Consider the following 144,179-nt stretch of genomic DNA (forward strand, 5'->3'; position numbering starts at 1 on the left):
GATTAGCATAGGGATAAGGCTTAAGACAATATTCTCTGGGTTGAAAATGTCACAGACATGTAAAAACAGCTCCCTGGTTGTCTTTCTCCACCTATATTGGAAACTTCCTCAAATGATGATAAGATCTCTCTACCACTGTAAAATATTAAAGTTATGGAATTTTTTCACCTTTTTTCCCAACTCCCAAACTCATAATCAAGTATCTTGTCATCAGCTGGTCTTCATTAGCAATTTGCCATGACCCATTCGATTCTGATGCTCAGGACAGGACTGAAAGACCAGGGCATGCTTTATTTTCCATCCCATTAAAGTAGCTAACAAATTGGGCATGAAGAGAAATGATGGCAATGTGATGAAAATAGGAACAAGGTAATTAAAATGAGATAATTTAATAGTGTATACCTTAGGTGAGAGGAGAATGAACTTGGAAAATGTAACTCATTAAACCACAGCAGAAGCAAAGGAAGCAATAAAATCCTGCAAATGCTACATAACCCTGGAGATCTCTCAGCACAGCCAAGTAGCAGACCTCTTGATGAAAAGTGATTTTTATAGACCTCATGAACAGGACACATAAGCAGAAAAGCAATTATATTACTGACTCATCAAGGGGGGGAGTAGAGGGAGTTGGAAGAGGGAATAGGAGGGTAAAATGGTGGTGGAGGCAGACTTGACTTGGGGCAGTAAACACACAATATGATACCCAGATGACGTATTATAGAATTGCATACCTGAAACCTCTATAATTTTATTCACTAATGTCACTCCGATAAAGTTAATAAAAAGGAAAAAATAAAAGTGACAGAAAATCTCAAAGTAAATAGTAATAATAATAACTACAATAACAATAATACTGACCCATTGTACTGGAAGAAACATCGATAGCTGAAAATAAATGACATGACTAAAGGAATATGTGAAAATGTGTACTGAGGTATTTTTCATGAAGCAAAAGAAAGAGGAGCATCTAAGTAACCTATGAGCAAGAGCAAGAAGATGGGTATGTTAACTATTGACTACAGTCTACTTATAAGGCCTAGTTTTAAGGAACAGAATTTCAGGTTAGGGACAGTTTCTTGGTTAGCACAGACCTTAAAGTGCTAACTACACAATTTGTTTAGTTTCTCATTTTGTTTTTTGTTTTTTTTTCTTCTATAGGTCATTGTGACTATAAAAACAAAAACCAAAAGATCTCAGGCGTAAGACGTTTAACTCCAGACTTGTGGTCATTCTGTACATGTAAGACACTATACCCTCAGTGTGTGGGGATTTCACTGGTCAACTTACTGCACATTTCAGAGGATTTTTAGGAGATTTCTTTTGTACCCATGTTGCATGAAGCAAAAAAATTCAGAAGAGGTTAAATTTCACTAGTAACACAGTTGCAAAGTGGACTGGCCTAAATGAATTGAATATCGCATTTATAGATGTTTATAAATTGAGTTTCATTTTCTGACCCAGAGTTACATGCATACAATTAATGGCTAATGAATACTGGAAAAATAGAGGTACTTCTAGACTGAATTTAATATAGACAAGAGGATTATTTATGAATGAGTCAATTATATAAAATATGATATAACCAAAATACTTAAATAGATTACAATTGTATAATTAAACCTATAGTTTGAATTTGTGTGCACTTAATACATATAGTAAGTGTTAATGGCGGTTGAGGCCAAGTCTTCATTCATACACATTTTGATTTTGTAAGATTGGAATTAATGAGGTTTTATTATACAGGACACAAGTATTAGAACTTTCTGATATTACAAGAAAAGACCTAGCTACAACATAAGATTATGTACCCTAAAAATTCCTGGAGGTGGGAATTAGGAGAAAGAACAGAACAGAGCATTAAATAATACCTAAGTCAAAGGTTTGGGAAAGAAAATTCCTCTAAGTGCTAGATACTAAGCTATTTACTCTGCATGTTATGCATTCAACTATATGTTCAGTGAATAAAAATGAATGAAGGAAGGAGTAGACACCCAAAGACTAAATAAACTCTGGGTTACAGCAAACAAAACTCTCTAAACATAGTAACACGGTGGATTTCCACTCCAAAGACACATCACATGACAACTCCGAACAGTGAGTTACTGCATTTTGTCACATGACTGGGTTGTGCGGGGGTGACTAAAATCTCTGTGGGTACACATGTCATTTGACAAAGTCCTCTTTGCTGATTTTTAGACAATAGTGGGCTCTGGATTTAGATGTACCGCTCTCAGCTGAAGTAACTCTGAAATGCCACTACATTGTATCTTTTTTATGTCAAAATTAAAGAACATGACACCTTAATTTGGCTTTAAGTGATATCACATAGTCCATGCTCTTTATATTCTTCTCACCACTCTGAACACATCTGAAGCCCTTTCCAGCCAAATCCCTTGTCCAAAGAGCTGGACTGTGAAATCGTGCTTCACTTTACTTTTCCAAGTTGGCCTATTATTTGTACCTCCTCTCCCTTCATCCACATTCCTACTGTTATTTCCTATCTAATCTGGTCTTTCTCTTAGCTCTTCAAAATTTAACAAACCGAAAACTTAATTCCCCCTAGTATAGGTGTGCAAAAGTACTCATGATTAATTAAATTTACCTCCCACACCTACTAAACAATTTTTCATGCTTAAATCTGAATGTTCAGATTCAAATACAATTAAATGAGCACAAATGATGTGGGGCAATTGATGGTATTGAGGCATTATCTTCCTATTTTGGATGAAATAACTTGCTCCAGAGCATATGCTTCAGAGACTGGATTCGAAACCATGATTTGTGACTACAAGGTAATGTAGTATTATTGTCTAACTCAATCTAGCAGAATTCGAAAGAAGCAGGCACGGACAGATAGTTCATGCTTGTTCCCAGAGCCCTTGCACTGCCCCGTACGGCAGCCACCAGGCACAAGTGGGAACTGAGCTTTTGAGACCTGGCCGGTGCAGATTAGATGAGCTGTAAAGTGCACATTGGATTTCCAAGGCATAATAGTTTTTAAAACAATGCAAAATATTTCATTAACGTTTTGTATGCTTTTTATATGTTGAAATGATGTTTTGGATATACAGGGTCAAGTGAAATATAATATTAAAATTATTCTCATTTGTTCCTTTTTACTTTTTGACATAGGAACTTACATGCATGGCTCACACTATGTTGCCATAGGACATCTCTCCCCTAGACCCTGCTGTTCAGACGGGGTCTAGGTGGAATATGTCACAGTTCTCTAAGCACCGACAATATGCCTTCATTTGAGGGCTTACTTAATGCTTACAAAATACTGATTTCAGTAAATAATCAGATATTTCTTTTCTATTACTATACCTGCTTTTTCTGTATTGAAATGATAATGGCTACGAAAACTGCCTGTGTGGCTGTACTATTAAGAGTTTAAAAATATAAATGGCTCAGACACCAAAGACAATAGGAAACAATGGCCAGGTGAACGATAGGACATATGAATTCCATGTATATAATATTTCCCTTCTTGGAATAGAAAAATCTGAGATTAAAGCAATGGTATGAGAAAGCCCAGCAACGCTATGAGGGTCTAATTGCTAGCCAGCTCTCCTTTGGGAGCAGAGTGAAGGAAAGTTATTGTTCAACGGTGCAGGCAGGCAGACCGTTGCTTTTGTCTGTTTTGCAGTTTGCAATTTGAGTGAGAAGGGAAACCAAGCAATATTGTTTTCTGGATTTTTTTTTTGTTCTTATTACCAATAGTTCTCATTCTGGTTCACAACCAGCCACTACTCATGGAGGAATTCAGATTGAGTTTGTTGGTTCTCAAAGCAAAGTATCATGCTAATGAATTGCTGTAAAAAGAAAGCTGGTCTAATTATAGCCAAATGGTGCAAAATAATCTTACTTATGATTGCCTCTGATTAGGTGTAGGCTGCTGTGTTCACTGCAGGGGACTGCAGATTATCATTGCAATGGGAGGTGCCCGCCAACTGCCAGGAGGGGAAGGACTTAGAGAAAACAAAAAAGTTGCAGTGACTTTGTATCCTTTGCTCTTAAAGTTATGTCTTAAATTTTCCCATACTCATTAGCTTGACATTGGCATTGTTCAGTTAATACTTACGAATGACTTGATCCCAGGTTTAATGAATAAATATTAATCAACTGATAAATATTCACCCATGGACTACCATAGTATTATAGTTAGGCTCATGGGCATAAAAGGAATACCAATTTGTTTAAGTTTCTACAGACAAAAGATTATTTACTTTAAATCTAAGTGGAATCCCACAGAATTCTAAGGTCAGGAATCACCAAATACAGGCCTCAGTTTGCTGGGACTGGCTCTAGAGAACTTACTAGACTTCCAAAACCTTCCTTCTAGTGTCCAGCCATTGCTTCCCAGGTACTCCGAATGGGACTGCTTCCAACTCTTCACTCCACTGCCTTCTTCTGGGGATTTCTAGTTTCCTCCCTCTCCATGCCCTGTTCTTCCACTAGAGCTTATACTACTTGGTCAAGTTCTCCCCAGCCAGAGTCTTATTTGATGATCTTTCTGATACAGGTTTCATTGCTTCCTGGCAATTCTTTCTGTTTTCTGGCTCAGATTTGAGAGGAAGTTTCATTAACTGAAGTTATGTTTTTAAGTCAGTCTACCTTTGTAATCAGGTGGCTATGCCCTGCAACTGTTGTTAGAAGCATTTCCCTAACAAATGGTGAGGGAGCCAGACATCATAACTGACACTTCCTAGTATATATTCTCATAGTAATGAAAACTTTATTGAGAATGTACTATGTGTAGGTACTATTCTAGGGACTGGAAATACACAATTGAGAAAGACAGACATAGTCCCCAAAATGGTCAGCAGCCACTGTAATGATATGATCCCATAATCTTAACTTACACAGTTGAGTTTAATAATTATGATATGTTTATTTACTTTAATTCAATTTATATGTAAATATATCTTCTTTGCAAATATAAATTTATATGCTAATAAAATTAAGAGAAGGCACTCAAATTGCTTAATCATTAAGAAAATGTACATTAAAACAGATGCCACTACACATACACTAGAATTTTTTTAAATATCAAGTTTTGGCAGTGTAAACTGGTATAACCTCTTTAAAAAACTGATTGGCAGTACCTACTTATATTGAACACACACATATACTATACTGCATGGCTCAGCAATTCCAGTCCCAGGTATACAAGGTCTGTTTGGAAAAAGTCCAACCATTGTTAGCACAGTGAGAATGATTTGCATTACATCAATGTAACCTGGCAGCCAAGGACAGTGGACTGGAATGGGCATGTGTGAACAATGATGACTTTACTGTAATAGTCAGCAAGGGCTGTAGGTACTTTTGAGTGAGCATGTATACTGTGTGACCACTGCATTCAAAACGACTGAGTGAGTAGAGCAACGAATCTGCATCATATTTTGAGTTAAGCTTGCACATTTCTTGGAGAAAACTATCCAGATAATTCAGAAGGCCACAGCTATGGGCAGCTGGTGACTGGCAGCTTTATCATGACAATGAGCCAGCTCATGCATCACGTCTCTTGCAGGTTTTTGGAGAAACATCAAATCACCCAGGAGACTCAGACCACCTATAGCCCAGATTTGGCATTGTGAGACTTTTGGCTTTTCCCAAAACTCAAATCACCTTTGAAAGGGAAGAGATTTCAGACTGTTGATGAGATTCAGGAAAACATGATGGGGCAGCTGATGGGAATTGGGAGAACTGTGTATGGTCCCAAGGTACCTACTTTGAAGGGGACTGAGGTGTTAGTGTCCTATGTATAATGTTTCTTTTACCTTGCAACTTATTCAATAAATGTCTCTATATTTCATAGTACATGGCTGGATACTTTCTGAACAGACCTTGTATATCTAATAAAATAGTGCATATGTACATATATGCACTAAAAGACATGCACTAGAATGATCCAGTAGCTCAAACTGGAAACTGTCCAAATTCTCTTCAACATTAGAATAAATAAATATATTATAGTATACTCACATTGCAATATGACAGCAGAAGTCAGCAGACTACAGCCTGCTTGCCAAGTCAAGTTTAATGCCTATTTAGTTACTAGCCCTTGAGCTAAGAATAGATTTTATATTTTTAAAGGGTTGTAAAATCAACAGCAAAGAATATGTATCAGAGACCAAATGTGACCTACAAAGCCTAAACTATTTAGTGTGTGGTCTGTTTTAGAAAGTATGCTGACCTTGACCACAGCAAAGAGAATGAATAAACCACAACAAAGACCAGTAATATGGATGAACTCACAAGCAACATGCTGAGCAAAAGGAGTTACAACCACAGAGTACCTGCCATATAAAAAAAGGTGAAACCAACCTGTGATCTGAGAAGTCAGGTTAGTGGTTACACTTGACCAGAGTAGAAACTGGAAGCGAGGATTAAGTAATGCTTTTGAAAAGCTGCTTGTTTCACAGGTGTGTTCAGGTTGTAGAAATTTGAAAGCTGTATGTACCATTATGAAATGTGCAAACATAATTACTTGAACAAGTTTTATCTGACAGGGTATAGAAAAATGCACTTAAACTATTTCTTCCTCTCAGGCCATGTAAAAATCTTGGGAGGGTGGTGCGGAGCTTCTGTGGTACCCAGAAAATTGAAGGAAGACTTTCCATCTTTGGGTTATTATGATTACCAGTGATGTCTTCATTTTCTGAATCACGTGTTCCTTTCAGGCACAGCTCCCTGAACACAAAACTAACTTTCTTTCTTTCTTTCTTTCTTTCTTTCTTTCTTTCTTTCTTTCTTTCTTTCTTTCTTTCTTTCTTTCTTTCTTTCTTTCGCATGCTCTCTCTCTCCCTTCCTTCCTTCCTTCCTTCCTTCCTTCCTTCCTTCCTTCCTTCCTTCCTTCCTTCCTTCCTTCCTTCCTTCCTCTCTTTCTCTTTCTCTCTTTCTTCTTTCTTATTTTTACCTGATATTCAGGCCTCTGTAACTTAGGTATTTGATTCTTTATGCTTGATTGTGTTTTTTCTTTCTTATCTTGTATCCAAGCCACTAGGGAATTCTGTGGGCTCTACCTCCAACCCAGATCTGCAGTCTTTAGAGAGAGGGGAAGGGAGGGAGAGAGAAAGGGAGCAAAACATGCATGTGCAAGAGAAATATCATTTGGTTGCCTCTTGTGTGCCCCCAACCAGGGACCTGGCCTGTAACCTATGCATGTGCCCTGACTGGGAATCAAACTTGGGACCTTTTGGTTTTCAGGACCATGCCCAACCCACTGAGACACACTGGTCAGGGCAACATTAAATATTTCTTAAGTCCACATTATGCTGTCATATAAAATATATCAATTTTCTGAACTTGTCTTCTAAAGTTATATTTAAACAATCATTCACTTATATAAATAAAGCATAAATGCACCCAACAATGGGAATGCAATGCAAGACTTACTGTGGAGAAGTGAATATCCACATGAAACTTAGGTTCAATATTTAAAATGTTTGTTTTTTACTAAGGTTAAGAATAAGACTGTGTTACTACAAGGAGATGATTTTTAAATTATATTTAAAAATATATTTGGTTCTATGATTATTACCACAAACAGAAATCTTATTTGTTAATGGAAATGATACAAACATATTTTGGTTTTAGTTGACTTGGTGAGAAAGTTTATCCTTCCATGGAGAGAAGAACAAATGGATGGTAAGTCAAAAGTTTTAGAATGCAAAGCAAGCTAATTAAAATGTCAAAATCACTTAGAAGAAACAATATTAGTGGTTACTCAAAAATTATAACATCCTGGAATGCTCTTTCTCTCTCTTGAGCCTGCCTACACCTTTGCCCACCCCCTTTTTTCCCCAGGGCGTGCTCTTCTCTCTGGAGCAGGTCTATGCCTTATCTCTCTCTGCTTCCTCCAGGCGCATATTCTTTGCCTTTCATTTTCCTAAACTCCAAGAGCCCTCATTTTGCATGTAGAACTTGTTTCCTGAGCTCAGGAGCAGTCCAGCTGGCTCACTTCTTCTAGGGGTTCACTTCTCCCTCTGTGGCTTTCTAAATAAATTTTGCTTGATATATATCTATATATCTATGTATATAGATATATATATACACACACACATATATGTATGTATATGTATATACACACACATATATACACATACACATCTATATCTATTTATATCTATATACCTATCTACAGATATAGATATACCTATAGATACACCTATCTATATCTGTATCTCTCTCTGTATATAACATACTTTATCAAGGGTTGTTTTATTGAAAATTTTAATGACAAAATATTTTCTTCAGCCAATACATCTGGGAAAACAACTGACAATACACAAAATAAATTATTTTTAGTAAAGTTTGACAACTTTTTTACTTAAATAATTGACCACATAATGTTATTGACATGTAAGTGAGTAATTAGTCTTTTACTCCAAAATGTTTGATAAGAGGCTCAGATTCTACTTACAATTATTTTTTTTGTAACTGAGTACCCAGAAAACATTCCTATATACAGCAGCTGAAAAACTAATGGGGGGTGGGGGAGATGGGAGGCTTGATCTGCTTTTAAACAAATCATGCTTCAAGTATAGGCTTAGTAATCACATTGACCATGGACAAATTACTTAACTTACCCAACACTTAGTTTTCTCACCTGTAAAATGAGGACAATAATAGTGTTCACTGCATAGGATCATTGTGAGGATTAAGAGAAATAATATGAACATATAGTTGAGTGTCTGACACATAGTACAAATTCAGTAAATGCTAATTATTGTTTTTATTGCTGTTGTTATTATTATAGATTTTTCTAAATGAGCTTTGTGAATATAGCTTTACAAATTATAGTATTGATCTCTTTTTGCATTCAGTTATAAAACTTCAAATTTATTTTTTATTATAGTCTTCATATTAAATGCAGTCCTATATTATTAATATCACCTTAAATCTCAAATTTATTATCTAATTTTTCTTCTATCCTTCCTAGCCTCATATTATTTGCAGTTCTAATTGTCATGTCTTCTAAACCTTTACCTAACTTATGTTTGAAATGAGAGTAAATAAGCAAGCAAAATAGGATAATATTCAGATACCTAAATTTCAATCTTTGAGTTTGATTGATAGTAAGCCAAAAATTAGCACTCTTTGGGCAATCATTCCATCTGGTAGAAATCTTTAAACATTCTTTCATAGTGTCAAAATTGCATTTATCAAGTTATACTTTGAACAACAGTGATTTTTCTAAATTTCTTGATTGCTCTACTAGACTGTAGCCTCCTTGTTATTAGGGACCATGACTTAATCTATTTTCATCATGTATTTATTTAACCTACAGCATGTAGCGAAGTACCTTATATATGTACTTGCTCAGTAGATGCTTTACTCACAGTTAAAAGGATGAACACATGGTTTATGGCTTAGATGAACATATCTTTGACTTAAAAATATCATGACTCAATTGCAAAAAAAAAGTTTACTTTCTTTAATCCAACAGCCAGTTTCTAGAAGGGAACTGACCCTCTTTTGAAATCAACACAGTGACAGTGATCATAAAAAGATCATCTTCGCCTCTATTTCATTTTCCAAGTATTACATGTCTCTTCTTTATAATCCTTCTTGCCTTCTTCCATCTTAGATTCCCCTGCTGTGAAGCTTAATTAAACCATGTTTGCAAAGCATATTGAATCGTTCAGGATAAAGATGTTACAGACTTATGGTGTATATACGGTGATATGCTGTTTCTGCTCCCTCCTTGGTCTTGTCTATAAATCCCATGTTACTCCAAAGTGGTAGCAGCAAAGCAATATCTAATCTGAAGTGATATAAAAATATAACACATTTCCACTGAGTGTTCCTAGAAGGCTTTAAGAATGTGTTTTCTTTTAAAACATACCCCTTGTAGTTTTTCTTCTGAAAGAGCAAAGCAGAAGTTGGAAACCAATTCCCATCCTGCAAAAAATTAACTTTGTTTCACTGAACTGCAGTGGACAAATTGAATGACCGTGGACCGTCACCTTACAGTTTAAACTCCAGTTCCCTCACTTGAAAAATATGGAGTCAGAATAGGTGATCTCTCACCTTTGAAATATGCCAAAAAGTCAAGCAAAGAAGGCAGGTGATTTCTTATGCACAGATTTATATACACCATTGTATATGACATTACAATTATAATTCTAGTCCTCAGTTATTAGGATGACAAATGAATTCATTATTTAAACATATATGATTTGGAGAAAGATTGCAAAATTTAACTGATTGTCTTAAATGTTAACTGCCTGAATGTCCTCCCCCTTACTCTTCCAATCAGACACATCTTGGCTACCCCCAAAAGTCCAGCACTTGGGCCATTCTATATTGTTTTAATTTTAGTCTCTACATGTTTTCATCCTCAATCTAAATTGTGAGTTCTTTAAAAAAGGATTCATGTCTTATACTTCTTGTTAACTTTGAAAGGACCCACCAATCTAGGCATCAGAGACCTTGAGAATGCAATGATCAAGGAGCTTTTATGAATCTCTAATCACTATGTCAGTTGCATCGCCATTGCAGTTAAATATGAGCAACTTTCCATGTCCGTGTAATACATCATAATGAGACTCAATATGGGTCCAGAGCCCAACTCTGCCACTTACTTAAGGTCTTTACCTCTAAGTTTCAAATATGTAAAATGGGGAATTGTCACCTGTCTTTCAGAAGTGTTACAAGGATTAAGTGAAATAATGCAAGCAAAGCAGACGCATAATAGGTATTTGATAAATGGTAGCTATCAGTATCATGATTAGAGTGAACACGGTAGTCATACCTTTCCTTTTGTACATTTACAAAACTAATCAGCACTCTTTGACGTCTCTGTGCAAACAGATCTCCTGAGGAGCTCCTTAAACATTCAGCTTCTTAGGACAGCCCTAGAGAGCCTGACTCTGGCGATCCCAGAAACTTACTTTGAGAAATGCTGGCTCACAATTGAATTGTTCATAAATCATTCATATTCTTAAAATACTTCAGACATGCATTCCTCAGAGTCCCAAAGTTGTCAAGCATTTGACTCTTTACTAAGTATAAAAATATTAAAATACTTTTATGCCTGCTATCTTGGAAGTTAGGTGGCTCGTTGAAGCAACCTGAAAGCTATTAGCTTGAAAAACAGGGATGAAAAATTACCTGGTGTAATTTTTCTGACTGAGGAAAATAATTGCTTTCTCACATCCTGAAAATTACACAAACTTTTTTTACTCCTCATATTATAACTGTCATTTCCAATTTTCGAGTATGGTTAAGGCCTCAGGTTACCCACATATACTTTGAAGTTCATCGTTTCAGACAATTATTTTGGGGGCAAGGTCTATACCTGATCTCATTTTGTTCTTCTGCTGATTGGCAGCATCACTATACAATTGATATTAAAACTGGTAGCAGTAAATTGCTTCAACCAATACTTTTTGACATATTGTTCCTTAGCTCAACACTCAAGCACTCCAGAATTTTGAGAGCAAACCATAATGGTTATGGGCACCAGGGCAAACACATGTTAGGACTATAGAGACAAACAGATTATAACCAACACAGATTTCCAAATTATTTAAACCTTATATATAAAATTATTTTAAACCTTAGTCTGTAAACATTTTTAGTATTTAAATTTTTGTCTTTTCTCCCAAAAATGTAAGCCATTATGATGAATGCTAATTGGGGGCAACAAATTTGACTTTGTTCTTCCCAGAATCGAAATAATTTCCTTTTGTATTAGTTAAGATATAAGATTGATCACTATGAGAGACAGCAGAATAACGGTGGTTTAAAAAAGATGAAGTACATTCTTTTCACATAAAAGTCTGAGTCAGTCACCCATTGCTGGTAAGAGGCTTTACAATCAATAGAAATCCAAACACCTTCCATCTTGTTGCTCTGTCATCCTCACACAGAACTTAGATTTCACTGTCCAAAAGGGATGGATATTCTGGCTCCTGCCAATGCAGCCTCATTATGGCCCACGGGAAGGGGTCATTCAAGGGGTAGGCATGGTTCTTCCATTGAAGTGTTCAAACCAGAAACAACACCTAAAAATCCAGTCACATTCCAATGGGCAGAACTTAGTTGCATGACCACATTCTCACAAGAGGTTGTGAAAAATATACTGATGCATCTTTGGATGCATTGAGATAGACCCAGCTATAAATTCCATAAGTAAGTGAAGAGTGGATATTGGAAGTCATCTAGCTTCCTCTTGATGTTTAAGTGGACTTAGTGCACAGTGAATGAGATTGAGTCAGTGCACTAAATGGGGACCTCAGGGTACTCCATTGTCTGGTGACGTTGTATGGAAAGCAGAAATTGTGCTAAGAAAGGCAAAGTTGAAGACTAGAGACAAAATGTGCTTATGTTACATCTTATATTTGCCACGGGTCAGCGTGATGACTTAATGGTCTAAAAATGTTCAGATATCTTTCTAAGCATCTAACTTGCTAGTGAGTTAAGGGAATCTAGCATTTTTTAAAAACATACCACAATATATTAGGTGAAGAAACTTGGGCCATGTTTAAGGAAACCAGTATAAAGCTGACATCAAGTGTTTAATTTTGTCACCAAATCTGTACAAACTCCTGGAAATGCTAAAATTTGAAAATATATATTTACTTGTAATAGATCCTGTGATCATTCCTTGGAAGTATAAAAACTACCATTTATTCCCTGTATAGCTGCTTAGTATTTCATTGTGTGAATGTACAACTGTTATTCAACTAGTTCCCTATCGGTGATAATTTAGTTGTGTATATCTGCTATTACCAATAGTGCTACAAAAATGGCTTTGTGTGGTTATTAATTTTTTTATGATATTGGCAACATATCTTTGGGATAGAGTCTTGGAAGTGGCATTCTATACCTTTAGGATGGAGTGAAGAGGTAGTGTGGGGTCATTGCCATAATAAAATTCACCATATTTTTGGGTACCTGAAGTCAGGAGAAAGAAGGAATCATTTGATATAGGTGAAACACTTTAAAAAATATCTAAGCATAACTTTCACTTTAGAAAAAGTGGCATAACTAATGCAAGACCTTTAAGCTAGAGGGAAATTCTATCCTAGTCAATGGATAAGGAAAATCACCCTATGTATGGTTTTATACTCTTGCATATGAAAAAAGAGAGAGAGAGAGAGAGAGAAACATTGATGTGAGAGACAAACACTGATTGGTTACCCCCACACAGGCACCCTAGGTATGTGCCCTGATCTGGAATCAAACCCACAATATTTTGGTGTATGGGGTAATTGTCCAACCAATTGAGCCACCCTGACAGTAGAAACTTTTGTTTTTAAAATTATTCCCCAATTTTTTTATCTTCTGTTTCAAGTTTCCACAGGAAACTTATTGATGTCAAATGTTGATCTATAATGATTAATAGAATTTTATCTTTAATGTAAGAGATGCATTTTTCATCTTGATATCTATAGTGCGTAGCTTATTCCATGGCATAAAGTAGCTGAACATAAATAATTGTGAAATGAATGAATGAATAATGAATGAACGAAGGTCTGATAGGTAAGCAGACTATCTGGAAAATCTAGCACTAAGCAACCAGAGAATGTTTATGCAAGTCTATGTCATTAAGAAGCAAACAGAAATCTCAGGAAGCAGGTAATTGCATAAATCAAAAAATAAACAGCAAGAAGATGCAGAGACAGAATATCAGGAACAAGATTCAGTCTTCAAAGAAGACAGTAGCTCATAACTAAATGTCAACCTTCAGAGTGTCCAGGAGGTGATGCAGCCTGTCACAGTGTCCATTTAATCCTTTTGATAGCTGTATAATACAGGTACTATTTGCTTCATTTAGTGGATAAGAAAAATAAGTCCTAGGAGAGTAAGGAAAATGACCAAGTTTGTGCAGTAAATAGTAATCAGAGAACTGGAAGGCAGGTCACCCAGTGATCTAGCTATAACTAATAGAAGTATAAACTCTTAGAAGTGTTAGGCCAGAGTAACTCAAGAAACCAGACAGATACAGCAAGCTAAGGAGCAAGGTTTGTTAGCGGGGAATAAGAGGGAAAGTAGAGGCAAGCTAGGGAGGTTGGGGAGCCAACCAAAGGAGGTTAAGACTAGCTCGGTTATTCTTAGGGCAGGGTTTTTAAGCACAAAAACCCACGAAGGGTAACTGGTTGGGGTGTCAGAGTCTGATTGACTAGAGCTGGTTACTGGGTGCCATTTCTGCTGACCATTGTTCTTGATGCATCTTGTCAAGCTCAAGTTAAAGCTCCATCCTATTATGCCAGATAGGCTGACCTCAGACCCCGGTCTTAGCTGGACATGTTTGTCCTGGGTAGGGTCAGCAGGCAGTTTCCCGGGCTACAGTTTCCCACAGTACGTTTTTTCCCACCTGGCGATTTTCCATTCGTCCTAGGCCTACCTAGGTCTGTCAAGACCAACTCAAAGGGTTCCCATTTTGAGCATTCAGGCACCAGAGTTGCTCTCAGGCACCTGGTACCTCCAGTGTCACTAGAGAAAGCCAGTCCTCATGTGAAGGACTCCTGTCAAGGCAGACACATGTAAGTAGACTAGCTCTCCCTGGAGCACAGAAGTAAGAATTTGGGGCCACAGTGTCTGTTTCAGTATTCAAAGTCTTACAGTTTCTTTGAAACAAGGGAAGGAATGCCCCAACAGTGTGACAAATGATTGATTTCTGACCAATAATATTTCTCAAAACAATAAATAAATAAAGAACATCGCTATTTTTTCTTTTCCTCTCCTAAACTTTTGTTCTGTATTACTGAACATAATTTGCTAAATTACAATGTAAGTGAACTCTCTCTTTGTAAATCAGTGTGCTCCCTCTTTAGGATTCAAAATCACAGTGCTGCTTTGAGGCATCCAGTGCTGTTCTGCTTCCATGGTAGCAATTTCTCTAAATCTTTGCCTTGTGGCCTCAGCGAATGCATTTGGCAGGAGGAGCAGGCCGACAGGAAAAGGCAGCGCTTCTGTGAACACAAGTGCCTTGGGAAATCAGCAGTCATGTGAAAAGAAATACATAAAAGCTGCCCAGCACAGTATCTGTGTTTAATGGGACTTCATTAAAAGTATATATTTCTTAAAGTTTGCCTCAGCCTGGCAGTGGGTTTCTGCAAGATGAAGTCTGAGAGCACTTAAAAGTTTTCCTTGCCTTACTTCTGTTCTTTTCAATTCACTCGCAACAAGCTTCGCTGTAGAGAAGGAGAATTACTGCTTGTTCAGATGACCTTTGTGCCAGAATTTATACCATTTTCATTTTTTGCTTATAAAATACTCAGCTTTTTATTTATAAAAACAAACTGGTACAGTCATTTAGCCATCATCCCAGATTCAACAATTTGCTATGAGCTCTTGGCCAAGCCTGTTCCATTATTCCCTGATCATTTTTGTCTCTTCCTGAATCGTTTTAAAGCACATTCATGGGTATTTAATTATGTAACTTTAAAATCAAGAACAAAGGGGAAGCCTGATGTTTGAAATGAGAAGTTCACTCAGAAGGAGAGAGGGCTGAGCAGGAGGTGCCTTTGGGGGCTCTGCACCCAAAGAGGTGTGTGTGCCAGAGTGTTCCATCACACAGCCTTCACTAGTGCCTGGGCTCAGGGGAGGGTCCTGATTTCAAGCAAAGTCTGGCACAGAGCTGGCTATTAATGAATAATATCTCATGAATGAGTATCACACCGGTGGGAGCAAAATTTCAGAACTCAGGAAATAGAACCAGAGTTCCAAGGATGGGATCAAAAACAAGAAAGAGAAGAGTTTTTAAATATGGCAAACATTGACCTCAATAAGACAAGAATTTTGTAGGATAGAGGAAAAATATTTCACAGATAGGATGAAGTCAGTATGAGGACTTACAATGCTAGAAAGATGAGCTTTCACTTTAAGCAACAGGCAATGGAGAGCTAGCGAAGGCTGTCAATGAAGTGATATCAAAGTTGTTCTTTAAGGTTACCCAGCAGAATGATTTCGATGGGAGGACTGTATAGGGGTAGCAACAGTTCAGGAGTCTAGCTTAGTAGAACAATGTAGTAGTTAAGAACACGTGCCTCTAAGACAGATGGGGAATGTTATTCTCAATGTGAGATTTATTATTTGGGAGGTCCCAGGTGAGTAACTTTTTTCCTAAAGCATCATTTTTTTTCTCATCGGCATAGGTATAATTTATGAACTCATTCAATATTTTTGAGTCTGCCCTTTTGTCACTCTCTGTTCTAGAAGCTGAGGCTACAAGTATACAATAGGAAGGCTCACTAGCGTGAAACTCTCTGAAGAGTGACATTGAAGTCAAGTACTAAAAAGGGGGTGTTACAAACAGTAAGAAGATAAGCATTCTATGAAGAGAAAATAATTAGTATAAACACCTTGAGGCAAGAATGCGTTGGGCATATTCAAGGAACTGAAAGAAGGTCAGAATGCCCTTGTGATGAGGGGGAGAGTGATATGGAGGGAGGGAGGCAAATTGCCAGGCAAGGGCCAAATCATGGAGAGATTATAACATGTTTTAAAAATGTCTGTCACGTGTAAAGTGTGATACTGTTGCTATGGTTATTGTTAACGAATCAGCCTACATTAACAAAATGTCTGATATATGCCAGTCATGGGAATAAGTGTTATTTATTTTTATTTTTTATCTATCTATCTATCTATCTAATTTTACCCAGAATCCTAGATTATTAATTCTGGACAGAACCTCCAAAGTCACTTCATGGAAGGCCTCTGAACACTGGACAAAGGTTAGACAGATGCACAAACACCGGTGGAGCTTATTAAATACATAAATTCCAGGCCTCCACACTTGGTCATTTGGATTCTTCATGCCTGCAGTGGCCTCTGGGAACCTCTATTTTCATAAACTTTCTAACAGATTGTAATATACGGCAAGTTTGGGAACCATGGCTCAGCATCTTTTTTACAGGTAGGGAAACTGAAGGCTAAGATTGCAAAGCAGGTAAGTGACAGGTCAGGACCATTACCTGCATGTTCTCCTCCCAAGCTCAGGACCCGGATCCTGACAGATGCTGACACACTGCTGCACGGGGAGCAGGCTGAAGGTTTACATGCCTTTTTGTGTGTGTTCTCCCTGGGTAGCTATACCGAGAACAGCCATGGCAAAGAGAAGTTGGTCTAGGCAACACACTGACCATGGTGGCAAAGTAGATAGTCTGGTTCTAGCCAATAATCAGATGAGCTCTGTAATAATTGTGTCAGAAAGATGGTTTGTAAAATAGAGAGTACAAATAACAATGAGGTGAGCTGATGGCTGCTACAATAATCCAGACCTGTAAGTATGGTGGTAAAGGTAACGTGAAGTGGTAGGCAGAAATTTGGGAAAAAAGTTTGGAGGGAAAAATAGCAGGGACATTTTGACTCAGTATCAGCATGAGTACCAGATTGACAAAGTCTGTGCATGAAAACAGTGTCAGGTAATGGGCATTGTACTAATCTTTTCTGTCTTAGTGAGGTGATTCCAAACCCTGTCTGTGCATCAGAATCCATACCCTAGATTTCTACTTTTTAAAAGCTCTTGAAATGCCTAGGTTTGAGCAGACAAGAGCTCACTCAAGATTCTACACTCCCACTATAGGTAGATACACCCCCCTACACACATACACGCAGCTGTGTAGTAGGATAAGGAGGACAAAAATGGACTCTAGTGGGTTGCCATTAAAGATAATAGTAGCTATTTCACCAACTGCAGTCAGCATGACTAGTGATTTCAAAGAAAACAGTGGGAAAGCAGTCACCATGCCACTGGACCTTAATGTCAGAAAGTGGATGCTACATTAAATATATCATCCTTCTCCAAAGGGGGAGGCACTTCCGTAAACTACTTATAACAGGGTAGGCCATGGTATTGCACATAAAGACACTCTTCTCCTCCACTCTTACTGAATACATAGTAGCAGGAAGGTATGTAACAGCAGCAGGATACCACTGACTGGCAAGCACGCCTAACGATGACAGCTCGATACGTACCCAGGCTCACTGTATACATTCTTTTCCTGCTCTGCTACACAAATGAAATTATTGTAACTGGGAGAAACAGGTATAGAGAAGAATTATGACCCTCTAGACACTCTTAGTTTTTAATTTAGAAGTAGAGAAAGTTTAGGCAAAGATGGTGCTGTCTAAGGCACCTCTAGGACATCATACAATTGAGATGGAACACTTTGACCTTCTCCTAGACAAATGATGGGCTCCTCCAAATGTTGCTCATGATCCAAGGCTTGATTCCAGTATAAAATATCAGGAAGATGCTTCTAGAAACAATGTGTAACGTGAATCTTCCCTAAAAGCAGATTTTAAGACTGGAAAGTGGGAAGTCTTAAGTGGCTAAAACTTTTACACGTACCCAGTTATCTCTAATAATGACAATGCCCAAAGGCTGAGAAAGTGAGACACCATTGTCCTAATCAGCATCATAGCTGCCACCCACACAGAGGCTTCCCTTTGAGTTCCAGCTTTGTGAAGTCTTCCCAAACAGCTGCTGTTAGCCGGGTTCTCACAGACCCCGGGGGGATGAGCAGTTTTGGAAGGGTGGGGTGAGATACACAGAGTATTTGCTTTGGCCTCACTCTTGGAGTTTCTGTTTTGCTTAAATCAAAATGTTCAAGGTAATGAAAAACTCACAAACTGCTACAGAATCAGAGAAGGAATATTGCTGGCATTTCTAACAGGTTGAATAGACATATATAACTATACCAAATATCAGAATGAGGAAACTTTTTGTTGCACTATTTAACATAAAGGTAGATGAAAAGGATATATTAAGAAAAGAATCAATGTTCTATATTTCAGGTGGATTTTACAAATCTTACTTCTTGCATGAACATTTTAAATACAGAATTCTAGAAGGTAAATCACAAAATGATTTTCCACCTAATTCCTATTTATAATTTAAAATTTTAGTAATTTTTTTTAAATTAAGGTAATTTGCCATATTTTAAAAAATGACTACTGGTATTGGGTTTCATGTCTTTACAAAGAATTCTTGGGCTGTGTATTTAATTTAATCTAGTTTCTATAAAGGATACACCTAAATTAAAATGAGCAAAGAATAAATAATTGGCACTTATGAAATGCCAAGATTATTTAAATAGACTTTATTTTTTTATTCTAAATTTCTTTACCTTTTATCTCCTTAAGGCAAAATTAATGCAATTATCTTTCAAAATCATTTAAATTTCATACGTTTCATGAATTTTACAGATAACCTCAAACCATTATCTCTCCCAGTGTAACCTGGGAAAATCTACATTACCTTTGCCTGGGGACTTGGTGAAACTTGCAAATGTCCAGACCAAGTTTGTAAATCAGAATTCCAGAGAGTGGAGCCCAGGAATTTGCATATTAGACATTCCTTCAAGTGCTTAAAAAAGACCTGATACTCAGGACTGAGAGCCATTAGGCTTTCTAAAAGTAAACCACACCACAGTTGACTTGCAGAATTACAAACAACACTCAGATCCAGGATTACCAAGTAACACAGAGCTAAGTGATGGTGAAAAATTTACAGCTTCAAAGGATTTTTCTCAATTTTATTCAGCCTGCACCATATTTCTTCAGTATTGTGCTAGTCAGTAAATTTTAAAAAATTAGATTCAAAGTGCTTGAATTCATGGTAAAGGAAATCAAAAGATCTATTTCAGATGTTTGGGATCTAAGAGCTCACTAAACCTCTCCTTCCTTTTTTTATTTTTTTAAAGATTTTATTTACTTATTTTTAAAGCAAGGGGATTATAATATTAATATTACATATGTTAATATGTTACTCTCAAAACAATGGCATGCGTTATATGATGTTATTGTTATTATTAATTTCTATTTTATAGCCAAGGAAACAGAGACACAGAAAGGTTAAACACTCAAAGTCTCATAGCTACTAAGTAGTGTAACTCAATTTGTGGCTTTGTAGACTACAGTCTAAATAGACTATATTTATATTGACAATACACAATGTGTATATTCTTATTGTGTCCCTCACTGCAAACAATGCTATGATAAACAGAACTGGAAATAAATATTTAACCACATCTCTCACTATGTCCTTTAGAATAGACTCATAAAGAAGGAGTAAAGAAGGTCTAAGATAAAAAAATATGATTTCTTAAAGAAGGTTTGAGACATAATGTTCCATTTCTTTTTTGAAACAGTCCTATTGATACATAGCAGTATTTCATCCTAACCAAGATAACTTTTTAATTTTGTTAATTTTTGAAATATTAAAAATAAGAACAATTTTTATGTTTAATATGTTCCTATGTTTATTACATTTGTGTCTATGTTTCCTTCTTATTTTTCATGATTTTTCACAATATTTAGTGTGCTAAGATTTGAATGAAATTTTTATGTATCAAATGAGAAGTGTGTTCTGAATATTCTCTTTGCTCTAATTTTCTTTGCTGATTTATCTTTACTTTTTCTGTGGACATTGATTTTAAGGTCAAATCAATTTTTTTATTTGCATTTTATTTCTCACACATCTAGTCAGAAGTTCCTTGCTCAGCCAGTATAGATCAGATGTATTTATATTTTACTTAAGTATTTTATAGTTTTGATCTTACAAACATAAAATTAAATTAATCTTATTGCATGCTGACTTGAGGAGCTAATTGGGCTTTTTACTAAACAGTAAAGCAACTACCCTGGTATCATAAACTTTATACTCTTTTTTCCTAGTGAATCAGATGAACACCTTATCTTAAATTATTTTATACACTCTTTTCTCTGCTGTATTCATCTATTATTTAAGCGAAACAATGCAGTGTGAAATAATGTGGGTTCAGATTGGGTATTGCCACTGTCAAGTGACCTTGACTAGTCATTGACATCTTTGAACCTCACTTCCTCATCTGCATATGGTTGTTCTAAACATTAAATGAAAAAAAAAGCATATAAAGCACTTTGTTTAACACATGGTACATAATAAGCCCTTAGAAATAACTAGTTTTTATTGTTTGTTTTACTATGCCAGGTCCACAGTTTAAATTATTAAAGTTTCCTAATTTCATTTCCCCACTTGCAGTAGACCTACCTAAAAACCATGTGGCCCAGGCAACTGAGTTTTGGTAAATACATAACATTTCCAAAATGGCTTCTCACAGGAAAGGGAGACTGCACTATTTCCCCCTTTCACCTATACTCTTTATTTCAGAATGAAATCTGGAAAATGCGGCTGGACATGCAGTAGCCCTCTTGAACCATGAGGTGAGAATGGATGTTAAGAGCTAGGACACCGGAACAATAAACTAGGTTCTTATGATCCTGCAGCTGCCCAAACTGTTTCTCTTCGCTTCTTTAACTCACTACACTAGTGTTTCTATTACTCATTGAATATGTCATTTTTTATTTTTAAATACATGTTATTGATTATGCTATTACAGTTGTCCAATTTTCCCCCCTTTATTCCCCTCTGCCCTGCAACCCCTTCCCACCTGCATGCCCCCCACCTTAGTTCATGTACATATAAGTTCTTTGGCTTCTCCATTTCCTATAATATTCTTAACCTCCCTCTGTCTATTTTGTACCTACCATTTATGCTTCTTTTAATAACTTTTCCCCCATTCTCTCCTCTCCCCATTGATGTTGACAGCCCTCCATGTGATCTCCATTTCTGTGTTTCTATTCCTCTTCTAGTTGTTTGCTTATTTTGCTTTTGTTTTTGTTTTAGGGTCTGTTGTTGATAGTTGTGACTTCATTGTCACTTTACTGTTCATAGTTTTGATTATCTTCTTTTTCTTAGATAAGTCCCTTTAGCATTTCATACAATAAGGGCTTGGTGATGATGAACTCCTTTAACTTGACCTTCTCTGGGAAGCACTTTATCTGCCCTTCCATTCTAAATGACAGCTTTGCTGGGTAGAGTAATGGTGGATGTAGGTTCTTGCCTTTCATGACTTTGAATACTTCTTTCCAGCCTCTTCTTGCCTGTAAGGTTCCTTCTGAGAAATCAACTGACAGTCTTATGGGAACTCTTTTGTAGGTAACTGTCTTCCTTTCTCTTGCTGCTTTAAAGATTCTCTCCTTCTTTTTAATCTTGGGTAATGTAATTACAATGGGCCTTGGTGTGTGCTTTCTTGAGTTCAACTTCTTTGGGACTCTCTGAGCTTCCTGGACTTTCTGGAAATCTATTTCCTTTGCCAGACTGGGTAGTTCTCCTTCATTATGTTTTCAAATAAGTTTTCAATTTCTTGCTCTTCCTCTTTTCCTTCTGGCACCCCTGTGATTTGGATGTTGGAATGTTTAAAGTTGTCCTGGAGGTCCCTAAGCCTCTCTTAATTTTTTTTGAATTCTTTTTTTCTTCGTTCTGTTGTGGTTGAATGTTTATTTCTTCCTTCTGCTCCAAATCATTGATTTGAGTCCCCATTCCCCATACATTTCTCCTCATTTCACTTTTCATAGCCTTCACTTTTTCCTCCATTTTGTGACTATACTCAGTCAATTCTGTGAGCATCCTAATTGCCAGTGTTTTGAACTCTGCATCTGATAGGTTGGCTCTATCTTCATCATTTAGTTATATTTTTAGAGCTTTGATTTGTTCTTTCATTTGGGCCATATTATTTTGTCTAGGCTCAGCTGTTACATTGTAAGAGGTGGGAGCCTTAAGTATCTGCCAGGTCAGGGCAACCCACCTCACTGCATGGTGGTGTTCCATATGGGTGAGGAGTCTGAGAGAGAACAATGCCACTTGCTCGACTCTTGGCTGGCTTTCAGTCACTTCCCCTGCTACCCACAAGCAAACTGGCCTTTTCTGGTGCTGATTTCTTGGTGGGTGGTTTTGTGTACATTCTAGGACCTTGTGAGTCTCTCCAGTGAACTCTCCTGTGAGGCTGGGAGTTTCTCCCGCTGCTGCCGCAACCCCCACAGGTGTTTCCAGTCAGAGGTTTTGGGGCTTTATTTCCCCACACTGGGACCCTGGGTTGTGCGGTCTGTTTTGCTTCCCAGTTTATCCACGTGAACATGTGGGACTGCCTGGACTGCCAGCCATCGCCTTGCTTGTTCTGGTCCTCTCCTCTCTGGCTGCCTGTCTCCTCCCCTCCTACCCATCTGGATGAATGTTTCTCCTTTAACTCCTTGGTTGTCAGGCTTCTATACAGTTCCATTTTCTGGCAGTTCTGGTAATTTTCTGTTTTAAAATTTTTTGTTGTCCTTCTTTTGGCTGTGTGAGGAGGCAAAGTGTATCTACATATGCCTCCATCATGGCTGGAAGTGAATATGTCTTTTTTCAATGTTATGTTTGATTGTCCTGGTGAAGATAGTATCCTCATTTGTATACTTATGTGTGTTTTTTTTGCATTAAGAGTCAAAAATGATCTCCCTATTCTCTATCATTTCTAATCTAGAAAACCAATATTTGAACCTTTTAAACTGTAATCAATTAATGCATTACTAATTGGTGCCATTTTAAAAAATGAATAAAATCTTAACCATCATACAGATAAAAAACTGTCTTTTTGAAACTTCCCTAATTGTACTTCATATGAACTAAAGAATTAAAAGTAAATATATTTTTCAACATTGCTTCAAGGCTAAACCACACAAAATAGATTAACTGTCAATGAGGAGAGCAAAAGCAGGCAATTCAGTTTCCCAAAAGAGATTTGGAAATGAATTGTCTGTTTGGCATTTTGCATCGATCACTTAGCCACAATAATTAACAATCCTCTTATTTATATTACATTGAAAAATTGAAGTTCAGAATTACACGATCATTTATTTTTCATAATATTAATTACCACTCATTTTAAATTGCCTTTATTTTGTCTTCTAATGAAATCAGAAGTTTCAATTTCACCAAGTTAATCTATTACTTTGCCTTCAAGACATGGATTATAAAGTTCCAAAAAGGCAAGGAACTAATCAGATTGTTCCTTTACTTTAAAACTGAGTGGCGTATGTTAGTCCTGCTATGTCTATTACACTTGAGCTCATGCTCAAGGATGAACACCGAGAGAGGATATGGGGATACGGTTAGAGATGAAGCACCTGAGGCAATGTCCCTCCAAAGAACCCATTTGAGGAGCCCTGCTCTATTATGCTTCTAATATTCTGTATCAAAAAGGATATCCATCATTTCTATCTTACCCTCTGGCCCCAGAGTATGTCCTGCTAGATAACAATGGGTAAAATAAATTGTTTAATTTCAGAGGGTATACCATCCTGCTTTAGCAGGCTCTAGACTGGCTCAATGAAAACGTCCTCTTTTCAAAAAATATATATTTTATTGATTAAGGTATTACAGTTGTCCCATTTTTTTCTTGCCTTTATTCCCCTCCACCCTGTAACCCCCATCCCACCAGCATTTCCCTCCTTAGTTCATGTCCATGGGTCGTACATATAAGTTCTTTAGCTTCTCCATTTCCTATACTATTATTAACCTCCCCATGTCTATTTTGTTCCTATTATGTTTCTTATTCCCTGTAATTTTCCCCATTCTTCTCCCTCCCCATCCCCACCGATAACAATCCATATGATTTCCATTTCTGTGATTCTATTCCTGTTCTAGTTGTTTGCTTAGTTTGTTTTTGTTTGTGTTTGTTAGGATCAGTTGTTGATACTTATGAGTTTATTGTCATTTTACTGTTGATAGTTTTGATCATCTTCTCTTTCTTAGATAAGTCCCTTTAACATGTCATGTAATAAGGGCTTAGTGATGATGAACTCCTTTAACTTTACCTTATTTGGGAAGCACTTTATCTGCCTTTCCATTTTAAATGGATAGAGTAATCGTGGATGTATGGCCTTGCCTTTCACAACTTTAAATAGTACTTTCCAAATCATAGGGGTGCCAGAAGGAGAAGAGGAAGAACAAGAAATTGAAAGCTTATTTGAAAAAATAATGAAGGAGAACTTTCTCTATCTGGCAAAGGAAATAGCCTTCCAGGAAGTCCAGGAAACTCAGAGAGTCCCAAAGAAGTTGGACTCAAGGAAGCACACACCAAGGCACATCATAATTACATAACCCAAGATTAAAGAGAAGGAGAGAATCTTAAAAGCAGCAAGAGAAAAGAAGATAGGTACCTACAAAACAGTTCCCATAAGACTATCAGTTGATGTCTCAAAAGAAACCTTTCAGGCAAGAAAAAGTCCTCTTTAATAATTTACATCAAGTTGATTCTATGACAAAGCACATTCTGTGGGCTTTTTCCAATCAGAAATATCTGGATTTTACTAGAAATTTAAAAGTCTCTACATTTATCTTTTTTATACCTCACAAAATTTAAGAGTATTGACAATTTGGGGTTCTAAGATTTGTAGTTGAGTGATAGATTGTTGAAACTATTGTGAAAAATCTCAAAGCAAACATAATTGCTCTAGGAGTTTATTCATTTGCTTATTAGGTAGATACTATGTACTAGGTAGTGCAAATAAAACACAATCTACATTCTGTTCTCAAACAATCTAGTCTGACAGGGAAGACCAATATGAGAATAATCATCACAATCCCTGGAACACGTGGGAAGCCAAGACTAACTTTGCTTAAGTATCAGGGAAAGCTTCACAAGAAAGTAATATGTGAGAAAGAGTCTACGTGAAGGGGAAAAACCAAGAGATCTCTTGGTTCTTCAAGTAATTTCTAAACTCATAAAACTCTAGTATATTCCAAAGAATGTCTGGTTGGCTTCTGAGAAGAAAAGGAAAGAAATGAACATGTTTATAAGTTTGATGCCAAGATAGGAGTTACTTGCTAAGAACTATGTATGCATTAACACATGTAATCTGAGTAAAAAACATGAGACACGCAAGTGACCATATACAAATTAAAAATTGTTAAATTATTTTTCTGAGGAAAACGTGACTTAATAGTCTTGATAAAAAAACAAACATATTTTTGTTACCTGTAATAGGAATTCTCAGAACTCTCTTATAGTAGTAAAGTGTAGGGTCATGAAAAATACTCACCATGTGTGGAAAAATGAATATATGTTTCAATATATTATTTAATGTGTATATATATATATTGCCCTTGCAATTTTACAAACCAGTATTACCTCATGTTATATTGATTCTTTGGACATCTTTTCTCAGAATAAACCTAACATCTAAATATGAGTATAATTAAGCTAGTGGTTTGCTTTATTTAGGTACCTAATTGTTTTGATATTGGATAAATTATAAACACTAAAGATGTAAGGAAAAACTTAAATGGCACAGGTGCCTAGTTCTCTTCAGAACAGAGTCTTACAGGTGTGTGTGTGTTATAATAGGTACTGCCTTTCTTTCTGTTTCAACCATTTGAAGTATTTAGCAAGCATAGCTAGAAGGAAGCTTACATCATCCCATTCAGCCTCTCATTTTAGAGTTGAGAAAGCTGACAGCCAGAGAGGTTATTTGCTAATGAAGTTAATTAATAACTCCCCTAGAAAAAGAAATTCCTTCTTCTACAATATCCAGCTCATTAGGAATCATTCCTAACTCTGTAAACTCTTGAATAATTTGACTAGAACTCCTAGTGACAAAGGAAACTAAAAAATCTACAGATTTGAACTCATATATCTTATGCACGAGAAAGATCTTGTTTTATTTTTTGCTTTAAATGATGTTTTAACATTGGCATTTGCTTTACAAATTGAGCATCCTGCCACTGGTGTAACAAACTGTTAGAAGAGCCTATTGTGTGCCAGCTTTATAATATAAATGTTTGTGTAATTTAACAACTGTGTATCATGGAGTATTTGCAGCAAGCTTTTAATCTCTTTTACCTGTTCCACTTTTTTGTAAGCTTCTAGCTTATGGTCTCTCATAAGAAATCTGTGTACCACCAAATTTCCCACCTAAGCACTTAACGAGTAGGCTCAGCATCTTTATAATTGTTGTTCATTATTTATGAAAATTACTTGTTTGATGTTTAATATTTATCTCACTGGTAGACTATAAGCTCAATCAGGAAAATCAAAGATTACTTTATTATATCTTGCACCCAATCCTGGCACATAATTACATATCAAGAAATATTTTTGGACAAGTGAATGGAATACAGACTAGTTTCAATATTAGCTTTAGAGAAAAGATATAAAAATAGAAAAGCTGTACTATGTCACTGGTCAAATGCCTAAAGTGTTTTCCAAAGGCACATGTGCCATATCTTAAAATACCACATTTAAAAAAGTTATCTATCACTAAACTTTCTTGAAGACAGGGGAATAATGAAAACTTCATTGAACTTAATTCTTTAATAGTATTTGCCTGAGTTTGAGTCCATGTTTCTCAAGATAGTACTTTTTTTTTAACCAGGTTTACTAGATCAAATTTAAGAATAAAATTGGAGAGCAACCAAAAAAGGGGGGAAACTTGAAATTTTGTTACTGTAACACAAGATGATAGAAATAACAATAAAATATTAGTTTTGCTTTTATTCTGGGAAAAAAAAACCACTGTCACTCTATGGTCCAAAATAACACTTATCTACCTACCAAAACTTTCTCATTTCAAGTATTCTCTATATAATTTGTTAGTAACCCTGTATTTCCAGTTCTTTAGGCTAGAAGCTTCAGAACCATTCTGAATCCATTCATTATCTCACACCAAACATATACTCTATTAAGAAATACAATTGCCTATACTTTGAAAAATATATCCAGAGGTTATCTTGGTGGACAAAAAGAAGTCACATATTAATCAACTTTCCCAAGTTTCCTTCCAAAACAATACCAAATAACTTCAAAAGTACAATAATTCTATGCAAAACGCCCCAAAACAAAACTCTTCACGTGACTTGAAAACGGAGAGCACTGAAACTTCAAAATAACTGTGAGTAGACAGAGAAAAGTTAACGGAGGCCAGAACTCTAACTCTCTCACATTCCTGCCCACTCCTGCTCAGACATAAACCTTTTCAGTGAGCAAGGGCAGAAAGAGGACTGTCAAGAGAACAAAGGAGGGTTGCTAGTGAAGTATGAGAGTTGGGATGGCCATTAAAAAAATTAAATTCACGCAAGATCTGAATTATAAAATAAAGGTAACTAAGTAGATCATGGTACTCATCACCAGGAAGGGATTTTAAAGTACACATGATTTAAAGGCCCATGGGATCTACAAAGGTCCAGGTATGCCATTAAAGTACATTTAAAGATTGTGCATCATTTTAAAAATACAGGTATGATATAGATAAAAAAATAGTCTTTCCAAAGCATGGTTTCTAGGAGATAAAAAGACAAAAAGGAAAAAGTACCTTCTGGAAATCTGATGATAAATGGGGAGTGGGATATGGAAATAATTTTGAAGGTCTGCAAGATAAAATAAAAACACAAAATTGAAAAGTTCACAACTTCTCCCACCAACAAAACAAAATTAACAAACAAAGCCTATGAATCTACAAATATGTAATAGAATCAATAACATGTAGGGGAGAAGTGACCACTCTTCCTTATAATAGCATTCTCATTAATAATTGTAGAAAAGATATAGAAAATCATAATTAGATAATTATATACTAGTAATTGTTGCAGACAAAATCCACTGATAGATACTAAAATTAGTGGAGAGATGTTTGAGAAGAAACAGATTTGCATAGTATAAAAATATTGCTTTTACAATGTAGAAATCTAGAAGACACCATAACCAAGTGATTAAAGTCAACATAACCAGTAATAAGACATGTCAACATCATGAGCCCCTTGCACTAAGTATGTCATGTTTATGGTATTATGTAAATAAGTGTATTAACTCATTTCAACATGAGAAAACATCAAATTAAAATTAAAATGCATTTGACCAAATAACTGATTGGTATTCTTTATTCATTCACTAATATTAGAAGCAGAAACTTGAAGAGTATGATTTTTCATTAACTCTACCAGATACATCCTTATAAAGTAGATATTTAGATCCTGAGAGTAGCACAAATGTAGTTCCTTTTTTTTAAAAAAGTAAATATATCCAATTATATTTTTTTATGCAACAACTATTGAGGGCTCCTGGAGAACACATTTTTCCTCACCTTAGGATTTTATTTTATTATTTTTAGAGAAAGAGAGAAAGAAAGAGAGAAACATCGACATGAGAAAGAAATATCAATTGTTTGCCTTCTTACATATGCCCTGACCAGGGATTGAACCTGAGACCTAGGCATGTGCTCCAACTAGGAATTGAACCACAACCTTTCGGTCTATGGGATGATGGGATGACACTCCAACCCACTGAGCCACACCTGCCAGGGCCTGGGGAATAGTGTGATAACCCCTTTAGTAAACTGGGATCTGTGTCATGTTACTAAATTGAGTCTCTTACAGCTAAGCAGCCATGATCAATGTCAAGGCATAAATCTGACAACCTAATACAATTTTAGAATATGAGAGTACAGTTCATCTTTAGATATATATCACTAAATTTTATTGGACCTTTGTTTACATCAAGGACCAATAAGGTAATAAAAAATTACTCTTGATGTCCTTACATCAAGAGTAATTTTTGATGTTTAGGCTTTTTATTTTCTGAACTTTGTTATTTTCCCCAGCGGATCCATGAAGATCATCATCCTTTCCATAATCACTTGTAGACTTTTAATTGATTCTATTACGCTTCTCAAGGGAGTTAGAAACAATAGACATTATGTGCCTTTAACGGACACAAGTCTTTTGTTTTTGCAACATCATCAACAGTAACTGCTGAATGCTTTAAATCAGTGGACTCATTTTTATGAGACTGCTTTTCTGCCCCCTTTCTATACTTTCATTTTTTCTTGTCTTTTTTTTTTTAATAATGAAAAGGAGGCAACGGGTGTCGGTATTGTTGCTGATTGACAAGTCCTTTCTAGCACACAAGCAAGCTTCTTAGCAGCCTTGTGTTTTGTTTTCTAATTTGTGGTTTGTTGCCCCCTTTAACCTTATCAAAGCAGTTAAATTTCTTCAAACTGTCAACCAGAGCCCTGTCGGCATCTCAGGGACGGCCACTGCTGACATGACTTGGCAAGACTCAATTGATCTTTCATCCCTGGGGACATTCCACACAGCCAGCCCCTTCACCACCACCAGGAGCTTGATTTAAAGTTCAGCCCTTTCTACCTCCTGCGAGGAAGGCAAGCTGTGCTTCTGCAGAGCAGAATTTAAAAATACTTCTGTTTCTGTGTACAACACGTCAGCTTTTCTGTGGGCCTTGTCGGTGCCTAGGGGAGTGAAGTTCCAGGAAAGTAACTGAGTGAGATGGAAGTAAATCCAATGTATTGTGTGTTTAGTAGATTAAATGACAATGAGACCAAGCCCACCATTGCCAATTCAAACGGCACCCTTCTCTCTCCATCTCTGAGTTTTTCTTGAAACTTGTTATTCTCTGGCCCATATTCTATCATGCTTACAGGCCTATAAGGATAGGTTTCTAGAATAAATTCTTCAAAACAGAACTAGTTGCCTCATACAGCTTCTTTACTGTCATAACCAGAAAATTTTACTAGTCTCTAGGATGTCTGGATTTGAGAATAGTTTTCCATTTTAGTAAGCAACCACACTGAACAGTAATTACAAGCCTTCTCCATAATGTACTATATCCCTGAGTTACTTTTGTATCTTACTATTATGGAATTCTTTACAGAAGAAATCTTGTGCTAGAAAATTTTACATAGAGTAAAATTGTTATTGGTTTGATAATAGTTCTGCATAAAAATCTGCTTTTGAACTTAACTGCACTAAATAATCTGTAGGGTAAAATAGGCTCTTGGGCTACCATGAGCTCTTTGAATAAAAATCTGAACTTCCTTGAGTTCAATCATCATTTATTGAACATCTTCTGTGAGCTAGGCATTGGGCTTACTGTTTGAATCATAAAGATAAATAAGGTGGTTCTTGCTTTCGAAGAGCTCACAGTGCAGTCCAGGGAGCTAGGTAATCACTAACAAAATGCCATGTGCTAATTGCTCTGTGTATGCAATGGGGATGATGCATTTTCCATGAGTAAGGAGCCATAAATCCTCACACTCCGAGAAGGAAACAACTCGAAACTTTATTACTGCTGTGATGTAGCTATTACATGAAACTCTAAATTGGTGGAATAAATGACACAGGATTCAAGTAATTTATCTAAAACCTAGAGGTTCTTGGCTGACCAAGTTGTGCATAATATTCCCACACAGAGAATGTGATATCCAGGAGCTTAGACGGGAGACTAGAGAGTGCCAGTGGTAACACAGTGACCGAGAGGCTGCTTCCGACTCAGTCCTACCCCAACTCCTGCTCTTTTATCAGCATACCACAAATGCACATTTCCACTCAAAAAGCACCTCCTCACTGTTCTGACTTCTCCCTTCCTTCAGTAACAAAATTTTATTTCCTCTTTCATCCCCTCTTCTTCTCTCCCTATCTCTGTCTTGACATACACACACAGACAGACACACAAACACATTGTATTAATATACATTATATATACATACTCTTGTAGGATTTTACTCTCCAATTACCTAATAGGTTTACATATAGAGCACCCTACAGTTACTGACAACTTTCAGCTTTCTGTCTCTCAATCTTATTTAATTTCATAGATCCATCAAAGTTAATGACCTTCAAAATTGTGATGCTCAGCCATTGGTTTAATGTTCACAGGTCAAGAACATACAGGCATATCTCGTAAGATAGTGATTAAAATGATCTTCAATACCTTATTTGTTCATAATATTATCATTGAAGACAACTGGATTTCATAAATCATAGGAAAAATTCAAGATACTTCACTTTATAAAGAGACCATACATTTTTAAAAAATCTAGGATATTAGGTACTACAGGAGTCTATGAAATTGCCAACTGGTAGAATTTTAAGTACTGTCTTCATTGCCAGTTATATATCCCTTTGGGAATATCCCTTCATTTTCACTTCACAATCAAACTGTAATTACTATGCTTTCTCTGTAATCATTTAAAATACATTTCTAGCTATATCATTTGGTGCTTTTTTTCATTTTAGAATTTGCCAGAATGTTCCATGTGCCTTTTATTTTCTCAGTAGAATTTTTAAAGCTATTTTCAGAAACTATGTTTTGTTATGTGACATTTATAGGAATTTTTCATGATCACATGGTCAATTTTAAACCAAGAGCTAGTCACTCAGTAACTCTCATTTACACATTTCACAGCATTCAACATCACTTCCTTGAAGGTTTTGCAACAATTTCAGAATTACCATTTATTTTCTTGATGTGCCCTCTGAAAGGGATCATGAGGGACCTTAGGGCTTTCATGTAAAATTTGAACTGAAGCGGTGATGGAGTCCAGCAGTTACCTCCCATAGTGATAGCTCTGATTCACTGGGACCAACCAAAAGGGCAGAGATCAACAGGCTCCCCATATTTGGGATTTGGGAATCGAGTGAGGAAGAATACATTTCATTATACTTAGTGCCTTAGATGTCAATGACATGGCTGAAGAAATGGGAAGGACCAAGGGTGTAGGCAGACATACCACTGAGGAGCCTATGAAAGTTGTCTGTTTACAAATGATGAGGGCCTTGGCAACAAAAATAAAGAGAGATGATTTTTTGCCAAGTATTGAGAAGAATGACAAGTCAGGACATTTCAATACCTCTTCACAAGGGCACCTCCTACTGACTCTGTTGTGATCATCACCTCAGAGAGAACACATTTCCTCTGAAGTGGCCCTTTTACAACAGCCTCCTACTTGGCCATTCTGCCTTTAGTCTTCCCACACTGTCACATGCTGGAATAATCCATAAATTGAAAATAAAGTGCTTTTGTAGTAGCTCTGTTCATAACACTAATTAGAGTGGGAATAAGAGCTGTGTGTCTCTTCATCATCTTCAGCCAATGAACTTGGAATGTTTAGGATTAGACAACTAAAAACTAAACAGGAGGAAAGGTTATGTTAAATTGATAGGTCAGTAATCATTATACATCATACAGTTCTCAAAGTATTTTCACATTTGATTTTTACAACACTTGGTAAAGAAATTCATTTTCAATGATGGATATGAGACTCTCATATGACAGATTTAATTATCTTGCTGAAAATCATAGAACTATTAAATGTTAGTAACTTTCAGCAGAGTACAATATAGAAAGTTCCAATTATTAAATAGTTCCTTCTTTTATCCAAACTCTTATTTCCCAAATTAGAGACAATAAATTATGAGATCTAAATATGCTGGAATTGATGAGAATAATAAATAGAGATTATAGGAATTTCTAAGTTTTTACACTATGAACTCGATTTATGGTTTTCAACTTTTGTCTATTACATGCCATAAAAGTTCATAGAGCACAATCTAAAAGAAGTTTTTAATATTCATTGTTATCAAGAATCAGTACAAAACAGTGGAGTTTCCATCCTTTAAGTTTACGTGACATCTGGACTAGCTGGTGTGATGTCATAAACAGCCCGGTAGCTTTCCTCTCATCGCTGCCTACAAATCTCAGTTCTGTTCCTGGGAAATAGGCCTAGCTCTCAAAGGCAGGAGATCAAACTACTAGAGAAAAGACTGACAATATCAATTCTTCTCTCTCAAGCCATGTCCAAATAGTAACAATCTTGTTCTCATTACTCAGACCTTGAACTTCAGCTTCTCTTCCCTGCCTTGCTTCCCTGCAGATGCACACACAAATGCACACACTTCCAGAATCTAGGGCCTCTGGCTCAATTTTAGACCCTTCTACTCAAAAAACTGCTGCACCACAGTGTGAATTTCACTGGACTTGACATTGGAAGACCCACAATTAACTCCTAGTCCTTCCTCAGATAATAAGCACAATCTTTAGCTAATATTTGTTGAGACTTACTTAATTACACACATTATTCTTAGTACTCTACATGAACTAACTCATTTATTTCTCGTAGCATCAATATCAGCTAAGTATTATTATTATTATCATCCCCATTTTACCTCTGCAGAGCTCAAGACACTGGCGGACTGGGATACTTGCGTAAGCTGGTTAGTAGCAGAGTTAGGACCATTGGCAATTTACTAATTCTATCTGAACTCACTTCTTTATCAATGAAATGTGGATAATAACACACCCCTCACAGAGCTGTACCTGGACTATAAAAGAAAATGTATGTTAAAATACTTATTAAGCTGTGAAAACCTCTGTAAGTCCAAATAGTGTTGTTACTGACTGATGTCTTGATACCACACTTAATCAGATTCTAAATAATGTCTGGCCCCAATCCATGGCTTTCTCAGACTTTCTAGCTCCTTTCATTCTGAGCATCCACTTCCATTTGTAGCCTGCAGTTACATATTCATTGACATTACCAATAAGAACCTCCAACCACTAAATCAAATAGACAATTTTCCCCAACTGTATCTAGTCAGCCAATGTGGGTGTGCTGAGTTTATACATTCCTTAAATGAGAACTGTCTACATGGCTCCAGACTATAAATTCATGATATAGACAATCACAAAAGCAATTATGTAACATCTAATATCCCCACAAGTATGAGAATTTATATTAAAAATGTATTCCACAGAGGATAGAACCATCCCATAACTAATTAAAGAAAAAGCAGGAAACAGTAATCAAAGGCAGGTGAAGTGTGGCCAGCATAGTGTCATTTGACCATGTGGTTTGTGTCTCTTATGTGCCTCTAATGACATGCTGTTCTCACATTGAAAAAAAACACTGGATCCATAAATTGATCTATGGGGCCAGGGGAACATTGTTTGTCTCAGTGTCTCTATTCTATGTTAGCCAGAGTGTCCTTCTGATCCAGCCTTCCTTTACATTTTTAGTAAATACTTGTTTGCAAACTGTGTTTTAAAACCTTTTGCTCTACTCTGGACCAATATAGTTTAAATAACAAATTGAGGGTGAGTGGAATCTTTCCTTTCCTGTATAAAAGAAAAGGAAGTCCATTATCTCTTTTCTTTTACTTTTTTATTGCTGTTCCATTACAGCTGTCCCCATCTCTCTCCCCACGCCCTACCCTCCCCCACCTCCCACATTCAATCCTCCCCCTTATTTTCTTTGTCCATGGGTCCTTTATACATGGTCCTTGACTTGACCCTTCCCCTTCTTCCCCTGTTGCATCAAGGCTGCTATAGTGCCGTTGCCCTCCTTTATAAGCTGCCCATAAGATTATATTGGAGTATCTGGAGTAGCCATATTAGCAACAGGCAGAATGGGCCTGCTGGCTCTGCTTTTGGGCCACAGTCTCCCTTCATGAGGTGAGACCCAAAGGAGAAAGACAGCAAGGCTTATAAAGCATCTTACAGGCTTCTTTTCAAGTCTGCCTGTCTATATTCTTTCACTGTTAAATTATACACCATCATATACATGAAGAAGTAGGCCCCAAAGGATTGATTTCTCCAAGGAGCGTAGTTGAAAACAGAACCCAAATTTCCTGACTTTGATCCATAGTTCCTCAGAGTGAACCAACACTAATGAAACTTAATCAGCAAATATTTACTGATCTTTTTTTGTGTGCTAGTGAGTGTAAGACTTGCTCTTTGATCAAAAGGACCTCATACTCTATTTTTGAAACTAGATTTATATGTGTAAAAATTTTACACACATGTATATGCAAGTTACTGAAAAACTAAAGTATAAAGTTATCATAGTGCATATGAAATGAATTTGCAAGTTTTAGAGGTATATATGATAAGTTTAATGTATTTGGATGAGGTTATGACTTCTGGGTAGGAACAACATCGAAAGTTTGATCAATTGTGCAGTTTATACATTTTTATATTTATACATGGGTCAAATAGGTATGAGCAGAGAAGAAGAAGGAAGGAAGGAAGATAGGAGGGAAGGAAAGAAGAAAGAAAAACAGTGGGAGGAACTGAGGGAAGAAAAAGCCATAATAATGGAGCAAAGTGAATAAATATATAACTGTGAAAAAGCTTAAGTATAATCACTCTTAGAATTTATTAAATACCATTACCTGATCACTGTTCACCCTTTAGCACACTAGAGTCAGTTGTGTGACACACCCATTCACACTTTCACTAACATATAGTCATACTGAGTGGATCCATTTTCCTTTGACAAAGCTTATAAGCCTTCAGATTTTTATCAGATTTCACATTTTTGTCAGGCCCATAAATTTTTTTTTCATCATGCAAATGGCAATCACTCCAATGGCAGGCTTATCCCACCAGCTCTCTAGATAACCACAGGCATGTCTGAACCCACAGCGTATAAACAATAGCAGCCTTCCTTCTCTAATTATTTTTCCAAGTGTGTGTCTGTGTATATTTATGTGTATAACATACATCAACATAGCACATGGAAATACACCACGAATGTTCTGTGAGTAAATAAACCCAAAGCTCAATTGTCATATTTGCAAAAGCCATTAATATCTCAAGCCAACTGGTGAATTGATTATAATTCTATGGAAAATATAAGATGTATTGTTAAATTTTTACATTGACAATTATTTTTTTCTCAGCAACATTTGCTAACTGGTATTCTTTTGTAATGTACATGGGCAAGTGTTAGAGTGAGTATATACTCTATCATCCAAATCACAGCAGTTTTGGGGTTAAGAAGAATGAGATTAAATAATTACATGGGGACAACAAGCATAAACCAGGTCTGTCACAAGTAAACAGGGCACTATATGTGGTCACTCAAGCTAGTGACCATAATGTTAGAAAGTTTATGTTGCCAGTGTGAACATTAGTATAATATAAAGTGGTGAGTAAATAAGGGGAGATGCATATGTGGCAGATATTAATGGAAATGCTTCATTTTTTATTTCATAATTGCTGCCTATGGGGGTTTTATGAAATAATCATTATTCTGTATCAAAAATGAACACCAGGATCTCTCACTGTTTTTTTTTTCTGGTTTTTCCCTCTGCATCTATTCACACATCCCATCACATATGGAATGAATTGCATAAATCTGATACAGCATTTGTAGCTAACTTTCTAAACTCTGAAGAAAATGTGCAGCTATGATCAGCATTTATCAAACTGGTCAAGGGAAGCAATTGCTAAAATAGTTCCATTCAAGACTACCAAGTACAATCTATTAAAAGCTGTTGTAAATGCTTCAATGCCCAGTAATAGATAACTATTCCATGCTTAATTAAAATTTTAATTGTTTTAAGTTTATAGTTTATAATCCAGATTATGGAATATATGGTAGACTCAGAGTTGTGAAGCTATGAAAACATCTTGTTACTCTTTATAAGTATTTAATAGAGAGAAGCCAGACTTTGCTGGTCATAGGCTTTGTAAATTGTCATGGTAACAATTAGCATGCTTACTCTATTGACGAATATAAATGAGAATTTGGGGACTTCTGCATTGATCTAGTATACAATTTAAAGGTTCAGGGAAATGTTGGAGAAGAAGAAAGCTAGAGGAAAGGCCATGATAAAGCAAATATCGAGTACTAGAGTATTATGAAGCAGCAAGAAGGGAGTAAAAGCAGAGTAGCTTGGCAGAGAAAGAGTTCAAAATATAGAGTAAGGCCAGGTCATGAAAGGTGTTTAGATCATGGAAGTGTTAGGTGGGCTAAGGCAATCAAAATAATGGCTCCCTAGATGTTCATATCTAAATCCCTAAGGCATGTAAGTTTGTTCCCATTTTGTTAAATGGGAAAAAAAGGACTTTGTAGACATGATTAAACAAAAGGTCTTAAAATAGGGAGATTATCATGGATTATCTGGATGTGTTTACTTCAATTACATTGGAACCTAGCTGGTGTGGCTCAGTGGATTGAGAGTCTGCCTACAAACCAAAAAATTGCTGGTTCAATTCCTGGTCATGGCACATGCCTGCATTGGGGGTTGTGTGAGATGCAACCAGTCAATGTCTCTCTCTCACATTGATCTTTCTCTCCATCTCCTCTGTCCCTTCTCTCTAAAAAATAAATAAATAGATAAAAATCTTTTTTTAAGGTCTTAAAATCAAAGAATTTATTCATGTATGGTCAGTTGAAGAGCTTTGGGTCAAAATGATGCCACATAGCTGGCTTTGAAGATGGAAGATAAGGGTCATGAGTCAAGGGATGTGGGTGGCTTTGAGAAGCTGGAAAAGACGAGATGGATTGTCTCGTAGAGGCTCCTGAGAGAAATGCAGCCCTACTAGCACCTAGATCATAGTCCAGTGGACTTGTGTTAGATTTCTGCCTTAAAGAAATATAAGGTAATGAATTTGTGTTGTTTTAAGGCACTATGGTCATGTTAATTTTCATAGTAGCAATATAAAACCAATATAAAGATTCTGAATGGAGTGATGATATGATGATATCTGTGATCCACGTCTCAAGTGATTCCTCTGGCAACCATGTGGGGAATATATAATATTATCAGGGGGCAAGCTAGCAGCAGGAAGACTAGTTAAGATGGTAGGTTAACACCAACCATAGTTGCTTGGGCTAGGGTAACCAAATGATAAGAAATGGTAATATTTGGATAAAATTTGAGTGTAAAATAAGCATAAAGGTAGTTTCTAAAGCCATAGTACTAGATTAAACCATCCTACAGCAACAGTCTAATATGGTAGCGACTAGTTACACATGGCTATAAATTAAAATAAAGTAAAATTCAGTAGAATTACACTTTCAACTTTTCAGTTATACTAGTCACATTTCAAGTTTGCAATTGTCACATGTGGCTAGTAGCTACATTACTGAACAGCACAGACAAAGAATGTTTTCATCCTCACAGGAAATTCTTTGGGACATGACTGATGGTAGTGAGACATGATGGAGAAGAAATAAACAAAAAGGATCAAGAACAGATCCCTGGGTTGGTCTAACTCTCAGAGTCAGGGATAGACTAAAAAGAAAGTCATCAAAAGAGACTAAGAGTGGTTAGTATTTACCTTTTCCAAGACTCAAAGATATCAAAACACAAATTAGAGACTACACATAATAAAAAACTTAATTCTATGTGTGATTAACATAATTGTTGTTTCTACAAAGGTTTAGCAGTTGAGTCAACTAGTAAGCTGGAGATATTAAGTTTCCCTGAGATTCCAGTTGTCATTAAGTCCCTTCTAAAATGGACCTTTGGCTCTGATAGACAGTCAGGAAAGGAGGGGGGCCATGGAGAAGGGTGTGGCATGCACATGAGTAAAGTATGGCTGCCTTTGCAGATTTGTGTCAGACCATCTTTGAAAAAGACAGGGAGAGGAAATGGGAAGAGGGGCTGATAAAAAAGGAAAACAAAGTTAACTTGAGCAATAAAACCAACACATTATTTTTTTCTGACCATTCCCAAATTCACAAGAAGCTTAACATTTTCTCTTTATTTTTCTTTTTGTTTGATAACTAATGATTTATGTTATTAATAAATGATAGTGGCTGTGGATTTTTCAAATATCTCTTGTTCTCAGCTGCAGTAGTGTGTTCAGTGTCTCAGAAGCAGTTGACCTCTGATGCCACATTATTTGATGGTTTTGATGTGTTCTTTAAGGCCAGAAAAAATCAAGAATCTTACACCGACTCAGACCTTAGGTGAGAGACAAACGGAACTCTGAGACTGGGAAAGAACTTTAAGAGCTGGAGATTCTGAGAGGGGAAGCAAGTAGCACAGGTAAGGGGAAGGTCTCCATTATTTTGATTGTTATAATACAGTATATATAACAGTTATCTAGCAAGTATTTCCCAACTTGAGTCAGCTCTTTGATTTTTTTTGTTTTTGTTTTTTGTTAGGGAGTAATGAGCAAAAATTGACTTGAGTTCAGCTTTCCTTAATTACTGCCTGGGGAACACCAAATGAAGGAAATTGAGAAAAAGAATTGAATAAAATTAACTAAGAAATATAATATTGCTGAAAGAAGAGAGAAAAGAATAAGCCAGATACGAGTTTCATTCATTCAACACATTTATTGAGCACTTACTGTTTGTCAATCTCTGTCCTTAGTTTAAAGAGTGAAATGAATGCAAGACATAGAGTTTTTGCCCATGGAACTTACATTTTACTCTACACAGGCAATTTTTTAACTTCTTAGTTTTTTTTGTGTTTTTTAAAATAATTTTTTATTTTTCAATTACAGTTGATATATAATATTAATTTCAAGTGTATGATATACTGATTAGACATTTATATAACTTGTGAAGTGATCACCCAATAATAAGTCTGATACCTATCTGACACCATACATAGCTATTACAATATTATTGACTATGTTCCCCATCCTTAGAGAGTGTACCTTATATTCTTTTTTTTTTTAATATTTTATTTATTTATTTTTAGAGAGAGGGAAGGGAGGGGGGAGAGAGAGAGAGAGAGAGAGAGAGAGAGAGGAACATCAATGTGCAGTTGCTGGGGGTTATGGCCTGCAACCCAGGCATGTACCCTGGCTGGGAATCGAACCTGGGACACTTTGGTTCCCAGCCCGAGTTCAATCCACTGAGCTACGCCAGCCCGGGGTACCTTATATTCTTCTGGCAGTTTTTATTACTGACAATATGGACATCTTAATCTCCTTCCCTTTTTTACCTATGGCCCCAACTTCCCTCCCATATGGCATAAAGGATTTAATGGTACAAATTCTGGGTTTTTAATTCATCTAGAGGATTTTTCTCTTGCAATTTTAAAACAACCGATATCTAAGACCAAAGATTCAATACTTTACTTGTCATGATCTCTAAATTTGCACATGATAATTTTTATAAACTTTTGTTAATATATTATTGGATTAAATCCCAGGGATACAGATAACTCTTTGTATCTTTAACTAGTTTAGCCTCCACCTCTGTGGTAGTACATATGGAAAGTTCTATCATGGTCAGAACAGAGAAACCAATATCAAAGAGCTTTTTCCTTATTTTTTTTTCTAGGAGTTTTATGATTTCAGTTCTTATGTTTAAGACTTTTATCCATTTACAGTTCATTTTTATGAGTGATGTAAAATAAAGGTCTAATTTCATTCTGCTAAGTGTGGTTATCCAATTTTCCCAACACTATTTTTGAAGAGACTATTCTTTCCCCATTGATTATTCTTGGCTTTCTTGCCAAATATTAGTTAATTATATATGCGTGAGCTTATTTCTAGGCTCTTGATTCTTTTTCATTTATCTGTGTGTCTATTTTTATGCCAGCAGCATCCTGGTTGGATAACTATAGGTTTATAGTATAGTTTAAAATCACAAAGTGTGATGTTTCCTTTATTCTTTTTTCTATTTCTGTGAAGTATGCCATGGTAAATTTGATAATGATTGTGTTTAATTTCTAGATAGCTTTGGATAGTATGGACCTTTTTAACACTATTAATTCTTCTGATTCATGAACATATATATCTTTCCATTTATTTGTATCTTATTCAATGTCTGTCATGTTTGGAGTGTAGAGCGCTTTACCTGCCTTGGCTAAATTTATTACCAAGTATTATATTGTTTGTGATGGTACTATAAGTGTGATTATTTTCTTTTTTTTCTTTATTTTTCAGATAGTCCATTGTTAGTATATGGAAACACAACTGTTTTTATATGTCGATTTTAGGTACTGCAAATTTACTTAATTTGTTTATTGTATTCAATACTTTTTTATTGGAGTCTCTAGGGTTTGCTACATATATAAGACCATGTCATCTACAAACAGAGACAATTTTGCTTCTTTATGACCAATAATGTCATACCTTTTACTTCTTTTTTGTACCTAATTGTACTAAGACTTCCAGCCCACAGTCTGGGTTTTATGACTAGGTAGGCCATTCACTATGTTCTACTAATGGGTGAGGTCACTGGCTAGGCTCTGCCCAGAGAGCCTAGCCAGTGACCTGGGCAGGGTCCCCAGGTGTACCCTGCAGTTGGATGGAGTCACTCTCTAGGCTTCATGATTGGGTGGGGCCTCAGGCTTTGTTTAGCAGCTGGATAGGGCTGTAGGGTGGGCTGTGCTGCTAGGCAGGTTGAAGACTAGGTTCTGTGCTTGGGTGGTACTGTAGGCTGGGCTAAGATGCTGTCCAGTGTCTCTCTTTAGGCTCCCTTGCATAAGGTGGCCAGAGGCTCAACAGCTGGGCAAAGCTGCTGGTTTGGCTCTCAGCCTGAGCAAACTTGTAGGACAGGTCCATATTCTCTGGCTAGGTTTCTTGGTGGGATGAGACTGGAGATTATGCTCAGCAGTTGAGCAGAACTGTGATCTTTCTCACCTGCCCAAATAGGCTGTAGAGTGTGTTCGTTGGCTGCCAAGTATCTGTGGCCATGCTGCTATTGGGGCAGGTCTAGTGGTTATGTGCAGCAGTTGGGTGAGGGTTTGAGTTTGCTTCCTGGACTAGATAGGCCATAGAATGGGCTCCATGGCTGGTATGGCCTATTAGTCGGGATCCTATACTGGGTAGAACTGCCCACCAAGCTCACTGGCTAGATGAGGCCATCAGCTCAGCTTTAAAAATGGGAAGAGCCACTGGCTGAGACATCTACTGAGGCACAGCTGCAAGCAGCAGTTCAGGCTGCCCAGATCTGACCTCTGGTTGCCGTAACCACTGCCCCCTTCTTCATTTTTATCTGATCCCCAGTTGTTAAGCTCTACAGATATAGCATTGATCCCCATGATACAAGACCCAAGCAGGCCTTCTGAAAAGTGTCCTATAACACAAGGAAAGCTGGATATCCACCTTCCCTCCCTTTGCCCCCAGGAGAAGCCACATGCCCTGAGGCACCCCCTTGTTGATGTGTTGTAGTGGCCTGGGGGAGGGCAATGGGGTTGATGTAAAACTACTCTTCTTACCTTTCTAATGTAGTTCTTCATGGTCTGTTTATCAGGTATGTGTTTCTGTCTTACCCCTGGGTTCTGGGATTCTCACAATGTTATCTCGTCTATGAATAATTGCTCATTGTTCTTGTAAGGGGGGACTGAAGTCTGGAATCAATCTATGTTGCTATCTTGATGACTTCACTCTGTTCTGAGTACTAACATGAATGTTTCACTAAAGCCTCTATTGAGTAACCGGTACATAATATCCATTATTATTCTTATATGTGAATTCTTTTTCTGGTTTCACTGTGGAACCAAAGCTTCTGAAATAGCTTCTGTTCCACTCTATTTTCTCCACTCATTCTGATGAAGATACAACATCCTATTAGAATTTTGACATATTTTGTGATTTTGTTTTTCTATGCTATTAATCAAGAAGTTAAAACATTATAAATGTTGTAGTTATGAAGTTATAATTATAAAGTTTAAATAGTCCTAAAAATCTATACTAAAGCATATTTATATTCTCCTTTGGCAAGCAAATAAAGCAGAAAGGCATGTTGTTTTTTTTTTTTACTGGCTTTTCTCCTGGGTGTTCTGGAAGGTATTCTTTCCAACTCTTGTTTTTATTTCTCTACTTCACTATGATTCTCTCCCTCCTGCCAACCTCTGCACCTGATAAACAGACCCACAAGTACTTGCACAGTGAAGCAATGCTCATGCACACACTGAGTAGAATGTGAGCAGAGACAAGAAACAAGTTCATAGCAAAGGGATGAAACTGAGAACCTAAGCAAACCTGTGTTCCAGTCAAGCTTGTTGAATGCAAGCAACAGAAACTTACTCAAATTAGCTCCAATGGAAATTGGCAAGGGAAACTTCTTGTAGTTTCAGAAAGTAAGGAAGAGTTAAAACAAGCAAACAAACAAACAAAAAATCCACAAATGTCAAAGGGACACAAGAAAAGCTCCCCACTGGCCAGAGGTGAAAAAATATTGATCAATAAATAATGTAGCATTGATTATAAACTAAAATATAAAATAAATATGCATAACTTTCTATATATCCATTATATGGCTATAAATAAGTGATTGAATACATAAATATTTGGGAGAGGAGAGACAAGTCTGCTCTGCAGAAGAATTCCAATAATATATGTAGATATTCTGTTTCCAAGGAGAAAGAGCATAACCCGCCATTTCTTAGCTATGGGCAGCACATAGTGACTTCCTTCTAAACCATACAATATGAAAAGAGTAGACAATAGATTAAATTTATAGTGGAGAAACCAGACAAACCCAGGTGATCAAGTTCAACATCACCAATGATGGGCCACCTTGATAGCATGTGCCTTTGATGTGATGTGATGACAATGGCACTTTATCTCTGCGATCTTCCTGTCAACATACATGACCCTGGTGTAATCATTAGAAAAACAACCCACAGACAATTCCTAATTAGGACACATTCTACAAGGCAGCTGCCCAGCACTCTTCAACACTGTTAGGGGCATCCAAAACAAGAATGATGAAAAACTGTAACAACCAAGAGGAGATGTGATGATTTAAGTAACATGGTGTCCTAAATGTCTGTCCTGGAACAGAAAAAAGACATGAGGTTGAAAACTAAAGAAATCTGAATAAAGTATGTACTTTACTTAATAATATGCATCAATATTGGTTCATTAATTATAACAGATATATTATACATAAGGTGTTAATAATAGGGAAAATTGAGTGCAGGATTTCTAGGAGCTGTGTACCCTCTTCATGTTTTCTGTACAGGTAGAACTATTATAAAAAATAAGTTCATTAAAATAAAAAAGTTGAGGGAGCACAGTCTGGCTGGTTACTGAAAGTGAAAGGGAATCTCCCAGAATCTGCTGCAGGACTCATGGTCATAACCACAAAAATCAGAGTGGGGATGAGAGAGGAAGAAGGTCTCCCTTTCTGTCTTCCAGAAGCTACAAGATCACTTATCTGTGTCCTCTGGCTGAACTGGCTTCTCTTTTGTGACATGCTTCATCTAACTAGGAACTAACTATGCATGGTCCACATGGCTACCATCCCTGACATTTCAATCATTGTATCAGCTTCAGTAAGTGCCTCAGCCACCTTATCTCAAATTCCTTTATTCAGATTAGATATAGAATGTGATTAGCTTCTAGCCAGCCTGTAGTTTTTCTGTCCTTGAAACAGGTAGGCAGCCTGAATCCAAATGGTCATGTTGGCAGAAGGAAGTGAGGGACCACGTGGTAGCTCTTTCTAGAACCCTCAAGAGAAAAATTTGAAAAGACAGCTGGTGGGGATGGGGGAGGATAGTGGAATAGGTTTAGCACATATGACACAAACAAAATATAAATGTATATTTATGCTATAAATAGATTATAAAGTATGTAAGTTTTATATATAATAAATATAAATTATAAAGCCTAACATAAATGTAAAGCTATGGCATAAATTATTCTGTTATAGATCGTCACAATAGAGTGACATAATACCAAACACAAAATCTTGGTGTCATCAGATAGAAAACATGAATTTAACTCAGGGTTCAGCAGATGTGGGCTGGGCTGAGCAGATCTAGCCATGCAGGTGTGGTCCTCAGTGGAGTATTGCCACAATCATGATGTCTAGGGGTACAAGCTGTCAGCTGGGACAGTAAGGACATCTAGGCCACATGTCTCGTATTCTCCATCAGGCTAGCCGAGACATGTTCTCACAGCAAAGTCAGAGGAAGAAAAGAGGAGATGGTGATGGCCTGTACTTTTACAAGCCTCTACATGCATCACAACTGGGAATATACAGTGGACAAATCAAATCACCTGGCTCCACTGGGAACCAAGAATACTAAGGACTGCTAAGTAACATTGCAGAGGCTGTGGCTAAGGGGCGGTGACAGGGGGTGAAGAATTGGGATTATTAATACAATCAATGTACCACATAAATAAAATATTAAGGTAATCAGATGGTGGGATTCATTTGTGAAGCCCACCCAGGGGAAGGAATTTTGAATAAATGTTTAAGCCAAATTATAGGAGAGCACGTATAGATATAGTCATCATGCAGTCTGATTTAAAGGTATTTCTACTTTTGCTATTATGGATAAAGGGATCAAAAGAAGACAGGATGTAGCTTCTTCTATGTCCTGGAGTGAAATTATGATTCAGTTATTAACGCTGCTGCTCAGTAGCCCACAAGAAGTAATGCCGCATCCTTCCATTTGGCCTTATCTGTTGTGACATGGCTCCAGGGAGCTGATGCATGTGAAATTCATTTCATGTCTCATTCACAGAATGCCTGAGTTTTTAAAAAAGATTTTATTTCTTTATTTTTAGAAATAAACAGAGAAGGGAAAGGAGGGAGAAAGAGAGGGAAAGAAACATCAATGTGTGGTTGCCTCTCATGCATCCCCTACTGGGGACCTGGCCTACAACCCAGGCATGTGCCTTTACTGGGAATGGAACCAGCGACCCTTTGGTTCAAAGGCTGGCACTCAAGCCACTGAGCCACACCAGCCAGGGTGGAATGCCTGCCTGAGTTTTGAAAATACCTCTATGATGTTTTGGGTTTCAGTTACCTAGTGTGTGATCTCACAAACTCATGGTCTTCAAAAGAAAGAACATTAATTTCTCAGAAGCTTGAGGTTCTTTGTTATGAAAACCCAGGAGGACACACAGGAGCACATGGGTCACGTTTGGTAAAATGTCATGTATTTTATGGGCAATAGAACTGTACATTATGCAAACTCAAAGTTGAATAGATGGCACCAGGTTCCGATAAAATGTATCAAAACCATCCTATTTATAATATATTAGCAAAGAGATCACAGACTTCCCATATCTCAGGTTTCTTAAAATACTTTGTATAAATAAAGAAGATGACATTTGAGGCCAAGGCAGCAACTAGATAAATAAATATGCAACTAAGAACAAATAACATTTAGACTCTAACAAGAAAAATATACAATAAAATTACATCTTTCTTCCATTAAATAAGAAGAGATAAGAATACACAAAAGAGATGATCAGATATTTAACATCATTTTGTTACTTCTGCAGTATATTTCCAATGTTGTAATTTATCAGGTCTACTCCTTTCCATGCTTGCCATAAGCCACCTGAATTAAATCTGATTTTTTGTTGTTTCTTGTCCAAAATTAATTGAGAATAGGGCAATGTTGCAAATGCTTGGCATTTTCCTCATGCTCATGGCAGATATCACAGGTCTATTTGGGGGCTATTCCTAGTAGAGGCTAGATCAGGTCTCAAAATCCACCTCAATTTATTCCCTTGGTTAACTCCATTATGAGATTAGAATTAGCAACAAGGGAAACCATCTCTGAGGCATTCACACTTCCTCCTTCTCTACATGTTTACATTTAGCCAATTCCTACTCATCCCTCAAATTTCAGATCACTCATTTCTCCAGGAAGCCTTCCCAGAGAGATCATTCTAACTTTGGTACATCGGTGTCCTCATAATACCCAGGCAAACCTTGACAAAAGAGCTATTTGCATCATATCATCTTCTACATTCAGTTCTCTATCCCACTCACTAGTCTCTGAAAGAAACATAACTAAGAAGAGAGAACAACTCAATTGTGATTTGTCTGGGAGTGGCAGCCGAATCTCACAGTGCAGCGCTCAGAACGTGGCGCCCACACTTGAGGTGACTGTGTCCACACCTGCGCGGTGAGAGAATAACTAGAAAGTGAATGAACTTGGAAGGAAAAGCCCCACGTTTGTATCCTTCTTCTAATCCATGCTCCTCACCCAGGAAATGACCAAGTGTTGGTGACATTTTTCAGAGCTTCTTTGCACCAAAAGTAGTCCAGCTGGAAAATAATTGGTCTTCTACAGCACATCTCTGAAATTCCTGGGCTAAGGTGAGGGGGTGGAGAGGCACTGTGGTGCTAACAGAAGAGACTTTATTTTGGGCTCCATTCAGAGCACTGAGGATAGAAGTTTGTTTATTTGGGCAGCTGAGTGGCGCAACCAGAGCAGTGGTGCTGAGAATCATCTGGAGACCACATCTCACCTGTGGCAGGTTACTTACAATTTTTGAGCTTCTTTTTCTGCCCTAGGGATAACAAGAGCTACCTCTCTAGAGTACTCTAAGGGGCTGTTGTGACAAGCCAGCCAGATCAGTGCATTCCTCTTAACCTGGAGGACACACTGGTGATATTAGCAGGACCCTAGCAGCTGCTGACGGCCACAGAATAAAGTTGGAAAACCTGCCAGCATCCTTTTATTCAAGGAGATGGGCACATGTTAATTCTGTATTAAAATAAATATGTCTATACATGTATAAAATGTAAAATGATTGTGAATATTTATGATAAATCATAGGACTTCAAAGAAATTTAATGCTAGGATCAGGGAGCAACAGACTATGCCTTAATTACCCAAGGGTTCATATTTACTTTCCTCTGTTGCTAAATTTAAAAAAGTTAAAATAATCCAGGATTATGGTAAATGATTTCAAACATCATATAATTGTGTCAGATGGTCAGAGTTTTAAATTTTAAAGTGATTTAAAATTTGACAATTTTTCCTTAGAAACGAGTCCTGTATCTTGAGTTTGTGTGTATAGATCCAAATCCAGTAGAGGTTAAGCTGTCTTATTTTATTGCCCATGTATAGAATTCTTAAAGCATATTTACATAATTATTTCCCTGAGCATCTAATTAATTTATATTTTGCCATTCATGAATGCCAACTATATCACTTTTTGGCAGACCCTTACATGTAAACAATAGGAATGAGAAGGAATTTTAGACTTCCTGCTCTGACTCACACATACAATAGGGGTGGGAACTCAGACTGTAGAACAAATAAATCTCAACTCCTCTGGTGTGGAAAAATTTTCAAACACAGCGTGCACAAGATGCTATTCTGTGTTTGCTTTTAGGATTTGAGAAGAAATTCCATGTGAGTGCTTTGCGAGAACAAGAAATTGCCACCACTATTGAATTCCATATAACAAGCAGACTGCTGTCAATGTGATCACATTAACACTGCTGCTTAAAGAGATACCAGTATGTTCTCCCCAACTCATACACGTGCCTGAACGACCACACAGACATACACACGCAAGGCTGTTCAGTTGATGGTGAAAATAAGAAGCTATGAGATTAAAAGACATCAATCCAAAGTATAGATGATATATGGACATATAGGTCTACCACAAATGTAAAAGAGAAGCCAAGCATAGAAGATACATTATGAAGAAAGAAAAACAGAATTTTCAAGGTAGAACTAAAATCTGACTATGAAAAATACCTGACAAGAGGTATTATAAGCTGATTAAAAAGTGTCTGCATTTTCCACATTCTATCTGCACCTGCTTCTAATTTCTTTTAATTTCTGTTTCATATTCTTTGTGAGTGAAGTTTTGGGTTGTTTGGAGAGTGTTTGCGTTTTGTGCTTCGGGGCTGTTTACCATCAAAAGAAAAATACAGACAGAACAGGAAGACCTTAAGCATCAGAGCTTGGAACAGTTTTAAATACCATTCCTGTGGTTTCCTTTGAGTTCTGAAACCAGAAAATAGATCCTAGAACAAAAATGTTCATATTTATGAATTGGTCCCAGAAGGCTAGCTATTCTTTGTCAGCTACAAAATGTCCTATCTTCTGATTTACCTGGAGGCACTGATGCGGCTGCAGATTGTTAGAAGAAAGCCTTTCCTTTCTTTGCAAGACCCAAAGGACAAAAGATGCTGTTTTTCTCCCTAACAATTTATTTTACAGGTTCATCTTGATTTAGTGATAAAGGAGAGTACTCATGCTTGATAAGTACTTTGGGCCTGATGATAAATGCCATGGTTGGGTATTATTTCTATTGAAGTGTGCAAAACCCTGGAGATTTGATTGCTGGCAGTGGACTGCATTATCTGAATAAGGCTTCTTGCCCAACTTCAGTGGTCCATCTGTTGAAATGGTTTGATCAAACTGTCCACGAGGTACCTGCAGTTCCAATGCTGAAGACCATTTGGTTGTTGAGAGATTCTTAACCCCTTTGTGACTTCTAGATTAAAAAATCTAATTCTAGAGCCTAAAGATACTGAAATTATATCCTGCACTCTGGTCAGTTTTAGCTCTGAGGTCAGAGTGTCACCGATATTCAGGAGGAGATAGTGACCGCTTCACCTGAGTCACATTTCTAAAGAAGTCTCTTTCGGACTGTTGAGAGTATGACAACTGCATAAGCAGTGAAACTATTTAAGGAATTAATATTGGCCAATAATGTCAAAAACAGTCTAATTCAGGAGACAAGCAATGATAAAAATAATCTGCATGTATCTTAAGTTGTCAATGCAGTAAATCTTTGAAGAGATGCACACTGAAAACTGAGTCCAACATGTGGTCAGATTAATACTGAAATCGTTCAGGGATTAAATTCAAAATTAAAAACATCACACTCAATCAATATCCAGAGTGTTCTAGATCTGTATTCCATATACCCCTTAATAGATGTGTGTTTTTAACGTTTTCAAATTGATCTGCTTTAAATAACACTGAAAAGATGCATTCAGAATAATCAGGAGTTTTAGGTATAATTCAAATCTAAGTGCCATTGAAAAGACAATACTAATGAACTCAGGGCTGTTTCTCTAGTATCGTCATAGCAATATTCATTTCCTCCCACGCATGCATGAATCTATTCATTTTCTTGTAAGAAGACACAAATTTAAGGGTTTCTCTAGGTAAGCACATGTTACCATATTTTCATTTCTACGGACTCATCATGACAGGGATTAGTGGGACTTGAAAGAGAAATATCAGGAAAACAATTTGTATGGCTGCGAAAGAGGATCAGGAGAAGCCCCTAAAACAGAAGACCTTCCTTTTTTTTTTTTTTTTCTTAGAAACAGGAAGAGAGTTTGCAAGCCTGTGAGAGGAGATGCTGAGACCTCTCTCCTGCAGGCTTTGTCGCAGAGTGCTTGCTCTCACCCACAAGACACTTCTGTCACTACTCTCTGCTGGTCTCCTCTTTGCATTTAAATAAATCCACTCATTTCTGTTTTTCCAACCTGTTGGCTCTTGCTACCCTTTCTCATTCTTCCCAAAATGCTCTTTTCTGTTTTTTTCTCCATTGTTAAAGAAAAAAATTTAAGGTAGTGTAGAGACTTTATTTAGGGGACTACTGCAGTAGGCAGATTTGCAGTAGGTGTGAGGAATTGGGCTCAACTATGAACACCAGGACAAGTGGAGATTTAGAGCCAAGGAATGAGATTGAGGTAGGAGGTGGTCAATGGATGGGACATTATTAAGAGTAAATATCAGGCTAAGGGGGTTCTTGCTAGACTAATTTAACAGGATTCTCGCTGACAGCAAGCCAGAGGAGAAAATACCAGTGGTAGAGCATACGGAAATTTGATCCAATATTAAGAGTTTCCAATATTATTAAACTGACTCAGGTGGGTAACTTGCTAAAATGGGACTGAATAAGCCAAAGACAGAGCAAAAGACTGGAGCCTTCAGGGTTTAGAGGAGCTTGGTAGTTCAATCAAGGAGAGGGTCACAAGCATCCTCAGTACAACCCCTATAGGCGGTGCCTCTCCAGAAGGGTTGCACCATAGTCTTTCCTATAAGTCAGGGCACACCCCTGACTAAGGGGAAGTAGGTTGCCAGGCTGAGTTTATAGCCAGCAGCAGCAAGGAAGGAGGCGAGATCTATAAGAGCTGTTCCTCAAACTTAGCTTTTATTATACTCAGGCTCACATGAGATAGAATAACAACATTACATTAATATCCTATCCTCTAAAATATCACACACAGTTAACACAAAACAATCAATGGGAGATTAATGAACCTGAGTCCCAGAGTCTCAGTCCCAGGTCGGGGAGACAGCATCAGTGAGTGGGTATCTCGGCGTAATCAGAGAGGTCTCTCAGGCTGGAAGTCCTGGAGTTCAGTTGGCCAGAGCTTGCTGTGGTTAAGTGGCCCAGAGTAGTATGGAACAGCATCTCATTGTGGGAGATTTGCTGTCTCAGTGGTGGCTCTGAAGTCCACTGCAGTTATACCCAAATTCTTGGGACCTGATTGAGCTGTGGCTCAAGGCCAAGAGCCCCCAGTGCTCTATCAGTATGTGTGCCCTCTCTGAAGACAGGTCTGTGTGCTGATATCTTGGGTATGCTGCCCTGGCAGACATTTGGCAGGGTACCTGGTGTGACTTAGGTAGTTTCCTTCTTGAACCAAAGTGTCATGGCTGACTGGCAACCATCTCAGTTGATGTGAGTGATGCCATTCTGTTTTATGCATGTTATGCTATCTTGACAGGAGCAGCACTATTTTATTGGTCTTCCTCTCCACAGAGAACATCTTTATCACTAGCCAAAATAAAGCAAATGTTCCCTGAAGCTCCACTTTCCAGTCCTCCCAAAAGGTACTCTCCAACAGGTTCTTCTTTATCCTCAATGTCTGAGAATAAATCTGCACAATTATAGTCTCCAGACTGCTCAGGGTCCTGGATAACACTGCTATTCCCAACATAAGAAGTAGTTCTTGTTTTTTATTTCTGCCATGTTATTTCAGCAGAAACTTAGAGTCATTTTTATTCTTTACTGTCTCCCACCTTCAACTGATTAGCCATTTCTTTGCATTCTACCTCCACAACATGTTCCCAACACTATGCCCACTTCCAACAGTCCTCATCTTACACCACCTCACCATTTCTCTTTCCTGGATTCTGTCAACAGTCTTTCAACTGGTCTCCCCACTTCTCTTGTTACCCTCATTCCTTCCAAACTTTTCTATATACAGGTGGGAAATATAGCATTTGGAAAATAAAAATTGGATCAGATCATTAGAAAAAAATTTTTATTGAAGTTTCCATTTTATTTAACATATATCCAGCTCCTTGCTTTGGTCTATAAATCTGTGCATGATTTGACTCCATCTTTCTCTTTCTCTTTTTTTAAAAAGATTTTATTTACTTCTTTTTAGAGAGAGGGAAAGAGAAGGAGAAGAAGAGGGAGAGAAATATCAATATGTAGTTGCCTTTCTTGCAACCCCCCCCCCCCCAATGGGGACTGGCCTGCAACCCAGGGATGTAACCTGACTGGGAATCGAACCAGCAATGCTTTAGTTCAATCCATTGAGCTGCATAAGTCAGGGCCCATCTTTCTCTTTAATTCATCTTATTCCAATTTCCCTCTAGTTCATTTTGGTACAGCTCTCCACATGTCTCCTTTCTTTTCCCTTTAAGTCTCAGGGTAAATGTCCCTTCTTTATATAACATTCACAGAGGGACTCTGTTCTTCTCCCTCTCAACCCCTTGTTTGTTCCTTCATAGCACTTAATAAATTTGAACATTGTGTTTGGCTGCCTCCCCCAGAAACAATTAGCTCCAAAGAGACCAGCACCTGTTTGTCTTATTCATCACTGTATGCCTACTATCTTAAAAATTGCCTGATGAATGGTGGATACCCAATGACTATATTTTGAATAAATGAATGTCTCCAAGGTGCTTCCCAAAAGTTCCTTAGACAGGAATTTCTAGTAAGAGTACAGTAGTCTTACTTAAAAATGCTATTGTCTTTGGTTTTATAGTGATTTAAATTATTTCTCACAAATATATTCTCCACTCAATTTCTCCAACCATATTCACATTAAGTTTATTGATGAGTATTGATCATTAATAAGGTATAGATGGCATCAGTAAATTAAGAAGAGATGTGTGTACAAAGAAATCTACTTTTATGAACTATTTAAGCCTGTTCTACAAGCTGCAGCACAACCTTATCAACAAGTAGAAAGATAATTTGAGTAAATGAAATGTAAGTCCTATGTTTATTGTTATAACCAGTGACTCCAGGATTACCTTGGTGCAAATACTGACCCAAGAGCAAAGTAGTTGTGCCCTTCCACAGCCTCAAATATCATTAGGAGAGAGCCTGCCCTGAGGTCATGTATGTTCCAGCACAGTTCCTGCCAGAGGCAATGATCAGTGGTGGGATACGGCCAACACAGTGCTCAACATGCTTTGGGAGGCCAAGACAGCTGGCTGAGGCAATTTGGCCTCAGAAGAATTGGCATGTGCCTGAGACACACAGAGTACATTGGATTACCTTCCCTTGCCCAAAATAAATTAAATGCTGATCAGCATTTCTCTTGGGATAATCCTGAAATTGGACCTGTGATTGTGTCATCAAATATCCACTCAAGAGAATCCATGTTACGCAACCTGCCCCACTCTGGAAGGCTCAGTCACGTACACATTTATGGCGGACTTTTTGGATGAGCTTCAGTAGCTGCTTGTCCTAAAGAGATGAATACAGAATTCATAGGCAGCTTTTTGTGTCCACTCTTTTGAAGGTCATACAAGAATTTCTGTTACTGAAGAATTTTATGTAATTTGGTTGGTACGGGTGCTGGTATCGATGTGGGCAAATTGTGATATCACTGTAAGATTTTGTTTTCATTTTCAGTCAGTCACCTTTTCAGGATAAAAGGCTTATTTGAATTAATTGTGACGAAAGTACCATGAAACAGTTTATGTGACAATAAGGTTAGTGAACACAGTTCATATTTCCAAACACTTTAAGCAGAAGTAATATATCACTTTCTCAAGAAATCTTTCTAATAAATGGTGCATATACTAATTTTCCTTATTTGCTTTTTTTCATATTAATAATCCCAGTTATTATAATTGTTTCTTATATTCAATTTTAGGGACTTTATTTTCCTTTTAAAAATAAAATGTCACAAATTGAACATGATGATGTAGATTTATTCATATCAAGGTAAACAGACTATACTGCAAAATAATAAAGAGAAAATTAGATATAAAATCAGAGCTATATTCTTTTTAAAAGAAATCTTAAGTTCTTTGCCAGGTTTTTGTGTTACTGGAAGGTCCTTACATTCACTTGAATGCTGTTTGGGTTGGGGGAATGCTGGGAGCAAGTTTGAAAGTAGAAGCAAAGGAAAGATCAAATTGTTCTTCCAAATAGACTGGAAAGAATTTGGAGGGGAGAAATCTAGGGAAATTAAAGAAGAGAGATGAGAAAAAAGAAGATGAGAGAAATAGAAAATAAATGATAAGGAATTAGAAAAAATCTCAAGTGGTAGGGTAGTTAAAATACTATTTAAAAAGAACTTGAATATGCAATTTCAAGTTTCTTAAATTTTTGCAAGGTAAACTTCTTCCATCTTCTAAATCTTTAATTAAGTGTAATATATTTCTCTGTCCCTCTCTCTCTCTCTGAAAATCATAGAAAGGCCCAACTCCATCCACACACCATGTATCATAACATGAGCAAGGGCACCATGCTTAGGATGGAAAATAATCCATTACCTGGGTTAATTAAGTGGAAGTAAATCCCAGAGCACAAGGTGACAATTAGGACATAATCCCTCTATGATTTTACAATCATTTCTAAATCATGTCAAACTTGGAGAAAATTTAAAGAAGAGGAAATACCTTCTATACTACAGTGAAACTGTGGAAAGGCTGCTGGCAAGAGGGAGAAAGCCACCACTAGAGCGTCCCAGTAGCCAAGGCTGGCCACGCGTGGAGGAAATACAGTGTGATGTTGGCATTCCTCAGACACATAGTCAAAAGCGGATCGCTGTAGGAAGGGAGGAGAATGCATGTCTACAAGTAGCATAAAAGTCCAGATACAAGCAAGAAGCCGATTTCATAGAGACTCATTTGGAGTGTAGGCAAGAAGGATGTAGCAACAGAAAAATGAAAGCAGAGGATCCAAACAGGATTCAATGGAGACCAAGGCCTGAGAAAATCTGATCACAGGCTTCCGGGCCTTCATGAGTTCTCTTGTGTCAAGTAACTGGTATTTAATCTGACCAATGCAGGTACATTATTTTAGTGTGTTGTATTCAATAAAGCAAATTATAGAGTAAACCCATAGTGTGAGTTCATTCATGTTGAATAATTCTGTCTCCTTTTTTAAAGTCTTGGCTCTCTAAATTTCTTCAGAACATGGTGAATACCTGTCTGGATTGGGAAATCCCCATCTGGCAACTCTTTGCCTGATTCTGTAACCCAGAGGAGGCAACCCAGGTTAATCAGAGTCTGTACAAAGCACTGCATCAATCAGTTTCATTCTTGCAGGGGTTTAACGTGTGATGCCAAGTTGGTGCAGACAGTGGAAGAAAAAGAAGACCTGGAAGGTACACCAATATAATACTTATCCAACAGTTTCTCTGCCTCAAACAATAAAGAAGATTATATGGTGGCAGCTGGCAATACAAAGGGAACCTTAGGTATTGATGCCTTGTCTAAAGCCCTTTCAACTAGAGTTCCATTATAAAAATATTCATAAAAACAGAATTAGGATGCTTCTTTTGAAGCATTATTTCATGAAAAAATTGGTTAAGCAGTAAGATATTAAAAAAGATGAGATTCAATAATTGCCCTACATTTTTAAAAAAAGCATTTTCCCCAGGTAATGAAACAATAATAACTACAAAAACCAAAGAACTCATGACACAAAGGGACCAATTTGGTGTTTCATCATAATTCATATATATGCCCTTGTTATGGTTCTAAGTGATGTTCTTCTCTTTTATCACTATGGAAATTGAAATCAAATTATTTTCAATGTATTCTTAAAAGGTGAATGAGCCCTTCTAGCAAATAATAGAGGTATCCATATCACATAATGAAACTGACCACTGTGCTGATAGAAATCTAATTGCTGATGAATGGTATTTTAAGAAATCTTTCTTTATTCCCTAAATGCTAAGTACATTGCTTTGCTTTGTAAGAAAACCTACTCAACAACCCCACAAGAAGTTATGAATGGGAGAGAGCTAGTTCTAGCCTCACATTTGAGGGTAGACAGATGAAAGATTTGTTTTGAATTTTTATTTTATTTTCACTAAAAAGGAAAAAGGACATACTGGCCTCAAATGTAACTTAGAGTAGATCAATTACTAAATGTTACGTACTCTGTGGTCAAAAGGAAGTTTGTGTAAAGGAAAAGCAAGATGCCATTGGTTGATGAACACCTGAGATTTTCTGAACAAAGAAAACATTAAGATTTAGATTCAGTCCTAATGAAGTGGCCACTTAAATGGGACAACTAGCTGGTGCTTTTCTGGAAGGGCATTGGAGTAGGCTCTCCATTGACTCTATTTCCTTGTCTCCTTCCAGTCACAAGCCTGAAATTTTTTTTTGGGGGGGGGGGGTTCTACCTTATTTATTCCATCATTTTCAGAGACTGATAGAAAGGGACTTGCTCAATGATCCTTGATTATATGTAATAGATTATAGATTAATACCCCTAAAACTGATCCTTTTTTTGAATGTCTACTTCATTTGTTATCCACAGAATATTCTGTTTCCCTGGGTTACAGCCATGGCCAGGCCTGTCATACTGAAATTTCAAACAGGGCTGATGATACTGAAAAAATTCCACTGCAGAAGTTCATATCTGTGGTAAGGCAGGAGATGATGGATCCAGAACAGATCTAAAATCCAGGTGAGGTGGGGTGATGTAGATCCACTGGGCCACCCTTATTCTTCACCTTAAAGTTATTTTAAGTAGGCCTGAGATCTTTTGAGCTGGTGGACTCTTCATTCGTGCAAGGTCCTGAAACCATGAAAATTGCAGCTTCCCTCCCTGAGAGGTAAGGGAGGCTCTGGAGAAAAGGTCCTCTTATATCTGCAATTTCAAGCATATTATTTGCACTGCTTATTTGCTTATTCAAAAGCAGAACAAAATGAAAAGGTAATTCCAGCCAAGTCCAAGTTGTCATTTCAACCAAATTTTAAGCAGAGTTTAGCCTATAAGGCCAGCCTTGGCTCACCTACATTCTACCTCTTTTCCTCCTGTTGTGGCCTGAAGCTGACTACCTCTCCGGTCTGGTACCTGAGCAAGGAGAGCTTGCTGTCTAAGATGGCCATAGGAGCAGACAGCCTTTCTCTGTGGTTGGCTCACTTACATCCTGGCAACTTCATGGAAGTCAGACTCTTCCTTGGTGGCCCCCGAATGTTGGTGTTCTGGTAAACAGGACAGAAGACACATCACCTTTTATGGCTTATCTTTGGAAGTTATTGAGACTGATCAATCCCACTGCACGCTATTGATTACAATGAAGTCACAATTCTGCCCAGATTCAAGAGGAAGGTAATGAGGTTCCACCTGTTGATGGATCAGTACAAGGTCTAGAAGGGCTTATGAAACAGGATGTATGTTTGTGGCCATTTTTGAAAAATATAACCTCTCATGGTATGTACATCACACCTGAATCCCCTGATCATGGATCAAAAAGCCTCAGAAGAGAAGAGAATGGAGATTCTCGAACTTGAACTTGCATTCAGAATCACCTGGAGGGTTTGCTAAAACATAGATGGTTGCTGGGTCCTACCTCCAGGGTTTCTGATTTAGTAAATAGGTCTTGAGATTCTGGAGCGAGGCCTGAAACTTGCAGTTCTAACAATTGTCAGGTGATGCTGATACTGCTGATTCAGAAACCTGGCTTGGAAAACCGTTGGAATAGAGAGAGAGGAAAAAGGATAAGATAAAGGTTTGAAGAGACCCGAGTAAGACAGGATGAGCCAGTGAAGTTTACTGACAATAAGCACAGAGTGAGGTTGGAGTTGCAGAAGCCAAAAGGAGACAATGTTCCAAGAGAGGTCAAGGAGGCAAGAGTTCTTTCCTGGTTAATTCTGTTACCCAAACCTCATTACCTTTCTTTCATCCTATTGTTCTGAAGGTTTGTAATTTAATTCTCATCAGAAGATAGGATTTGCTTTTACTTTGTTTTGACCTGAATTCTATATGTAGACCCTTCTCATGGCAGACACATTTCAAAGTCAAACTTACTTGAATCAGATATATAAATCAAATAATACGTCATAGGCAGAGGAATTGAAAGCTTCTAATTTTCCACTTTAACAAAGGGTGGCAATAATCCATTACTTCATAGGATCAATGATAATATGTATTTTACATGACATGACATGATATTATATGAATTTGAGCACAGCTAATTTTCTGGGAATCTACATGCAAAATAAAATAGTGAAGTCAAACCAATATTCTGACTAAAAGATAATCAAGGAATTTTCTGATTTTCTTACTCTATATCCACCCATCTTCTCACACTACACTGTCAATCCTCGTTGAGTATAGACATAAATAGAGCCTCGTCTAGGCAAAGGGAATCTCTCTAGACATACTCTTGGAACTATACCTTCCTTGAGAGTAGAGAGAAGACTGTTACAACTTTGTAGAAAGTGTTTAATTTGACATTTAAAGAATCCTATTGGTTTAAACATATGGAAGGGAAAATAAAAAGATGGTGATGGCATCAGTGAAAAAACTGAAAGTCAACAAATTTTCTTGTAACTGTCTCTACTTTCTCCAAAGCTAAGCATTTGCCTTGTGTGCATGGAATGGGAAGGGACAACCCACAATCACTTAAGATCCAGCAGCCACACACTTTGCACTCTGACAGGGCTTCTGAGTTTCCTCTCGGTGTTTTTGGACTCTTACTTGTTGTTCAATCTTTAATGTAAATCTCCATAAGAAAGTGCATAGCCATCCATTCTTGTCTGCCTCTTTTCTTCTACTGACATTCCCAGAGATAGGTCAGTAAGAGACATATTACAGTGTCTAAAAATAAGGCTTAATCCCCCACTATAATTGTATAATAATATTTCCTTTGTTAATAGCATCCTTGTTTAAATCCTTTTCCAAATGAATTCACACTTTATTTTAGAAAAATACCCCATCCCACCCCTCACAAGTAAGAGCTACCTGCTCTGGGGCTAGGACTGTGCTCTAGCAAAAGGCTGAAGATTGCTGGAAGGCTTTCTACTGACTACATCACCATTAGCATTCCATCAGGTGGACTTAATCTATACCCTTCACCACAGGCACAGTACAAATGATAGCTGAGGCCCCTCATACTCAGCCTTCCTTCCTCCTGATTGGCTCGGAGGCTTACAAACAGAAGGGCATTTACACAGCAGATGGCAATCATTGCCAGCCTTGGACTGGGGAGTGGGAAGAGAGGGTGGGGAGGTGGAGACTGGCAATGGTGGGAAAGCAGGGCCAGACAAGTACTTGGAGTTCAGTAAGGGCAGAAGTGTGCCTGTATGTAGAAGTTTGTAATACATGGCTGAAAATGAGTGGTCTTTATGTGTTAAAAAACACCAGGGAGATTAAAAGGAGAGTCAGCTACCAATGTGGGTGATAAAAAAATAAATAGAAGTGAAAGAATTTGTGAATAAGAAAGACACTGAGAAATTTTTGATAGTAATATTTCACAGTTCAGTTGATCTGTACTATTTCCACTTAGCCAATAAATTATTTTTCTTCCTCTTTTTTAAAAAATTAAATGACATTACAATGGTCATTTGTTCTTGTAAGATCATACACAAGCCTGGACAATTTTAATTTCCCTGTGTCCCTCAGTCACAGGGTAAGAGCCTTTGTGCTACCCACAGGTCTGTGCTATGCAGTTTCTCTCTATGCATCTGTGCTATTATCCAAGTCTTACAAGAAGGCAAGAAAGCAGGTAAACTAGTAGTTCTAGAGTCTCAGAAGAAAGAAAGAGATCAAGATCGTTCAACATAAAAGAGAGTTTTCAGACTTCCAGACCATTCCATCCACTTTATAAAAGCAATACAGTAGGCGAAGATATGTTCATTTCCATTTCAATAACAGTATGTACCAGGATTGTTTTGCATGAAGGTTAGCAGAACCATCCATCATTTCAGCAGAACTGCAAATTTTCTTGTTCAGCGTTGATAGATTTTTATTTTAACCATAGAAGTTCCTCTCAAGGGACTCTATTAGGGCCACTGTCATTGTTTATTCTGCTCTGTTACTTCTCCTTTGTAAACTTTGATCTACACAGACAACACATTCTGGCTAGGGAAATTTAATTAGGTAAGTCTACAAATTAATTGTTGCAATTAGACTGCTTCTAACAGCCTGGTTATGAATTTATTTATGCAATAATTATTATCAGATGTTGGGATAAAAGCCTGTAGAGCTAAAGGTGTTACCTTTCAGATGTGTGCACAGCACTTAGCACTCCACATTAATTAGTCACAGAAAAAAATAAATAAAAGCATGCATTTAAAAAAATAAAGAAGAAAAGAAAATATTGCCTTCCTGGTCTTATGTACAAACAAATTTTGAGAAACAACTCATGAACAGAATCTAAATAAGATTGTTTTCTTTGCATATCAGCAAAATTCAGAATGTTAAAGACTACATCAATCACCATAAAACAATTTGCTAGGATATAGCTACTTGAAAATACGAACATCAAGTCTGCCATATAAATGACGTCTAGCTCTTTCGTTGTTGTTTGTGATAGTGATTGCAAAGGTATATTTGAAGAAAATGATGATTTTTCAGTAAATTTTATATTTAATCTTTAAGATCATTTACCATGACAAATTTTACAGAGATCTCCTAAGGAAATAACAAGGGCTCTTTGAGTTGTTTTCTCAAATCTTTTCTTCTGTAACCAGGGGCATTGTGGCTTTTAGTAGAAAGATCTGATACCTCATCTGGTGAAGACAGAAGTTTATGCACAGAAGTTTGAAAATCCAACAGTAACATGAGAATGAATCTTTGGTAGAAATACAAATAGATGTAATCTTCCTGAAGGACAATTTCAAAATGGATTTCTAATCACATTAGAATATTCAGTATCTTTGACTCAGTAATTTAAAAACTGGGATTCAAACTGAAATAAATACCAAATTTAAAAATAACAATAATACTCATCCCAGCATCAATAATAATAACCCCCAAATTGTAGCAAGTTACGCAGTCATTAATATTAACATTATTATTATTGTTATCATATATTTTAAAACATGAATAAGCAATTCCTTATTTTATTTATTGCTACATTCATTTAACAAATATTTATTAATCACTTACGAATGCAAGGAATTTGTCTCTGTATTAGGGCCACAAACAGAAAACTTCCTACTTTCAGAAAGCTTATTTTCCTTTGAAGGGAGATGCATAATAAACAGGTTAAAAGATAAGCAATATCATTTCAGAACAATATCTAGGTGGCAGGGATTTAAGAAACATGAGGTACTGATAGTGTTTGGTGTGGGAGTGTGGAGTGTTACTGTTTTGGAAAAAGCAGATAGAAAGGCCTTTCTTAGATGGTGACATTTGATAAGAAACCTGTATTAGTGATTAATAAATGCATTGCTGAAAAATAGGACACACCAATATTTTATCATTTATTTTGTATAATACTGACCTACTGTATTTTGCAAAATAATAACAATAAATCAGTTCAGAATTCACAGAATAATATAAAATCCAAAAAGCTAAATATTTATTAATTCCAACAATAAAAATGTATAAATGTATGGCAACATTGACTAACTCACACATTTGCAAATAAGCATTAGTTGTGGTCAAACAAGCATTATCATTCTAATATAAATTATTAGCTGATAAAATAATAAGTACAAAATTCTTTATGTGTTTATGTTGGCATACTAAAGGTATTGTTGTGTTTTCACTGATAGAAAACTGTTGTTTTTATTTCAAAAAAGTTGTACTTTGTCATTTCTTGTGTTTTATAATATTATATAAAACTGCCTGAATAAATATCAATACTCTCAACATTTATATCCCACTTATTTGAAATTTCCTTGGACTGAAATGAGAATTATTATTGCGATAGAAGCTGTGCAACGCTCTAGTCGTTTGTCATCTGTCGGCGTGGACTGCTCCAGATGCGTACACTGGGCTCTGCTATCTTTTCATAGAGACTGAATGATTGAACTTCAGTATTAATTTCAAAACATTCATGATTTAAACTTCAGATCATTTTTATTGGTGCAGTGAGAGTGTAACACAAACAAAAATACCAGAATTTCACTTCATAAAAGTAGGAAACACGCTGTAAACCCGGGGCACCAAAAATCAAGTGTTAAGCTCTGACATGGGAACTAACAAGGACACAAGTGTGCCCCAAGTGTGGTTAAAAAGGAAAAGAAGGTTAGGGTTTTCCACTGGAGCTGTGAGCAGAGGACAAGATGTAAAAGATTCTCCATGGGCTTAAGTAAAGAGTTTTGATTTTTATTCAAACTATCATGCTTTCACAGGATTTGTAACCTAACTGAAACCTGATAATATGATGAAGAGTGAAATAAAGATACACAATTATTATGCAGAATGATGATAACTATGACTTTTTATAACAACAGATAGGACTTTTTAAAACTGGAGGAAATTAAGCTAAACTGCACAGAGTGTTCTATAGGTGGGAGATTATGCATGTTCATAATCGTCTGTACTTACACGAAAATCTTTTATGATCCATATGTATTATTGTTTTAGAATGGAAAAAGCAAACTTAAAAAAATCCCTGACAGTTTTACTCAAATCACATGGAATACTTTTAAACAAATAAACTATACCAGGTGGAATTGTTCTAGTAATAGTTTACCATGAAAGAGCTAAGCGTGAAATGAAAAAAAAATAAATAGAGATAAGGCAACAGAGAAAAACCCAAATGAAAAGCTTGTTGGGTGGTGCCCAGCAGTGTGTTCCCATGTGGGCCCTACAGAGCCCCGTCTCCAGGAGAAGCAGTGGCGCTCCATGAAGCACCGTTCTCATGGCCATTCTCTTTGGGATTCGCTACATCGCAGTGTAGCTCCCTTTTGGAAATGCCTAAGATATCTTTGCATATACAAAGTTGTTGAACAATCCAGGAGTAAAGAACACTGAGGAATTTTATTTAACCCAGTTTTTCTTGAACTTAAAAAAAAAGACTTTGAGGACTGCTTTCGAAGAGCACAAATTTGGGGAACATAGCCCTGGAGAAAGTCCGTGTTCTCTTGAAACCTAGATTTTTACTTAGAGTAGCGGAGGCGATGCTTGACTAAACGGAGAACAAGAGGTTAGCTATTGATTAGCTTGAGCAGTAATGGAGGCAAGTCTGTACTAAAACTAGATGTTTACCCTTAGTCCCTTAAATGACTAAGAGGTATCTAAAGTCAAGCTGATGAAAATACCTGAGTTGGATTCTCCCTTCTCAATACTGAGAATCCAATTAGAAGCAAGGGAGAGGGGAGTGCATTTAATCAGGAAAATGGAAATTGGAAATGGAGGAGTAACCGAGTCAGTGTGTACTTTAGTCATTTCATATCAACAAATGCTTTTCCCTTCCACTTAATTTCCCTGAAGTTATAACCCTCCCTTCCCCTTTCACTCAGTTTTGGTTAAGCTTCACAGGTTGCAGAAATGTTTATGTTGCCCTCCGTAATGTCACCTAATTACCATCAACCCTTCCTTGTCTACTGGTCTTTGTCATCTGTTTTTTATGCCTCAGGCTACGTTCCATCCCACTCACCACCCCCACCCAGCTCTCACACACATCTTTTCACTTTAAAATGCACAGAGATGCTCATCATTGGCTTCCTTGGGACAGGGCTGGTGCTAACATGTGCTCACCCTTTGTCAGGTTTAGGTGTGTCAAAACTCCCAGTCAAAAATAAAATACACAGCAGAAATTGAGGTCAGAGTAAAAAAATTAAGTGCAGCATGGAACACTCAGTTCTGAACAGCACTTCATAACAATTACTGGCTGAAAGAAGTTGCCCTAAAACTCATTGGCCAAGAACTTACAAAATGGTCTGCTGCTGCTGCTTCTCCAGTTCTTTGACTTAGATCATAAGATAGCACTCAAAGCATAGGTGGTGAGGAATGTGTGTGCGTGTGTGTGTGTGTGTGTGTGCACATGAGTGTGCTGAAATGGACTGCTTTATGTGAATACAGTGGGAAATCTTCAGGGAGGAAGAGATTATATTGAACGAGCACTGTGCAAGGATGGCATACAAAAATGGTGTCTGTGTATCCTTCAAAATGGCTCTTACAGTTTCCAAGGCTGGTTTTCTTCTCGCTGTATCCTCATAGAGAGATATGTACTGAAATTCAGCTCTTGATCAGAAAGAGAACACAATTCAAAGATGTGGTTTATTATATCATATTCTGCCAGCCTAACTTGTACCTTTGATCCTGGGAATTAAAACTTGCTACGATCCGAAATACTACTAGAAGGTAACTAGTTCAGTCGGTATCACATGGTTGGGAGATCCAGCTCCACCTGGTACTAGCTGAATGACCTTGAGCCTGTCAATCATTGCTCAGGGCCTCTGTTTTCTCGTGTTCAAAATAAGGAAAATTATAGTAAATGCCTCACCTCACAGAACTGTTACAAAGATCAAATGTATTTGTCAGTCTTTTCAATGGGTATCTGGCAATAATATGCACTAAAAAACTTGAAATAACCAAAAGCAAGTAATTAAATGTTATTCAACATAGGAGTCCATATAGATATCAAACACCTTATTTTTACCAGTTTGTTCAGTTCTAATTTTTCAGAGCTATTCACGGGGTTTTGTTTTATATTTCTCTTTTGGCACATGTGTGTGAATACTTCATGAACAATAGAAGTTCACGGACATAGAAATGCTGTGTCATGGAGTGTGTACATTTTTAAGGCTCTTGGAGCAAACCACGCAGTTGCTCACTAGCATGTGAATATACATTTTTCAAACTAACATTGAAAATCTTTTTTGTCATTTTTGCCAATTTTTATGTAACAATCATATTTTGCTGTTGACTGAGCTTTGATATTTTTCTATTAGTCATTTTATGTCCTTTTTATGAATTGTCTATTTTTGGAAGTGTTTCCATTGGTCTCCAAAAGTTATTTACAGCTGAAAATATGAATATATTGCCAACTTATTTTCCCAGTTTCTCTTTGCTTTTTTTCAAAGATTTTATTTATTTATTTTTAGAGAAAGGGGAAGGGAGGAAGAAAGAGAGGGAGAGAAACATCAATGTGTGGTTGCCTCTCATGTGGCCCCCACTGAGGACCTGGCCTGTAACCTAGGCATGTGCCCTAGACTGGGAATTGAACCAGCAACCTTTTGATTCACAGTCTGCACTCAATCCACTGAGCCACACCAGCCAGGCCTCTCTTTGCCTTTTTTATGGTGTTTTAATACTCAGAAGTAGTCATGTGCTTGTGTATGTGTGTGCACAAGTGTGCCCACATCTGTGTGAGCATGTCCCTTGTGTAGGAGATCATTCTGCATGGCGAGGGCTCAGCTCCCACTCGGAGATGCACAGGACCCACACTCATGGATAGGTTCTCCCGTGGGGAGTCAGGCCTGCAATGTGCCTAGGCCTCTTTGAGTCTTGCTCTTGCTAAAAAAACTCCCTCACCCTGAATGGAGGACATTTACTGCAAAGTAACTTCCTAAAATCCATGCTAAATCTTCCAAGGATAAGTATAACCTGGTTCAACCACTTTTGCCTTTTCATTTGCAAATATGCCACTTCTGTGATGTGATTAGCAGCATCCTCTCTTTTGTTTTCTATAAAAGGTGACCACCTAAAGTGAACCTGTGCATAGTAAATGAGGACCATCTTGTAAGGTGCCCAGAGATAGAAATAAAGGCCTGTCATGGAGGAGGCCGTGGCTTTTGCTCCCCCTGAGAGAAAAGCCAGGGTGTCCCTTTTCTTCCACTGGACTCGGTAGTCTGTGTGAATGTCTCATTTCATCCATAATGACGTGGACACTGCGGACCGGTGTCTCCGTCACCTTGTGTGTATGTGAGGTGCTCTATTTATTATGGTTTCTCCCTTTTTTATGGGCTTATGATGATCTTCCCACCCAGAACCATGTAAATAATCACCCACATTTTCTCTTAGGAGATAGTTTTCAATTTTAGTTTTTATATTTAAATGTCAAATCTATGTGGAACTCATGTGATTACAATGTGAATCAGGGATTCAATTTCGCTTACTTCCAAACAGTCCTGGCTCTCCTTCAAAGCTCGAGTGTTACTGAAGCTTCCAGAGTGGGCGCTGCATCACTAAGCTATTTCTCTTATGAGTTCATGGTGGAACTAAGGATGTGGAAAGAAGTATAGTTAAGTCGAGTGGGCAGCAGGTAACCCATCCCAGGTGATTTTCCATGTGACCCTGTAAGCAAATAGTCATGTATGGACTGAGGCTATCGACCTAATACCTCAGCAAGCAGCTGGTTTTTGGTTTTGGTTGTTTTATTTAGTCTAAGAGGAAATTTTAATTTTCATATTTAAAAAAAAACTGGAATTAATAAAACGTGTCCTCACTTTCAAATCCAAATAGAAAATAACTGGTATTGCACGATAGCATGTAAAAAAGGCTTAAAGTGCTTTTAATATGTCACAGCTGTAATTGTAAGCAGATATGTGTCTTTTTTATGGGGCCTTTTATGAAGACATACTATCCTCTACACACGGGCACACATTCATCTGCACTCTTTGTGTACGTGTTTGTTTGGTGCCAAAATATTCAGATAATTGTTAAAGTTCAGTTAAATACCCCAATGCCTTAACAATGTATAATTCCAGTCATCTGGATAATTTAAAGTATCTTGGGTCTCAGTATAGGGTTTCATTCATGTTTTCCTGACATAGATGGGTAGGAGGAAATTGGTATGCATATGCTGGGCAAAGCTTGATAATTCCGAAAGCTCTCTCCACAGATTTGCTTAAAACTAAGACAAAGAATATATCATATACTGGAGAGCATTATGCTAAGTGAAATAAGCCAGGCGGTGAGGGACAAATACCATGTGATCTCACCTTTAACTGGAACATAATCAACAAAACAAAAAAGCAAACAAAATATAACCAGCGACATTGAAATTAAGAACATTGTTACAATAGTCAGAGGGGAGGGGGGAGGGAACAGTGGGGGGAGGGGTTTTCAGGAACTATTATAAAGGACACAGGGACAAAACTAAGGGGGAGGGTGGAAGCTAGGGAAGGAGGTGAGATTGGCTGGGGGGGTGGGGGTGGGGATGGGGGTGGGGAATGTAGACAACTATAATTGAACAACAATAATTAAAAAAGAATATATCGTATATAAATTTAGATATCTGAAGTTACACTATCTTACTCCATTTGGGCTGTTATAACAAAGTATCACAGAATGGGTGGCTTACAAGCAACAGACATTTGTGTATCACAGTCTGCCTGCTGGACATCCGAGGCTAGGGTAGGCACATGGGGGCCTTGTTCTGGGTCACACATTCTGGTTGTATCTTCTGGTAGCAGAAGGGGGCAAGGATCTCTCTGGATCCTCTTCTGTGAGTCACTAATCTTTTTCATAGGGGTTCCAACCTCAAGGCTTAAGCACCTACCAAAGGCCCCCATCCTCTAATACCATCACCTTAACAGGTTAGGATTCAACATGTGAATTTTGAGATGATGCAAAAATACAGACCCAAGCATATACTAAAATATGCAATTGAAAAAAAATGTTATCTAAGTTAACAGAATTTCAATTTTGTTTTCTAAATTTATTTTTTAGAGAGGATAAAAGTAATCATTTTACCTAGTAACCCTTTCTTAAAAAACAGATTAAATTTATAATAACTTTATGCTCAATAAAAATGTCTTGTGTTTTTTCTCATCATTATTTCAGTAATATATCTAACTATTTCATAGTTCATATGTGATGGGGGATACCCCCCAAAAACAGAATTATCTTCTGGCGAGCAGGCCTTTTGTGATACAGGCTTTCCCTGCTAGGTGAGTGTTCTAGGAACCCATCTGTGTCAGTGTACCAGCTGGTGTTGCTATGAGAGGCTGTGTTCACCTTCAGTGATTTTTTTTAACAGTCTCAATGCATTTACCCATTTCATGGTGGGTGATTTATGAGCATACCTGCTCACAGTGAGCTGAATGTTCATTTTATTTATTTATTTTTAGAGAGAAGGGAAGGGAGGGAGAAAGAAAGGGAGAGAAACATCAGTGTGTGGTTGCCTCTCATGTTTCCTGCACTGGGGACCTGGCCTGCAACCCAGCCATGTGCCCTGACTGGGAATCAAACCAGTGACCCTTTGCTTCACAGGCCCGTGCTCAGTCCACTGAGCTACACCAGCCAGGACAATGTTCAGCTATTTTTTGACCAAAAATAGCACGACTCCCAAGCCATACCCTCCCTATTCATCTGACTTTACCCTGAGTGACTTTTTTTTTGTTTCCTCAGATGAAAAAAAAGTCTTCAAAGAGGAACATTTTACTGATGTGGAAGAGATGAAACACCAAACAACAGAAGCACTGAAAGGCATCAAAATCAACGAGTTCAAAACTGTTTTGAGCAGTGGGAAAACATTTTGACAGGTGCATTACATCAAATGGAGAGCACTTTGAAGGTGACTGAAGTTTAAACACAAAAGAATACACAATTTTTTATAAATAAATTCCACTTTCAGGGGGGTCCCCCCTCATATAATGATCATTTACTGTGTCTCAGGATGAGCTTCATGCTCACATAGACAGATACTATAAAGTGTAACCCCCAAATTCCTTACTTCTATACTACCATAATCAAGGGAGTTTCTTCAATTTACAGCATCTTCTCAGGAAGTGCTCCTTCTCATTAAAATTCAAAACTTTTATTTGATGAAAATAGTAAATTAAATAAACACTCTCATTCTATCATCCTAGTCTAGTTGACTTGCCAACTCCTTAATGGAAAAGAAAAGAACCACTTGGAACTGGTGAGTTGTTTGAATAAAAAGAAATCTCTGAAAAAGTCAGGAAAATTGGAGGGCAGTTTTTGAAGTGTGCTGCAGAAGGGAGATCTAGAAAAGCAGAAGTCCTGGACACCGAGAAAAATAAATAAATAAAGGCTGAAGAGGCCCCGCCCCCGGTTTGATCTAGACCAGATTGTGCCAGCTCCACACTCCCGCTGAACCTGCTGAGGGCTCCCAGACTCACCTCCTTACACTTGGTGACTGTGGCTTCTAAACACTTTAATTCATACACTCTTTAACAAGTTTTAAAAAATGATGCACTGTTGACTCATTTTAAGTTGTCTTTGAAATTTTGCCACATGATTTTGAATCAGTTTACTTGTTAATTGTTATTTGGAGGGAGAACATTAAATGTAGTACTTGAAAATACGGTGAGAACTTATTCTGATGGAATAAATATTTCAAGTTTTGGTAAAAGTAGGTTTAACTACTTTATTAAATAACATTATAATTTTGTAAAAATTGAGTTTTAACTACTTTATTAAATAGTGTCCACAAAATTTGAGAAAAAATATGTAACACTTTTATTTATAGAGTTTTATGTAATGTGGTTTTGAAAAATGTGGTAATTTCAGAAAACATTCCAGTTGTATTTTTAAAAATCAACGTTATAGCCTCTACTGCTTTGGTTTTTCTGAATTCTGAACATTCTAAGGGAAGGCAAACATCTCTCTTAAGAGACATGAGCAAAAAGGAAGGACAGAAAGTTATGTGGGTTTAAGATATTTTAATAGATCAATAATGGAGACATTTTTCAAACCAGGATTTCAAATCATCACCATTTGGGTGCTTACAAGGTTCTCATTGGCTAGTGCTACCCACTCTAATACAATTTGGAAAGATCATTTTTAATTTTTTAAATGCATATAAGCTTGTTCTCAGGCAAATCCAGTTTGGAGGAAAATACATATGGAAGTTGAGCATCTATAAATTAGTGCCCTTACTCTCTACGCAAAAGTACCCTGTGTTTCTGACAGTCCCAGAATTTATGTACCCCACTTTCAAGACTCCAATGTAGGAGTGAATTTTGAAAAACACCTAAGCAAACAATGAACTCAGAACAACATGATAGACTATAGAGCAAAACTTAGGAGTCTTGCCAAAAGTCAATACCTAAGGACTGAAAGATAATGTGCTCCTCAAATAAGATAGAAGAGCCCAAATGTGTTGAGGACTGCGCTTTAGAAGCACCATGTTTTCATGAGGAGCAAGAGAACATGATGGTGAGGCAGATGGGTGGATTGTTTTGTTCCTCCTTGCCTAGCATCTGTTCACTCTTCTGTTATTTTCTCCTGGATATCAACCCTCTACTCCCCATTCTGTGTAGGTTTTTTTTTAGAAGGCTGATACTTTATTATCATTATCATTATTATTTTATTTTTATTGAATTTATTGGGGTGACATTGGTTAATAACAATATATAGGTTTCAGATGTCCAATGTTTTAATACATCATCATTTGTATATTGTATCGTGTGTTCGCCATCCCAAGTAAAGTCTCCTGCCATCACCATTTATCCCCCATATCCTCTTCTACCTCCTCCCAACGCCTTCTGTGCACTTTCAATGGAGTTAATAGGGTTTGTTCAGGGAGAAGGTAGGTGATCCAAGTCTTGCCAATCAGACCTTTACATGCTTGGATACGTTACCCAACCAGAGTCACCAACTCACAAAGGCATTTTTAATGGGTCTTCTGGAAGAGATTCATGTTTGGCACCTTTGGACCTAAATCTATAAGCACAGGGATTCGCATCTGCTGGCAAGCCAATCGGAAAAACGGGAAGGAGGAATTAGCCCTGACTACATCCTGTGAGCTGTGAGACTTGAGCACAGGCATAGCCCCATTTATGTCTAGAACTTTCAGGTTTGTGAATGACTGCCCTCATCAGATTAATGTGGGATTTGAGTTTTCTGTTACCTGAGACCAACTGTAATTGATAGAGGACACATGCAAATTTTGTTTTTATTTTCTAAAATTGGGTATTAAGAGCTATAAGCAAGTCATTGTTTGCTTCTTTTAAATCACTTTCTGAAATTTTAAGCTGTTTTATGGTGGACATTGGTGGCTGGTTACACTTGTATGTTTCAAATGATTAATTGCTTTTCAACATGATTAATTCTCATAATGTATGTTGTAATATTGTGTGTACGTATGCATGTATATAGATGTATATATATTAACTTGTTTTTTAAACAAATAAAAATAATAGGAAAACTATTAACTCTTAATTATAAAAAATGCTATACATCTTAAATGAAATCTTTTAAAATATATAAGCATTTAAGTATAATTCAGTACTTTTTTACTTATATAGGCCTTGCTTAGACTTTTCTGGGTATTACCATCAAGGACAAAAAAGTCAATTCATGATTGTACTTTTCTTATAATTAGAAGCCACTCATTCCTTCTCTGAGTGCTTCAGAATTAGAAGAATTTGATATCAAAGACCATTCTGAAGACTTTCATTTATGCTTTTATCATTTTATGGGTGAAATAGATTATTCAATATCAAATAATAATTTTTCCATTAAATATCCCCATTTTGTAATTGTACTTCACTTCTTTCATTTCCTTCCCTCGTCTTGTAGAAAGCAGAAAAAGGTGGCAATCATATTAATGGTATGTACAAATTGACAGTTTATGATTTTTTTCTAACTATGCTCTCCAGAGTCTGGGGTCACACAATATAATGAAACAAAATGAGATTTTAAAAATTATAATTCTGACTATTAACATGGTAAGCAGAAGGACAGTGTCTCTCAGAAATGTAGAAAAGGTAACATATGACATTAGTGAAACATTGACGCCAATTTTTGTCTCTCAATACCTTTAATTAGCTTAAATACACCAAAAGGTAAAGCCAAAATATCTCAGTATGGGTTCTAATAAGCTCAGTGATTTTACCATTGCTAAAAACATTTAGAGTGTCTCAAAATTTCTACTTGACAAAAGAAAGAAACTTTGATATTAGGGAGAGATAGCCACAGAGATTATGGAAATGCAAGTGAGAAATCTATCATATTTTGCTTTTACAGATGATTAAATATATTTCATTAGAAACACCGTATATAGCTACTAATATATTCTGTCCACAAACTAGGGTCTCCAACTACAGAGCAGAAGTCTCTAGAAAGAGCCTCATATTTAAAAAAAAATTATTTTAGAGGTGGAAGAGCTCTTAGAGATCATCTGACCCAGTCCTCTAATTTTACAGTTGAAGAAACTGAAGCCAGAAGAGGTTAAGTAACTTACTCAAGGTCGCACTGCTAATTATTGGCAGAGTTAGAGGCCAATAGGTCTCTGTTTTATTCTTCATTCTGATTCTGATGACCTTCATGACATAAACCAAACACCAAATTTCTTGGTACTTTAGCTACCTCTGGTATAAAATGGAGTTAACACCTCCTGGTCCCTCCATAAGCATATTAATAGATTTTGTGTGAGTCATGAGCAGTGTCCTTCAGCTTCTGTGAAAAACAGATAATTCATTATTGTTTTATCCGTTCAGAATCTTTGAGACAAGCAACAGAAAACACACACAGCTTACCTAAGCAAAAAGTACATTGACCAGAATGGTAAGAGGGGCCTCAGAGGTTGAAAGGGGTCTTTGCGTAACTGTCTTGGCAGGAGTGAGAACAGGGGCCCTGGAGGAGGGTTGAAGTGGGAACAGCTCAGCAGCCTTACCCAGCACCAGCACTGAAAGGATTCTTCTTTCCCCAATGGGACCCTCCACAGGGGATCTAATGTTGTGGAAAGAAGAAATGATTGACTGAGATTAGAGGATGAATTCACTCCTTTTGCCCCAACAGATAGATCAGTGAGAGAAAGCTATCACAGAGAGCCTCCAAGCCCCGTCAGAAAGGGCTTCCTCAGTTACTGGCATTCCAAGATGACACACAAGGAGGGAAAGGTCAGTCCTTCAAAGGAAACAGAGGTTGCCGTTAGGAAGAGGAAATCATGTACCGACTAACCAAAAAAATAACACATGTCTGCTACGACCTTCATATCGAAGGTAACTAATGAATTTCGCATTTGATGTCATTGCCCTAGAAATAAAACTGTAAACTTGAGCCATGTGTACTTGATGCAAAAAAGAGCAGACTGGTACTGTTGTGATGACCAGTTCAGAACACTCAACAACAAATCAATCCAGTTGCTGCATAAGAAATGAACTTATGTCCATTCAGTGAATGGAGTCACTGAACTTTTAAATGCTCAATTTGCTGATTTTGTAGGCATGCCTGCTTTCATGATTCTTTTAATACAGCTACCAATGTTAGCTAAGGTTTAAGGCATACAGAAAAATGTTTCCATTTGAATTTAAATCTGGATGGTAAATTCACCACCGGTTGATCAATAATCCAATACAATCCGATTTCCCCTTGACTTTATTGGGCATAGTATATACACATCTCCAAGTGCCTCCTTGACCTGGAGGACATAGGAGCGGGAGTCAATTCCTTCATATCAGGCTCAGGTAGCACGTTCCCCTGGGGATGCAACAACAGCCATTTCATTAGGAAGACTGCGGATTTTCAGCAATCTTTTCTTTCCCATCTCTGGCATAAACTTCTTCACCTTCTGAGGGGAAAAATTCTAAGATTAATGACAGTGTGAACGTGTTTTTCTTAAAAATACTTACACACACATTTGAAAATCCTAAACTAAAAAGAAAGTCAAAGATATATATATATATACACACACACACACACACACACACACATTTCTGTATGTCTTTTCATATATATATATGTATATATATGTGTGTGTATATATATATATATATACCTTTAAATGCTATGTAAGGTTTCCTGCACTATTTGACCCCCGCTCACTTCCAAATCCCACTATACTTGGGCCAAAGTTCGTTTCAAGAACAGTATAATCTTTTAAAACAAGCAAGATCATGTTTCTCCTCCATATGAAGTTCTCCCCTGACTCTTCATAAACTTCAGGTTGGCATGCAACTTCCTTCACGCCAAGCACCCTGGGCCCCTCGGGGTCAGCTCTCTGCCGGCCTCCCACCCTCTGCTGTTCCCACTTGCCACCGTAATGCACTTCACCATAACCCAAGAACAACTATTGAAGTCTTTGTCACTTAATCTGTTGCTTCTGCCTCCTCCATCTAGAGTGCCTTTCCTCCGTCCTTTGTTAATCCATCCCTCCTTCCTGTCTCTATTCCAGTTATCAGTCCCTGATCCAAGTCCCTTCTTTGATTAACTTTGTTAATTATGGAATTTTCAGCTCATATGTCTTCTCCTTCAGAAATTTTCCTGAACTTCCCCATTTCAGATAGGCGACCCCATCGACGGCCTCGTAATAGTGCCCTCTGCATGGCTACCATCATCATAACTGTCATAACCCTGCACTGCCTTATGTATTTATAAGTCCAACTCCATCATTAAAACTGTGAGCCCCTTGAACAACAGGAAATGTGCCTTATTCCCCTTGTATATGATACAGTATCTGGCACAAACTATGTGATAAATACATACTTATTGAAGGCAACAAAAGCACTGTACTAGGGCTAAGGAGGCATAGTTATTATGCCCATCCTCATTGTCTTCCAAGCCTGGAAGTAGGTATTATCATTCTTGTATTATCCCCATGAGGAGAATAAGAGATCTGCCTCTTCTCTGCTTAAAGAAAAATTACAAGGGGTGGGCTGTCGTCGCTGCATACAAAATGAGGCTTGAGTGCAGTCATCCAGTCATCTGGCCTCCTACCTGGAGTGGGTGATGACTCCAAGCTTTTCATTCAGTGTGAAAACCTCAGAAGACTTATTTCACAGGCAGTCAGGGGATGATTTGAAAAGCATTGGCTTGGATTCTTAGGATGCCAGTGTGATAGAGGAACTGGAAGGGGCAAAATCAGAGAGCTGGGCTTGCTCTCATTGTGATTTGATGTCATGGTTTCCAAGTGCAAAGCAAAGGACAGACGCGAGGGCAGGCCAGGCATGGGACTTTCCCAGCAGCATTGAAGCGGTGGCCTTTTGCACACCAAGGGCTCTGGCAAAACACCGATAAAGGAACACCTCTCCTGTGATACATGCAAATGGACAAAAGGGAGTTGATGGGCTAGAACAGAAGGAGTGAGCCGTACTGTGATTCAAAAGGCATCCAATCCTTAGATCTATTTTATCCATCTCAGATTTACTGACTGGCATTGGTGAGCCTGAGGAAAGATGCAGTTAGTGGAATAATCACATTCTTGAGTCTTGGCTAGTCTGACCACCAGCATCATGCAAAGAGAGAGGTGCTTTTGTTTGCATTTTATACAAGAGCTCTCCTCCCTTTTAGTCACCAGCAGCTGGTCCAGAGCTTCACACAATGCCACATATTTTTGAAAGCTGGCACCATTTGGATTTTCCACCCATGACAAATGTGAAAAGTTGGCATTTACATTCCCTAACGTATCCTTCTGTATGAAAACAATGTCAGAGCCTTAAGCACTTTGGCATTTTCTGGACACACTATAAATATACAGGATATATTTTATTATGTACTGTATGTTAGAGCACAGGGACAAAGAACAAACACCAGGGAAAATGGTTTGAGGCAATTTTTTCAATGTATTTTCCAAGGCCATTGCAAATGACTCTTCAGTCCTTGAACTCCCTGGTGATCATTCTAATAGCAACAAGAACCATTTGGTAACTGGCCTGGACTGCAGGCTGCGTTTGGCTTTAGCTGATATAAAGTCTGCTGTCTTTTGTTACTAAGAAAATAGTGTAATAGCCTATTACAAAGATAGTTAAAATTTTCCTAACACCATGTACCTAAAATTTCAGAATGCTCTAAGTATTTCTGCATGGACTTTTTTGTTTTAACCACTAACTGAACTCCTCATACTGTTATCAAACAACAAGGGGGGCCTGGGATGATATACTATTACCAAAAGAAAACCCCAGGTCCGTTATGTCTGCCGCCTATCGGAAAGATGTCTCTCAATGCCAGAGATTCGTGAAAATGAAAGGAAATGTTTATTTAATGCTATACAAACTTAAAGTAGTGACCTAATGTCTTCATCAAAATCTCAAAGTCCCTTAAAACACCCACAAACACACACAGTCCTTCCTTCCCCCTTTGCCCAGTCTGGGGTACCGTATCTCAGGGAAAGAAATAGAAGTCCATGGCTCAGGCAGCCCCGGGTTCTTCCCAGTGATCCGTCTCAGCTGTAGGCCTCCCTCGGTTCTCAGCACCCTCAGCTGTGTCGCTGGGATCTCTGCTCCAGCCACGTGGTCCTCTCTCTCAGGGCCATGGGAGTCCCCACTCAGCCAAAACCACGTGTTTCTCCCCTCAATGCTGCAGGGGTGGGGGGTCCACCACTCTGCCAAAGCCAAGTGGCGGTTCTCTGCTAAAGCCACATGGTGGCTCTCTCTCCAATGGCTGCCGTGTCTGCGTTTAAATCCCCACACCAATCTTCCTCTGCAGCCCCATTTCTGACTCCTTCCACACTCAGCCACACTTGTCCTCAATCTGCTGTCCTTTCCAGCTTTTCTGGCTGCCATCATGGGTCTGGGCAGGTGTGGCCCCATGTCTTGGAGCCAATCATCTCCAAGCTCCCACGCAGGTGCTGTAACTCGGGGGACCAGCTCCCCAGTTATGTCTTGGTGGAGAAGTTACTTCCATTTCTGGCTCAGAGCGTGGCCATGGCTATTTAACATATCTGTGTAGCCAGTCAAAGGTTATAGATGTGTTAAATGATCACACCAGAGGTTAGCTGCAAGGCTGTTGCTATGCGAAACAGCTCTCAATGGCACTGCTCCATTTGTTCCTTCCCCCAACCCACACCTGTGCAGCGGTGCGGGGGGGGGGGGGTGAATTTGGACATCCTAATATTTCCTGGACACCCTGAGTTCTGGGCCCCATTCCAGTCCCTATTTGGGGTCCCCCCTGTCTTGGCTGCACCCTGTTACAATACTTCTTACATTGAGCCATTCTTGACTACTGTCTTCCTAACAGAAACCCTGTGCTGAAACCTTGGTCAGCTGGAGGCATCGGTCAGGACCAGGAAAATGCAGATGGGGCTCCCCATGAATCTGCTTCATCACTCACCCAGCAATTTTCATCTCACTGCAACTCACTTCTATCTGCTTGGGCGATTCTGGAACCAGAGAAAACAGGGCAAGACTCCTGGGGCAGACACACACATATGAAAATAATTTTTGTCTCACCTCTGATCTTCCCCCCATTTGAAACGTTAAAGAGAGCTGAGCACGCTGGTGATACGTCAGGCTGGGTGGCTGCCATTGATGAATAGCGTTTCAGGAACACAGCCCAGAGTTCTTTTGATTTGCCTGCACCAATCAATTGGATTCACTCTCCGACAAATAACAAAGTTGTTATTTGGGCAGTGTCCCTTCATATAACAGAAAAAGCCGTGTTTGTCTCAGATGTATCTTTGTGGCTGAGTGACAGCTCCGCAGGGCGTGGATCAAGGCGTGGCCCCGCTGGGAGGCCTTGGAGAGAGCCGCTGAAACACAGTGTCAGTCGGGTGCCTCCGTGGAAGCAGCGTCTGGACAGAGCGGTGCCTGGGACTGTGAAAAGTTTAACAACGAATGATTTTATCTGAAGCCCTTCTTACTCCACATTTCCATGGAAAATGAAACCACGGGAGGCATGAAAATCTCTGAAGGGCTTTTACATATAGATTAATGTGGTAATTCTCTCATTACTATGTTCTGAAGAAGAGCTTCCTCCACCAGGCTCTCTGCTTTGCCTTCAGTTATAACATGACTTTGCATTAAGTGTTTTAATAAAATGTGAAATTAAACGATCATCCCCAGTGATATGCATCTCTTAGTTGAGGGAAGGAAAAATGTGACTTCCACAATACAGGAAAGACAAAGGGATTAATTTGCCCCCAATGAAGAGATCACTGGTCAAATGACGTGGTTTCCCAGGGTCTGCGTCTCCCCATTAACTGGAAATTTGTTACTACTCTCTCCTGCCCCCTTTGAGAATTACAAATAATTTACAGCTATGGAATGTGTATGCTGTCAGAAGATAACCAGTTTAATTTATGGTTTTTAGCACCTTTAACCAGGTAGTACAGGGGAAAGCCATTATTGGTGGTGACAGTTTATGCCATTTTTTAACTATCGGTGCTTCATTCTGTTATAACAGTAACCAGAGAGAAATAGAAGCTTCCAGAGCAGCATCGATCTATCCAATGGTAGACGCATTAGCTGTAAGAGGTGTGGACAATAAAGGGAGATAAAATATGATTCTTTGGAAGAGAAAATGATAAAACCTCTTTTCATATGACCCATTGTAGAATAATGAAGAAATCCTTCAAAACTGTTGAGGTTTTTGCCAGTTGTCAAAGCAAGTGGTGTTGACCACAGCACACAACTGCCCACTGATGTCAGGCAAGGCTGCAGCAACAGCTTCCCCAAATGGGTTATTATTGCTGCATAATAATTCCCCAATTCTTCCTTAAACAGACAGTGCAAGGCCGAGATGGACCAACCCAAAACAAAACTGCTACATGTTAATTATGTTAATTCTTTAACAAAGGATTTTTTTGCCCCCAATGAAGAGATCGCTGGTCAAATGATGTGGTTTCCCAGGGTCTACACCTTTTTTGCTTCCTGGTGCTTGCACAGCAGAAGACTTGGCTCAGAGGCAAATTACTTGAAACAATAGTTTAGAACATGGGCACAGAACTGAGACTTTCTGAGTTCAAATCTTGGTTCTGCCACTTACTACCTTGGACAAATTCCTTAACTTTCCTACAGTTTAGTTTCTTTACCTATAAATTGATCATATACATTGTGTATTCCCATATGAAGATTAAATGAGATACTAGTGATACATTGCTTAGAACAGGGTTGGGAACATGGTAGCTGCTCAAGAAATGTTAGTTCTTGTCAGACACAGAACTGTAAGCCCTCCCATAAACTCCTAATCTCTAGTTCTCCCATCCCTAATTTCACTACATTTCATAACCATGATTTAACTGGACAATGGTGTCATTCTCTTAGCACACATTTGCAATAAAGGAAGAACCTGAAAGTTGCTACTTGGAGCTCAGCATTTTTGAGAATGTCAGTGACATAATGAATAGGTTAAATTTTATCAGCTGTGTCTCTCTGGGCCTCAAGGACATTTTTTATTTTAGCAGAATCAGAAGTGACTGATCTCTATAGAGCTTAAACCAAAATTTAATGACTTTAGTGAAGTCACTCCTTATGGTAGATTTTATGTAAAGGTGCTTAATTTGCATCCTGTAGGTGAGAATAAAAAAATAATGATGAAAAAATGTAAATAATTCTCTATAGTTATAACAAAATCACTTGTGATTTTTCTCCTTCTCCCTCTCCTGGCTACAACATTAAATAATGATTTTCAGAATGTTCTCAATAACTACTTGTAAAGTAAATTAGTAAACTCACAGGGTAGCTGTACAGGAAAAGCAACACTATGCTATGTTGTTTTGGCTGCAAATTGAAAATCAGGATTAATACTATAGGGTGCGCATATGCAAATTCTTCACATTATATGCCAAACATATATACCAATGGATTGTTGGGCAAAGAAATGGGGATCTGTTGATGACAAAACCAAATGAGAGTGCCAAAATCATCTAAAACAATGTATGCACTGTCCATATTGTAAAAATAACATTGGTTATTAGGATTGTTACATTATTGACTCAAAGTCACACAATTAATTAGAGGCAGAGCTAGAACTAAAATCCACACTTTTTGTTCAGACTCCCTTCCACCACATCATCCTGGCTAAATTACTCTGAACTTGCTTTCAATTATTCAGAGTAAATGCTGAGTAAAACCTTGTTAAAATCTGAGAACATAACCAATCTTATTTCTTGCCCAGACATGCCGGAGTATGGTTAGATTGTTAATCTTGTTGTATTGCTTGATTCAAAAATAGACACACAATTGAGTTATTTCCAGAAGGATTAATAGGTTTCTCTTGTGTTAGAAAATATTCACACCAGTCTTAAAAATACTGAGTAGCGTTATAGAAAACAAATTAACCAAAGTTCAAATTACCTTTCAGAAATCAGTGTGTTGACAAATCAGCCCCTTTCAAATTACAAATAGCTACAAACTGTCTAACTGGGAGCGACTGTTAATGTTTTAAATGCAAGTCTTCTGTGAAAGCACTTCTCCTAAAGTGAAAGTTGATTTTCTGCAGAAGGAAGGCTTTTAATTTTAGGTGTGTTAAGTTTTCACAATAATTACAGCATTCCTGATATCCCCTTGTACGGCAAAATTACTTTTCCACCCTCTGATAATACTTGGAAATATGTTTATTTATTTTTCAAAAGTGCTAAAATAAAACTCATGTCATTGTATGTAACAAAAATCCAATTATTCAATTAACTAGTGGGTTCTTAATCATGGTAACTTCTGTCTGTTGGAAAAGGGAAGAGTACTGTGGCTAAAAACCTACTGCTGCCACCTAGTGTTACTGGACAAGCACTGCTTCAGCTTGATTCCTTGCCTTTGTGTGTCACAGAGAGACCATCCTTTCTATTGAGAAGTGGGGAGAGAGAGAAGGATGGGTTACTTTATCAATAATCTTCATAATTAATTATTTAGAGAACTTGTATTTTTCTATTGACTTTTTTATAGTTCAATACTCTGGGTTCCAGACATGCCTTTTTAATATGTTTGACATTTGAATACTTTGAAGGCTTTAAAACTGATGAGTACTAAGGACAATGTGATAGCTTAAGGCAGTCATCCATATTGATGAAGTTTTCTATTAATAGACATATGCTTCAATAACCCATATGTAAAAACAATGTGTCCTTTTTATTCTATCCCTATTGATTCCAAATGTCCTAAGGATGTTCTCAGCAGTAGCTGAGCCAGAAGCATCAGAAGACACACAGACCACTGCGTCATTTTGCAGTACAAGGACGAGACACATCCAAGAAAGAAACCTACTACTGTATTTCAGTTGAAATGAGAAAACAAAGCACAAAAATTTTCCTCTGCAAGAAATTATTTTGCTGAATAAAAACTTCCTTTCAAAGGGTCTAAAATTCACAACCATTTATGGGGGTATTTATATCCCAGTCAGTACAAGCTGTTCGGGGAGGGGTTGTTAGAAATGTGGAAGGCTGGAGTCCTGTGGTCCAGAGCAAGCTGGAGCGGCCCGTGTGTGATGACAGGAGACGCAGGTGTCAGGAGAGGAAGGATACCGTGACCGCTGCCTGCCCCGCCGAGGCAGAGCAGTTGTGTGTACAGAAACCCAGGCAGTCTTCCTGGGCCGGAGTGTGGCTGAGTGTGGCTGACGGGAGAGCTCTGTCTCAGAAAGCAAGGAAGCATGACCTAGTGACAAGGTCACAGAACTGATTGTCTTTAGGTGTGAATTTTTCCATGAACTTGATGTGTCTTTTTGAGCCACAATCTATCCCTATTGGGTCTTCTCTTACTCATTTCTACAGACCACACCTGCACAGAATAAAATCAAGAAAGTTTTCCTTATTCCTGTGACTAAATTCACCTCTGGGCCATTCTCTTCTGAAAATACAAATAGAATGAGCTACTCTTTAGTTCCTTACATTTTGAGAAATGTACAAAGAACTGGGCCCCCCAAAATTTCAGTGGCTTAACACATATTAAAGTATTTATTTCTCATTTGTATACTCGTAAAATACAAGTGTTCTCTAGTTAGTCTGTCATGTCGAGATGAAGAGACCTGGGACCTCTGTGCCTTATGGCACCTCCATCCACTGGGACCTTCGAGTCTTTCACTCCAGCCAGCGATGGAAAATCAGAGAATGAAGAGGATTGCACAGGACATTTGTGTGAGCAGACCTGGAGTGACTGATGTCACTTTCACCTTCCTTCCACTCCGCAGAATTCAGACACATGGCCAAACACATACTTCATACACTGGGAAGGTAGAAGAAATAGATTTTAATGTATATTTAGCAATACACTAAATACATTACATAATAACCTCCCAGATACCACACATTTGTCAGACACAGGGGTAGGTAAACTACAGCCTCTGTGCCCAGTCTAGGATACCGCGTGCTTCTGTACAGATCATGAGCTAAGAAAGACTTATTACATGTTTACATAGAGAAATGTAAGAGAGAGAATATGCAACAGGCCCTGCTTGTGGACTTCAAAGCTTAAAAACCTCAATTCTCCAGGCTCTTTACAAAAAAGAATGGCCAACTCCTGGTCTACTTGTATTATGAGTGTCCTGGGAAAAAATAGGTGTCACCCTTAAAAGAGCATTCAATAAAGGAACTCGTATTAGTTTTCTATTGCTGCATAACAAATTACTACACACTTACTGGCTTAAAACAACACACGCATATGATCTCATGGTCTCTGTGGATCAGGAACCTGGCACCACTTACCTGGGTCCTCTGCTCAAGGTCTCACTGGTTTGCAATCTAGGTGTTGGTGGGGACTGTGGTCTCCATGGAGGCTTGACTGGTAAAAGACTCTATTCCAAGTGTCCTCAGCTTGTTGACAGAATTTATTTCTTCATAGTTGTAGGACTGAAGTCTTCATATGCTGACCAGAGTGTCCTCAGGTGTTAGAGGCTACCCACAGTTCTTTGCCATGTGACCCTCTTCATGGGTTGTTCATAATGAATTAGCTTTTTCAAGGCCAGAAGAGCCTCTTATGAAATACAACCTAATTGAGAGAGTGACATCTCATCACCTTTACCATATTCTATGGATTAGAAATTCTACCTGCACTCAAGTGGGACAAATTACTCATGGGCATAACTATTTGGGGGAGGGTCACCCTGGGGTGTCTGTGACAGGATTGTTTATAAAGGTTTAACAAAGTTGAGGGAAACCCAACTCTAGACTATGGAAAGCTACTGCCACCCCTAGATCTGAAGAAAAAGGGGGAGCAGCTACTAGAACTGGGTCAGATGTCTAGTCACAGGAGAGGATCACCAAAAAGGACCTGTGGCCTTACGTGAGGAATGCAACTCCTGCCAACCCATGGCCTCCCAGGAGGATGGGGGTGGGGAATAAACACCAGAGCTTCTCTTTCTTCCAGTTCTCTGCTGCCTGGCCCTGCCCCAGCTAATGCAACAGAGAGACAGAGGCCATCAGTGGAGACCGATGCAATCCATGGAAGTCAACCTCCTGAGACGGACAGCAAGGTGGACACGGGGCTTCTGGAGGGCAAGTAGGAGCTGTTCCCAGTATCTGGCCCTTGACTGCCTCAAGTTTCAAGAAAAGCAGAAAATATCCTTCAGGCCAAGTACCAAGTCTAATAGTTATCTACAACAGAAACAAGAATGACCAGGGCCTGCAACCATTCAGGGGATAATAGGTTATTCAAAATCCTTCTAAGAGCCAACACAGCTTGGCTTGCTTCAGAGGTGAGTTGAATTTAGAGAACACTGATGCTTACCCAATTCCTAGAAAGGAAAACGCAGCAGCACGCATTTCTCTAACCAAGTGATGTGGTTGGAGAATGTTCTTTATGGAAAAGAGGAACACACCTCCACCCAACACCCAGGGCAGGTGACACCTGTGAGCACTTCTCATTGGAACTTCCAGCTGAGTGTCTCTTTTTAAATGAAGTCTGAGCTTTCCCCCACTGAGCCAGGCCTGCTTGAAAAACAGAAGCATGCTCCATTCGGAGAAAGGTGGTATTTAAAAGACTAGCCTTTTAGTAAGCACATTTCTAAATGGTAAAGCATGACTACCTGGTTGGTTTCCCCAAACAGCTGCTGAACTACCTCCTTTGCAGCTGAGAAAGGATATGTTTAAAAAGCAGGAGCATATTGAATCTGGAACTGCTAATGGCTGATTAAGGAGACAAATGCAAAAGAATTAAGGCACGTCATTCTTTGGCATGTTTCTGGTTTGGCACATTTTTGTTTTGTTTTCAGCATGTAAGAGAATAGGTTGTGATTATCCAAAAGTGAGTTTTGAATTTATATCATTCTTAGATAGCACATTCATAGCATTTAAGCGTATCTTGTAAGTTGTAAATGGAGACAACGGCACTTGAACAACAATAAAATGTGAAAAAAGGTACTAGAGATACAGAAAGTAGGAACAGATTTCAGAAACAAAGATTTGAGCATGAATCTATTGCTAATAAAATTTGATTAAATTATTTGATTAATACAAGAGGCTTTCCTTTGTATCACTTCCTCCCATACCTCAGCACCCAACAAGGTATTTCTGTTTAATTGAAAAGTTTTCTAATAAGAGTTTAAGTAAAACTAATTTTAAAGAACTCGTTAGCTAGATGTGATAAGATGGCAAAGTTTCTACAACAATTTTACTTATTCCCTATAAATAGAAAATTAATTAATGATGAAGAAAATAGAGCAATACTATACCAGAGTGTGAAAGGTAGTATTATTTTAAAATTCTATTAACTATTAATTCATTGCAATACATTACAGTGGTCATGGAATTTGAATACCAAATTCACTTATGGTTGTGCTTCTAGAATTAGGTACCAGGTGAGCTCATAATAATGAGATATTTTAAAGTCTTATCATTAATTTGCAACTGGAAAAACCATTAGCACCAAAGTTTTGCTATCCTCCTGGGCTGCACAAGGACATGCTAACTTAAAAATGAGAGTCTTTAGGATTTGTGGGTAAGGGAATGTATAAATATAAATAAATTCTTACCCTAGAATATGTATTTTATTGATGTGAGGGGGAGAGAGAGGAGCATTGATGTGAGAGAGAAATTTTGATTGGTTGCTTCCCGTACACTTCCCAACCAGAGATAAAACCCATAACCTTTTGGTGTACAGGATGACACTGCAAGCAAATGACTACCCATCTGGGGCTAAAGGAATATTTTTAAACTTCTTTTTTATTTGTAGTATCTTTTATATCAAATATTACTTTTATAATACAAACATAAAGTCCATTTCTTTAAAAAAATTTGGTATAATATAGATAAAATGTAGTTAGAAATTTGTTTTATACCAACAAAGTGTAGTGAAGAATTTTATGCTTTTTGAAGTAGGTAAAAAGTAGATATTGAAGAAAGAAGATTGTTTTATTTATCTTATTCAAGAGACACTTGAAAAATTTCTTACTCTCAAATGTAATGTTGAAGAGCCCAATATGTTTAAATAATACGGCGTTAAGTTGAATATAGTAGTTATCTTTATTACTTTGGCCATCAATCAAAAAAGTTAAAAAATAAGTCACATGGGGCATGTATTTTCTAGAGTAAAAGTGGTGTTTATATTAACCAACTTTTCTTAACTGGAGTCAGATTCTCACTTCATACTGAATAAGACAGAGCCAGAACGAGAGCCATGGATTTAAAGTGGCATCCCACAAGAGGCTCCCACTCTCTTTCTCTCTGTGTGCATGTGTAACACACATAACAATTGTCCAGACTGCTTATGAGAAGAAATTAGCCCCTTGGTAACCCCGTTCTCTTTATATACCAGACTTAACTGGCTTGACTCCCTAAACACTCTTCACCGTCAACATACGGGACTGGGTGTTCTGGCTTTGCCTTCCGTTTTTCCCTTTCTTTACATCTCTGAACGTGAGATTTCCTCAGTTTGAAATGTTCCCCCCCTTTTTTTCCAGGCATGTAAACTTTTTCTCAACTTGTAGCATAAGCACACTCTTCTCTAAAGCCTCCTTAACACACTTACACAAAAACAAGTTATTCTTTCTGAGAACCCATAAGCACTTTGTAAATACCATGGCATTATTTAAACTGCATTGCAACTCTTTGTTTCCATACCCCTCTCCACTGCTAAACTGTGAAGTACCTTATTCTTACTTATACCTGCCCACCACTAGCATGGTAGCACAAAATAGACTTTGATGAGTCTGTTTAATGCATGAATGATAAGTGAATGTCTGAATATGAAAGTTGCCCCATTGAGAATCCATAGTCTTTTCATACAGCGCAGAAAAAACAAAGGGATTCAAAAGTTATCATATCAGTTATCTCTAACCTAGAGCAATAATAAGAACAAATGACAGGGACTAATGCAACCTGGACCCTACCATGCATGCCAGTTTCTAATATCCTGGATCCACATTTGTACAGACATAGCTTTAGTTTTCTAGATGGTTCTGCTAAACCTTGAACAAATTAATAGGAATGGCATAGCTAGATGAGATCAGCGAAGAAAGGAATTGAAGTTGGTAACTTTATTCTGGCAGAAAATATGAAAGAAGAACCCAGACTCACTGGGTATTGAATCTTTACATCTTGGTATTTAGAAACCACTCTGGGACCACACAAAGCATGGTGCAGCTCTTTGTCTCTGCCAGTAGAGGGCAGGACACACTTCATTAACTAGGGGAGCAGGGTGTGCTGAATTCCTCCTTCAGCAGCCAGAGCTTGGAATAAGTGTTCTAGCAGCAAAGATCCCATATTCTCCCATCCCATATCCTTCCACCTCAACCAAAGTCCTCTGGAAAAAATTTATTCTTTAAAGATTTCTGTGTTACCATCATTTCATTAACTTTTATCACACATTTCAAACTGTGATTGCAGTTACGCCTTGATAAAGAGAGAGTGTGACAAAGTAAAAGGAACAGAGGCTATGGGAATAAAAAGAACAAGTTTATACATCGGGAATCTACCACTTCCAGCTGTGCAGCTTGGTCAAGTTACTTAATCTTTCTAATTCTCCTTCTTCTCGTATTCAAGTCACAGATAATCAAATCAAACTCATAGAGTTGATGTAAGATCAAATAAAAATACAGAAATCAGTTTGATGTTTTGTAGTTGCCACCCCCCTTTTTCTGTTGTTTCCCATGTATGGGTGGGGGCGGGGGCGGGGGCGGGGGAGAAATGCACCTCCAATGTCTATCCTGTGCCAATGTCTTGCAAGGCACCAGGGCAGAACCAGACACTTCCCAGCCAGAACCAACCTGGGATAAGTTTCCCAAGTGAGACCAGTTTGTCTGCTAGGAGCTCCAGCAGAAAGTAATAAATTACCAGGAAAAACGCTACTTTCTTGAAAATAGTAAGCACATTACCCACTATGGATTTGTGGAACTATGGAAGATAAAGCCAGTTAAAAATGTGTAATACAACAATACTACAGTTCACAGGATCTCGTAGGGTCTCAAGAGGTTACTCCAAATTCACATTAGCCAAGAGATGGAAACCATTTAATTGTTGATGGATGGATGAATAGATACAATGCAATATTATTCAGCTATGAAAAAGAATCATGCCATTTGAGACCAAGTGGTTGAACTTTGAGGGCATTATGTTAAGCGAAATAAGTTAAGCAGAGAAAGATGAAGAGATGAATTCTGCATGACCTCACTTATGTGCGTAATCTAAAAAAAGTGAACTCAAAGAGGCAGAGCAGACTGGTGATGGCTGGGGTGGCAGGCTGTGTGTGAAGGTTGTCAATTGGTGCAAACTTCCTGTTCATAGTTAACAATGCTGTATTGCATACTTGAAAGTGCTAAGAGAACAGACCTTAAAAGTTCTCATTATACCCACCCACACAAAGGTAACTATGTGAGGTGATGAGTAGGTCAGCTAACCTATCACAGTAATCATTTGCAATATATGTGTATATCAGATCATCACACTGTACACCTTAAATTTACAAACTGTTAACGTGTCAACTACATCCCAATAAAGCTGCAGAAAAGATAGTAGTCCTCACCTGTAGACACACAGGCACACGTCCCTCAAGATGCTTTTTCACATTATTTACCTTAGTTTGTTTTCCATTTCAAAAGTTTAATTACCATTTCTAACAGGAAATTTTATATATGTGAAATTAAATAAAAGTATATTCTAATTTTCAGTCCTGTCCAAGTCTCATAGATGTTATGATGCAAAATGTTTACTTTCATTGGTGTTTATGTTGAAAGTTAGAGTCCAACTGTATTCTCTTGTTTGCATACAAATCTGCCTAGTATTGGGAATTTGTCATTTGTTATGATAAATTACATTAGTGAGTTTCCTAGAAATTGGGTTAGGTGCATTATGGCTAAAGAAACAGTGAGGAATTCTGTCTGCTATTATTTTATTTATGATTTGTGCCCTGAGAGTCATCACTGAGATTGCAAGTTGCGCCATATTTGTCAAGTATTGGTATCGGTGTTGCACTGCATCATAAAGGAAGTTGGACCACTATTTGTTTTTTCTTCTAACACTGTAAAAAGAGCTTTGAGATTACCTGAGTTTAAAGTTTTAGCAGAATTTCCCTAGAATAGTGCATGTGATCATTTTATGGTGGGCTGTTCTTTGACATTTATTTTGTCTATTAAAATTGGTCTGTTTAGACTTTGTATCTCTATTAGAGTAATTTTTGGAAAAAAAATTTTTACAGGTTTATCAGTTTTCCAGATTTTCAAATTTAATTACATATAATGAACAAAACTATACTTGATAATTACTCTATTTTTATGTTCTTACCTATGATGTTTGTCCTGTTTGTCATTTTTAAACTTATGCTTCCAATATCCTCCTCTTTATTAATTATGGTAGTTGGAAGTCTGTTTATTTTTACTGATAAAATAAAAATATTTAGCCCTGGCTGGCGTAGCTCAGTGGATTGAGCGCAGGCTGGGAACTAAAGTGTCCCAGGTTCGATTCCCAGCCAGGGTACATTTCTGGGTTGCAGGCCATAACCCCCAGCAACCGCACATTGATGTCTGTCTGTCTGTCTGTCTGTCTCTCTCCCTCCCCCCTTCCCTCTCTAAAAATAAATAAATAAAATCTTTAAAAAATATATTTTATATTATATTTTATTATTAAATATTATTTATATTTTAAAATAGAAAATATTTTATTTTATAGTTGTTTATCTGTTATTTATTTTACTCTTTCCTTATTCATTAATTCTTAGTTTATCTTTACCACTTCTTCCTTTGGCTTTCTTTTGGTTTACTTTTAATTTTTTTTCCAGCTTTTTTTAGTTAATTTGTAGCATTTTTATTAATATATTTAATGATATAAATTTTACTTTGAACATCACTTTCACAATAGCCCTGTGTTAATATTTTATTATTGTGTTAATATTTTATTATTATTTTCAAGAAAGTTTACAATTTTGATTTTATTTCCATAATTCAAATCTCCAACTCCCCTTTGAACACAGCACTAAATTTTTTCTAGATATAAAGGCCTTTTTGTTTGTGCTTTTGTTTTATTGCATATATTCTGAGAATTTTGTTTATATTCTGCCTATATTTTAGAATTATAAGTCTTTCCTTGAGGTATAAAATGTGTTCAGTTTATGTGAAACATTCCATGTTCTTTGGTAACAAAAGGTGTATACTCTATTACTGAGGTAGAGAACTCCATATAGAGATATGAGACTTACCCTATTTATTTTTGTTATCAGAGTTTCTCTTTCCTCACTAAACTTTGTTAACTTGATTAGGTGTTAAATTGTGAGACATATAGTGAGGTGTATTTTAATTAGTCTTGTTTTTATCTGCTTTTCCTTACATCTTATAGATTTTTACTGGTAAAAGTCATTGCTGAGCATTTAGGTGTACAAATATGTTATTATATATTTTTTTGAGTTATAGTCTTTAGCATTATAATGTTTCCTTTTTTGTACTACTTGCTGTATTTAAGACTTTTTCGCCTAAATTTTACCTTGTCCAATAGCAATATTGCAATCCTTCTTTTCTTTTGTTTGCATATGTATTTTTAAAAACATTGTTTTGAATTCTCTTTTTTATGTATGCCTCTTGTATACAGCACAGAATTAAATTTTATTTCCTTAGCCAGTCCCAAAATCTTAACCTTTTAATGGGTAATGACATGCTTTCACATTTATTGTCATAACCAATATGTTGGGTGATAATTTTGACTTATGGTCTATTTTATTTGTTTCTTTTTTTAAATATTTATTTTCTAATTTAGAAAAGATTATATTTCTTTTCTAATAGCTGTTATTATACAAATTCTTTTCAAAATAATCATAGTCCTCTCATTTGTGGATAGCGTCTGTTGGTTTCCTATGAACAAAATTGAAACTGTTTGGTAATCTCTTTTACACCTTCCTCTCCTTCTTGCCTAACATAACTTCCAATAACAATTTGTACAACCAGTTCATCCCTATAAGACAGTCAGAGGTTGTATCCTACTTTTATTGTCTCTGTTTTCTTCCTATGACATGACACATTCTCTCTCTCTATTATCAAAACTTACTCCATGTCAACTTTAAGTAAGTGTCAAGTACTATCCAGTCATTTCTTAGTTGCCCAAGCACATATTTTAATAGAGACAATGCTCTTTCTTAAACCAAAGTCAAGCCCTCAGGACAAAAAAATAGAGGTGGAAGCAAAGTTTCACCATGTTTTACTGGTAACTCACAGTAGAGTTTGTCCAAGTGGATGCCCACTGGGTGAGACCCACAAACTCAGTGTCTGTGAAGTTAGCGTTAACAACGACAGACTACAGGGCCTATTCCCGGGTTCTATCCTTGATTTTATTTTTCATGACAAATAACACTTTTGAATAGCTTAACATAAAACAGTAATAATAAAGACAGTAAAAAGGGATGAAAAGGTCTGATTCCACCAAGGTTACTAAACAAGTAGGAACCAATAATGAAACCTGGGTACCAAACTGAAAATAAATAGCTGAGAAATTCAATGCAGAGACAGCAGAGTTCAGACTCATGGCTGACTTGCTATGTCAGCATGAACTTGAGAAGCTGTGAGCAGCAAGGCCGAAGAGGCCTCTGTGTCCTGTCTGGTGGCACCTGACCAAAGGCTGGGGTCTGCAGCAATGGGCAGACCATACTATGTCTTGATGGGACTGCCATGAAAACTACAGAAATAAGTAAAGCTTCCCCAAATGAGAGCAAGCAAAGGCTGTTAATCCCAAGCTTTCTAGTTATCAAGGAGGTCTACCAGATCAACTGTGCTTGGCAGAAACCCAAAGGCAGGCCGAGGAATGGGAAGGCTGTCCAGGGGAAGAAGAGACAGCTTCAGGCATGGCCTGATTGGACACTGTCAATATGGAGACATTGTAGACAAGCTAAATAGAGTACACGATTGGTTAGAGTGCACATTTGGCTTTTTCTGATTGGACCAAATTTGGAAGACAGGACAAATAATAGGCAATTTGTCAGTTATTAACCATGTCTCAGGCATTTTGAACCAAATATAACATGGTTATGTTTGGCTGCCTGAACTGGCTGCTATAGATACCAGTCTGACTTTTGAACTGATTATTAAGTTGGCTTCCTGGGTTGGTTTTCACATGTTGTGGGTCAGAGTTTTATTTTTATATATGGTCTGACCTTTCACTTTTTGTAGAGTTAGTCTCTCATTACGATAAAAATGACTCTTAAGTCAATAATATATCTTCATTAATCTCTTCGATCTCCTAGTCTCTGATCTCTGAGATCTCTAATTCTCTGTCTCTGTAATCTTGGGTGAGTCACAGTTTTTCTAGGCCTCCATTTTCTTGCTGAAAATAATAGGGTTTATTTAGCAAACAGTTTCCAGGCTCATGTCATGAGTATGTAGTTAAAGGGGGAAAAACGGCTCTAGAGGAGGGCGTGTAGGCAGTGATGCGAATTGCACAGAACCCATAGACTAGTCTATCTTACCTTATGTAGCACACTCAAGTGAATGATATGAGCAAGTAGCTAGGGTTATTGATATCTGGCAGGAATCTTGCTCTGAGGAAAAAATTAGTGAAAACCACTGGTCGAGTTAATCTGTCAGGATCATTCCACTGTAATTATGGTAAGAACCAACTCTCAGCTATACACTACCCGCCTCTCAGTCTGTGTGTGACTACCACCAGCATCATGAGAGCGGGAACAGAAGCAAACACTGTCCTAATGATCTCCCTGGGGTCAACTGGCAGGTACGTGTTGATCAGAGGCCAAGGTCAAGTTGTGATATTGACTTAGTCATCAAGCTCCTCTTGATTTTCCAGTCTAACTAATTCTGATCCTCTTCTGTTTCAAATATTATTTTTTCTTGAAAGTCACTGGACTTTGCTAAAAATTAAATTACTATTAATGTTTATTTCTAAACAAAATGTAGGGGAAATGCCATGTGCTTTGCTCCTCAGATTATTGAATAACAGTGCATCCTTGATCATTTTTTAGTAGTTTGTAAGAAACTGTGATGAATTTCTTATGTTTTTAAAAATTTCATTTACATAGTTCTATATACCCAATGATAATTGTTTGTCTATTTAGTATTTATTGTTCTTAGTAGAAGCCAAGTACTGTTGTAAGTTCAAAGAAACCATTAACAAATGAAAACAGATAAGTCTTAGTCCTCATTGGAATTTATAGTCCAATGCTGCAAGTCAGACTTCAATACATAATGTTACTAAAGTGGTAAGAACTTTGAGCTAAAATAAGGTGATACAGAATAATGAGGGAGTGTTTTGTTACATAAAATTGTGGTGAAAGACTTCTATGATACATTAATATTTGAGCGGATACATGAAGAAAGACGTGAAAGAAAAAGCCGCGTGGATTGCTGGAGAGGAAATATTGATTAGAGTAAAATCAACCCTCACTGTTTGGGCATCATCCCATAAAGTGAAAGGTTGCTGATTTGATTCCCGGTCAAGGCACAGGCCTGGGTTGCGGGTTTGCTCCCCAATGAAGTGCATATGAGAGCAACCGATTGATGTTTCTCTCTCACATCAATGTTTCTCTCCCTTTCTTTTTCTCTCCTATCCCCTCTTTCTAAAACTAAATAAAATCTAAAAAAAGAAGAAAATCAAAGAATATAGGTAATTCTTTGAATGAGTTCTCCTGAAAAGATGAACTAGAAAGAGTGTTACTTCCTGAAAGATGAAAAAAATGTAAGGATTTTTAAAAAAATACTGTACTTTAACATGTTTATATAGTAAAGGGAATTATACAGTAGAAACAGAACAATTTATGATGCAGGTGAGAGAGGACTTCCGTAGGAGTGTTGGCCTTTAGTAGCCAAAAGTAACATGGCTAATGTCCCGTTGAAGGGACTAATAGTGTATGTGAAGTTCATTTCAACAGAAAGGAATATGGACTTAGGCACAAAAATGTAAGTAGATTGGCATATATGGTTATGAGAGTAGGAAAATTTTCTTCTCCATTTTTTCCAAGGAATAAAAAATAGTCCATCAGCTAAGATTGAAAAAAAGAAAAAAAATCATTAAATGTTGGAAGGCTTCTAGAACCTGGTACAGTTTATATAAAAAAAAATTGAGCTTTGCTCCCAAGTCAGAGTATATAAAGCACATAAAGACTCAGCTGTGAAATTAGCATACTGTTATAAACAACTTTTGTAATGTGTTCATTTTTTCACTCATGTGTTTACCAATCACTTCTTAACAAACTTTTATTGATCATCTATAGTATGCAAAAGCCTGTGATCAACTCTGGAAAAATTATAACCTGAATAAATCTTAGTCACTGTGATTATAAAGAAGATTACAGTTTAGTCTGAGAGAAATACAAGTGGGGGGAAAACACTATACTTCTCTTTGTTTCAATATGATAGGTATTATCTTTACTCTGGCCGTTTTTGCTGTGTATTTGGGGACATGGCCCACTTCAAATAATCTGTCATACTCTACTAATAAACATAATCAATATAAGGCTACATCCTTCCATTTTTGCTTCAGAAAATATGGTCACATATTCATGAGGCATGTTCCAAGTGCTAGCAGAACATAAAGGAAGAAGTTACTCACTGTAGCTAGAAAGTTAGAGAAAGACTATTTGAGCAAAGCTTGAAAGGTGAATAGAAAAGGCAACCTTGAGCATAGCTTGAAAGGTGAATAGAAAAGGCAACCATATGCCATCTACCAGAAAGATGGTGTATGAAATCATAGAGGCATGAAACTAGACAGATAGGCTGAGGAGAACTTGCTAAGAAAGATAGTCTTTATTCTTCAGTTAAATGGGAATCATTAAGCTTTTGTTTGTTTGTTTTAAGAGGAACAAGAATAACATAGCTGAATTTTGTTTTAGACCACTTAGGTGGCTGAGTGGAAGGTGGACAAAAGGAAGTCGAGACTGGTAAAGTGTTAGCTGTCACAGTTAAGAGGCAGGCAAGGACCTCCACTAGAACATGCTGAAAAGAATGGATAGATGAAAGAGCCAGTTTTGAAAAGCAATTGACAAAGATTGCTGACTGACTTGTTATGAAGAACAAAGGAGCCTAGGAGAGTCAAAGATCTGCCTGAGTTTTCTGCCTTAATAGATTAGGTGAAAAGTGGCATTGCTAACTGAAACGGAATTATAGGAGAATTGCAGTCTCTCTCTTTCTTCTTTACTTTTTGGAAATTTAATGAGGTTTGAGTTTTAGAATCATGTTTGATTTGTAGGTATCTATTAGACAGTGAAAATGTATGACAGTACTCTGGAGACAAGTATTTGGAAGTTATCTTTGCATAGTGTCAGTTAAAACCACGGAGGATGATCTTGAGTATTTATGTCTGCAATGGATAAAGGAGACTGAAGACCAACTCTGAGAGCAAATGCTAGTAAGTAAGAGGCAAATCGAGATGAGCCTGTGAAAGAAGGACGTAATCAACGTTCCAGCGTTCCAAGGAATCTTGAAATCAGGCTTTAGAGTTAAGCCATGAGTCAGCCAATGGGGGCTTCAATGAATACAGCTTCAGTTGACACAGATACATAAAAGAGAATGGAAATTTAACAACAGGGTTGATAATCATACATGTTTAAAGATAAGCAGGAAGGGAGGACATGCGAGTAATGATTAGGAAGTATCACTCTGATGTAAAGAACAAAATTCACGGGATTGAGAATTTATGCTCTAATTTAAATAGCTACTCAGCTCAGGTCACGGTTATTACCATAGAAATGTTCCCCTTGTGGGGAAGTAAGAAGATGGGGCAGGAGGTGGCAGAAAAAAGGCCAATGGTATATAACTCAGTTAGGAGATCTTGATCACTCTGTTAAGAACAATATAGTATGAAATATAAAGAGAGCCCCCTCACACCTATGCAAATCTCTTCTTGAAAAATGAACAGACAAGTAAAACCCAAATGTACAGCTTTACCTGAATCTCTGGGCCCAGAACTAAGCATGTACAAGAAGGGATCATGTGAACAGGAAGGGGCATCTCTATTCCTTAGTGGCTCTTTCTAAGTGGCTCTCTAAATGAGGTGGTGTGAACAATTCATAGGAAAAAAACATTTTGGGTATAATTATTCAAACCCAGTACATTGATTTATTCTTTCCAAAATGCATATTAAAAATATAAAAACAATAAGAACAATATTTGTATGGCCTTTTTCCATACAAGAGATTTTTTTAAATCCAGTGTATTCTTCCACCTCCCAATAATCCTTGGGCTTGAAAATATTATTATCATTATTATTAAAATGTGAAAACCAAGCGTCAGAACAGGGTAATGAATTTAGCTCTGGGTTTTCTGGATAAGAAAAGGCAGAGCCAGGATTTAATTGAATCCAGGTAATCTGACCACTATATTCTTTTCACTTTATTAACGATTACCTTCAACAGGTGGTGCCCAGACCCATAGAGATTTTCTTTAATTCCATAAGAAGCAAATTGCTGTTTTAACTGGGCTAGTCCCTCTATATTTTGACAAATCAAAGTGGAGAAAGACTGTGGCTCCCTGGCTGGGTTGCTTAATAGGTTAGAGCATTGTCCTATTCACCAAAAATGTTGCAGGTTTGATCCTTCATCAGGGCACGTTCCTAGGTTGTGGGTTCGATCCCCTATCCGGGAGTGTAAAGGAGGCAGCCGATCAATGCTTCTCTCTCACATCAATGTCTCTCTCCCTCCCTTTCTTTCTCTCTAAAGTCAATAAATATATCCCTAGGTGAGGATTAAAAAAGAAGAAAAAAAAACAGGCCATTTTGTATGGGTTAGTGTTCAAAGGTTAAATAAGAAACTCTTACTCTTTCATATCCTAAGCTATATAAGTATGTACCAAAAGCATTGAGAAAGAAAAGAAAGTAGCAAGTTAAGTAGTGTAGGAAGTTCCCTCTGAAATTCCACCCTAGTGACTGTGTCCTTCAAGAGATAAACGTAATCAGGCTTTAAGCAGTTGTATGGTGGTAAAACACATGAAAAAGACGAATGAATGATATTAAGGGTTTTCTGACTGTTTGCAAAGACTCCCAAGCAATGGGGGAACAGTAACTTCTTTAAATCCTAGGGGAAGGACGACATAATTAGTTGCAGGCCATAGAGAAACATGGACTAACAGAACATTTAAAAATATCTGCAGGTTGGGTGCCAGATGGTTGCTAGACTTAGTGTAGTGATCGCATTGTGAGTATATAAATGTCAAGTCACTAGGCTGTCCACCTGAAATGAATGTAATATTGCATGCCAGCTATTCTTTAATAAAAATTAATTTAAGAAGTCTGTAGGTTATATGTACTATAAAATAAATAATATAAACTGAACCACTTCAAAATGGAGTTGGAGCTGCCATCCCAGAGGAGCCGCCTCCCATTTCTCACTCCTCCAACCTTTGGAATGTTGAAACTGGGCAAAATAACTTTTGGGCTGGGCCTAAAGCAGCACTGTATTCCAAAGCTAACAGGAAAGCAGTCATTATAACTACAGACTGAAAATGAAAGACATTCTTTAGAACTAGCATCACTATGTTAGCTTATCTGCACCTATAGAAATTCCTTTGTTAGCTTATTAACACCTCCAAGAATTTCTTCTACTCATTTAATTATTCCCCTTCCCTTGCTTTCGCCTAATCAGAACATTATTTGGGTTTCTGCCTGAATCAGTGCTTCCGGATTCTTTTGGATCTCAAGTAAACACTTGTTGCCTCTCACTCCCACCTTTTATTTTTAGGTTAACAATACAAAATCAACCGCATTGCACTATTCTTTGTCAAACATTTGAGGAATTATTCAGGAATATCTTAGTAAGATTTTAGGATTTTAATTTTTTTTTACAGAGACCTACAACACAACACTTCGGGAAAGTGTGTGTACTGTAACATCACAGCCCGAAGATTTTCACAGTGTGGTTGGAGGACACGTGGAGCTCTGGAAATACGGATGATTTAAGAGAGAAGAGCAAAATGAAAGGCAGTGATGCACACAGTTCATAAAACCAAGACAGAGGACTTGTGTCAAATAGCTCATTGTTGGAGAAAGTTCCTTCCTAGGGGTTTTTCTTCTCAGAGGCAGGAATCAAATCCAGTAACTTTATTTCCAGTCGTATGAACTGTGTTCAGCTGCTAACGTAGATACCCAGTCCTGCAGGCTCACAACAAAATCAAGCAAATTTCTGCACTAATTTCTGATTTCTGTAAAGCTACCGTTTTCTTTACACCAAGGGTTACAACTTGGATGTGCTCTTTAAAAATATTTGGAAACTTGGGTGGGGGGGATGGGGCAGGGGAGAGCAATGAGGAAAAAGGCAGGACAATGGTAACTGAACAACAATAAAAATTGCAAAAAATCAATAAATTTAAATAGGTGTATATATATAAAAATATTTGGAAACTTGTATGTTGATTTCATATGTACATTTTTCCTGGGGAACTTTCATCATATATAGAACAGGATCTCTTCAGAGTCTAAGGTTACCTACCTTATAAGGAAAAGTAATTTCCAGTACTTGTTGGAGATGTTGTTGTTGTTTTCCTTCCTAGATAGCATCTAATTGCCATTGCCACAAGATGATACAAGGTGACTCTGAACTTCACCCAGAATAAAGCACCTCTGTAAATTCAAACTTCATTCTTTCATTGAAATCATTGACCAAAATAGTGGCCAAGGGCAAACCAGAGATGGGGAATTTCTGTCACCCACAGAACTGAGACTGTTACTTGAATAAATGACATGTTAAGCCATGTTTGGCCATTATACTTCCTGCTGTTAGTTGTCACAAATCATAGATTTCAAAATGCCATCATGGGAAAGAAATGAGTGTTCTAGGAGAGGACAGTATTTCTCTTCTTCAAGTACAACTCATCATTAAGTACAAGTGTCTGGAAAAAAAATAACAGTTCAGTTGACATTGTAACTTTGCTCTTTTCACTAAAATTACAACAGAATTTTTTAAAGGAAAATCCGCATGACCTTAATTAGTTTCCTTGATCACTTGCCAATCTGTAATTAGTGAAGTAGCAACTTGTACAAAGATTTTTTAAATGCATAATGCAAATAGGACAAAATTATTCCTCTTGAAAGGTAATCAATGTCTTTAAAATTTTAAAATATATTTTAAGCAATGCTATTCAAGAATATATACATTCCTTAGCAGACATGAAGAAAATGAGAAGATGCAAATATCTGGCTATTTAAAGCTTTATATTCTACATAGGAGATATCGATTATCAATTGTGTATTAAATAACAATTATACTTATTTCAGCTGTGTGTTTTCCATCAAAAACTAAATAAACATCATTTTTTAAAGTATAGTTAATATATTTATTTCAAACTTTAAATGGAATGCTTGTCTGTTTAATGACAGACATTGACTTAGATTATTTCTCCATTCTAGCCAAAAATCACCTTTCATCTCACAAATGAAGGGCTTATTTAATGTTGATTGATTTTAATGGCACAAATTTGCTCCATTAACAATAATATCAGATAAAAGTTGACATAAAAAATACTTAGCCTTTAGATGAGTCTTTTTTTCCTGGAACAATCAATCTCATTTCACACATACATTACCTCATCGATCTCCAACACCATTCAGGATGGTGTTATCTACATCATGCAGATAAGCACTCCCACCCCACCTTCCTTCCAAAAAGCCCCCCCAATTTAAAACTCAACTAACTGTTAATGTGCGTGCCTGCTATGGGATAATCACTTGAACAAAATTTGAATCGAGCACCTCCTAAATTACTAAAGGGCTTATTCTGCATTGACTGAGAGCGCTCGACCCATTCATCAGCTTCCTTTTGTTCTAATTCCTCTGTCCTCATGGTGCTGCATGTCAACAGCTGCACGAGTGTTTCATCTGGGAGAAAGACTCAAGATAACTGGTCTTATGGCTAGGTATGCAGACCTTCGTTGCTGGATATAAAGTATGGTTGATTGATAAAACATATAGACTCTTCAATCTTTTTGTAAAAGCTAATCTTCAGATAGATTTCTCAGTGGAGGTAACAGCTTGCCTTGACAACTTGGTGAGCACAGTATCATCATTTCACACAAAATATATGGCAGGCATTAATTTTCAGTGTCAGATCAATTCATTGACCACAGCCATCAAGAGCACAAAGAGACTGGACAATTAATTCCTTTGACATGAAATTACTGTATAATAGAACTGCAACCTTCCCTCTTTCTCCAAGCAATTGTCAGATAACTACACTCTCAGAGGTCATTGAAAGCACGGTGCATAAAACCTGTGACCACAGCTCTTGCCATGTTTCTTTTTATACTTGTTTGCTGATTGATTTGTATCAGATCCCTGTTTTCTTTTCAAATGTCACCCCATTCTTCCAAAAGTGCTATTTCTCAAGTAGAAATATCAACAGGGCATAAATTCAATATTTCTCACCCCTCTTATAATTTGGTTGATCAATTTTCCTTTATACAGGTGTTTGTATTATTTGTACACAACATCAAAGATTTTTGTATTTATATCCACCATATTTTGCTGTATATAATGTGCCCATCATTTTTGTGTGCATTGTACAGAGGACTATTATACCCATGGCATGCAATCATTATACCCATGTTTTTGCCCTAAAAATTTTGGGCAAAAAGATGTGCATTGTACATGGCAAAATATGGTAAAAATATGGTATATCTCTATCTCTATATGTCTATATGTCTATATGTCTATATCTATCTATATATAGTTGGTTCCTGTCAAAGGTAGGCAGCCTCCTGAGGTCTGAAGTTGGTACTTTAGAGTTCTTCCTCCCTAGGGTGAATGTGAAACCTGATAATTCAGAATGTTTCAACATTAAGATATGGAAACTATATTTTCAGAGGTGTCACCAAAGAGTCAGATGAGTCTATTGAATGGCCTTTACCACACCACATCTTTTATATATCTAGCTTAATGCCTTCCATGGAGTGGGCATTCAATGAACACTTGTTAAATTAATGAATGAGTTTCTTTTAAAGACATTATTGCAATGTCTAATTTACATCAATTGATTCCAGCAAGTTGGAAGTAGATTGTATTTGTCAATGTTAGTCATGTCCACTTCCAGTTAACAGAGATGGTTTTATACACCCCTGGGAATGAAGCTGATGAAGCAAGGAAGTATGGAAGCATTCTAATCTATGGGAACTGTATGGCATTATGAATAGTTGAGAAACAGCAAAAAGGATCTTGACATAGGGGTTGAGAATGTGACTCCAGAGCTAAAGTACCCAGATTTGATTCCTGCTTTTGCTCTGGGACCTCAAATTGTTTGAACTCTCTATTTAACAGAAGTGATAATAATAGTATCACCTTAATAGGCTTAAAGTGAAAGCATTAGATGAATTAAAGCAACTAAAATATTTCCTTACACAGAGTAAGTTTGTGAACCAGGAAAGGTTCACATCTATTATTCACCTCCAAATTCAAAATTTAGTTTTCAATTTTTTTTTGTAATTGCTCCTCTTCCCTCTCTTAGCTCATTGAGCTGGCATGCAAATATAAAGATAAATCAAAATATTTAAAGTATATTTCTCCTCTTATTTTATATTTACAGTTAAATGACATTCAGTTTCCATTAATACATCTTCTCCTGGGAAACCTCTTATGAGGCTAGGTACTAACCATTCAGCACTGACCTCTCCATGACCTTGCAGGATGCCCAGGCACATCTTGTTGAGTGTCTGCAGCATGCGGAGGTAAACTAGCTTTGAAGAGCTCCCATTGGGCTGCTGATAGTCCCAGGTTATGCCAAGTTTCCCACAGGTTTCATGACTTCTGATGCAGGCTCTCAATAGAGCTCTTTGGCCCTAGTGCTCCAGGAACTCTGTCCCTCCAAATCTCAGCTTTCTAAGACTCCAACTCACCTTTCCTTCTAAATTGACCTTCAGCTTCAACTCTCTGATTGATTCATCAACTACCCTTGGCCTGAGTTCATTAGCCACTGACTTTCTAGACCCCTATCTTGGAAGCAGGTGATAGTGCTCACAGTCCATGATAAAGGAACCACTTAAATACACATAAAGCATTTAGACTAGAATTAAAGTTGGGAATATGTAATCCAAACTAGTACATTGTGAACAGCAGTGAACAGGTCTTCTAAAAAATAATCTTCTTTATTGTCCATCTGTCACAGTGTGAAAATTTCATTTTATGTTTGAGATTTAATCCCTAAGTCTTAAAAATGTTCTATCTTTTCTATTTAAAAGACTCGATGTTTCTTAGACATACGGGTTGCTCAGGCTATATCTGCACAGCCCTCTGTATCATCTGTGTAGATCACCAACCAGATAAATGTGAGACTCTAAGAGTTTATTACATTTAAGCTTATTTTCTTATATATTATATTATTCTTCAAGTTAAAGTTGCAGGTCACAGCCACTATCACAAGTTCAAGATGAAGAAACTTGGGTTCAGAGAAAATTAACTAACTTGCAAATAGCTAAGAAGTAAGTAGATGTGAGTGACTCAATTCCTACTATATTTCCATCCTGCCTGCTGAAATTTGGGTGGCTTAAATGTACCTATTTTAAATTAAAAGTTCAAATTCACCCAAGTAACCTTTTTTACTTACTTTTTCTCTCTCCAAGTAGTTGTTTTGATTTGTATAAATATCAGTCTCATTCACCAGTTAATTTCAAAGGCTTTTTAAATGTCAGGAGTTGAGCTGAGATTTCATAACTCTCCCATCTCTGAACAGGTCATTAGTCCAAAGCACTTTTAGGCCAAACCACCGGCCCCCAGTGACTCCAAATGCCAGTTAAACAGATGCCCACTCTTGATAATATCTACTTAAAACCCAAAGACTAAATCTTATAAGTAGCTCTGAAGATCTGACTATTGAAGGACTAATGGGTCCATATAAAATAATCTTCTTCCAACTTCTGGGTTTAGAAAAGCCCTAAAAACAAATTAACTTTAATGTTCTTCCAAGGTTTGTTACCCTTGCTCGCTCAGCAGCTGCTCTGCTTTCATAATGAAAGAGAAACAAAGCCATAATGGCCCCAAGGTTGCCAAAATTTGGGGGTGAACATGCTTTGGTGCTCTTCAGAACATTCCCTGTCCATGAAGTATGACTGTCAGATTCCAACAGTCCCAGGACATCCCCATCTCGGCAGTGATGGATGCCACAGATAGACAGCAAATACGGCTGCCGTGAAATTTAATGTTCACTTTAGATGCTCCGGCTCTTATTAGAAAAGGTCATGCATTGTCCCGCTCAGATGATTAATGCAGACTCTCACATCTTTACGGAATATTTCTGCAATATGTGCTGTCTAAGTGACTGTTTGTTCCTCATTTCAGACTCGATCAGTGCTTAATACTCAACATGAATTTAGATGGGTGGAAAAAATGCCACTTTGCAGCTTCAGGTGTTTGTAGATTGCTCTGCTAAAAGAAAGCTTAAATCATGGGGTCCAAAGAAAGCTTGAAGCCCATTTTCGTCAAATTTCCCATAGCAGTTTGTTAAAAAACATGTGATGATAGCGTAACAACCATAATACAGTAGCCCCTTTTCAGTGGTACTTGGAAAATGCAAACCAGAACTTTTTTCTTTCAGAAGCTGATCAGTTAAATTCCCTCAGACCAGGAGTAGTAGCAATAATCTGTTATTTCCAGTGTTAAAGTGAAACAATGTTGAAACATAAATTCTTTCTAGATGACCTGTTCAGGAGTCACAACACGGACACTCAACACTGCCTGTGATTTTTTTTTTTTTGAGATGGTAAAACTTGCTTTGTCATGTTTCTGTGGTCAGAAAGAATCACAGTGTTCAGATTCTCTTCCTACACTTATGCAAAAAATTTTTAGAGGCCCGAATTGTTCAGCATCAACCACACAAATCTAAACTTCTGAATTCGGATGTCTCTCATTTTTGTTATCTTTGGCTCTCATTTATTATTTTTTACCAACTGGGGAATACTGAAAGTACTAAATGCTTAAAGCGCATTTTTATATAATTTTCACTCACATAACATTTACCTAGCTGTGCAAATTTACCACCAAGTTTCTACCGTTGCTCTGAAAAATGTTTATGAAATCCTAGATTTTCGATGGAGAAAGCATATTTTTCAGATTAAGTTGACCTGGAAGAACTTGCCCCATCACTCAAATGGCTTTTTCTAGTGGCATTTTTCTTCCTCAGCCTATTAATGGGTTTGTTGTTATTCTCTTACAGGGCCTCTTGATGTGAGTTACATTTCATAACACTACAAAGTTCAATGTTAGTGGGCCAAATTGTTTTGGATTCTGTCACTAATGTTGGTCACAAAGAACTGATCAAATTGTCAACAGTCAATGTGAACAAATCAATTATATAGATCCAGCCCAGAGCTGTAGAAATGTAGGTAGTGAAATGCAATTTTCTTTTCGTTTTACAGGCCCGTCTTATTTGCCAAAGTAGTCAAACCTGTTCACTTTGAATGCTGCTGCCTAAATTTGGAAGAGTTCATGTGGGTGAGCAGAGATATGATGAAAAGATGAAAAATAACAGCTATTAGTGAATACTTATAATTTGTCCTTTTGTTTAAAGTACACAGGTAAGAGCAAAGCCTGTGTTTTCACAATTATGTGTTAAGTTTTAGCATCACTTCAAAACTGAAATGGATATGTGAGCAATTGCTCCATTTTCCCCACAAAACTCTGGTTTAAACACAAATGCGTAGACATCCAAATTGGAAAGGAAAATATAAAATCATTTCTATTTGCAGATGATGTTCTCTTTTAGGCAGAAAATCCTAAAGATTAAAAAAGAAGTGCTACAACTAATAAATGAATTCATCAAAGTTGAAGGATACAAAAATCAACACACAAAAATTATCTACATTTCCATACACTAACAGTGAACAATTCAAAAAGGAAATTAAGAAAAGAATAGCATCATTGTTTATGATGAGATCAGTCTTAGGCAATTTGAGTTGCTATAACAAAAGTACTACAGACCAGGTAGTTCAAACAATGAACATTGATTTTTCATGGTTCTAGAGGCTACCAAGTTTGAGGTCAGGGTGCCAGCATGGTTGGGTTCCAGTGAGAACCCTCCTCCTGGTTGGCAGATGGCCATTTCCTGCTATATCTTAACATGTTGGAGCTTAACAGGAAGAAGAAAGCTCTCTCTTGTCTTTTTTTATAAGGGAAATAATTCCATGATGAGGGCTCCACACTCATGACCCAATTGCCTACGAAAGGCCTCATCTGCAAATACCATTGCATTGGGAATTAGTATTTCACTAGATGAAGTTCGGGGCAGCACAAACATTCAGTAATAGCAGCATCAAAAATTTTTTTTAGAAATAAACTTAAGGAAGCAAAAGAATGGCACAGCTAAAACTATAAAAGGTTGCTGAAAAAATGAAAGCAGACACAAATAAATAGAAAGACATCCCAAGTCTGTAGCTTCAAAGACATATTTTTAGGACAAAAGTACTATCTAAAGCAATTTATATACTCAATGCAATCTCTAATAATCCCAATGATTATTTCACAGAAATGGAAAAGTTAATTATATAATTCATATAAAATCTCAAGGGAGTCCAAATAGCCAAAATAATCCTGAAAACAAAGAACAATATTGGAAGACTCATACTTTCTGATTTTAAAATGTGTTACAAAGCTACAGTATTGACATGAGGGGGTGGTACTGTTATAAACATGGACATATAGACCGATAAAGTAGAATAGAGATACCAGAATAAACCCATACATAAGTGGTCAAATAGTTTTTGACAGAAGTGCCAAGAACATATAATGGATAAAGAACAGTGTATTACAAAAATAGTGTGGGGAAAACCAGATATTCACATGCAAAAGAATGAAGTTGGACTCTTACTTAATTCATATACAATAACTAACTCAGTGGATCAATGATGTAAATGTAAGAGTTAACACTATAAAACTCTTAGAAGAAAATAAGGAAAAAGCCTCATGATATCAGATTTGGCAATAATCTCTTAAATATAACACCAAAATCACAAGCAACAAAATAAAAAATAAATTAATAGCCTATGTAGAAAGGGATTCTCTGTACTATTTGTAGTTTCAATAGAATTCATTAAACTTTGATTTTAATAATAATATTTCCCCCTTAATATTTGTATTTTGAACATAGCCTCAAAGTCTAATAAAGCCATTGTTCTTTAATGCTAATTTTTCTACATAACTAAGATTTAAGATATAATATACACACTTTTATCTCCAAAATAGTTTCAGATTTCCAAAAATTAGCATTTGGCAGAAAATGTATTCTAACCCACAGTTCTTCAAATCACCTTAATTTATTAAGTGCTACTAACATGTTTATCTTTGTGTTCTTAGTCCTCTTAGGAAAAGAAAGGTTATTGTGTTCTGCTTCATAAATCCTAAGGATGCCAAACAATTTTTTTGGATGAATGATTATTTTTAGTAAATGAAAAGATAATGCATTTTAAGCTATCTTTCAAGCATTGCTGAAATCCAGTTGCTAATATGGAATAAACACTTATATAGCTTTTAAATACAATGAGGAATATAATGTGACAAAGGCGATACCGACTTTGTACCTTGTCCAATCCCTATTTCATATATGTAGACATTTGACTGTTGACTCTTACATGTTCAAATAAGATTACATAGTTGGCTGTAATGGGTATGTTTTGTCATTACAAAGTGCAAATTTCTCACTTATTTTTTTCAGCCTATTCACTGTGTCTCATAGAGTGCCAGGTACCCTGAGAGACCTCAACTGTGAATGGAGTTCTATTACTTAAGAGGTTGTGGGATTGATTTTCCTCCCCTCCCCCCGAAAAAGACTTAGCTTAGAAGGCACCTGCTTCTCTCTGTAGGTCATTCACATGTGGTTGAGTTTCTCTCACTACCATGTTGATCTATTTAGTAAATGACTGGCTAGCAATTAGAATACACATTAGTTTAGTCATTATCAGCCTTTGCCAAGCAGGAGACCAGGGCCCCTGCACTTGGCTTTGTCAGAACACTAAGGAGCATGCTGATGCCAGGAGACATCACTCAGGGGTGATTAACATCATCTGTTGGTCCTACTTCCATCCTGCACGCACGTCCCTTAGCATTTTGTTGCCCCATTTAAGTGGTAGTTGGCTGATAGAGTTCAGTATGACAAATATTTATTAATCACTACTTGTAAGCAAAGCACAGAGTTAAACACTGCTGGAGGTAGTAAAATAAGAGGAGTCCCTCCTTCCAAGTAAATTACAAGCCAGTGAAGAAATAGGATATTTTTTAAAATGTATTATTTTTTAAAATTATTTTATTGTTGTTCAATTACAGTTGTCTGCATTTACCCACCACTACTGTCCCCCCAACCCCAGCCAAACCCACCTCCCTCCTTTGCTTCCACCTCTCTTGGTTTTGTCCATCTGTCCTTTATAGTTGTTCCTGAAAACCCTTTCCTCCTTCCCCCATCATCCCCTTCCATCTCCCCTCTGGTTACTGTCAGATTGTTCTTAATTTCAATGTCTCTGGTTACATTTTGCTTGCTTTTTTCTTTTATATTCCTATTATATCTCAGATTGTGGCAAATGTGAAAAAAGACATAAAAATCTATGAAAATTTGATAAAAGGAAGGGAAAATTATTCACTAAATTAGAAGCTAGGAACTACCCCTCCAGGTGTTTTGAAAATATGAGATTTTCTGAGGACTCCAAATTATAGGACATCTTCTGGTATAAACTACACTGAGAGAATCACAGCTTTTAAGTAGTAGATAACATGTCGCAATGGGAAGTGAACCCTCACTATTTTAGGCAAATTGCTTTTTTGAACTTTCTAAAACAAAATTACAAGACTTTGGCACACTCATTCATTTTACAATTCAATACATTTTATTAAACAGCAGCTAGAAACTAGAGCCTGGCCAGGGCTAGGTAATGTTGCAGTTAATGAGACAGTCTCATTGGGTGGGTGGTGCAGGGCAGTAATGCAGCTCTTTCACTGCGGTTGTCCGTGTGCGCAGATGAGATGTAAGTTCAGCCCTCATTCTCATTGTGTCAAAGAGAGAGTGCCAGAAAGAAACATTTCTGTACTGAAAACTAAAGAGGCAGCATTCCAGCCCAGAAAACAGCATAAGCCAAAGCCCAAGCTATTTGAAGCACTGTATTCCTATGTCATGAGACCCTCCAGTTGCAAATATCTGTCTTTAAGGAAAACATTTTACCCTTTAGTGGCACGCTAATATAAATCCTCACTTCCCATTATATTATCGATTCATAGACTACACATCCGTGCAATCTAGAAGGCATTCATTTACTATAACTTACAGCTATTAAATATTCGTGCACATTAAATTTGCACTTGGTTAAGTAATGTGCAATACTGATGGTCAGCCAGTCACACTCTCACGGGTGTTAATTTAAATAAGAAGAGAACAAAATTGTTTATGATCAAGAGAATTTGTATGGCATTTGTTTAGGAAGGAATTACGAACTGTTGGTAGGAGAAAAAGATCAGAGGGGTTTGAGTGCTTAATAAATACTGTCGTGATGATCTGATTTTTAGTCTGATTTAGGAACTGCGGACACAATCTCGGCTCTGCTCAGGATGCAGCTGAAGTTCATTTTGGATGATCAGTGAAGTGAAGAAGGTTGAACACTTTCCGTGCTGCAGTTAAGTGATCTCAGCAGTACCAGAGAGATCCAAAGAGATTTGTTCTAGTTAAAGAAATGAGTATTTGGAACTACTTTTGCAGTACTCATAGGGACATTTATCTTATTTGCTAACATGAATGAAAAAAATAATTCTATCGCTTTCGCCAAGGCCTCTACAAAGATATAATTGAAAGGAGCTACACGGATTGCATAAGGGCAGCCATGATGCTTGGTGTTCGTGAGCTCCTGTGCACCCATTTGAAATGTGCCCTTGCCCAGTCCCCTGTGTGAGATGCGGAGCGTCAGAGCATCTTTTCCTGTCTCTCTGGCATCGGCTCTTTCCTTTCTCTCTCATATATCTTCAATCTCTCTCACTCCAGTGACTTCTACTCAGCATTTATGTACTAATATGTCTCATTTTTTTAAATACACAGAGCATATTTTTTAACCATGCTTCTCCTGGCTTCTCTTTTCTTGCTTTATCCCACTCATAGTCACAATCCTTGACAGATATTCTGTATTCGCCATCTGTACTTTTTTTTGCCTTGCAGTGGCTCTCCAATCTGGTTCCTGTTCCCATACTGCTCTTTCTGCTCAAACAGTGGTCACCAATGACCACCTCAGAGCTAAAACCAATGGGCTCTTCCTGATGACTTGTTATTGACCACTTTGCATCTTTGCATTGTAAATATCCTTCTTTGGCTTTTGAAATCTCTTTACAGGATCACTGATTATTGCTTCTCTGGTTTGCTGGCTTCCCCCCCCCACTCATATCCCTTAAATATTGCTCTCATTGACCTTCTTTTATCAATTTTTATACAGCTTTAAGCATCTTTTTTTGCCTGGTGAATCCCGAGTCTGTGTTATCAGGATAGGATTATCTCCTGAGTGCCATGCTTATAATGCCACCTGTCTGTGCAACAGCTCACCTGAATGTCACATAAGCACTTCAAACTCAATGTGGCTGAAACCAAAGCCATCATCTTTCATTTCTGATCCTCTCTACTACTTAGAATTGATCAGGCTTGCCTTTGGGGAATATTTTTTGTCTACCACTGACCTTTATTGCATGCACATTTTAAAAAAAACGTATCTATTCTACTTATAAGTCTCTTGGGGAAAAGAGCTCTGAGTTATTCATTTTTGTATACTCAGCACTTTGCAAGTACCATAAATATTTGGGAATTATAAATGCATGAATGGAGTGACATGAGGTCTGAATAGCTATGCTTTTTTGCACTAAAAAAATATATTAGATCAGAGTCCCAAAACATGGTTGAAGATGCTCCATGGCATCACTGCTCAGTGAAATACCTCTTTTATTTCTCCTAGCAGCTATCAAAACACTGTCATGTGCTCCAGCATTCTCTCTCCCAGACAAGCACCAGAATGCAATCCCAGGAGAAAGTATAAGGAAAGAAAAGTGCCCATAAGAGCACAGCTGTGAGGAATGAGTGCATGCACAAAGGAAACCCAGCACCATGCTCCCAGGAGAAGGACTAGGCTTTTCTTCTACTGTGTTATTTAACACTCAGCAGACTGAGAGCATTCAGTCTGTAGTAATGGATAGCAGCCTTGAAATATGTGAGCAGATTTCAGCATTAAGCTCTACAAATCATAAAAATCTCAAAGGAAATAAATTTAGTTGGAAAGATAAAATTGCTATAGGGTAACACCAGGACTTCCAGCCTTCAAAAGCACATATATGTCAATGTCCAAGGACTCTTTGGAATGTCAAGTCTACATTAAAATAAAGAATTGAAAAAAAAAGAATTGAAAAGAAGACACTACAAAGAAAAGGAGATGCTCAACTGGTCTAAAAAGCCAAGAGAGTCCTGCCTGAGAAAGAGAAACACACCAAGTTTCGAAAGTCACCATTTGAACTGGACATTGTAAGCAGGAGGAAGAGCTTCTAGTAGGCACTGGGGGCAAATATGACATCTCATTTTGGGTGAATTATGGCCAGGTTATCAGGACTTAAATGTAATGTAGGTGTATGGGAGGTGGGAGATGGGTATAGAAACATAACAAGGAACAAAGCATGAAACACACTGTATGTTGCATTTTACAGTTTGACATACATGGTAGAAAGGGAGCAATGGAAGGATTTTTTAACAGATAAAGAACATGATAAAATTTACATTTCAGAAAACTAATTCTAGAGCCACCATATGTGGTGAATTTGAGAGGAATATGCTTGGAAGACCATTGCAATAACCAAGCAAGCAACCAGGTTAGGACAAGAAGGCCAAGGAACCGGTTCAATAGTAATCCCGGAAGTTGAATCACCAGACTTATGGAACAAACAAGACGTGTCTAGGATGATTCCCAGGCTTCCAGTTTTACTCTGTGATTTTTACTCAGGCATGTACAACGTCTCTGTTAATACAACATAAGCGAGACACAGCCTCAATGAACTCACAGGCTAGTGGGGTCCTACACAAGTGAAGAAGGCCAGGAAACATATGCAGTGGGACGTCTGACCCAGACTTGAGGTTCATTAAAAGATTTCTGACAGAAGTAGCATTTCTGCTGAGATCTTTTTTTTTAATCCTCACCCAAGGACATTTATTAATTGTTTTTAAAGAGAGAAAAAGGGAGAATGAGAGAGAGCTAGGTAGATAGATAGATATCGGTTGCCTCGTGTACACACCCTGACTGGGGATCGAACCTGCCACCTTTCAGTTTACAGGATGACACTCCAACCAGCTGGGGCTCTGCTAAGATCTTAATGATGAAGAGTATGAGCTAAGTCAAATGGACCAGGGAAATATTCCTGGAAGACAGTCTAGCACATGTAAAAGCACAGAGGTGAGAAAGCAAAACTTGTTCATTTGGGAAACTGCAAGAAAGACTGGGTAGCACCATACACCAAGAGAGGGAAGATAGGAGGATAAGAAGGCTTAGTGGTGATAAGCCCACATTCATGTCTGTTGAGTTGGAGATGTCCATAGGATATTCATGTGGAGAGATTGGGCTCTGGAGTTACCACATTTATGCGGGCTGCCTGGAGAAATAGATTTGAGACACAAGACAGGAGGTAAACCTGTGAGGGTGGTAAGGTTTCCCAGGAAAAGTGCAGAAAATGAGAAGAGATGGTGAAGGACAGAATCACAAGGAGGGAGAGATGGAGGAAAAAATGTCAAATGATACAGAATCAGGGGGAGAAAGAGAGGCAGTGTGAAATCTAGAAACCAAGATTTTCAAGGAAAAGGTACTCAACACTATTAGATGAAGCTAGAGCTCTCGTAAAATAATGACAGAAAAGTACCTATTGGAACTAGCATGTATGAGGTCATAACTAACCTTGTCGAGCACTGGTATTTGTAGGCATGGAAGCCAGGTTAGGAGTGGATGGCAGATGGACAATTGAAATGGTGACTATAAATGATTTCAATAGCTTGGTTATGAAGGGCCAAAAAGAGAGATGGTAGCAGGGGGGTTACTTCATGGGGCTGGGAAAAAATGGTTAAATTTTTGTAAGGAAAGGAGACACATGAACAAATTTATCAGCTGAAGGAAATAAGTGAAAAAAAAAAGGAAAGGTAAAAGAAATGTTACCAAGAAATGGAGGAGACAAGGGACAAGATACGCATTTTGAGGAGGACTAGCTTTGACTTTTAAAGCAAACAATTTGTCCTCCAGAGTTGACAGGAGAGGTGAAGAATGGGTGGAAGAAGCCAATAAAGTGGTAGGTGGAGTTCCAAAGAGTTCCGGGAATAACAGCTCTGATGATCGGCCATCTTCTCTTTGTGGGGATGAGACCTACAGCACGGGAGTCCTCTCAGCCTCCAGCCGCACATTTTCCCAGTCCCCTTGCACATTCTTACCTCCAGCTGTTGCCAATCAAATCCATTAACATTCTGACAATGGATAAAATGTTAGCTCACCTGGAACACTACAAATAAATATAAAATAAATCTTGAGGCTGCCAGAAGCTTACATAAATTTCCTTGACATGTATCACTGAATAGACTAAATAAATAGAGAAATATTTACACAGAAAAGATGTAGGAAATTTTTTCTCCATGAGATATTAGAAATATTTGTATTTTATCCATGACTGTTACGTTCCAAAGCTATAAAAGGTATCAAATGTGCAAATGACTGTCTTGAACTCAAAACTTCAAGGACTCAAGTGTCTGATAAGTAAAAAAGTGGTTTTCTCCAAAATGAAACAATGATATAATTTCAATTTAAGTTATTGTGGGTTTGAATACATAATAAATAATGGATAGTCTACCAACCACTCTTAATAAAATGACTTATAACTTGTATGACTCATAATACACACTACCTAATTTTTAAAATGTACTTTAAACATTGTTCTGAAGATAAATTGTCTAAAGAGTTGGGGGTTTTTGTGTGTGTTTGTTTTCAAAGATCCAGCATTTATTGCCCCCATGAGTAATCTCTTCTCCAGTTGGCTGGAAATTCAGATGGTGCTTCTGAAGGCTTGACATTGCATCTAGTATCATTTAATAATTTTTGTAAGCATCTCAAATACAAAATTGAGAAAATGAAGTGTGTGATGGCCAGATTGCTAGCATCCCAGAATATCAAACTAAAATTATAAGTGACAAGACCAATTACAGAGACAATCTACCCAAAACACAGGGGAGTTCAAATGAAATGAAAATAGATTAAAAGTTATACATTCTTACTAGGCTTACTGCACCTCCTCTTTGTGAAAGAAGATGATCATCATTTTTATGACATTTCCTGTGAATGCATTCGCTGATGTTGGTCACAGTTAATAGTGGATAACAGTATACTTCTGTGAAAAGCATAGATCAAAAACTGAAAGTCAAAAATTGAAGGGCATTCATTTATTGCAAAGCAAATCATTGTTAAATGGTTAAAATAGGATTAAGTTCAGTAAAGAGTACTCGATAGAAAAATTAGTAGTGGTTCAAACAGGATAGAAGTTCAGCTTCTCACTCAAACCAAATCTAGAAATGAGATGCCTAAAAGTGGCTTAGTAACCCCATGATGACTAGAAACCTTAACTCCTGTGTCCTTTTGCTCTACAACCTTCAACATGTGGCTCTACCTGACAGTCACAGATGCCACTCAGCCTCCACCCCTGAGGTCTACATTCCAGCCATTGAAAAGAGAAGGGAGCAGAAGCGCATGCCTTCTTTTCTACATTTTTTTTTGTGCATGCGTGTCTGTGAGTCTGAGTTAAAAACAAAATAAATAGCAAAATTTCACCATTGTAACCATCTTCTTTGTGCAGTTCAGTGGAATTACGTACATTGACGTTATTCTGCAACCATTGCTACCATCCATTACTGTAACTTTTCAAATTCCAAACTGAACTCTATACCCATTAAACAATAACTCCTCACCCCAGCCCTCCCCCTTGGTAACTACCATTCTACTTTCTGGCCTTGTGAATTTGACTACTCTAGGTACCTTATATAAGTGGGATCATACAATAACTGTGCTTTTGTGACTGGCTTATTTCACTTAGCATAATGTCTTCAAGGTTCATTCATGTTATAGAATGTGTCAGAATTTCCTTCCTTTTTAACACTGAATAATATTCCATGTTTATTGTGGACCAAGTGACATTCATATGTCACTTTTGCTGTCAATGATCTCTTGGGTGGCTCCTATCTTGTGAATAATGTTGCTAGAAACATGTGTGCACAAATATGTGTGCAAGTCCTTGCTCTTGATCCTTTTGAATCCATTTACTAAGGTGTCATATTGGATCGCAATGGTCTCCCTGGCCACCTATATCAGATCCCCATCAAGAACTTATGTTTGGGGCAACTGTCAGAAGTCACTGAGGAGAGAAGAGCACTGCTGGGCTGGTCCATGCTGGTGACTGAGAAACACAGGAAAGAAAACCATAGGAAGGGAGGACAATACTGAGAGTCATTCACAAGTTCATCAGCACCAGTAAGACACTGGTTGAAAATGCCCAAAGGAGAGAGGGACACTGGGATAAGACTGGAATCCCCAGAATTACAGGCAAGAGGCTGGAGATGGGCCTTAGGTGCTTATCCTCCCACACATACATCTCACTGGGGCGGCTGGGGGACTTGGGATTTCCTGAGTCTGTAATCCTGGGAGGTGGGGAGGAGGGATAGCAGAGGAGAAACAACCACCTTGTATTCAAATGAAGATATTTTAAAGACTAAGATATTAGTTCCACTTATTTTCAAATACTCAAGTCATGTTTTAGAATGTTTATCATGTGAACCTGTGACTTAACTTGAGATTTCACTCCTTTCACAGACCGGAGGTATCTCGCTAGAAAGGAACATATGAGCCATTTTCCACCTCAAGGACCACAACATGCAGGTCAGTTATCAACAACAAAGTCTCCTTTAAAAAATTTAAACCAGCAAAAATATATAAACTCTCTTGAAATAGAAAACCCGGTGGCAAATACCTCCAATTTCTCTGGCACAATGAAGCTAGACGCAGCATCTGTACAGTCTGTTCATACACCCTTTTCATAGACGGCTTGTGAAACCAACACTCACACTCTCTCAAGAGTGTCTCGGGAGAAGCCAGACTTCTCATCCCCACCCTTCAGAATTCTAGCATGAGGGAGACAATCTGAAGCCACGTCATCCTTAAGACACTCTGTGGAGCAAGATGAGATCAGCTCTGGAATGGCTAGTGTGTGCCATAGAGCTCTACCTGGTGTCGTGTGTGTTTGTGAAAGAAAATGCCCACAATCGTTTAGGTCGGCAGCCCTTTCAGCAAACTCTCTAAAGGCAACAATAGAGGGGAAAGACAATCCTCTGGCTGTGTAAACACACAAAGGACTTGCATCCCTAGAGGCTCATCGTACTTCATAAACATTGTTAAATGGAGACCACATTGACTTGAGGAAAAGGACAATGAAAGAAGAGACCATGGTGCCACCATATGTCTGGCACAGGAGATCATAAAACTGAATGAGGGCAGTGTGACCCCGTGACCAGAGCCCTCCCTTGGATATATGATCAATCTGTTCTTCTTTTTCACCCAGCAAGGTTCTCATGTTCTTAAATGCTTTGAAATCCTGACACAAGAAACACAAAACATTATCATTGTTAAAATCCACACAGTTCTCAGTGTTTCACTAGAGTTCTTGGCTAAACCACAGCAGAGAAAGTGCAGTAGGCTCCCCAGCTTATTTATAACAAGCACATAAAAATATCTGGACTCAGTGAAAAATGGTCTCGCTCATAAACCGTTTTCCTGGGCACAATGTAGACCTCACCTGCAGGGCCTGATGCCTGTCTCTCCCTCTGAGCATGTGCCTGAGCCCGACAAGGTCAAGCATACTTCATCTCAGGAGACATCAGCTTGCAACACCTTTTTAACAGCAACACTTTAGAAATGAGTGATGTGGACCCCAAAAGGTTCTTAATGGACCAGTTGCAATCACCACAATAGATGCTGTTTAAGAAGCTGTCTTTCATATTTGCTGTGCAAATCATTTCTGTAAATGTGTGGTTTTATTGATCTGAATAAACCATCCCTTGATGTAAAGAAGGTAAGATCTTTGTTAGTCATAGAATATTTCAATGCCAATAAGGCCACTTTGGAGAATTTGTTCCTCTTTGGACTTGTTGCTTTTTGTTTTGTTTGTTCTTTTGTTTGGTTGGTTCTGTTTTAATCTGAGTCCTCAGCACCTCTGATTGTGTGATTTACACAGTGTAGAGGAAAGGCCTCCACTCTTATTTCTTTTCGTCTTCTTTACAGCACCTGGTGCAATGCTTGGTATTTAACAGCCATGTTAAATAAAGATTTATTATACTCCCAAATTGAAAAATTCATTATGTATTCAATATAGGACACCAAACATTAACTAACACATTAGAAATTGAAATTAAGAAGAATGAATAAAAGGATCTGTATTAAAGTTTCAAAGGTTCGTTTTAAGCTGGTTGAGGTTATATATAGTACAGTTTTCACTGGGCCATAATAATTGGAAAATATGAAAGGGAGTGCTGTGTAGCATTATCTTTGCTTTTTATTCTGAACAGTGTCCTGCCATTTATCTAATGGATAGTTAATAAATAATTTCTGGGTAAATGTATTTTGCCACATTCCATCAAAGTATGAATTCTAATTCAAGGAAATCCTTTCCCACTATGAAAAACTATATATGTGAGGAAGCCTCTTTATGTATCTCTACCTTACCTTATCAATGGAAATCTGAATTATCCAGCATGAAATAAAATGCCTTCTCATTTTATCTATGCTGTATCTTAGTGTTCACATCTGAAATCGACATTAAAAGAAGAAAAGCAGAGATCCACCCCTCCCAAAATTATTTTAGGTTTTTTTGTGGCTGCTTTTATTATTTTTGTTTTAACCATGGTTGCCTATCAGTGAAAGTACTTATTTGATTAGGTACTTATACATACTTGATGCTTTTTTAATGCTATACACTTCAGTGCCAGCATAGGTTGGCCTTTCATGGGGGCAGTTCTAGGTGGCAGAATGTTTAAAAATTGGGCAGTAAAGGTGAGGGGCTATTAAGCAATTTTGCATAGTTACCATAGTGTTTATTATTAATATTTGTTACTTTTATTATATGTTCTATTATACCAAATATACCCTGAAATGCAGCAAAATAATCTAGTATGTCTTACAAGGTACATATTCCCAGTAATATGAATGTTGCAACTTTAAGTACAAATTGTATTCAGAAGTTTATATGATGTGGTGAATTTCCTAGTTACATGAAAGGTACATGATGAAACAGAAGTTTATTGGTTCTCTGAATATAATACAAAAGGAGTTAGTGACAAATGGTTTCTGATCAGGAAGAGGGGTTGAGTCTGTTGTTGCTTACGAACTTCAGCTGCTAGTTAATCAGCCAGTTAATCAAAAGAGGGAGCTATCCACATGACTGCTTGATCTCTGCAGTTGGTCTTAATACGTACCCAATAATTTGAGTGTCATAAATATCATGATAAACTGAATTGATTTGCTTTCAAGCATAACATTCCTTTACCTGATGTAACAAACTTTAGTTATGTTTACATTGTTGGTCAAGGAACAATCATTATATTTTATACTAACCCTATATATTTGAGTACCAAGTAATCAGCATTAAAAGTTTAACTATATTTAGGGGACAAGAAAAAAAGAGAAATCAATTTTTATTAGTAATTCTTTAAGGATCACCTAATAGCAAAAATTAAAATCATCATATAGAGGTAAACACCCAACTTGTTAAAGCAATCTCTTAAATTATTTTAAAGTCATGTGCAAATTCCAACTTTTTGATACATCAGAGAGAACATATGAAAATGTACCCAGTCTGGCATTTGTGGGAGAAAAATCCCTTAGCTGCAAAATTTCATTGGCTGCTCAGATAGGAAAGTCATTTGGCTTTGCTTAAAAATTAACACATCCTCTCACTGACATTTAAGAGCAGTAATTGGCTGTGAAGTGCTCAGTGATGCTTTTAGATGAACTATGGTGTATATATATAATGAATGTAAATGTGGGATATATATCATTATATATAAACTATAATGGTATATATACACATTATACTTATATATATATTATATATATAAATAATATATACACATGTCATCAAACCAAGTTTGTTGTTCTCTATTTTGTTACATCATCCTGTTGTGGCATGCCTTTCTGCACCTAGGTGCTATATTGTATGGAATAATATAACATTGAAGAGCATACTGTATAATATACTATTGACTACCTTTTTTCTCTCTTAAAGAGTTTCTGACAGGGTAAAAGTTGAATCAAACACCTGTTCCAAATCCAAACAATGCTAATGGTTGGAGGTTAAAAAGAAAGGACACAAGGCTGAGGAAGCTCTCTCACATGTTTCGCTATATTTTCATTCTTTATGTAATTCTATCACATTTTTATAACCACTCTGTGATATATCCAGCCACATTTTAATTATAAATATAAAAAGAATGAACCAAAAAAGAAAAAGTTTTGGAAGGGGAAATCACAGAGTCTTAATATACCTAACATAGATACACCTCTATGTAGAATATTTTCTTTCTATTTTTATTAGCAAATTAAATTATGACTGAGAAACAGTTAAGGGCAACCACTGAAATAAAAGGAAATGAAAGAAGCAATGGCTGGAAAACTTACTGTATTTTCTTTTTCCCCCTTATCTTCAAATTTTGCCCCTATTATTTGTCTCCCAAGCATTTAGAAAGGACACAGTAAACAAGACCAACTGTTTTCCATCACCAAGGCTTTCACCTTCTCTCCCAGAAACATGCCCCAGTTAAAGAATGACTAGCTTTAGTTTTACTGTATTTGTATCATAAATAGTTACTGAGTACCTGCTATGTATCAGTTTCTTGAATGTTCCACTTTCACATTACATTGACCATGTTCCCTCTCGCCCAGACACATGTAACAATGCCACCTGAAATGCCTCATCATTGAAAAACAGGTAACATTGAGAAACAGGTAACGTTGGGAAATACTGGGAATTGTTTCATTAATTGGAGAGAGCTGACTACTTGCCAGAGGTGTTAGAAGTTTTTATTGGATAGAAAATAACAAATGATATAGCAATATTTGATTAACCTGTTTGTAATTTTCTCTAAACATAGAAAAATTATATATACTGAAACTCTCTTTAAGTTTATACAAATATTTAGGTTCAAGAATCCAAAGAAAATTTGTACACACACACACACACACACACACACATGGTCTGGCACAAATAACGCTCCATTTTTATCACAAAATCTTTTATTACAAAATCATAAGCATGTAATTCTGTAACATAACAATATCACACTCAAGTACACCATATGACATTTTAGGTGAAATATTCAAATTAAACCCATAAATTATTACACCCATATTATTACCCTACCAACTACACTCAAGCAAGCATTATATATACATAGAATGCTACTTAAAAGGCCCCTGTTCAATATAATGCATTATGGATTGAATATACATTTAGAGAGATACAAAGTCAGATTGTTCTTAATGCCTATTTTTTTGGTAAAGAATGTTTCTAAGAGCTTTCAGTTCAGGTTAGGCTGAACTCAAAGATCACATTCATTTTAAATTTATTTAGTGGATCTGTGATAATTCTATTTCTCTACATCATTGACCTATAAAATAGTAGTTCTGATTTTCACATAATGGTAGTCTTGCTTTTTAACAAAGGAGAAGCAAAGTTAATGACAAATCTGTTTTTTCTGACAAAAGTAAATACTACAATGAATACATAAAAATAATTTGGTCTATTCCTCTTCTTGGCTTATTAAAAATATTCTTTTTTCTTTTTATTGTTGTTCAAGTACAGTTGTCTGCATTTTCCTCCAACACCCTCTCACCCCAGCCATCCCCACCTCCTTCCACTGATTCCACCCCCCTTGGTTTGTCTACGTGTCCTGTATAGTTGTTCCTGAAAACCCTTCCCCCTTTCCCCTCAGTATCCCCTCCCACCTCCTCTCTGGTTACTGACAGGTTGTGGGTTATTGTTAAGCTGATTTGGTCTATTCAAATTACAGTATTAGCTCCCAGTCTTTAAAATTTTAAAAAATACTTATCTTTAGTATTTTACCTACAATGAAGCTCTGCAGAAGTTTCAAAGAAGTTACGTCTTTCAAAGTATGCTACCACCCACAGTTCTAAAAGCACTGCATACAAAAGCCATATAGGTTAATCACTCATTTTATTTATACTTTAAATATTAAAAATTAACTAACAATAAAGAAACTTTACCATACTACTTTCCTCAAAAGAAAATAATCACCCAGTTAACAAAGAAACAAGATATTGTATAACTTTAACTTGCTTGAAATATGTATTTTTACAATTTTGGGAAAGCATTATAGCATTATATATCAACAGTGCTCAAATGTTTGTATCTCTTTTGATCTTGTATTTACATTGCTATAAAACAATCTGACATTCCCCAAAATATTTAGTACATATATATTATCATTAATATTAGAATACATTAATATTAATTAGAAACAAATGAAATTAAGGGCATGGTTAAGTAAATTACAACACTTGTGTAGAGAAAATATTACTAAATGATTGCAATCATGCTTTTGTAGTTTTCTTTGAAGTTTGATTGATGTAAAATATACATATAAAAATTCATAGCTGGATGAATTTTTTTACAAAATAAACACACATATGCCCATGCCTTAAAGAAGAAACATAATATTATTTCTTTTCCAATATGTAAAATTTTTAAAACCTGGATTCTAGAAGTATGGTCATCAAACTAGCTGCATAACTTCATATGGAAACTTGTTAGATTCTCTAACTCACAAATTCTCCGATTCCATCCAATCAGAGGGCTCAGAAATAAGGAGACCCAGCTATTTGCATTTTATCAAAGCTCATAGATGATTCTGAAGCTTGCTCAACTTTAAAAACATTAGCCTACGGAAATGCATTTTGTTATAGAATAAAAAAATGTTTACACATAATATGTTAATGATGTTAAAATCAGCATAGAAGAAATGAATGAAAATGAATATGATAGATTATGATACTACTATCATTGCTAGATAGTAAAATTGTAGGTCATTTGTATTTCCTTCCTTATATGTTTTTTAATTATCCATAGTTTCTGCAATGACTATAATACTTTGGGTATTTTATTGAGCACATTTATTTTGGTCTTTTAAAGTACATTATTATCAGCTAACCCAGAACAGCTTCCTATGATTGCACTGTACGGTTGGCTTGCCTAAACTTGTTATCATTCCAACCTCATTCTTCATACCAACATGTACATGTGGCATATATAAGTGAAAAAACTCAACTCTGTTATTCTTTAAATGTTTGGGAGAATAGACGTAAACTGCAGTTGAGAGTTGCACAAATGGAAATAAATAATTGCCTAGCATGGACATCAGAGGCAATCTCAAAATTGGAAGGCAAGTTAATCCTCAAAGACTTTAAATTTACCAAGCCCTTTTATTTTAAGGAGCATGACCTTTTAAAAAAGAAGCTTTCAATTCTGTCTCTTCCCCAAAGGCTGCAATAAATAGTTCTTTATCACAGCAAAATGGATCTTCGATGAGGATAGTTGAAAAGAGCAATTCAAGAGCTGCAAGACCTGGAACCTAACTCTGACGGCAATAAAGTGATTATAGTAGCTGTTATTGGGGCTCAGCCCCTATCTCTCAGCCCTTATCACTTTAGAAGTCAGGACTTCCACAGGCCAGTATTGAGCCCTCTATCTGGAGGCTTTTCCTGAAAGCTGCTCTGTTCTATGACTCAGATCAGAGGTGCCAACAAATTAACATTCTGAGAAGCAGCCCTCAGCCAATGACTGGCAGTGCGTGTATAAGTACAGTGGCCTTGACTCACTAGTGGGGTAATTCTTTTAAGGGAGGAGAATGATTTTCCCTCCACTTTTTCTAGGTTCTTGGCAGAGACTTCTCTGTAATAAGACAGATGAACAAAAGAAAAATAAAGAGAAGTTCAATATCATGTATATCTCCTGTATACAGGGGAGATACCCAAGAACACTGAGTAATTCCCACAGATGGTCAAGTCATCGCCTTAAATACCATCTCCAGCTAAAGACAGACATTGGAAGGGGGTGAAGCCAGTTGTGGGAGTTTACCAGGCAAAAGTCAGGTACGGTCGTTACATAGATTTAAGTCACTGCCTTCTCCATTGATAAGTGTGTCTAGAGATTTAGTCATACTCTTCTTCCTGGTAGGAGAGGGAAATACCCAGGTGGCGATTTCTCTTGTAAATGTAAATGTCTCTTACAAAAGGGTAAATTTTATCACTCATTTTCAGTTTTTCCTATCTGCTCAAAATCATTCTTATGCCAAAGAGGCATATTTTGGGGTGGCAAATTCTCCTCCCCTTCATTCTGAGGCACACATCTCAGCAATTGTGAGTTTCCCTGTGGGACTAAGCTTCTCTCACATTGTGTTAAATCATACATTGTAGGGGCTGCCTCCCTTTCTGGCATCACTTTCCTTGGACCTCCCAGATTAATGACTTCCACTTGAAACCTTGTCTCAGTGTCTATCTCTTAGGCAACACACACAAAGGAAGGTGCTAATCCGCTGAATGATGTAGGAGACAGGCTAGGTTTTACTTACATTGTTTATTAAAATGTACTTTTATAAGCATTTGGGATTATATTCATTGTTATGATTATAATTGTCAACTTAAGTTAACCTTGTTAATTAAAAATTGCTTCTTCTGGAACAGAATCACAGGAAAGGAGATAACACAGAGGGTTATCAGTGGGGAGGGGAAAGAGGGAGAATGGGGGGAAAGGTACAGGGAGTAAGAACCATAATTGGTAGGCACAAAATAGACAGGGGAAGGTTAAGAATAGTACAGGAAATGGAGAAGCCCAAGAACTTATATGTACAATACATGGACATGAACTAAAGGGTGGAGGGAGATTCTGGAGGGAGGGAGTGCAGGGCAGAGGGAGATTAAGGGGAGAAAAAATGGGACAACTGTAGTAGCATAATCAATAAAATATACTTAAAAATTGAAGATTTGAGCTGCCCTCAGTTTTCCTATAAAGGTTTGAACCATTATTCGTATAATGAAAAGGGCATATCCATTGTTAAATAAGTTACTTAACAATGGGTATGACATAATTGTTACTATAATAATTGTAAGAATAATAAACATTGCTATAGAGCTAAACCAAATCCCATTTGCCAGATATTAACCATTTTGAAGGCAAGATTGAGAGTTCTTTTTAGGGTCTCGGGTGAGAGTCTGGAACAATGGAGGAGTATTTGATAAGCTCAGGCAAGTAGATACTTAACAACCAGTTTAGAAGAATTTTGATACTGTAATAATCAGTAAGGCCCTACTGGTGCATACCATCTGAATATCTGCACCTCCAAAGAAGCATTCATATATAAAAGTATCTTCTTTCTGTAATGCAAACAATTGAGCATTATTTCCAATAGGATCAACATATTTGGCATGGAAAATACCCACCGGGGCTCTCTTTCCTTGGGAATCAAGTTTTCAAAAAAATAAATAAATAAACATGAAGAACATGGATTATTCTTAAAATATCACACAAAAATGCTTTCCCTTCAGCAAAATGATTGTCAACAAAGAATAAGTCCTCCTGGTGATGTGAGTGCAACTCCTCAACCTAAATGAATACAACATGCCTATTGAAATATAATAGCCTCCTGATTGAGACACCTCCTTATTTACACCATGCTATAAATGCACAAGGAATTCACCCTGTGTTGAGTGCTGAATAAAAAAGTGAGCAAAAATACTCTATTGTTAAAAAGGTTGTAATCTCCAAGTACTACAAAGAAACTCAAGGGCCAATAGTAGGTTAAGGCTGAAATACAATGTGAGTGGCCGTTGTTACCAAAATGATTCACTACAGACTTGGAAAAATTACTAATGTGTGAAAGATGAGGCTGCAAAAAAAATGTTGTTCCTATTATAGCTGTACATAAAAGAAGAAAAAAGAAATAAAGGGGAAAGAAACCAGCAAACTCTTGTTTGAAAAATTCAGGATCTGCAGTTTTTAACAATATTTTATAAACCTCAAGAAACAGCTTTTTATCTACAGAGAACAAAAAATCAAATTGAAATGAACTTTTCCCGAACTTACGCAAACAGATAATGAATGAAATGACTTCTGTATTCGATTTTAGCGCAAGCTATTTAAAAATAATTGTTTCCGCATCTAGAAAAGGTAACATCTCTGAACAAGATTTTCCCCTCTGTTTCCCAATATACATGATAAGAGCTTGTGTTTAAGTTTTAAAAAGTAGCCCCATCACATAATCACAACATAGCAGGACTAGCAACTTCTCCTTTATGTTTTGATTGTAATGCATACATTTAAATAGTTTTTCCCCATTCAATTAGGATGCACAGTACTGAATGAATTGTTTCCTTGTGCCACGACATTGACATCACTGATCTCTGTACGACTTGCTTTTATTGGTTAGTTACTCAGTGTTGTTTTTTTTTTTTTAAGAATGTAATCAACACATGCTAATTCACCATCCTCAAATCAAAGCTAATATGTTGAGCATTACTTAGATCTAAATGCTTCCTCAGTAAAACCTTCTTGGCTCTACCATGCAAGACAGCCATCATCCAAAACTGTGCTCATCATTTCCTAGCTCTCCTTTGAAAATAATTTGTTGCATCCGTATGTATCATTTGTTAGTTTATTTGATTGAGTTCTTTTTTCTTTTTCTTTTTTCTTTTTATTTTTTAACTTTTTATTGTTGTTCAAGTACAGTTTTTCATTTTTAATGTTACAAAATAGTAGTACACTACATGTAATCTTTGAGACTGTTTTTTTCTATAGTATTTATTGCTATGATTTTCTATGGTATTGCTTGTTGCTATAATCCATTCACTTCATTGATAATATTCTATCACATCAATATGCAATTTATTAATCCATTCTCCCATAAGTGGGCATTTGAGTTATTTTCAGTGTTTACTATTGAAAATAGCATTACAATATTTTGGTGCTTCTCTTTGTAAATGTGCAAAATTTTCTCTTTAATGGAGATTTCTCCAGAAGTGGAGTTTGCTGAGTAATCGTAAGATGAATGATGGCTTCAGGAAATAATGCCAAACTCCACTCTTACCAGTGATGTATAAGAAATCCCATGGCCCTGTGTCCTCATTGAAAAGTGTTGGTGTGGCAGCACTGACTGACCCTGTCTTCCTAGTGTGAAATATAAAATATGTGAGATTAAATTAGCAGTACTAGTGAGAAAGAAAATATTTGTACTTTTATTTTAACTATATTTTATTGATTATGCTATTATAGTTGTCCTATTTTTTCTCTCCCCTTTATCCTCCTCCACCTTGCATCCTCCTCCCTCCAGCATCCCCGACCCCTTAGTTCATGTCCATGGGTCATACATATAAGTTCTTTGGCTTCTCCATTTCCTATACTATTCTTAACCTCCCCCTGTTTATTTGGTACTTACCATGTATGCTTCTTATTCCTATACCTCTTCCCCCATTCTTCCCCCTCTGCCTCCCAACTGTTAACCCTCTATATGATCTCCATTTCTGTGATTCTGTTCTTGTTCTACTTGTTTGCTTAGTTTGCTTTTGTTTTTAGGATTGGTTGTTGGTAATTGTGAGTTTGTGGCCATTTTATTGTTCATATTTTTTATCTTTTTTTTCTTAGATAAGTCCCTTTAACATTTCATATAATAAGGGCTTGGTGATGATGAAGTCCATTTACTTGACTTTATCTGGGAAGCACTTTATCTGCCCTTCCATTTTCAATGATAGCTTTACTGGATAGAGTAATCTTGGATCAAGTCCTCGGTTTTCATGACTCTGAATACTTCTTTCCAGCCCCTTCTTGCCTGCAAGATTTCTTTTGAGAAATCAGCTGATAGTCTTATGGGAACTTCTTTGCAGGCAACTCTCTCATTTTCTCTTGGTGCTTTTAAAATTCTATTCTTATCTTTAACCTTGGGTAACTTTTCTTATCATGTGTCTTGGTGTGCTTTTTCTCAGATCCAACTTCTTTGGGACACTCTGAGCTTCTTGGACTTGCGTGTCTATTTCCTTCACCAGATTGGGGAAGTTTTCCTTCATTGTATTTTTTTAAATAAGTTTTTGATTTCTTGCTCTTCCTCTTCTCTTCCTGGCACCCTGTGTTTTGGATATGGAACATTTAAAGTTGTCCTAGAGGCTCCAAGGCATCTCATGTTTTTGAATTTTGTTTCTTTATTCTGTTCTAGTTGGTTGTTTATTTCTTCCTTTTGATCTAAACCATTGATATGAGTCCTTGTTTTCTTCCCTTCACTGTTGGTTCCCTGTATATTTTCCTTAATTTCATTTTTATAGCCTTAATTTCTTCCTTTATTTTGCAACCATACTCAATCATTCCTATGACCATCCTGATTACCAGTGTTTTGAGCTTTGCATCTGATAGGTTGGCTGTCTCTTCATTGCTTAGTTGTTTTTTTTTTCTGGAGTTTTGATCTGTCATTTCATTTGGGCTGTGTTTCTTTGTCTCCTCATTTTGGCAGCCTCCCTGTGTTTGTTTCTGTGTATTTTGTAGAGCTGCTTTGACTTTGTGTTTTTGCTAGTATGGCCTAATGTAGTAGGTGTCCTGTAGAATCCAGTGGCACAGCCTCCCCTATCACCCAAGCTGGTTAGTTGAGGTGTACCCTTTGTGTGAGCTGAGTACACCCTCCTCTTGTAGTTGAGCTTTGGTTGACATTGACAGATCAATGGGAGGGATTTACCCAGGCCAGTCAGCTGCAAGGATTGGCTGTGACCACTTATCACCAACCTCCACCCTCTGTGGAGGATCAGCTGTGCAGGGGTAGGGTGGTGGTCCTCAAATGTGGTCTGTAGCTGCCTGCTGGGTGTGCTGGCCCTGGGGTTTCCCAGATGGTGCAGGCCAAACCAGACCCAACCTGTATTTTGCCCACAGCACCCTGCCTGAGCTATAAAGCAACCTGAGATGGCTGCTGCTTGTGCTGGGCTTGGAGATTCCCAGGAAAAAACAAGCTGTGAATGTAACCTGCTACTTCTGAGCTTACTGAGGCCAGCTTTGGCTTGTTTGAGAGGATTTACAAAGTTGTGAAGCATGAGCCATTCATATGGAAAAGCAGCTCGGGTTGGCCAGTAAGTTGGGTCCAGTGGAGTCTCTGGGGATCTCCAAGGCTGGCCAACAGTGTTAGCCAGGTTGATGGAATCTTAGATATGGCAGCAGTCTGCTGGCTCTGTTGGGAGAAGGCCCACAGAAGAGACAATGGCCTCTGCTCGCCTTGATGCTAGACACCTCAGCCTCCCCGCTGCATGCTACTGGTGCCCTACACTGCCTCCTTGGTGCCAGAGCCTAGAGGGAGTGAGTCTCAGTAGGTGAGTGCATGTGTGAGGTCTTTAAGAGAAACTGCTTGGGGCTCCAGAAGTTTCTTCCACCAACTTAATCCCCACTGGTTTTTGTAGCCAGAGGTTGTAGGGACTTATCTTTCTGACACTGGAACTCTGGGCTAGGGGGCCTGGTGTGAAGCTGGGACTTCTTACTCCTGAGATACCCCTCCTAAATTTTTATCTACCACAGATGGTTGTGAGATCAGCCCATTCTGCCTCTGTATCCTTTGTACCAGCCTGGATGGATAGATATGGTTTCTTTAATTTCATAGTTGTCAGACTTCCATTCAACTTGATTTCTTTCAGTTCTGGGTAATGGCTATTTTAGTTGTAATTTTGTTGTGGCTGTGCAAAGAGGCAAACCATGTCTGCCTATACCACCATCTTGACCAGAAGTCTCTAACAGTTCATTTACTAACAAAGAAGACATCTTTCCCAAGTTTCCTCTCCAGTGTCACCCCCTCCACATGCCTGTGATGCCCATGAGGGTCATTGTCTCTCACACATATACTACCAGTCTTTTTCACTCCCACACAAAATTCTCTTCCTGAGAATTCCTATTCAGTTTTATTGTCTTACATACCATTTGCATACTTATAAATTAAATTTTTCTCTTCAATCTCAATCCCTATCCTGAGCTCCAGATCCCAATTTCTATTGACCTATTGGAGAAAATCAATGTGTTCTCACACACTCCCAAGCTGTTCTTCATCTTCTGTATTTTAGTTGTCATTGTCATTGCTCTAGCCACCAAACTAGGTATCTAAGTTAATTTCCCTTCTTCTCCCCCTCATTTTCAATTCTGGTTACACACTGAATAGCTTGATAAAATTTGTTATCATAAATAAAGATGCCCATGCTCTACCCCCAAATAATTCAAAAATATCTCAAAGTTAGAGTCCATAGCTTGGGAAAGTCTTCTAAATGATTCTAATGGAGAACCAAAATTGCATAATTCTGCTTTAATCCAATAAATCTGTCAATATGACTAATTCTACCTACTGACAACTTCTCTCATCTTTCTTTTCCTTTCTTTCCTCAATGCCTTTCTCTTTTAGATTTATCATTTCTTATGTGAATTGTTTTGTATTTTTCCTAACTACTTACATCATCCTCAATGTCTCCTCTAAGTCAGCTATAGCAATGGGAAAACAATGAGAAACTTTTGTTTTGGATTTAGTTTTTAGTTTCATTGACTTGGTCATTACCATGAGTTACTCTGAGTCTGGGGTAGGGCAGTGACATAGGGACTGACATAGAGGAAAAATGAAAGATGTTGGGAAAAAAGAACCTAACTTGGAAACTAGACAGAGTTAATACCCAGGCAAGTAGGAGAGGTGAGCAAAAGCATATATTTATAGGGCAATTTATAGTTTAAGTTGCTAGGCTATGGTGACATTTTAACTAAAATAAAAAGAATAGGAAGAGGAAAGTTTATAAGATGAATTCATTCATTCACAGATATATTGGCTAAGATGCCTAAAGAAAAGCCATTTATTGTTTGATCTAAAGACTTGGGAGTAAAATGAAGGTAATGGTTGAAGTTATACAAGTTTAGCTGCAAAAAAGAGAGAGAGAGAAAATTATGAGGTGAACAGAAAGTCAAAGAGTAAAGGAAAAGACCTACCTATTGAAATCAAATGACAAAAGAAGACCCAGTAAAGGAATTTAAGATGGGCCAACAGACTCTTACTTGGTTTCCAAAACAACACCTAGATTTTGACAGTCACTAGTGCTGCTCAGTAAGTATTTCCAACCCACCCCCACTCCCAGGTGCTGCCCCTGATTGAAATCAAGCACAGCCATATGACTACCTTTAGCTAATGAAATGTGAATATCAATGCTGTAGGGCCCTCATGGTAGAAGGCACTTGTCTGTGCTTTGTCAGCCTGAGTGATTACTGTGAGCAGAGCCGCCCCCCACTCCCCCAGACAAGCTGTGATGGACATAGAGAAAGAAGGAGAATAACCTTGGGTTAATTCAAGCTACTGAGGTTTGGGTTGAGTGTTAGTGCAGCCTCACCTAGTCCATCTTTCTTACTGTGAGGAGACTGACACTCAGGAAGTATATAAGAGTGTATACAGCTGGAAAAAGGAAAGCCAGAGTTCTAACATCTATCATCGGACTGTAAAGCCCTTGTTATTTCTGCTACCTCCTTGGAAAGAAAAAGAATATCATTGAAATGAAATATTGCATAAAAGCCAAATAGGAAGAATTTGGAGGCAAGGGAGACTAAGAACTTACTTTAGTAAACTATAATTTGAGTAGAGGATTAAAGGCAAAAATACCAAATGTAAGTAAATTACAAAAGAATAGGAATTGGGGAAGGAAAATAATGAGTATAAACTGTTCTAAAGAACAGTCTTTCTTTGGAGGAAAGAAAGGTAAACATGGATATTACCAGGTGTGTTTGCAGGTATGTTTGTTGTTCCTTTGCTCATTTTAAGAGTAGAAAACTTTGAGGACTTTTGCTAAAAGGAGAGAGGGATTGGGAGGAAAATATTAATATGCAAAAAGGAATTCATAATTACTAGAACATAAGTATAGAGGTTTTGATAGAGGACTCAATTCAGAGTCCAACTGAGAGTATAAATGGTCTTATGGCTCAGAAGCCATCATGCAGCCTTTCCCATTTTGTCACTAAAGTTTCTGTAAAGACAAATAGTTAAGAAATACACACAAATTACAATTGCTACAAAAAACCTATCACTATCTGTCAACCTATGGGTAGATCAGGGCTCACATCATGCTCTGCCTCTCGGAGGTATGGGAGAAAGACACCCAGGCCCTGCCCACTGTCCACTGCCTTTGGGAGGAACTCGAGGTTTGTGCCCATCAGAACATAAAAACCATTGTCCTGGTGTCCTCTCTTGTCATCACCTCTGGTACTTCTCTTATTGTGTCCTGTTAGAAAGTAAAACTTTCAGAAAATCATCAAGGTAGGAGGCAGGGAGTGTATGCCACCACCTGGCAGCCTGAGCATGAAGATCTTGGTGCTTTCTGTTGATCTGCTCAACGGTCTCAGCAGCTTCCTACACTGTATGATTCCAAATATCAGGGGGGCACTGATGAGGAAGAGGAAGATGGTATTGTTTTACCCAGCCAAGCCACAGAATATAAGTACTATCTAGATTATGAAAAGGATGTAGTTATTGGACGCCTTTTTAACTACAGGTCTGAGAAGAGAATTTGAACGGGTATTTAAATGGACAAGAAAAATACATGTCTTTATTGACACACTGTGATTCTAGAGAAATGACTCCTTGTTAAAAAAAACATCATAAAGAAAAGCACAACCAAAAATACTAACAGAACTTGAGGGAGGAAATATCACTGAATAAAGTAAAGGTAAATCACCTTTGTAAACTATTCAGAAACAGTGTGAAAGTCTTTATTATAGGTAGTAGAGAAAAATGTTAGATAGTTTTCTGAAAGTCTCAATTAACTTCACAAGTTATAAAATGAAAGAGCAAAAACAAAACAGGGCAAATAATAGGATGACATAAAAGAGAAAGAGGTGAGAGAGAGGTGTGAAAAATTGCAGGGAAATTAATATTAAGTGTCAAGTTAAAGATACACTGGAGGATTTAAAATGTGTGGTATGACTTGTGATGAGGTCTTCTAGAACTGAAGGGACCTACCACAATGAAAATTCTCATGCTACAAACGTAGTGAATTGAAAGTAAGTACAAGCAGATAAATAATAAATCAAATAATTTAATCAATAAATGATGGTTCTAAAATTAAAAGTTAAACTATTTCACAAAAACCAAGGAGATGAAGATAGGAATGGAGGGAAATAGAAGATCTTGATGAGGGAAAGAATTTGCAAATATTAGTAGAGAAATTTGTAACTGCATAAAAGTATAGAAAGCAATCAATGAAACAGAAAAGTAGTAAAGAATTTCTAATTTACAAGAATTAGAATTTCTTTTTTTTTCTTTTTTTTTAATTTTAATCATTGTTCAAGTACAGTTTTCTCCCTTTTACTCCCAATCCAGCCCACCCACCCAACCTTCCCCACTTCCCTCCCATTACCACCCTCCCCCTAGTTTTTGTTCATGTGTCCTTAGGAATTAGAATTTCTAATTATAAAAATGAAATGAACAGAAGCATAATCAAAACAACAAAAATAAAGAAAATAGATAAAAGGGGCAAATGAGAAATAAATGGTAAAGTAAGATGGAAGGTGTTAGATCCAGAATATCAGTCATTACACTAAATGTGGACTTGCTGAATTTGCATCAGAGAAAACACAGGTCACCAGGCAGGTCAAAATGAAAACATAACTCTATGCTGTTTACCTGAAAGTACTTAAAGTGAAGTAATAAAGAAAAGGTGAGTATAAAGGATGGACCAAGAAAAGCAATTACAAACAAAGAGAGAAGCTGTAACAGGTAATGCTAATACCATACCAGGTAGAACTGGGGTCAAAGGCACAATATAAGATAAAGAGGAACATTGTGTAGTGATAAAGTCATAAATAAAGAAAATATCACAGGCTTAAGTGCATGTGTTCCTTAAATCATTACAACTAAATAAAAAAGTGAGAACTGTTTGAAATGCAAGGTGGACTTTATAAAATCGCAGTGTAGTGTAACGCACGGTTTCCATACACCTCTCTCAGAACTAGACAAGTGTCACAAATAAAAAGCAAATGAGGACCTGGAGGAGCAGACCAAAACAATCAGTAAACTTGATTAGCAGCTAATGTAGATAGAACCTTACAACTCTCTAACAGAAAAATGCATAATTTTTGGTTGACTCATGGAAAATTTACAAAATAGTCTGTATATTTTGTCACAAAAATCTCTACAATTTTTCAAAAGTTGGTATTTTATAGGTGGTTATATCTAATCATTCCAATGAAATTAGAAATAAATAATAAAGTGGATCTAGAAAAACTCCAGAAGTATATCTCATTATTCAAACACCATATATTTATTTATAAGTAAGTATACAAAGGGTAATTAAGTTAAGTAAAAAATATAATTATTTAATAAATGGCACAAATGATCATCCATCCAGAAGAAAATAAAATGGAAATAATATCATTCAAATTTTCATATAAATTTTTAATATAAAAAATAAAATAATATTTTTATGCTAGAAAATATAAAGATAGATTCTTTATTCAGTTGAAAAAACAGAAAAATATAAAAGACTATGAATGCAGAGCAAAACTATCAAAAACAAAGTCAATCAATAAATGATGTATTTTGAAAACATGGTAAAACATAGCCATAAGACCAATATTTAAATCTGCAAAGATATCATTGCTCATATTGAGAAGCAAGCAAACCATTAGATTATGAAAAACAATTCACAAAAAAGCAGTCTCTATGACCAAAAATATATGAAAAGAAGCTCACAGTCACTAATAGAGAAATGTGAACTAAAGGTATTGGATATCATTTTATACCCATAAGAATGGCAAAACTTAAAAGGCTTAGAAAATATATTGTATGTGAGAATATGAGAAAAATAGTAAGTATAGTGGGAATATGAGGTTTTGGCACTCTTTGGAAATCAATCTAGCTGTATTTCATGAAATAAATAATTGGTATACCATTGAGTCAGCAGTGTCATTCTTGGTAATGAATCTCCTAGGAAGAAAGTCCCAAGAGAAAATAAAACTATTTGAAGGAGCATAGCTGAATGATGCTGGTATATCCATGGGGAGTAATATGCAGCTATTAAAAAGAATGAATGTGACCTATAGTCATTTGTCTTTGAGAAATTCCCAAGGAAAAAAAAGCAAGGTGCAGAAAATTGTGTAATGTGACATTTAAAAAAATGAACAATAACAATGGAAACCGTATTTGTGGAGAAAAATATGGAAGGATGCATTTTAGGCGTTATCATGTGTGACTGAGTAGAGGAAGAGGCTGATGATTTTAAATACACTGAACGTTCTTTCATGGGCAATGAGGATAACCAAAACTATGGATTAGTGATTCTTTTTAATCACAGTTTTTAAACTATCAAAATGCAGGCAATAGACCTGTGTACATTTAAAAATGCTATTTAAAGCCAGTCACATGGTTTCATTTATAAAACAGTGTTTCTTCTCATGAGTGGAGATTTCTTCAAAGGCATTGGATTTACTTTCAAAAGTCCTAGCACACCCTCTATTGGTCTGGAAAATTAAGTGGGCAGGGAGTTTTTTGTCCTAGATACTAAAAGTCCTGCAGACCTTTACTGTTTATTCTTTTCTTTCTCTCTCCCTGACTCCTTTTCCTTTATTTTCCCTAAGGATAAAATTAATGGTCAGCTGCACCTGTCTGTCTGACCCCATTGGTTAATTTAGAATTAAAATTTACTTATTCAGCAACACTGTGACTCCTGTAGATATAGAAGGATAGCAATAATTCCAATTAAAAATGTACCTGTTCCTGTATGTATTATCCAAAGCCCAGACCTTTTAAAAAAATAAGTAATGCTGCTTCTCATTGTCTCTGGGTTTTCAGTAACTCCATTTTATAATAGCTTTGCTTTTAATCATTTGTTCCTATTAAAAAGCAGAACTAGGCAGAAAGAAGAAAATGCATGTTATTTGTGTCTCTACAGAGAAATTGCTTGGAAAGCTGTCAAGTTTTCTTTATTTAAATCAGGGATGGTAGCTTTTATAGGAAATGAATGTGAGACAACAGATGAGGCTGAGAACTTCACTGTGGATTTTTTTTTTTACGTTAGTGTGCCCAGTGTATTGTGGGTTTGTATTTGTATATGGGTATGCAAATGCTTATGCATTTATAAGGATTTGAAAATGCATGTGATCCAAATCTAAAAACCTCCAGAATAAAATCAACTGATATGTTTTAGTAGCTCACAGGAGTTCTAGGCTCCTTCAAGCGAACACACCACTCAATAGAATATATATCTTGGGTTACCTTAATTTGCAAGTATAGTCAAATAATCAATATTATCCTAAGCATTCTTATACAGAAAGCAGTCCTTTATGCTTCAGACCTAAGTATGCCTTAGAATTCTGTTGTCCTAAATGAGGAGAGAGTCGGCTACTTACTTAAAAGTATTTTTATCCTGACAGAAACAAGCCAACTCACCAATAGGCTAGTACTTCCCTTGTTATATTTGCTAATAAATCTTTTCCTAATTTTACATTGTTAATGTTTTTGTGATATTTAGTTTTATTTCTATCTTTTATAGGAAACTTTGATTAGAGTATATTTTATCCTTTTAAGTCTTTGTCTTTTATTATGGAACTTTAAGCCACTTATCCTTATAGTATTTGATATGACTAATCTTAATTCTGAAGTTTAAAATTTTTACTTACTCTTTTGCCCTTCTTACATGTTTTCTTTATATTTTGTTTTTTGTTATATAGATGATGGTTTTTGTTTGTCTTTAGAGATTTATGGCTAATGATTTAAAGAGTATGCATACCCTTGTTTGTTTTTTTAAAACTTCAATGGGAAACTACAAATTCTTCCAAAATATGCATTTTTTGTTCTCAAAGTCAAGTATGAACAATCGAGGTGTTTAGGACCTATAGTCCATTTGTAATATCCTCATGTTCCTTTTACAATCATGATCTGGAACTTTTAGCATTTAATAAGGACTGCTTTTGGTAGTCAACCTAATTTTATTTTTAACTGATTTAAATGCTATTTCTAAATCATTTCTTCTACGACTCTGCATTTTTATTTTGGAATTTTCTGTTCTTGGGCTGCAGTGTGTCTTAGAGTCATTTTCCTGGAACATTTTCTGAAGGAATGCCTTGCCTTTGCTTCCGTACCTGAAGCTTCTGGGCAAAGACCTCCTGTAGCACGGCTTGTCCTCCCCCTGTTCCGTGTCTGCAGAGTTCTGTTCTCCCTCAATAGCTCAAACAGCAGGGGAATAGAAAAGCAATCTGACTTCTGTTCCTTCGTAGGGATTTTTTCCAAGCAGTTTTATGATAAGGCATTTTTAAAGTTTTTTTTCTTTTCTCATAATTTGGGGGAGGAAGTGTCATAGCGTGTTGAGGTATGGGTTTTTTCTTTCTTTTTATCACTCTTCCTAACTATACATAAGCATTTTGGGGTATGCATGATCATCACTGACTGCCCACGTGGACATCTCTGTCTCAGAGCCCATGAGTGCCCTTCTTGTCAGGTGCTCTGACGTTGGCCAGATCTTCAGCTGCGCTTCCTTTGCTCTGAACCTTAGCTGTTTTTCTCTAACCCCAGATGTCTTCATTATTTTGTATCTTATTTTAGAATTAGCATTTCCCAAACTCATTTCTATAGAAGGAAGAATCGTGCACAGAATGTCTATATAATTTAGTAGAAGATCATTGATTACAATGATAGATTATGAAAGGAAAGATGAACAGGCCTAGGAGATATGTAGTAGAAGATTGCCATAGGTCTCATTGCACTAGTGTTTTTGAACACCAGGTTGTAATCTGGAGTTATAGTATTGATATTTATATAATGTGATATGTCAAAAAATAAATATTAAACCTCTCCAACTTTGTCCACTTTTCTTGCAATCGCAAGGGGTTAAAAAGCTGAAGCTATGTTGAAATCCTGTCTCCTGCTTCAGACAATAGAAGAGTACCTGCTATCTTTGGAAGCAAATGAAATATGCCTTGCTCAATATCTCAGCCTTAATGTGCAGGCGGTTCCATTGGAGCTCCAGGAGAAGTGATGAAAGACCACATAGTGCTAGGAACTCATTGCCCCATTTGAAGCACACCATGCCTGAAAATAACAGTTACCCTCTTCTAGGGACTTCTTGTTTTCCCAAATACTCCCTTTCCCTCCAAGTCAAGAATCTTATAAAATCCTTGAGGATATCTTCTACATTTTTTGTATTCTCACAACAGCCACCTCAATGTCTTCAATACGGAATTTGCTCAATTGGGAGTTAATGATAAATGAACGAATGAAATAGTTGTTGATCCAATTTCATACCCATCTTCATTCCTATATCAAAAGTAAATTACTTGGTTGAAGTGAATCAAAGTTGAAACTATGGGGCAAAGTTCTTTTCACTTAAGCTTGTCTATGGCAAGTACATACTTTTCCTCATTGTAACTCTGCTTGGTTCCCTGGAGAAATATCTCTTAAGAAACACATCTCTCTCAGGTGTGTGAATAGACTTGGCACCACTTCCGGGAGCCAAGTATAGAAGTCTTGAGTATTCTGGTTGCTGTCATCGCCCTCAAGACAATTGCTGTTCTATTTTAACCTCACGCCTTTCAAACATTGGAATTTGAGATAACTACAAAGCTACTTGATGTATTGAAAACCACCCAATTTCTATCGACTTTCCTTTTTGTCCTTACTCCTTGGCTGACTGAGAACATTGTATCCACCCTGTCTCTCTCTTTCCCTCATGAGAAAAGGAACAATGAAGAGAATAATTAATGATCCTTTGGAGCCCACTCTAAAGAGGTACTTACCTGTAGGCTTTCAAGTGTCCCATAATTATGCGACAGTCCCCCCTCTTTGCTCTCCTTGCCTAGTCTCCACATTCCCTTCAGAACACTGGAGGTGTGTGAACACCGGCAGGTCCTCACGGCAGTGGAGCTCAGTGTCCTCGGTCCCTCCGCTCCATTGGGATAATCCCAGTACACGCCCTGTAAACTTCGGAATCACGCAGTTATGGTGATTGTAAAATGCTTCCTCTGAGAAGTTTGAGATAACCACAGACATCCTGTGGGACCTGTTTTTCTTTCTTCTACTTCCACCCACAAAGGGATTTAGAAAATATCTCCCTTGGTCTGATTTCAGCTATTTCAAATAAACTCAGAATTCTTTTATCCCATCTTGCTATGGACTAGGCCATTGAGAGAAAATAAGTCAGTGTGTTCTATAAAACTTGGCTATTACTTTTTGAAAGATAAAAATATATAAAGAAATACATAAAAAATAAATGGGGGTACAGTGGGGCTAAGTATGTTCTGGTGTAAAATATGTATGCCTGGGCCTTCTGGATCTCTCAGGAGTTCTCCATATGTCCTGTATTTAGTTAGCTCTAGTTGTGGCTGGTGAGAAAGGCTTAATATCAATAGGACAGAGATAAAATGTGGGGATTCGAAGGCAGATTGAAAGAAGAGCATCTTCAGTTCTCAAGTGATTGTTATTTTGGGGGGCAACTTAAAGGCCAATCAAAAACATCACTGAGCTCTGGCCTGTGTGGCTCAGTTGGTTGGAGCTTCATCCCATATCCAAAAGGCCAGGAGTTCAGTTCCTGTTCAGGGCACATACCCAGGTTGCAGGTTCAGTCCCAGGTCCAGGCATGTGTAATTCACATCTTGTCCCAGGTCAGGGCATGTAGAGAAGGAAACAATTTGATGCTTCCCTCTCATTTGATTTTTCTCTATCTCCCTTCCTCTCTCTTTAAAAGCAATTTTAAAAAAATGTCCTCAGGTAAGGATAAAAAATCATCTTTTTAAAAATTTTCCTTAAAAAAGATGATACATTTCTTCCATGAAACTAATCATTTTCTCAATTTGAATATCTGAAAAAGATGTTGCTAAGAGCTTTTTTCTTATAATACTATTTTTATAATTAAAGAAGTGTTTTGTTTTATTTTTAGGAATTCTTTTTAAGTGCATTTCAAGGATTTAGGGATAAACTTTCCAACATGATGAGCTAAACATCTCACTTTATAAAACCACAAAATAAGATGGGTGACTAAGACATTGAAGAGTTTGAGATGAATCACCCCAGGAAGATATTTCCCAGTTCTCAAAACCCTTGGGAAAACAATGCCCCGAAGGACCGCTGTTCATTCAGGGTTGTCACGGATTGCTGAGTGACTGTGCAACGCTCAGCTCTAAGAAGCTTCTGTTACCCTATGAGGGGATGTCTATACTGTGGCCCCCAAATCCATGTTTACCATGTTTACCATTTCCATGTTTTAGAAACCCAAAGGAAGTAGTTTTTTTCACTTTAGAAACATTGAATCTTAAAAATATGTGTATTATTCAGAACCCCAATACATAAAATAGATAAAAGCACCACAGCTCAGGCAAATTGTGTGGGTGAGGAATCCCATAGACCTTCCCTGGAAGGGGTTTTATGTCTCTGTGAAAAGCAGCTCAAAAGTGGTGCCTTGAAGTAAAAAGTTTGCGTAAGAGAAAGACATACTTTTCAAGATTAGTTGAGGCCATGCAAGATGGTGCAATAAAAAGAGTAGTAACAGAGGTATCAATAAACCACTTCAAATTGGACTGCAGGTGGCCATTGGACTAGCTAAATGATAGGGGTATGATTCTCTTTTGAGCTATGGGCTCTTTAGGAATCTGAAAAAGAAAGCTGTAGATCAGCTCCTTATACCTGCCCAAAGCTACAAAGGACCCAGAGTGATGCTTCCCATGTCTCATGATAACTGGCCCCTGGAGCTCCAGAGGCACCTAGTCTAGACAAGGACATCATTTCAGATCTCAGTGTTATTCTACATTTCTAAAAACATCTTAAGTAATTATAAAGTCTAACAAAGAAAGTTACCTCTGCATTCTGTTTGCTTCCTGAATGGCTCAGTTGGCTTTCCTCTGCTCCACAGATGCAGAATAAGATTACCTGCCCCACCTTAAACAGTATTATTGTCAAGTTTGCTAAGAAAAATAAAAAGACTGGTTGTAATGAGTACAGCTCAACACAGTCCTTACCCTTCTCCTGGAAACAGGCTTTATGAAGGAAGTCCTTCTGAGTGAAGATGCTAGATTATATTATGCACCAAGATAGCACTGCTGCTCAGAGGAGATGTTACCTGAAGCTCTGGAGCTGGTGGATGTCCAGCTGTGTCTAGGTAGCTGGACAGAACAGCCGAAGGTGGCCACCAGCCCTTTGAGATGAGAAACTCTCGGCATCTTTATATATTAGGCACATAATATTTCTTGTTGGAAAAGCAATGATCAGGATGTTAGAATATGCACTCCCCACTCTGTTCCCTCTCAGTTTCAAACTGAATTCTGAGAGAGTTACTGCTGATATTAAATATAATCTCTACATTTTAACCTCCTTGGATGTGGGTTATTTTATTATTTAGGGCCCTGGCCATTTGCTGAAGTAAAATATGTGCTCAATGTAAATTCATTGAATGAATGAATTAATAAATCAATCAACCAATTTAACCAATTAATCAATGTACCTTAGCCATGGGTCCTAAATTATCACTACGGGCCAATTCTATTCAAATCTTTCATGTTTGATGACAATAAAGTAGACCAGAATTCACATTTTATCTTTATGATGTATTAGTTATGAGATTTGGGACAAATTCTTGAATTTTGACTTCCAACTTCCTCCTTTATAAAATGGAGATGATCTTTCTTTTGCATAGTTGTTCTCCAGATTAAATAGAATGAGAACCATAGAGCACCTACCAAGGTCAGGGCCAAGTGAATACTAGGTACTACTCTTGTTAATTCCTTAAAAGCTCGCTTAATTCTTTCCAGGCTTACTTTATTTTTTCTCTTTTTTTTAAAAATTTAAATGATGTAATAGGAACTTAACCAAAAAAAATTCTGCAAATATCTTATTATTTAGTTCCTGCTGAGTGATAAAATGTCCCACTTGGACTGTACTCCCTTTGAGCACTTACAGAAGCGGATGACAATAATTTAAAAGATAACACAGCTGAGCTGATTAATCATTTAGTGCCCTACACTGAATCATAAGTTTCCCTGGCTTCCCTAAGGTGCTTGCACATTTCCTACAGCCCTTCGTGTGACACTTAATAATACAAACTCCATGTTTGCCCTTCAATAGGCAATTTTACTCAGTTATTGCATTTTGAGAAGAATAAAATTAATAAAGTGAAACTTTTGAAATGAATGCCATCCTTATATATATAAGTATTTAATTTCTTATGATTCCTTTTCCTTTCAGACACAATCAGAACCCTAAGTGAATTTTAGTTTTTATAAAAGCATTTTGTTTGAATTTTTTAAAAAATCACTCACATCATATGTTTTAGAATGATTCCCACTTTCTCTCTTTATGTGTTATCCACTTTTCTAAATTTCTGAAATATTTAAGAAAAATATTGATAAAAATGGCAAACCTTTTTGTCTAATCATAACCATCTTGTTCAAAATATTGAATGTCTTCTTAAGTTGTTTTTAAAACCTAATAATCTGGTCTAGACAGACACATTGGTGATTAAGTAAACCATTTAGTCAATTCAGTTAAATAAATTAGATATGACTAACCCATTTTGATATCCCCTAACTCAGCCTGCTGCTTAGTCCAAATGTAGTAGACACTAATAAATATTTATTGATTTAAGTTGTTTGTTCTTTGAAGCTAAATGTACTTAGATTGAAACCAGAGCAAGTAATTTTGATAATGCATGTGCAATGCCTAATAGCTCCTATTAAGTCCTTCTCCAATTCATGTGCACCTTCTCCTGATTAGTGAGTTTTATTTGTTCCTGTTATGTTACTGAGCTTGGACTTAGATGCAGACTGGCACATTGCTTTCCCAGTATCTATTATGTATTTTGTTCTAATATCTGTTCATTGGATTTTGTCACCTCCCCACTGTCATTGTTCTAAGTTTCCCTTTATTGTGAATTAGCATTACATATTATTTAAAAATGACTAGAAAGAAAACAAAGAAGATACACCATAGATATCAATGAGAAAAGTCTTTTTACCAGCAGATGTGATTCATTAATAAGTCAGTTCATTTTGAAAGGAAAATCATTAATGTTTTCACTCCTATGAGACAATAACTCTGTAAGAGTTAGATTTGATCAAATAATGATTAGATAAACTGTAGAAGGGTTTGGATTAACTGTGAAATGATTACTTATGAGAATCTGATTTAGTACTTTTTAAATTTTTAAATATGAGGGCATGATATCCAGGAAATCAATAAGTGTGAGGAAAGAATAAGATTAAGATATCACCCAGTGTGTTCTTCTATTAGGAAAAAAAATGGTTTTTATACACAACTAGAATTATACAATTATGAAGTTTATTAAAATAGCTACATGTTGTATTATCTCTTTTTATCCTTTGTATTTGGAATTCCAATAAGCTACCCCTACCAAACCTCAAAGGGGCGTATACTTCTATCATAATATTTGCATTTTGTCATTGTAACCAAAGCAAAATGTAAATCATTGTCCTTTTCTATGTGGCATAAATATAGAATTGCTATAATAACAACTGAGGTTAGAGATGGCTTTTTAAAATTTAGTCCCAAAGGTGGACTAATATACCACTGATGATGCAGAGCCACTAATATGGAAAATATATAGTTGACATACATGAAAATCATATTAGTTTTCTTACTATCTCTTTCTGAAGAATTAGAAATAAAGAACACCAGATGCTTCCTCTAAGATATCCTGATAACTTTATTGTCACACACAAACAACCACAGTGCCATAGCAACACAGAATCCCACAGTGGTGCTGCAATACTACATTTAGATCCGGACAGCGGGATTACTGCCCAGGGCCCCACACTCAGTGATCCCCAGGTGCCTGTGGCTGGCTAGAGCCAGCAGTTCCACCTGGGTAGGGTACTTCAAGCTTGGACAAGGACCCACATAGTCCTCAGTCCTGATTTCTAGGATGCTTTCTGGGCACTCTCCAACACTTCAGCTCTCCATGTGGGGTTGACCAGATGCCCTAAGAAACTCTGAAATTCTCATCTATGTGGTTATTATTGTGGCAGGTCTAGATTTCAGGGGGCAGCTTGGCAAAAGCAGATCACTCTGGTTCTCTGGCATCATACTTCTTAAACAGGATCGCATGAGATTGGGCTGTCAGAAAGGTGCTGACATGCTGATTTGGGGAAAGCTTCAATCATGTCTGACTTGAGTCAAGACTTGAGCCATGGTTGAAAGCCCATGTATGAGTCTGGATATCCATATTTAGACCTTGATATTGTTTTTGCTCTTCAGTGGGATGTAATATAGGTTAGGCATCCTTTGCCCTGCTGGTGGTACCAGGGCAGCCCATCACTTTCCTAGCCTCCATGGCAAGCTTCAGGCTGCCCTGGGGATAGCTATACCTATGTCCTCCCAGGGCATTTGAGATCATTGCTTCACAAGCCAACAGACCTTACCAGTCCAGGCTCCCTCTTGCCCCTGACCCATGTGGTTGTCATTCTCCACTATAGACTGTCTTAAGCTGTGCTGGAGAAAGGATGGACATGGCTTGCACAAATGTGATTGCTTTTTTCACACTGCCGACACTCTCTGGCACATGGTCCCTACTGGTGGTGATCTATAAACACAATTTATGTTCTAGGAATGCAGTGATTACAGCCCAAAGAGTGGTTGAAAGTGTGTTCTCCTATGTTTATACTATAACATTCCTATGGGTAAATATTTCATGATCAGAAAAACAAATTATTGTTCATATTTTCCTGTATATGTTAAGTAAGAGTTTGTGGTCTTCTTCAATAAAAAAGCCCTTGTTTGAGAGAGACATGGAAGGTAACATTCACAGGTGGTACCACTGATGATGCAGAGCCATGAGTAATGATGTGGTCAACATTTCATAAGTGGTATTAGAAAACCGCAAAAGGAAAAAAAAAACTATACTGCTTCAAATACAAATACTAAAGAACCATGTCATTGTGAGAAATAACAGCCTGGTCACCTTCTTCCCATGGTGGGAGATGTTACCCTGAAGGGAGTGCATTTGACAATAGAGAGTGTAAAGAAATGGTGCCTGGATACCTCACATGCACGGAATGGATAATACATGTGTAAGTACTTCTCTGCCCATTATTTTATATCTTCATTAATAACTCTCCATGCCCGATGACTGCCTATAATGTGTGCATTTCATAATGCATTTAAAAAATGAAACTGTTTATATAGGCAGGGACCTAGATATACATATGCCCTAGCAGTGGCCCTGAGGTCCTAAATTTGAAAAAGATTTTGATATGTATCCTTAGGCAATGCAAAATCTGCTAGCCAGTGTTTTTCAAGCCTCATCATTGTCAGATCCACTGGGAAGAAGCTTATCATAATGTCATAAGTCAAACAGTTATATTTTGGGTCAGTGTCTTAGTCAGCTTGGGCTGCTATTAACTGCCATAGACTGGGCGGCTTAAACAAGAGACATGTATTTCTCACAGTTCTAGGGTCTGGGAAGTCTGGGACCAGGGTGCCAGCACAGTTGGGTTCTGGTGAGAACTCTCTTCCTATCTTGCAGGAAGAGACTCTCTTCTTTCCATGTTTTTACATGGTGAGGAGAGAGAGACAGAGAGACAGAGAGAGACAGAGAGAGAATGTGTCTCTGGTCTCTCCTTATAAGGGCAGTACTTCCATGATAAGGGCTCTACTCTTGTGACCACACCTAAACCTAATCACCTCACAAAGGCCCCATCTACAGTTGTCACCACATCACTCCGGAATTAGGGTTTCGACATATGAACTGGGGGGACGGAATTCAGTTGATGGCAGTCAGTCCTCAGTAATGAAAATTTTGTTCCTGACATTGTAGCAAATCCTATCTTTGCATTACACCCTGATGCCAGGAAAGAAAATGTTTGCACTTGTAAGTTTGGGAGTGCCAATCAAACTACCAAAAGACAGATTAGGCACATACTTATTATTAATATTTCCATGCAGAGGAGTTCGCAGAAAAGAAGTGAAACTCAAAGAAGCAGTTAGACTCAGGGGCACATATATTTTTTTAACAAAGGAAAGAGGTTTTGGACTCTAAAGGATGCTAAATTGTGGGGAAATGACAATAAAATATATGAGGAACTAATGGAAGGTAAGAGCTATTTTAATGAGGTCTCTTAAAGCAAACTCCACTTGGTGTTGATGCCCCAACCTCAGTAATGAGTCTCTCATCGCCCCCTGGTATCAAGGGCCACCTTTCTTAAAGGAAATTTTATGCCCCACTTTTAAGCAGCTAAGGAGAATGTCGAGAACTCCCTGTGTCTGTTGATTCTCAGTTGCTCTACCAAAATAATCCCCATAACAAAGTGTCATATTTTGGGGTGACATACTCTTATCCCCTCCACCTACATAAGTGGTCCTCAAGTTTCACTGTGCATCAGACCACCTGAGGGGCCTTTACAATATTGGGTGACTAGGGTCATCCTCAGTGACTTTGTTACAGGGTGCAGCCAAGAGAGGGGACCCCAAATGGGCATTTGAAATGGGGGCCAGAACTTAAGGTGTCCAGGAGATTTTAAGATGTCTCCATCCCCCCCACCCAGGGTGTGGGTTGGGGGAAGGGACAAATGGAGCAGGGCCATTGAGATCTGTTTTGCATAGCAACAGCCTTGCAGCTACCCTCTGGTGTGGTCATTTAACATATCTATAGCCTTTGGCTGGTCGCTTAGATATGTTAAATAGCTGTGATCATCTCTGAGCCAGGGGAATGGAAGTAACTTCCCTACCAACATGTGACTGGGGCAGATCCCCCAAGCTACAGCGCCTGCGTGGGAGCTCGGAGAAGATTGGCTCCAGGACATGGGGCCATGCCTGCCCAGACTCAAGATGGCAGCCCAGTAAAGCTGGAAAAATATGAATTCTGGCATGTGAAGCCGAGTGTGGGAGGAGTCGGAAATGAGGCTGCAGAGGAAGATTGGCCGTGGGGATTTAAAACCCAGACTTGGCGGCCATTGGAGGGGGAACCATGTGCAGCCCTGAGAAGGAGAGCCATGTGCAGCCCTGAGAAAAAGAGAACCACGCGGCTTTGGCAGAGTGA

This window comes from Phyllostomus hastatus, unplaced genomic scaffold (genome assembly GCF_019186645.2).
Source record: "Phyllostomus hastatus isolate PE091 unplaced genomic scaffold, TTU_PhHast_1.1 phas_contig_80, whole genome shotgun sequence".
NCBI lineage: Eukaryota > Metazoa > Chordata > Mammalia > Chiroptera > Phyllostomidae > Phyllostomus > Phyllostomus hastatus.